The sequence below is a fragment of the Trifolium pratense genome, linkage group LG1, assembly GCF_020283565.1.
Source record: "Trifolium pratense cultivar HEN17-A07 linkage group LG1, ARS_RC_1.1, whole genome shotgun sequence".
Taxonomy (NCBI): domain Eukaryota; kingdom Viridiplantae; phylum Streptophyta; class Magnoliopsida; order Fabales; family Fabaceae; genus Trifolium; species Trifolium pratense.
Genome location: NC_060059.1, coordinates 13,332,568 through 13,473,497, shown reverse-complemented (window position 1 = coordinate 13,473,497; position 140,930 = coordinate 13,332,568). Strand labels below are relative to the sequence as shown.

General features: G+C 33.9%; 18 protein-coding genes, 1 non-coding gene and 2 pseudogenes across 26 annotated transcripts in view; 16 read left to right on the top strand and 5 right to left on the bottom strand.

Annotated features, from left to right (window-relative positions):
* The window catches only part of LOC123902301 (cyclin-dependent kinase D-3-like), a 7,107-nt gene extending 6,676 nt beyond the window's left edge, over positions 1-431 (top strand). The window contains exon 8 of the mRNA XM_045951992.1: positions 1-431. This exon is cut by the window's left edge and continues 16 nt beyond it. Coding sequence (XP_045807948.1) covers positions 1-42 — 42 coding nt within the window. The 3' untranslated portion in view covers positions 43-431.
* Positions 432-11,834: 11,403 nt separating this feature from the next.
* LOC123884510 (nuclear transcription factor Y subunit C-3-like) lies at positions 11,835-13,981 on the top strand. Its single transcript, XM_045933620.1, has 2 exons — positions 11,835-12,050; positions 12,850-13,981. Exon 2 carries the CDS (start codon positions 12,851-12,853, stop codon positions 13,619-13,621), a length of 771 nt encoding a protein of 256 aa, XP_045789576.1. The 5' UTR covers positions 11,835-12,050; position 12,850; the 3' UTR covers positions 13,622-13,981.
* A 1,229-nt stretch (positions 13,982-15,210) lies between these two features.
* Positions 15,211-15,282, bottom strand: TRNAH-GUG. The gene has a single exon. It is a non-coding gene; the product is annotated as a tRNA-His (tRNA).
* A 1,622-nt stretch (positions 15,283-16,904) lies between these two features.
* Positions 16,905-19,354, bottom strand: LOC123897709 (increased DNA methylation 2-like). Its single transcript, XM_045948451.1, has 3 exons — positions 19,209-19,354; positions 18,053-19,087; positions 16,905-17,554 (listed from the first exon to the last, which is right to left on the bottom strand). Exons 2-3 carry the CDS (start codon positions 19,065-19,067, stop codon positions 17,310-17,312), a joined length of 1,260 nt encoding a protein of 419 aa, XP_045804407.1. The 5' UTR covers positions 19,068-19,087; positions 19,209-19,354; the 3' UTR covers positions 16,905-17,309.
* Positions 19,355-23,351: 3,997 nt separating this feature from the next.
* Positions 23,352-26,038, top strand: LOC123887480 (root phototropism protein 3-like). Its single transcript, XM_045936797.1, has 4 exons — positions 23,352-23,580; positions 23,715-23,784; positions 23,938-24,993; positions 25,399-26,038. Exons 1-4 carry the CDS (start codon positions 23,465-23,467, stop codon positions 25,759-25,761), a joined length of 1,605 nt encoding a protein of 534 aa, XP_045792753.1. The 5' UTR covers positions 23,352-23,464; the 3' UTR covers positions 25,762-26,038.
* Positions 26,039-32,739: 6,701 nt separating this feature from the next.
* Positions 32,740-35,389, top strand: LOC123922689. 2 transcript variants are annotated; one of them, XM_045975396.1, is made up of 6 exons: positions 32,740-32,982; positions 33,089-33,171; positions 33,580-33,635; positions 33,759-33,871; positions 34,854-34,915; positions 35,009-35,389. In XM_045975396.1, exons 1-6 carry the CDS (start codon positions 32,794-32,796, stop codon positions 35,301-35,303), a joined length of 798 nt encoding a protein of 265 aa, XP_045831352.1. In that variant the 5' UTR covers positions 32,740-32,793; the 3' UTR covers positions 35,304-35,389. The 2 variants fall into 2 exon arrangements, with proteins under 2 accessions (XP_045831352.1, XP_045831346.1); XM_045975390.1 differs by having other exon boundaries at positions 35,006-35,389.
* A 443-nt stretch (positions 35,390-35,832) lies between these two features.
* Positions 35,833-39,278, top strand: LOC123924249 (amidase 1). The gene is made up of 9 exons (XM_045977081.1): positions 35,833-36,133; positions 36,252-36,404; positions 36,649-36,773; positions 36,893-37,018; positions 37,824-38,009; positions 38,100-38,247; positions 38,363-38,531; positions 38,815-38,949; positions 39,035-39,278. The coding sequence occupies exons 1-9, from the start codon at positions 36,024-36,026 to the stop codon at positions 39,155-39,157; spliced, it is 1,275 nt and encodes a 424-aa protein (XP_045833037.1). The 5' UTR covers positions 35,833-36,023; the 3' UTR covers positions 39,158-39,278.
* A 5,048-nt stretch (positions 39,279-44,326) lies between these two features.
* On the bottom strand, positions 44,327-47,138 carry LOC123897034 (NADPH-dependent aldehyde reductase 1, chloroplastic-like). The gene is made up of 4 exons (XM_045947532.1): positions 46,885-47,138; positions 45,696-46,072; positions 44,721-45,079; positions 44,327-44,597 (listed from the first exon to the last, which is right to left on the bottom strand). The coding sequence occupies exons 1-4, from the start codon at positions 47,005-47,007 to the stop codon at positions 44,575-44,577; spliced, it is 882 nt and encodes a 293-aa protein (XP_045803488.1). The 5' UTR covers positions 47,008-47,138; the 3' UTR covers positions 44,327-44,574.
* Positions 47,139-48,863: 1,725 nt separating this feature from the next.
* Positions 48,864-50,650, top strand: LOC123888736. Its single transcript, XM_045937895.1, has 5 exons — positions 48,864-49,058; positions 49,206-49,395; positions 49,548-49,642; positions 49,743-50,017; positions 50,413-50,650. Exons 1-5 carry the CDS (start codon positions 48,864-48,866, stop codon positions 50,648-50,650), a joined length of 993 nt encoding a protein of 330 aa, XP_045793851.1.
* A 9,419-nt stretch (positions 50,651-60,069) lies between these two features.
* Positions 60,070-60,786, top strand: LOC123888733. The gene has a single exon (XM_045937885.1). The coding sequence runs from the start codon at positions 60,070-60,072 to the stop codon at positions 60,784-60,786; it is 717 nt and encodes a 238-aa protein (XP_045793841.1).
* Positions 60,787-65,341: 4,555 nt separating this feature from the next.
* On the top strand, positions 65,342-82,017 carry LOC123901489. Of its 6 annotated transcripts, none has more exons than XM_045951664.1 (4): positions 65,354-65,487; positions 67,189-67,242; positions 79,007-79,153; positions 81,251-82,017. In XM_045951664.1, the coding sequence occupies exons 3-4, from the start codon at positions 79,040-79,042 to the stop codon at positions 81,701-81,703; spliced, it is 567 nt and encodes a 188-aa protein (XP_045807620.1). In that variant the 5' UTR covers positions 65,354-65,487; positions 67,189-67,242; positions 79,007-79,039; the 3' UTR covers positions 81,704-82,017. The 6 variants fall into 6 exon arrangements, with proteins under 6 accessions (XP_045807609.1, XP_045807620.1, XP_045807614.1 ...); XM_045951658.1 differs by having other exon boundaries at positions 78,965-79,153; XM_045951653.1 differs by lacking the exon at positions 67,189-67,242 and having other exon boundaries at positions 65,342-65,487; positions 78,965-79,153.
* A 3,652-nt stretch (positions 82,018-85,669) lies between these two features.
* On the bottom strand, positions 85,670-86,702 carry LOC123888724 (annotated as a pseudogene).
* A 5,478-nt stretch (positions 86,703-92,180) lies between these two features.
* LOC123924049 lies at positions 92,181-93,701 on the top strand (annotated as a pseudogene).
* A 1,907-nt stretch (positions 93,702-95,608) lies between these two features.
* On the top strand, positions 95,609-102,573 carry LOC123899001. 2 transcript variants are annotated; one of them, XM_045950060.1, is made up of 11 exons: positions 95,609-96,505; positions 97,130-97,372; positions 97,472-97,666; positions 98,155-98,355; positions 98,455-98,769; positions 98,989-99,648; positions 99,728-99,796; positions 100,260-100,427; positions 100,717-100,933; positions 101,040-101,384; positions 101,966-102,573. In XM_045950060.1, the coding sequence occupies exons 1-11, from the start codon at positions 95,909-95,911 to the stop codon at positions 102,055-102,057; spliced, it is 3,102 nt and encodes a 1,033-aa protein (XP_045806016.1). In that variant the 5' UTR covers positions 95,609-95,908; the 3' UTR covers positions 102,058-102,573. The 2 variants fall into 2 exon arrangements, with proteins under 2 accessions (XP_045806016.1, XP_045806023.1); XM_045950067.1 differs by having other exon boundaries at positions 95,697-96,505; positions 97,217-97,372.
* Positions 102,574-105,213: 2,640 nt separating this feature from the next.
* Positions 105,214-111,865, top strand: LOC123902367 (mitochondrial Rho GTPase 1). Its single transcript, XM_045952069.1, has 14 exons — positions 105,214-105,611; positions 106,077-106,209; positions 106,542-106,691; positions 106,815-106,991; positions 107,153-107,401; positions 107,527-107,595; positions 107,728-107,783; positions 108,041-108,122; positions 108,340-108,551; positions 108,643-108,712; positions 109,518-109,630; positions 109,872-110,022; positions 110,570-110,756; positions 111,509-111,865. Exons 1-14 carry the CDS (start codon positions 105,394-105,396, stop codon positions 111,580-111,582), a joined length of 1,941 nt encoding a protein of 646 aa, XP_045808025.1. The 5' UTR covers positions 105,214-105,393; the 3' UTR covers positions 111,583-111,865.
* A 1,641-nt stretch (positions 111,866-113,506) lies between these two features.
* LOC123885633 (putative UDP-glucuronate:xylan alpha-glucuronosyltransferase 4) lies at positions 113,507-115,917 on the top strand. The gene is made up of 2 exons (XM_045934922.1): positions 113,507-114,275; positions 114,816-115,917. Exons 1-2 carry the CDS (start codon positions 113,558-113,560, stop codon positions 115,793-115,795), a joined length of 1,698 nt encoding a protein of 565 aa, XP_045790878.1. The 5' UTR covers positions 113,507-113,557; the 3' UTR covers positions 115,796-115,917.
* A 1,645-nt stretch (positions 115,918-117,562) lies between these two features.
* LOC123907349 (mannosylglycoprotein endo-beta-mannosidase) lies at positions 117,563-123,162 on the top strand. The gene is made up of 11 exons (XM_045957569.1): positions 117,563-118,194; positions 118,294-118,432; positions 118,662-118,889; positions 119,042-119,100; positions 119,549-119,597; positions 119,835-120,065; positions 120,316-120,485; positions 120,583-120,787; positions 120,911-121,573; positions 121,681-121,908; positions 122,132-123,162. The coding sequence occupies exons 1-11, from the start codon at positions 118,046-118,048 to the stop codon at positions 122,933-122,935; spliced, it is 2,925 nt and encodes a 974-aa protein (XP_045813525.1). The 5' UTR covers positions 117,563-118,045; the 3' UTR covers positions 122,936-123,162.
* Positions 123,154-128,115, bottom strand: LOC123907358. Its single transcript, XM_045957580.1, has 9 exons — positions 127,803-128,115; positions 126,802-126,889; positions 125,922-126,035; positions 125,177-125,259; positions 124,839-124,953; positions 124,480-124,571; positions 124,068-124,133; positions 123,703-123,796; positions 123,154-123,484 (listed from the first exon to the last, which is right to left on the bottom strand). The coding sequence occupies exons 1-9, from the start codon at positions 128,042-128,044 to the stop codon at positions 123,377-123,379; spliced, it is 1,002 nt and encodes a 333-aa protein (XP_045813536.1). The 5' UTR covers positions 128,045-128,115; the 3' UTR covers positions 123,154-123,376.
* Positions 128,116-129,425: 1,310 nt separating this feature from the next.
* Positions 129,426-133,961, top strand: LOC123902566 (kinesin-like protein KIN-14S). Its single transcript, XM_045952329.1, has 12 exons — positions 129,426-129,572; positions 129,644-129,736; positions 129,855-130,000; positions 130,107-130,203; positions 130,335-130,598; positions 130,695-130,974; positions 131,478-131,639; positions 131,870-132,085; positions 132,169-132,206; positions 132,331-132,494; positions 132,582-132,695; positions 132,817-133,961. Exons 1-12 carry the CDS (start codon positions 129,560-129,562, stop codon positions 133,558-133,560), a joined length of 2,331 nt encoding a protein of 776 aa, XP_045808285.1. The 5' UTR covers positions 129,426-129,559; the 3' UTR covers positions 133,561-133,961.
* Positions 133,962-134,672: 711 nt separating this feature from the next.
* LOC123897347 (probable microtubule-binding protein TANGLED) lies at positions 134,673-137,070 on the top strand. Its single transcript, XM_045947951.1, has 4 exons — positions 134,673-135,026; positions 135,126-135,268; positions 135,378-135,439; positions 136,144-137,070. The coding sequence occupies exons 1-4, from the start codon at positions 134,946-134,948 to the stop codon at positions 136,932-136,934; spliced, it is 1,077 nt and encodes a 358-aa protein (XP_045803907.1). The 5' UTR covers positions 134,673-134,945; the 3' UTR covers positions 136,935-137,070.
* Positions 137,071-138,271: 1,201 nt separating this feature from the next.
* Positions 138,272-140,142, top strand: LOC123897352 (F-box protein At1g55000). Its single transcript, XM_045947953.1, has 2 exons — positions 138,272-138,771; positions 139,492-140,142. Exons 1-2 carry the CDS (start codon positions 138,358-138,360, stop codon positions 139,864-139,866), a joined length of 789 nt encoding a protein of 262 aa, XP_045803909.1. The 5' UTR covers positions 138,272-138,357; the 3' UTR covers positions 139,867-140,142.
* The last annotated feature ends 788 nt before the right edge of the window (positions 140,143-140,930 follow it).

Genomic DNA, 140,930 nt, shown 5'->3' with positions numbered 1-140,930 from the left:
TTGAAAAGGAAATTAGATTTAGATTTTCAGCAGTCAAAATGAATATTCTTTTGTCCGTGCATCAGTGTGTGGAGTTTGATGCATCCAAGAAAATTCTGTGAAGCAGCTTTTATTATGTGTACATTCCTTATCTCTGCCCACTTGCATGAAGCTACCATGGATGTGCAGAAACTTAAAGGAAGCAGTTGCAGTAACAGCAGATTATAGAAGAAAAACAATAGTAACCATACTCTGGATCTTTTCTTAGGCCCTTGCCATTTCTAGTGCTTGAAAGAACAATGGGATTTTTTACTTTTATAGAAAAAATATACTAACAATGAAAGATTTATTGTTTACTCTTTGAGAGTACGATGTGTATTTTCTCGGGTGCTTTAGACAGGTTGTGTATTGAGCTATTTTCTTTTAGTGGTAAAGATTTCATTCAACAAACATATTATAGTTGACTCATTAGTATCTTACAATCTAAGACAATAGGTTTAATGACAGCAGTACAACATTTAATGTTAAGACAATCAACTACTGCAGCCACGCCGCATCGGTTGATATTGATACCCTTTGCATATTGTGATTCATAGCTAGTTGTAGGTTCCATCTAACCCCATTGCTTCAGCCACCTAAGGTTCTACTTCATTATTATAAAAAATGCAAGCCGGGACTTTAACTGTTGCAACACTGTCATAGCAAATCAACCCCCAACCTGATGCACCACCTGCAAAACATCCAACAGCAACAAAAATGTCGTTTTCTATACAATTTTTATTCAAGCCATTATCAAGGGGATTATGGGGGGTTTTAGATTTTAGGGCTTTGTTGCAGACTTGCAGATACCTAACTCTTGGACAAAGGACATTGCTTCCTGTGCTGTTAACAGCTTTGTTCATAAACACATTGGCCTTTATCTCCCAAAATTTCTATTTTTGATATCTTAGAGGATGCCGTTGCGAGAGAGGAATACTTTCTGTTTAGCTTCATGTTTGGTGAAGCAGGATTAGGTCTCTTCAATACTTTGTGTGAGGATCAATGAAAGTCTCAACTTGAGAGTTTCCATCCAATTCCATCACTGGACTTCAAACTTTGATGTTCGCCTAGTCTGGGAGCCAATTTTTGTCTCAAGTCCTAATATTTGACATCTTTGGCACAAAGCATAATCCTCCAAGCGTAGCTTGAGCTTGATTGATATCTTGCTTTAGCTTCAATGAAATAGATTCTATAGTAGCATTTATTTTTTTATAACTCTTCCCATGAGGGAATGAATGCTAACAAGTCAGAAGGCGCCAACAAGTCACTCTCCACACACATGTAAATGTTTTCTTTACTTTTTATATAAGTATAAACACAGACAAAATAGATAGCTTTGACAAACACAATGTCGTGAGAGATGGTGATTTTGCGGTGGTTTGTGGAAGCAGTCAATTCCTAGTGGTGACATCAACAACAGAAAACTACAAGGACAGTGTATCCAAAAACCTATTGTCGTCGACAGAGGCAACAATGGTTACTGCAGTGCTTGCGAGTTGCAATCTGTAGAAGTGGTTAATGGAAAGGTGTTGGTGTTGGCGTTAGTGCAAGATTTTCCTACTCGGTAATTTTATTTTTAATTATCTTTAATCTAGAAACCCATAAGCTTCACAACAAAGAAAAAGAAAATTCGGCGCGTTCGTGCAATTTCGTGGGCAGTTGATGTGATCCAAATATCCTATTCCTTAAACGAGAAGAATAATTTCAATAATGAATAAAAAAGAACCAAACTAACTTTGGTTCAATGATTATTTTCGTAGCTAATGATATCTCTGTCTTGTTTCATCTATATCCGGAGTTCTAGATGTCTGATGGAAGCAGTGGCGGAACCAGGAATTTTTTTCTGGGTGAGCCGTTAATTTTTTTTCTTGTGAGTTTAACTCAGTTGACAGAGACATCACATTATATATGTAGGAGTCGGAGTTCGAACTCCGGACAATCCATTTATTCACATTTAAGATGAATTTTCTAGCCATTAGGCTACTTGACAAAAAAAAAATGAAAATAGTTGTGTTTTATTTTTTTTGGTAAAATTAAAAATTATGAATATGAATTGATATATCGTATGAAAAAAAACATTAATTTTAAAATTATGTCTTTGCATCAATGGTCTAAGACAATCATTTTACCATCAAGGATGTGTATTAAAAATGATTTTAAAAACATATCTAAAAAGAAAACAATCAAAAGGCATGGTTAGAACCCATGACATTCAGCTCTTGGACAAACACGCCTCCTCATCTTCACAACCGCTGGCCTATCACTTTACTTTTGTAACTATTTGCCTTAGTAAATATATATCATACGATTATAAATATGAAATTTTAAAATATACCAAGGGTATTTTAGTAATTTCCTAATTTTTGGGGGAGGGCCGCGACCCACCTCAGCCCTCCCCTAGATCCGCCGCTGGATGGAAGTAATCTCTGATGCGTTTGAAAGCTTAGAGAGGAATCTACAATTCATCTGTTGAACTCAAGAGCAGTTCGGAATCTTTCATGGTGGAAAATCAGTGGTAAAATAATGTATATAAAAACAAGATTAAGTAAATAGCAAAGCTAACTGACTAATTAATTTAGTGTATGGTAAATTGGTTATAGTCACTGTGGCTAATATGGAAGAAAAACCGTGCTAGTGCTCTTTCTTTTGGTTTGTATTGGTGGGCTGTTGGTGCTTTGTGCATCTTACTCTAGTAAGTACTACTTGTATTTTGTTTCAAAAAAAAAAAGTACTACTTGTATTTGATTTTCTAATAAAATTAGTCTTTTTTTTTAAAAAAAAACTAAAATAATACAGTTCAGATAATGCAAAAAAATAATATATACATTGAAGTCAATCAAATTCAATAAAATTTTTAGCCATAAAAAAAAATCTAAGATTACCTTAACTCTACGTATTGCAATTTCATGTTATAAAAATAAGATTCTCAACAGTAATTGCATGTTTAAAAATTGAGAGTAAAGAGAAGAGTTTTTGCACTTTGCAGTTTTCACTATGCAGAAAAAAAAAAGATTTTAGGTTAAGTAGGACAACATTGTATGTTTATGGGGAATGGATTCTCTCAAGTGTAATTTACACTTGAGAGAATAAAGTGTAATCTAACACCATCTAAATTCATTTTCTCTAAATTTTTATATGTTTCTCTCTCTTGATCAATGGTAACAAACCACACTTTATTCTCTCAAGTGTAAATTACACTTGAGAGAATCCATTCCCATGTTTATGTAATTTAAAAGACCTATTTTTTAAAAAAAAATAAAAATAAAGTACCACACCGTTACAAACAGAAAATTTCAACACTAGGGTGCGTTTGATTTGCAAAAAGATGATTACTGGACAGAACAGTACTGGACAAGTGACTGAGTTACAGGACAATTTTTTGTACTGCACTTTGTTTGATGATCGATGTACAGGACAAACAATTTTGTACCGTACCTTATTTGATATGTTAAGTACCGGACAAAATAATACAAAATTTACTGTAATGTCCTTTTTAATGTACAATGATTTTTTAGTTAAAAAATACATAATTTTACTTTTTTTTTAAAAAAAATATTCTAATTAAAATTAAACCATCTCATAATTTGATGAACAATGTTCATCATCTTCATCTTCTTTTCTGGAAAAAAAAAATTAATAAAAAAAATCCCAACATCATCTTCATCTCATAAACCCAGAAATCTCCAACATCATGAGAAACTAACACCTCGGTCCTTCTCACTCTCAATTCAATTCCAGTTTCCAAATCTCTAATCCCCAATCTCAAATCAAATTTCCCTTTTCTCGTTCAACAACAACTAATTATGGATCTAGGCCCTTTTCTCTTTGCATTTTCTCTCCTCTCCACCGTCGCCGCCAGAATTGAATTGAGCGAAGAAATTGAAAATGGGTGAAGGGAGTGAGAAGTGAAAATTCCCATAGAGATAGGGGATTTGGATACAATAAACTGGTATCAAAATTCATGAAGAGCAACCAAAGATTTTGATACTGCCTCGTTGATGGGTACTATCAAAATCCTTTCAAATATTGATTTTGTAGCAATCAAATATGTTGCAATACTCTTGAACAACGCACCCGGAATTTTTTATTAAAGTTTTCCAGTATGAAAATTTGTCTATAAATTTTTTTTGCGTGGCAAAAAAAAATTGTAGCGTTGAAGTCAAACAATTAAAAGAGTAATATTGGAAGAAAAATGTGTTTGTAGGGGTAAATAAATAATTGTCGGGTAGGAAAAAAATTCCAGGAAGAGGCAACGAGATAACCTAAAGGATAAAAACGTATTTTTTGTTTATTTGTCCGCTGGACAAAAAGTTGTCCCCCACTTTAGTGAGTAACAAAAAAGTGGATAGTTGTCCTGTCCTCCGTGACTTTTTTTGTGCTGTCCTTTTTCCTTTTTTAAATCAAACGCTAGACAATTATTTTTGTTCTGTCCTGTCCCTTATTTCTTTACAAATCAAAGGCACCCTAAGGTTTTATAAATGGCAACACTAAATTTCATTGCAGGATTGTTGTTTTTAGGCTTAATTGCACTTTTGAAACCCTAAGTTTCACAAACTTACAATTTTGGCCCCCTAATTTTCAAAATAGCACTTCTAGCCCCTATCTTTTTTTTTTTTTTTGAAATTCAAGAATCTTCATTCAAATGACAGAAGAGTTACAAAAAAACATTAGAGTCTTCTAAAGGAAAGGCATAACCCAACCAAGACTTACAACCAACTTGCATAGCATAACCAACAAGCCTACGAGCTAAGACATTCAAATCTCTACAATCATAAATTCATAATTAATAGAAACACTACTAAAAGCACTCATAAGGAGTTTGCAATATGTAACTATCAGTTCAATACAAACAATAGAATTAGATCCTCTAATACATTCTACCACCACCAGAGCATCTGATTGGATTATAACTTCCTTCAAGTTTTGGTCCTTTGCTAATTGAAGACACCAACGAATGGCCAAGGCTTCAGCAAGAAGAGAACCATCAAATTCTCCTTCCTGCAGGCTGAGAAAGAGATCGTGCCAGAGCAGTCCTTAATAATATAACCAAAAGTAGTATAACCCTCTTGGAAGCAACCTGCATCAACCTGAATTAAATGAGAACAAAGCGCTGTAGCCGGTTCAGATACAACATGTTGCTGCCTCTGTTTTGGCTTCTTAGGGACAACAAGGTTAAATTCATAAACAAAATCCAGTGCTGCAAAAGCTATATCAGGGGGAGTGGGAAATTTTTGTTGGAACACAACTTGGTTTCTTTTTTTTTTTTTTGATAATGACACAACTTGGTTTCTATAAAACCACATTTTCCACATAATAGAACAAAACAGTTGGGCTCCTAAACTATCTTTGGGCATGTTTGTTTGAGATTTAAAAAAAAAAAAAACATTTTCAAGAAAATCATTTTTTTTGGTAGAGATTTTGAAAAAAATCTAAAGCTATTTGCTGTCTGTTTACAATAATTAAAATCTATTTTTTTAAGATGGTGAGGGATGATGAATGATAAAAAAAAATAGATTTTGATAAAAGCTATTGAAAATAGATTCTCATTTTGATGAAAAAAATAATTTTTTTACTAAAATGATATTTGAAAAAAATCTGAAACAAACACAAGTAAGATAAAAAAAAAAAATTTTAATTAACAGAAGATGACAGTTCAGATGAAAATGGTAATCAACTGGAGCCTAGCATCATTATTTCCCATTTAATAATTAACAAAAAAAAAAAAATTACCGTAAAATAAAGGACATTTCTATTCTTCTACCAATTTTAATTTGTTCTTCCCTAATATCAATTTCGTTCATCACCCAATTTCATTCTCTACCATTCTTCAAACTTCACCTTCTCTCCCAAATAAACTTCATTTCTTCCCAAAAAAAAATCACTTTGAGACATATTTGTCAAGAATTTTCATCTCTGTAGTCCCAGAGGCTAAATTGAGGCACTTGCCAAATGCTTTTCTTCGGTCAAAGATTAAGTGGGGATTTACTTCAATAAAATGATAGTGGCTTCCAACATGGAAATTTTCAGAAATTTTCGTATTAATATTTGACAAGCTTCAACAATTATAACCATATTATAAACATGTCATGAAAAGCTCATAAAATTCTGTTTTCTGAATTAACTGACTCTAGGATAGTTGATTCCAGGTACAAAGAGGTGAATGAGATTTACATTTCTATATTCACATTTTCAAACAACCATTTAAATTCTCCATAATTGATCAACAAAACAAATTCAAGGAAACCAATAGTGAGTGATTTGAGGACGTTAGTTGACATCACTGTATTATTTCATATGTGTGCAACTTTAAGAAACCTTGGCAGCATGTATAACTAGAGCATGCTTTAAGCATTTTTCTTAGAATTGAGTATTGAGCCTAACCCTACAAAACGGCTTATATGGTGAGGATTGTCTCTTGCTTATAAACATTCATTCAGGTCATCTCGCAACTGACATGAGACTCTTAAGACACTCCCTCACGCCCAACACTATTGGGCTTGGTGCGTTGATATAAACAGTACGTGGCCCAATAGCGGAAACCTGATAACAGGTGGTCCAACTGATCGTGGAGAGGCTCTGATGCTATTTTAGAATTGAGTATTGGGCCTAACTCAACCCTACAAAACCGGCTTGTACGGTGAGGATTGCCTCTTACTTATAAACATTCATCCAGGCCATCTCGCAACCGATGTGAGACTCTTAACAATTTTTAAGAGGGGCTACCTCCCTTCTAGTGTTAAGAATCAGGCTTCCATCTTCAGTTTTTGAATTCATAGTATCACGTGATGGTTTTTTTTTTGTGTTAACTATTAAGTGGCAAATAATAATGACGTGACAGTTGAGTCACTTAAGTGATTTGTCACATCGGCGTTGATTTGGTCAAAATTTGCATTTTGCAAAAGGGTATAAAGATAGGGGCTAGAAGTGATATTTTGAAAATTATGAGGCCATAATTGCAAATTTGTGAAACTTAGGGACCAAAAATGCAATTAAACCTTATTTTTAAAAAAATCACAAAAATGCTTTTAGGTATACACCAATACACCTTGCATTTTTATTTATTGTTTGTTAAATATACACCTTGCATTTCATACTTAAATATTTTGAATAACGTTATTTTTCTATTTGTGTCAATATTGTGTAATACTATGCTTATCAAAAAAAAAAAAAAAATATTGTGTAATACTATTGTTCTAATGGAAAGCAAAAATTCATCCCAAACTAAAAAGTAAACTAGGGTTAGACTTTACGGTGTTGACCCAACTCTCCTGAAGTGAGTAATAGCAATTCGTTAATTTATAAATTAAAAATAGATATAATAAGTACGTCAATGAAAATCAACTTAAAAACCTAAATGTAACAATAATTAGTTATCCCAAAGATGTAGAGGAAGATCGTCTCAATACACCATAGTCAAAACATGATCCATGTACTAAATATTATGGTGGTGAACTTGCTCCTGAGTCACCATAGGATAAGTATAGATTTTTGGATACATATGAATAGTTTGTACATACTGCAAGTGGCACAAGACTCTGCCAGACAGATGCCCGACCATTATCTGTCCACATATGATTCGACCGAAGTAGAAACATCTACTATATAAGAAAAGAAAGTACCTATGAAATTCCTAATTTGCCCCTTTTTTATTTTTTGACACATAACCAATTCAGGGTTATTTTGTGTCTTTATTAAAAAACGTTAGTAGAAAAATGATAAAAAATTTCTTAGTAGGAATCGAACCCTTAACCTTTTACTTACAATTCTTATTAGATTTACCACTAAGCCATATGAATTAATTTGTTATATTTTTGGAACCAACATATAATCAACATGAGTTAAATTAAAAGAAGAAAGGGGAAGTGTTTATTTATTTTTTTCTTTTTTATAATAAGAGAGTAAAATTCATGTACAAATAAAAGGAGAGATTCAATGAAATTCTTTATTTCAACGTCATAAGTGCATTATACCAAATAAGACAACAAATGTATGGTTTTTTTTTTTTACAATATAGAGGTACATGGTGTTGTTTCCATTTAGTTATGTGTCAAAAAATAAAAAAGGGGCAAATTAGGAATTTCATAGGTACTTTCTTTTCTTATATAGTAGATTTTATTTGAGTTCAACATTTTCTTTAGTGTAATTTTATCATTTATTGTTTATGTTTCGTTATTTTAGATTCACTCAACTTGATTTATGGACTTCAATCCAATATTTAATTAAGTTAATTTTCAATTTGTAGTTCAACTCAATAAATTTGATTAATTTAATACAAGAATATGGTGGGAGAAAAACTGAAAAACTCCCGTAAAAAAATGGTGAGACAAAAATAATAAAAATTGTCAGTTACCTCAAGAGGATTATTCTCTACAGTTGCGCGTGAATGATACATTTAGTTTAAAAAAAAAAACAGTAAAAATTAAATACAAAGTTGAAAATAGTTGAAAAATAAATGACATTTTTTAGAAGTTTTTTTTTTTAAAGATTTTTTGTTTTTGATATAAGGACTAATATTTTTTTTAACAAACTAAAATGAGATATATTAACATAGAAAACCTCCCCAACACAAGACGTACCGAGGTAGACTACAAAAGTTTACAAAGAGTCAGAGAAACAAAATCATAAACAAATCACACAAGAAAGATATAATAAGAAAGATATGACTTTCATTCTTATGAGATTTTTCTATGTGGAAGAAAATTATTGGAGAAAAAAAGGACTAAAATATTATGTTGACTATTTTTTTAAAATAATTTTACGGGTTATATTCAAATTAATACGGGAACCTAATTTTTTGGATATATCTACGGGTCTTATATTTTTACTCATATATTAGTAAAGTTGTTTATTTTATTTTATAATTTTACAAGTTATAGTCATATATTAATATGGGGACATAATCTTTCGTGTGAATTCTACGGGACCTATGTTTTTTTTTTTTTAGACTAACAACAAACAATATTCATTTATTCAAGTAAGTAGAGTACGTGTGAATCTGCACTGAATCTGAATCGGAGCAAATCTGCAAATCTGAACAAAACAAACATTGTACTACAACGGAATTAAACCGGACACCGTACCAAGACGCGAACTCAAGACAAAAAAACTCTGCACTAAGACGGGATTAAAACAACATCAGACAAGAACAACAAAAGAAAACTCAAATGAAATATAAGAATGTGTGAAAAATCACTTATTTAAATAAAAAAAATATAAAACAATAAAAAAGGGGTGATTTTAGATCAAAATTGATCCAAAATCACCCCTCATTGAAAGATGAACAAAAATAAAAAGCAAAAAGTAGGGTTTACTATGTTGTTGTTGTGGGGCGGCTATGAAAAAGCAAAAAGTGGCATATGTTTTTCCTCTTATTAATAAGATTTCATGTTCTTTAATAATTTATGTAGGACTATATATATTTATACTCATCAATTAATAAGATAACCTTTTTTTTTTATTTGTACGAGACTTATAATTTTAATCATATATTAATAAAGTTGTTTATTTTTTTATAATTTTACGGGTTATACTATATCAAATATTAATACAAGGACCTAATTATTTAGTTCATTTTTACGAGCCATATTTTTTTTATTAATATATTAATAAGGTTGCTCATTCTTGACATATATTTATACTCATGCATTAACAGAAGGATATAATCTTTTGTGTGATTTCTGCGGTGCCTGTGTTTTTTTTTTTGAACAAACTAAAATGAATTTTATTATTAATAATGAGTCCTGATTGACACAAGGTGTGCCAAACAAAACAACAACAGTTTATATCATACACGTACGCAGGGCCTATGTTTTTACTCTTATTAATAAAATTTACAGTTTTTAACTATTTTTTGTGAACTTAAATTTATACTCATATATTAATATACGATAACCTGATCTTCTATGTGGTTTATGCGAGACCTATGTTTTTTTACTCATATTAATACGATTAATACGTTTGTCCGTTCTTTTATAACATATACGGAACCTATAAAATACTCATATATTAATATGGAAACTTTTTTTTTGTGATTTATACGGGGCTTATACTTTTATTTATATATTAATTAAGTTGCCTATTTTGTTTTACAATTTTACGGGTTATACTCATATTTAATACGGTGACCTAATTATTTTGATGATTTTTGTGAGACCTATATTTTCACTAACATATTAACAAGGTTACCTATTTTTAATAATTTTAAAAGGATATATTTATACTCATATATTTAATACATAGACCTAATTTTTTGGTGGTTTTTACAAGGCCTGTGTTTTTACTAATATATTAATAAGGTAACCTATTTTTCCATAATTTCTACATTATCATTTATATTCAAATATTAATACGGAGACATAAGATTTTTTTGTGATAGTTTTACCATTGTTCTTTTTCTATTTTTTTACCAAATATTATATCTTTATATTTTTTTAATCTTTTAATCTACTTCCCAATAAATTACTATTTTATGTTATCAAGTGAAGTTTTCAATTTTTTACTATTTTTTTTAGACCTATATTTATAATTATATATTAATACAAGATCCTAATCTTTTGTGTGATTTCTAGGGACCCGTGTGTTTTTTTTTTGTACATGGGGACCTATGTGTTTTACTCATATTAATAAGTTTGCCCATTCTTATATAACATCTGCGGGACCTATATTTAAACTCATATATTAATATGGAAACTTTTTTATTTGTGTGGTTTCTACCGGACTTATACTTTTAATTATATATTAATTAAGTTGTTTGAAACAAAAATAAAATAAAAATTAAGTTGTCTATTTTTTTTACAATTTTTCTGGTTATACTCATATTTAATACGATGACCTAATTATTTTGATGACTGTGGCGAGACCTGTCCTATATTTTCACTAACATTTTAATATGATTGCCTATTTTTTAATAATTTTTACGAGACTATATTTATACTCATATATTAATACATGGACATAAGTTTTTTTTGTGATTTTTCAACACCTATGTTTTTACTAATATATTAATAAGGTAGCCTATTTTTTTATTCATAATTTCTACATTATCTATATTTATATTCCTAAATTAATACGGAGACCTAAAGTTTTTTTGCGATGGTTTTACCATTGTTCTTTTTCTATTTTTTTTACCAAATATTATATCATTTCATCTTACCAAGTGAGGAGCGGCAACGCCGCGACTCCCGTGCGGACGCACGGGTGTCCTGCTAGTATCTCTTCAAATGGGCACGTGTTGTGGTGGTGTTGACAGGCATAGTAAGAAATATCACGTAGTGAGAGAAATAATTAGCACATGATTGATCCTATGTGTAACTCCACACAATCTCATTTGCCAACATCTGGAAAATGCGGTAAGATCCATGCATGTATCAACGTATTTAATGATTTCTTTTTTTGACAAAACATTAAATTGTCAAAATTAATAAGATTAACAAGATACTATTTTTAATATTGATCTTTTTTTGGGTCAAATAGCCTAGTGGATAAGTGAGACGACCGAGATTTGAATTCAACCCCCTTGTATATATTACAATGTCCCGTCAATCAACTGAATTAAGCTCACAAGACTGTTTTTTATACTGATTTAACTCCCTTAAAATGAATTATACCAATCGTTAATTTATAAATTAAAGATACAACAAAATTATTAAAAAAAAATAAAATAAGTACAACAAAGACAATAATTAGTTATGAGATAAAAAATGATTTAAAATTTTTTTATCTTGTATATTTACCGTAAAAAATCTTTTAATTTTTATTTGACAGTAATTTTTAATGAAACCCTAAGTTTTCTCCCCTATATATAACAAAAGGGGGAAGAAGTGGTTCATTCATCCATCCACCGTACAAAGAACATTCCAAACCGTGCTTCTGGTGTCCGAACCGAACAACTTCAGCTCTCTCTCTCTCTCGTGCACAGATCTTCTTTCAAATAATACCGATTTTCCTTCTCCTCCTTCTCTTCCCCTTTCTAATTTTTCTTATCCTTATCAGGTTATTCATATTTTCAGACCAAGATTCACCCTTCGTACGAGGTACCAACTCTTGCTTATGTTTTTTTTTTTTTTTATGTTAATCTAGACAAGTTTTTTGTGTTGTTTTTTCTTCTTCCGTTTAACCCCAGAAATTTAGATAATTCTAATCCTATGTTGAGACGAGCTTGTTTGTTTGCTTCTAATAATATGTAATCAAATATGATAAAATTAAGATTTTCTGATGAATTTCATAATTTTTGCCTTGATTGTAGAGAAAGATAAATATCTACTGAATTTCTATAAAATTAACATGTGCTGATGAATTTGATGTTAGAGATATATACATGCCTGTTTTTTTCATTCCCTTAAGTACTTTTATTTTGAGAATCAAGACAGTATTTTGAAGGTAGTTTCTTTTATTCGATGCCGAGTTTTCGTGTATTGAGTGTCTCGTCAATCACGGAAAATAACGGTTTGCCCAAATTTTGGTAACTATAGCCGCTGTTTGACAACACTCCGTACTAAATAGAAAAACAACAACCATCAGCTCAACTGGCAAAAAATGCCAATTTTGTTTATGCCAAAATTGTTAGGCCGGATGCCATAACTGGGGTTCGAACCCCGAATCCCTCAGTGTGAGTTTATGATGGCTTTGCCATTTCGTCTATGGACAAAAAAATAAAACCAAAATTTGTTCAATTTTTGTTATGCTATAGGGCTTTAGCGCCACAATTGGACAACACTCTTTTCGTGATTTCCCCTTTGTTCCCATGTGTATATTGTTGTTCCCATGTATATATTGTTGCTTTGTCCCCATGTGAAGTGTATGAATTAATTTTTTTGATTTGGCTTGAAACAGAATGGATCCTCAAGGTCATGGCCAAAACCCGTCTATGGGAGTTGTTGGCAGTGGACAAATGGCCGCATATGGTTCTAATCCGTACCAGCCCAACCATTTAACTGGGTCACCTGGGATGGTTGTTCCCAATGTGGGGAATATTCAACCCGGTGGTCAACCAGATGGAACTCAGCTCGGACAACACCAACTTGCTTATCAGCATATTCATCAGCAGCAACAACAACAGCAGCAGCAACAGCTCCAGGCCTTTTGGGGAAATCAGTATCAAGAAATTGAGAAGGTAACTGATTTCAAGAACCACAGCCTTCCCTTGGCAAGGATCAAAAAGATTATGAAGGCTGATGAGGATGTGAAGATGATATCAGCTGAGGCGCCGGTTGTGTTTGCTAGGGCATGCGAAATGTTCATATTAGAGTTAACCTTGCGTTCTTGGAATCACACTGAAGAGAACAAAAGGCGAACACTTCAAAAGAATGATATTGCAGCTGCCATCACAGGAACTGATATCTTTGATTTCTTGGTTGACATTGTTCCTCGGGAGGACTTGAAAGATGAAGTGCTCGCATCAATACCAAGAGGACCAATGCCTGTTGGAGGACCTGCTGATGGAATTCCTTATTGCTATATGCCGCCTCAAAATGCACAGCAAGCTGGAAATCCTGGTCTCATGATGCATAATCCTAACATGTATGCTCCGCAGTCTCATCCATACATGGCACCTCAAATGTGGCCCCAACCATCAGAGCAACAACCATCGCCTTCAGATCAGTAGCTGCTTATTATGGAAGTGTCATGGTTAGTAAGGTGAACTGAACTTTGGTGCAATAAATTAGTTATGTAAGGGTTGAAACTTGAAGTTTTATATTGTACTGACCATATCAATACATCACAGTAAAATTTAAGTATGCAGTATTTAAATTTCAATGTCCTTTTACTTAATGGAACTTAATGTTATTGTATTAGAAATATACAGATGAATAACCAATTATGGTTTATGGTTCATCAGTTATTAGCACAAGATGTATCCGAGTACAGGTGTCGATCTCGTACTGTATTGTGATTTTGCAGTGGTGGTTTCAATCTGATCTTGCATTATTAGATGAAATATAATAATTTTGTATGTTGTGTGGAAGCATGTGCTGTTATTAGGTGTGTAGTATGGTTGGAGAACGCACTGAACATGAAGAAGTCTATGTTATATAATTGAGTATTTAAATCTTTCTTTTCCCCTCATGTGTCCTCTGGTGGGGATGAAGAATGAATATGGAACTGCTTTGTTTCTTTGAGATGGGTTGTGACTCGATGCAGTGAAATAGACTAATTAGTATATATTTTTCGCCAAACAAGCAATAACTTATTCTAGATATATTGCTTTTACACAATTTAACATGTGTTTGGCTTAGCTTATTTTTGCCGCAGCTGCACGTCTAGGATTGATATTGCCGTGAAAATGAGAAGCAACTATTTGTTGCTTAAAAAAAAGTGTTTGGTGATCTTTGTAGACACCGAAACAAAACATGACATTAATCACTTTATATTCAGATTAATACCAGTTAATCATGACAGTACAAGAATTATGCTTAAGTTGACCTTTTGTCACTTTTTTCTGTTCTTTTATAAACGAGCCATGTTGTGTTTCATCCAAAGCGTGTTGTATTTTGACCAACTAAAATGATTCACTAGTGCTATATATAGCGAATTGTTTTTTGTGAAATCTTGCGAGCAGGTTTTTTTTAAGTCTAAAACACAAACTGCATATCACTTTAATCCCAGTTTTGGCGGAAATCAACCTAGTAGTGGTGATAAGTAACTAAATCACTTCAGTCGTGATTGTTTCGTGAAGATTAATTTCGCTAGATTTAGCATATGCGAAAATGATTTTGAAGCCTTTTCTTGTACTGATATCGATCATAGTTCATTTTTTGTCTGATCGATTATAGTTCATATTTTGGAACCATCAGTTAAGGACTCAAGGGTGTGCACTAGCTAATATCTTACATACAATGAAAATTAACATAATCATTTTGGAAAGGGTTACTCGCCGTCACAGTCACTGCGTTGACGCAATAATCATTTTTGACTGTCCGAATAATAAACGACTCAGATTAAAACTGTATTTAAACTACAATGATCAATCAGAACTGTAAATCCTGATCCTAATTGAATTTGGTATTGCCTTCCAATTTGACACATGTTGTCACATTACCTTTAATAAACGAGTGTATTTTGATTCAGATTTCAGTCAACATGGTGATATTATGGGTTATGTATAAAAGACACCAGCTGTATTTTTGGGTGGTGTCATATTTTCGATCATATAAAAGTAAATCAACCAAAAGCCCTAAGCATAAAAGGTTGAAGTGTGGCTGCTGGGATTCGAGCCCAGGTCTCCACGGCCACAACGTGGAATTCTTACCACTAAACTACAGCCACTTCATGTTATAAGGGCTGTAAGTAAATGGCATTTTCTTGTCAAAACTAGGCAGCATTTTGAATTGGGTGGCACTCAAATCTTATGGATACACAAGAAAAATATATTGAACATTGATACGCACTAAATTTCAATGCAGCTACACTTAAATTCTTGTAGAACAACAAAATAAACTTTAATCAAGGCATGAAGGGTCTTGATGATGGGATCTCAAAAAAGTAAAATAACTGGAAAATCGATTTAATCTCAGAAAATTAGACGAGGTAAGAATTAACGGACTCAGTGGTACTCACAAGCCACCACCAAAAATGGAAAAGATATTTCTAAGCGAACACGGCCAAAGTAGATAGAGAAACATTGATGTAGCAGTATCGGTAAGCCCAAGCTTGTGTTTGGCCAAACTTAATTTTGACTTTTTTCTACTTAATTTCAGAAGTTGGGCCAAACATGTTTTCACAAAAGTCCTTAAAATCAAAAGTGACTTATTTTTTATGAATAAAAACTAAAAATAAGTTGTTTCTACTAAAGTTAATTTCACCAGCTTCTAGTGCATCTCGCACAGCTTTTTGACATGATCATCCTTCGAGACCCATCCATGTCAAACTATTGAATTTCGTTTTTTTTTTTTAATTTATAGTCATTTTTACTTTTTGCAGTAAAATTAGTAGTAAAATTCTCATCCCATAAGTGGCAAACACATGTCTTTCAAATCATCATATTCATGAACTCATTAAAATTTATCATATTCATGAACTCATTAAAATTTAGATGTTGGCGTCATGTGTCAAATATTTTTTTTTAAAAAAAATAATCATGTGTCAATTTTTTTTTCTAATTATATCAGAATTTTTTTTAACCTTCCAGTAAGAGAAGAGACTTTAATAATTCGGAGTTTGGTTGTAAGATAAGTTAAATCTGGCCAAAAAATTAGTCCATCCCATAATCAAATTTAAATTCTTCTAAATGATCTATTCTTTGATAAAGCTTATTAATCATTCGAGCCAATGTCTTGGTTAATTTTTCACTTGCGGTTTAATAGCGAGTGTAATATGTGACCTATGATGAATCATCTCTCTCAACAAATGTTTTTTATACGTAAAAGTCAATCAAACTCTAACCAAGGGACCAAACACCCTTATCATATAGATAATTTGATGCTAAAAATTAATTTTCTTATCAACAGTATTTTTTATATTTCTTAAATATTAAAAAAATATAACATTGTTAAAATTAATATAAAAACATTTAATATGAAGGATGATAGATTATATATACTTTGCATTAATAATTTATCAAAAAATTATCTTACTTTAATCTAGTGGTGAGATGTTTGGGTAGTATGCATGAGATCTTATGTTCGATCCTCATTGGTAACATTGTAATAAAAAAAAAATATTTTAAAAAAAAATTAATTTAGAAAGAAAAATAAAACAATGGTTTTTCTAGAAATGTTTTATCAAAGTCGAACAATTATGTTGAAAGTAGTTTAAAAAATTTTAAAAACCCAAACAACTTTAACTTTATCTTAAAAGTTATATTTTTAACTTTAAGCTAAAAGTAACTTATAGGATGAAAAAAAATCAGGTCAAACGCAACCTTAATATCTATCGTAATGTAGGGTGTAGACTTCAAATCATTCCTCTCAAAATAATTTACTATATTCATCAGCAAAGCACTTTTACATGTCCACAAAATTGGAGTAATTAGTCATGTCATGAATACTACATGAAGAGAATGTCAGAGAGCATCTTAGCATGTACTCCCTCCGTCCCAAAATATAAGGGAAAATTAGTCAAACAAAATTGATGTATTAGTCCAAATTCTTAACCAAATACATCAACTTTCTTTGACCAATTTTCTCTTATATTTTGGGACGGAGGGGGTATATCGCATGCGTCACAAAATAAATAGCATTAAGATAGACACTATACAGGATACTGATACTCAAAACCACATCTCTTAACATTCTGCATTAACTTAGTACTGCGTGGAACTAATAGAAGGATGATGATCTGACTGAACTTCGTCATCACCTAGGTTTCCCTTTCATGACCATTCCTTCAAGAATCCCATCCGTGCCAAAATTACCTGAAAATTGATGCGGATCAACAGGGCCCGGCAGCTGAAATGTGACGGAGAAATGGCCCGGTGGGCAAAGGTTTTGAGTTTGCATTTGAAACACCTGAGAGTACTTTGATACTGTCTTCTCTCCTGTTGTGGTTACTCCGTTTATCAAAACTTTTCCATTGGTGTCAACCTCGCAGCTGAATTCCTCTGCAGTCATCAATAAATTCAATGCATAATTAGTTTAATATAGTGAGATCTCTTTGACACACTATACTACCGCAGAAGCGATTAAAACTTAAAACAGTTCCCAACCCATCAAAACAACAAAATGATTAACAGTATTAAGCTTTGGTTACCATACTCAGAACCAGTATAGGTTACCAAAACATCAAACTACAAGCAACAGTTACAATTGGTTTCTTTATTCATTTTACCTTCGTTTCTCTTTTTCCAATTTTTGTAGTGCAAGGGTGATCCATACGGAGAAAGATCAAATTTTACAATTCTCATTTAAAGTCCTATGGTCACATAATCATATACATACAATAGATAGTTTTATTTCATTAATCAAAATCTCATAGCAGAAAAATATAAAACACTAACATGAAAGAAACATTCCTAATATACAGGTACTTATTATAGCATAGAAGGTTAAAGCTAAAATGAATAGCCATTATGTGACTAAAGATTTTAAAAGAAACTTACTTTCATCCCTCTTCACTCCAGGGAGAGATATGCGAAATAGGTACGAGTCTTCACACTCTCCAATATCCACAAGTCCCATGATGGGTCCAACACGCCCCATAGCCGCACTTCCAGTCAATCCAAAACCCTTCTTGGTAGCAGCCACAACATTAGACCATTCCTTCTTAGTAGGACGAGAAGGAAGGAATAACACAGCCGGACCACAAACTTTCACAGAATCATCACCTTCACTTTCAAGAGCCATACCCTCATTAAACGGAACAGTGCTAATAGGCGTCACAGCACAGGCGGCACGTGGCAGTTGATGCCTAATCTCAGAAAAATCATCACTTTCATTCACTTTCCGAGAACCAGTATTCCTACCACACTTATTCTCAGGCAACGACATAACCTTCCCCTTCCCAACCGATTTATTATTACGCAAACCACTACCATCGAAACAATTATACAATCTAGCAACATCTTTGTCCACAAGAAAATCCTCCAATCCACTCAATCTCTTAAACCTTTCAACATCCTCTCGATTAAAGAAACACGTTTCGGGATTATCAATAAACACAATACTCTCAATGATTTTATAACTACTTTTGAACCTAGATTGAGGGTGTAACTCAAGAGGGAACAAATCAGTAAATTGAGGATAATTGCATACGGAGTTTGAACCTTCTAGCCCTTGAATAAACCGACGCAAAAAGGGTAACTTTACTGTTAACGATTTATCAACATTCCTAAGTATATAATAATAAATACGTTCTAATTCAGCTACTTTGATAAAAGAAGTTGCTAATTGATCACGTGTATATGAAGGTAATCCTTCAGCAACTCTTTGTAAGACTGATTTTTTGTCACCATTGATATGAGGACCAAAGTATGTTCCCATAATGAAGTAAAGTAGAAAACATTGATCATCATTAGGTGTATCAGTTTTTAGGTTTTTGGGTTTAGGTTGTTCTAATCGTGCTAATGTTGTTTCATGTTGGTTAGGTTGTTCCATTTGGTTATGAGAATGAGACATGTTATGCTGAAACCATGATTCTGCAAGATAAATATTAAGAATGAATGATTACATTAAATTGAAGGTTTTTAATGTTTGATGAAATTAAGTAACACAGTGAGAATGCTGAAAAAAAGAGTGTAAAAGAGAGATGATACTTACAGATGAGGTTGGAAGAGGGAATGAAGAAGCGCATGCATGCAATGAGAATGAGAGATTAGAGAAACCTGGTTTAGCTCTGAACAGGGGATGTTGATGTTGGTGGTGATGATGATGATGGAGCACCGTCTGCGAAATGTTAATTAATTAAGGTTTATGCTAATAATGTTGTTGTTATTATATTGCTAAAATTGGGGGCTGAGATTGGGCTTTGGAACTATTTGGGCTACAATACAAAACATGCGCTATATAGAAAGAGGACATTTTTTTTTTCCTTCCACTCTACCAACTTCTAGCGCGTCCTTCTAGTTTTCTATTTTATCCTTCCGCTACTTAACTTAAGTAGTGGATGTGTAAAATATTGAAATTTTCATGTTAGGAGGGTGTTTCTTTTTTTTTTCTTCTCAAATTTCTCATTTTTATAATGTTTGTTACTTAATTAGTATACAAGGGTATTTTGGTAATTTTATAGGATGCGTGGCAAATTTGATAGGGTACCAAAAGAAATTTTCTAGAAAGAGAGCAAGACTTGTGATACAAGCATAAGCTAATATGGATTCAGATTTGCCCTTTTGGATCTTATGAAAATAGCTTATGCAAATAAATAAGTTTTTATGTTAATTCATAAGTTTTCACTAATAAAAATTGTATCTTTATAAACTGTTTTCTCATAAACTACCTTGAAAAACTTATAATAATACATAAAAACATATTTATTTGAATAAGCTGTTTCACATAAGTTCAAAAATAAGTCAATCCAAACGAGAATGAGTGACGCTGTTGATTTAAAATTAGATGGTCCAGACATATCTACTCTCCACACACAGATTTTAGATTTAATTTTTGATGATGACGGTCAAACTAGCAATTTATGCATTATCAGTTGAGTTATGATTTATGGACTAGCCAATGTTATTTAAATACCAAGAAACTTCTTTATTATTATGAAATATTTCATACTTATAAAATATAGTACATATAACTATTTCATGTTCAACCTAAATTGTAACTCAATGGTTTGCATAATAGAGAGCATCTATCCCATACTAACATTTGCGAGTTTTAATTCCTACTAATTTTTTGTCCGAAGTAAATGTACTTTTCAAAAGTGTTTACTAAGTCGAAAGTTTTCTATGCCTTATTCCCTCTTCTTAAAAATGCAAAACCAATTTTATGTGATACATGGGGTGATTTTCTCACACAGATATTTTTTCAATTTGCTCTCAATCATACCTAAGTTATTTAACAATTTAGTATATTGCTGGCATGTCAACTTCATTGCTCTCGTAGGAAATCACCCTAAGTTTATCGTGGCCTGCATTTGGCGAAGAAATCACCAAATTCCTTCTCTCGATAAGGTTTAAACCCTAATTTTTCTCTTCTACAAGTTTCTCACATTTGAATTGTAACCAGCTTACCACATTATCTCCCACTTAAGCACCCATGTCAGCTTCATGTACTCAAAAAAATGTAACAAAAATGTAGTAAGGATGAAAAACAGCATATATTGTATGTCTTTGTCATCACCATTTCATGAAAATGCAACACATTTGCACCACCAAACACACTCTTCCTACCGTGATTTCTATGAAAAACTACAAAATCAAGCTTCTTAATTGCCATGGTTTTCACAATCGGACCGCACATCCAAAGGCCTTGAAACATTGTGTTTTACATTTTGTTAACAGAGAGTTCAATTCTTTGAGTTAGCACAGGAACTCTGAAGCTCACTCAGACACTCCTCAAATTAGGCGTATTTCGGTGTCAGACACGTGCCAATGTTGGACACCGACATTTATAATTACACTAAATTATGTCATTTTCTCAAATTAGTATTGGTGTCGGTGTGTCTATAGTGTCTATGTTCGTGCTTCCTAGCATAGGAATGAACATTGTTGCATCAATTTTCAATCATCATCATCATCATCATCATTTAATAATAGACAGTATACAAGAATCAGCAATCATACAAAATACTCTTTTGGTGCTTGAATTGAATCAAACAACAGTGAAAAAAAAAAAACACCATACTCTCATTTTGATATTCTCCATTTTCTATTCCTATTCCTATTCCCCAATACAATTTGTGCAACAGGAGAACAAGTCCTTAGCTTCTCAACCCAAAATTCCACATCCTCTTTTCCCAATTTGAAACTCATCATCAAAACAACCCCAAAGAAAAACCCTAAAAACCAATTTTTTATACCTTTATTTCTCAACAACAAAGAAATTGAAGAAATTCCAACCATACCGAACAATGACCTCACAAACAGATCCAATTCTGAAATTCTCCACGACCACAAACCTGCAACACAGATCAACACAAACACTGGAAACAAAAACTTCTTCCCGTTCCTCTTCTTGCTCGACGATTTCACTCTCACGCCACCGATTAGACTGTTGAGAATCCGATTTTCATTCGAATTGCTTCGCGCGATTTGGCCGAGGAAGGAATTGAAGGGTTCTGGTAAGATCTTGAGATTGAATGCGACCTTGGAAGCTAGTTGAAGAATCTTTCGGTTCGTCCATTGTTGTCTTTTAGCGCAGACGATGATTTGTTGGGGTTTTGGAGTTGAATGGGATTGTGAAATGGGGAAGGGTTTGGGATTGCGAAGATGATAATTGATGTTGATTTTGGAATTTGGAAATGGAAGAGTTGGATTTGAAATTGAAGGAAGGGATTGGGTTGCGGAAATGTAGGGTTTCAGTTTCGCCATTCTGTGTTTGTTCTGTTGTGACCGTTAGTTAGTACTTTCTAGTAGAGACTAGAAAAAACCAAGAAAGAAAGATGCTTCAAATTTTGAACAATTTCTCTAACACCTTATCTCTAATCAGATCTTATAAAACTCGGTTTTTCCGAACAATTCATTTTAAAGATAGCTTAATTGAGTTTAATGTCTTAGTTAAACTACAGTATCATTATTTAACGTTGACTTATTTAAATGGGTCGATTTAAATAATTTTGTATAGAAATATGAGTTGATTAAAATTTGCAAAATAGTGTAAGAAACTCATTTTTTGGAGTCCCAGTGAGCTTAGCTCAGTGGGTAGAGACATCGCATATATTACGAAGGAATTGAGGTTCAAATCCTGGACACTTCACTTATTCATCTTTCAGGTGGAATTTAAATTCTCATTTTGGAATTTCTAGCCACTGAACTAGTAGATAAAAAAAAAAAAACTCATTTTGGATAAAATTTTATCATATATTTATACTTTCATCCCAAAAATTTAAATTTTTTAAAATAGTCCAATAAAATTTAAGAATGAAATTTTTACTCTAACCGAACAAATAATTTTTTTTTTTGGTACATAACCAAACAAATAAATTTACTGATGAAGAATTTGAATTGAAAAAAATTTCAATTTACCTAGTTACCATCATATTCAAATACACTCTAATAAGAAATGGAAAAAAAATGCACTTTATTTGACAAACACACATGAAACTAACATACAACTGTGAGGTTCCAAGTTCGAACTCACGTAAAGATGTTTAACTTTAACACTATCGACATTGTTAGTTGAACTACGTCTTAGTGCATTAGTTTATGTCTTTATCATATTTTACTCAAATAAATTATGACAATTTCAATTTTGTCTTCTGTATTATCTTTTCGATTTTCTTTCATCATCCAAACACACATTATTATGCATTTAAACTTAACCAAAATCATAAGGCCAGAATCGATTTTGGTTATAGCAATAGCAAGTTTCCTAACCACAAAATCACAAGGCCAGAATCAATTTTGGTTTGTAAGGTTTTAATACAGTTTGTGAAACACCTTCTTAATTGATGAATGCGATGTGTATGGAAAAAGTTGGTACTATGTGGATGAGAATGTAACATTGACTATCTGCTATAATGTCTTGCATCCAATCTGTCTACACTGTCAAACTCTCCATATTTATTCCAATAGGTACACTGATATGACATGGCACAGGATGGAAAAAGGTAACAAACCCTCTTCAATGCCTCAAACATTATATGAACATTACACGTACATTTTTGCACGCGATTAACCAGGTGTCGTGGATGTATGAAAAAGTGTGTGGCTACGAAACATTTTTGGCCACGACTACAATATTGCAGTAAAGAAGGATTTGACACCATATAAAAGTTGGACACTTTTTCTGTCTATATATACTTATATCCACAATTCAATTTCTGTATCTAAGTATTCTTCACCACTAAAACCTCTTCTAAGAAATATTACTTGTGGAACAAGTTTGAGTTTCCTGGTCTTGATAAAACTACCATGAAAATTCTTGACTGTGAAAGAGTCTTGGATGGAGGGAAGCGTAACCGATGTGTTGTTCTACCGGCTAATGTTCCTATGGTTGCGGATTCCTTAAAACGGAAAAACCAAAACTGGTAAACATCTTCAAGCTCTTAAACACGCCATAATTGAAACATATATGCTCATTAATTAGTTTTTGCATAGGCTTATAATTTTTTCATATGTTTCTTGTGGAAGATAGATAACAATTTTCATTTGCTTGATGTAGGATTGCCAGGGCAAATTCAGCAAATGATTTGATCATACAAGTTGGTGATTCCAGCTTTCACTTGCACAAGGTGAACCATTTTTTCTATCTTACAAATTTATGTATCTTATCTTAATTTAGTTATATATCACCATTGCTTTAGTGATTTTACATAAAGTTGAAAAATATAAATTTTGTTAGTATTTTTTACTGCAAACTAATGATCAATTTGTTGATTTTTCAGCTTGCCATGGTCTCAAGAAGTGAATATTTGAATAGGCTTGTGTTTAAGAAAAGAAGCAACATAGAAGAGAATACTAGTACCATCGAAATAGACAATATTCCAGGTGGCAGAAAAACATTCGAGTTAGTTATCAAATTCTGTTACGGTTGGAAATTCGACATGACACCATCCAACATAGCTTCATTATATTGTGCTGCTAATTTCTTAGAAATGAGTGAAGATATCGAAAAAGAAAATCTAATTTCAAAAACAGAATCATTTCTTACTTTTCTAATGTTATCTTCATGGAAAGACACATTTCGTATACTCAAAAGTTGCGAATCAATTTCGCATTGGGCCAAAGAGTTACAATTGGTGAAACGTTGCTCAGAAACAATAGCTTGGAAAGCATGTGCAATAGAACCAAATAATCCAAAACTCGAAGATGTATCTCTTCTACGTATAGATTATTTTATTGAAGTGATTCAATCTATGAAAATACGTGGAATGAAAGCGGAGATTGTAGGTTCTTGTATAGAAAATTGGACTATAAAATGGTTCTCTAATGTCACACTTGGACTTAATCGTAATGTGACTGATAAACACACGGGAAATCAGTTAATTCAGTTACATAAAGTTTCAACCGAGTGTTTGATTAAAATGCTTCCAACCGAAGAAAATTCGGTCTCTTGCAATTTTTTGCTTCACCTTTTAAAGGCAGGAATGATGTTGAAAATCAATCATGAGTTGTTGTGTGTGCTAGAAAGAAGAGTAGTTTCGATGTTGGAGAAGTGTTGTGTTCAAGATCTATTGGTTAAAAATCAAGGAGATCATAAAGATTCTTTGTATGATGTTGATGTTGTTATTGTAGTGTTACAATGTTATGTTCTTGGCATGTCAAGTGATTCTGCAGCAAAAGTTCATACTGTTGGAAGATTGGTGGATGGTTATCTATCACAAGTTGCAAGGGATCAGATGCTTAAAGTTGAAAGTTTCAAATTGCTTGTTGAAGTATTGCCACAAAATGCTAGAGAATGTGATGATAATCTCTATAAAGTTATTGACATGTACCTTAAGGTAAGATAGTCTTATTAGTAATTTATATCCAAAGTTTTAAGTAACGGCCGCAGTTTAGTCATGATATTTGATATTGCAGATAAACACAATCAAATGTTAGTATATGAGTCACACATTAGATAAGATAAAATATGACTTGAAAATGAATTTATATGTGAGAGACATCTTCACTTTACAAACTTATATTGTATGAATTTTGTTACAATCGGCCTAAATTTTAGGACGGTATCAAAATTTATGTAAGATCATTGGGCCACACCTTATCAGGTCACACTCCAGATATCTAGTCTGGGACTTTCTAGTCCTGGACGTGAGAGGTTGTGTTAAGTGTTAACATATTGTTTTGTTATTGTCTCTGATTATATGGTTGTTGAAAACTAAGACTTAATTAACCAAATTATGCAGGCACATCCATATTTGACAGAAGAAGATAGAGAAAATGTGTGTAGTATATTGGAATACCATAGATTATCGCAAGAAGCACGTCAGCATGTGATGAAAAATGATAGGTTGCCCTTGAAATTATCAACAGGATTTGTCCTTCTAGAACAAGTGAGCATGTCATGGACAGTGGCAAGTAAAGGATCGAATTACCAAAGGACTAAAACTCAGACAAGCATGAGAGTAAGCAAAGATTTTGAAAATATACAGATGAGTCAAGAGATAAAAGTGATGAGAAAAGATGTTGAAATGATGAAGTCACAACTGTTGGAACTAAATACTTGCAAAACGAAGCTTCAAAAGCAAATGAAGATATGTACTCGTTGAAGGAGAGGGATAGATTATTTTGTACGAACAATTTAACATGCGGAGCTTTTATTTTATTTTTTCTCTTATAATTGGCATCGCATGGATATGTCTGAATCAAGGTGATTAGAGTGTAACTTCTACAAAATCACGGTGAATCAATGTGATTATAGCATACTCAATGTGATACCTAACATACACATATTGGTGTGCCCAATAAGAAATGTGATCGATATATATACTCTTTAGCTATGACACAATGATTGTCTTCATAAAAAGCATGTTCCACCTTCACCTACTGATATTTCTAATTTGTTGGAAACTTCTAACATCAGAAGCTCCAGTATTCGCAACCTTTTAATAATTCACCGAACTTAAAATTCATCGAAGTTCCACCAAATTATAGTCCCTCTCTTTATCTAACCTAAGCCATTCGCGAGTACCCCACACAGTCCAGCTACATATTGGTTTGCAAAGTGACCAATAATTTAGGACGAAAGTTATAAGGTAAAAAATTTAAATTTGAGGGGTTGAAAATAAGAAAATATATGTGTTCTGGACTCGGCCAAGAGCTGGCCCAAATCCAATCTGCTCCAACTACAGAGGACGGCCCAATCAAATGGGGCCTCCTCGTCAACGTCAGCAAGTGACATGGCCTCCTTGACGCGTCATCACGCTATGATAAGCACATGCTCCATACGCGAGCACATCCGTTCACTTGAGCTTATCCACTCTCCTAGTATCATGGAACGACTCACCAAAACATGGGGCAGCAACTGCCTTTTCTACAATGACAGAGCACATTCTGGCAGTCGAGTTTATTGGGCCTGCTTAGCATGACCCATTAAACTGACCTTTGGCCCAGTGCTAGGGCAACTATATAAGCTCTCCTATACAAGAGAGCCAGGTATTCTATTCTTTACACTCTCTCTCCTCTCTTGTATCTCTTGTGCTCTCCCTGACTTTGGCATCGGAGCGCCTGCAGGTACAATCCCCCTCTGTGGATCAACTGCTTGGACTACCGTCAACCACCTGCTCAACGGACGATTGCTGGCCATCACCTCTTCTGATCAAGAGGTTACATCAATATGTAATTAACAAAAATTGAAGGGTGCTCTGCCCTACCTACATTATTTATGGGTCCGTCCCGCTAATAACCACCCAATGTTGAGGTAAAATGTGTAGCTCAACTGATAGAATTTGAAATCTGGCACACAGAGGACAGATGCTACGCAAGATGCTACATCAACTGTCATAGCAATATAAACTCTGAGTATAATAAAATGATAAACTGCAGTAAAGTAAATAAGACAAATCGTTTGTTAACACAGTTCAGTGCAACATCACATACTCTGGGGGATACCAATCCAGGAATGAATCCACTATAATAGTTCTAGTTCAAAGTCCTCGACCAACACCCGGTACTTGACTTATCGCCTAGACACTACCCCTGCAAATCCTACCTAGGAACCTCCTAGATATGAGACTCTGCCCCAATTCCTTCTAACAACACAAACAGTGTTGCTATCAACTTTATAACGATCAAAGATGGAGACACCCTCCTATGAAACTAGACTTCACTCTCGCTTAAAAGCTTTCGAGTGAAACACAATAAAAAACACAACTAACTATGTACTTCAAACCTTAGGAGTAGTCCACAATTACAACTCAATAAACTCAGTCCTAAACTTGTATCAAAGTGACACAAGAAAGACTCACAATTAAAAACACACTCTAAACCCTAAAACTCACACTTTTTAGTAAAACACGATTTAGATTACATGAGTAAAATAGGTCTGAGTCTTCATGTACTTATAGTCTTGAATTGTCTTGATGCGCAAGCTAAGTTTTCAGACACACACAACTGGAGAAATTACGGCCAGCCCTAGATTGTTTTAAAAATAAAACAATATTTGATTTAATACAAAATTATATCACGTTATATTTTTGTTTCAAATAAAACACACATAAACCGTCTTTTAGAAACTTGGACAGCAAGGCTTCAAATAAACAGCTGGAATCTTCATTGGTCAGCTCACCAGATTTACTTCAAAATAATTCTTCAATAAAGATTTACTCCAAAAAAAAATATTTGATGCATTCCAAAAATATTGAGTCATATTTTTGGAGTAAATAAAATAAACAAACCGCCTTTAGAGACTTGTGAGACAAGGCACGTCTTGACTTGTTAGATAAACACGAAATTATATCTGAAATAAATCTTCCAAAAATATGATATAAAAATTAACGCGCTTCAGGTCAACATTAATGCTGTACTCATATGCTACAACATCTTGTCCAGCATCTGGCTAGAGTTGGTTTTTGCAAAATATAGTCAATCACAAAAAACCAACAGAATTAATTGAGCTAAAAGTTAAAGGAGTAATTATCAAAGTGTAAAAAACTAACCTAACCATTAACATTCTAACACTTCCTTAAAAAAAAATTAACATACTAACATTTTTTGTCATTAAAAAATAAAATAGAATAAAACTATCATATGTTCCAAATCCAAGGACACACCACCACAACAAGCAACCCATCAACATGAGTAACGGTGCCAAAAGTGTTAACTCTAACCATCTAATTCATTCTTATACAAATAACACTAAAAAATGGTTTAAAGAAAAACAATTTAGTAGCATTTTCATAAAGTAAATTGAAATAAATAAAATAGATAGCTAAATAGAGTGAATGTGAAGTAAATTAAATCATGGTATTTTTTTCTAGACGAACCGATAAATATACTAAAATTTAGGGGTGAGCATGAACCCGAGACCCGACTCGAAATCGATATAATCGACAATACATTGAAGCATTCGGTCGGGTGCGGGTCGGGTTTCGGGTCAACAAATTGCGAAAAACTGGGCATGGAAGATTGCATACGGGCGGGTGCGGGTCTCTAAAATTCTATCTCTCCATAACCGAAACCGACCGAACAACTATTAGATGATGCAAATTATTTTTTTTCCTTCTCTCCCTCTCAATCTCATATACTCTTCTCTTTGTTATTTTTATCCATCTTTGATATAAGATAAAAATGTTATATTTTACAAAGCTTATAATTAATAATATGATGATGAAGAATGTGGGAAAAATATTCTAATATATATATATATATATATATATATATATATATATATATATATATATATATATATATATATATATATGAGGAGGAATCAAATTACACCGGTGTAATATTTGAGTAATGTTACACCGCTCAATAACGCTTTAACGAATACAAATTTTACAAAATCCATCGTTGGATTGAAAGCTTATATCGTATAGATCATCTATGTTGAATTGTATAAAAATCTAAAATCGTTTGATATGTTTTTGAGATAGATCAAGATTAACTGTATTCAATAAAAATACATAAACCATTAATCTTCATCGATCTCAATAACCTATCAAACGATTTTAGATTTTTGTAAAATTCAACATGGATGATCTATACGATATAAGCTTTCTATCCAACGGTGGATTTTGTAAAAATTGTATTCGTTAAAGCGTTATTGAGCGGTGTAATTTGATCTCTCCCCTATATATATTCTAGATCTATTTTAATTTCTACGTCTCTTCTACTTGATATTTTATTGTCTTTAGATCTACATATTAAAAGAAAGTAACTGCATCTAACCCTCTTTGTTTTTTAATTTACTTCGTCTATCTTTTGTTGCATTGTGTACGAGGTATTAAACTATTCGAAAATTATGAATTTTTGGAGAATGAAGGAGTTTTAGATGTAAACAAAGTTTCGATCTAACCCGTAATAACCGATCCGTTCAACCCGTCACCCGTATGACCCGAACCCGAAAAACCGAAGATATAGACGGTCGAAATTGGGTCCAAATTAAATGGTTGCGGTTTTTATCGATTTAGTGATTTTCGGCCCGAACCCGACCGATGCTCAGACCTACTAAAACTCATAAACTATTAAAGTACGGATTCTGACTGACATCGACACGTCCGACAATTTAAAAACACAGGACACCGATACTGTTACATGTATTTTTTTATTATAATTAAATAAAGGTTTAATTGTAGTTTTGGTCTCCTATTTTTACTATTTTGTAGTTTTAGTGCCCCTATTTTAAAACTTGACAGTTTTGGTCCCCCTATCATAATTTTTAACTATAAATTAATATGTTTTAAACGACGTGGCATATGATATGACAATGAGCAAATACCAACATTGATGAAATTATAAGAAAAATTCTTGATAAAGTTAATTTAAAACACATTGTATCACCATATTTTAGACAAAATATATGCTAGGAGGACCAAAACGTCAAATTTTAAAATAGGTGGACCAATGATGAAAATAGGGGGACCAAAACTGCAATTAAGCCTTAAATAAATTAGTAACATTAATTATAAAAGATCTAAATTGATCAATTTATTTTATGAAAAAGTTCTAAAATGAGATATGATAGTATTTGACCTTTATTTATCCATCTATATTGAAAAAGTTAAAAATGTTGTAATCAAATTTAATGTCTTTAACCCTTTCTCATTGATCTATTTCAAAAATAACATCATTGATCAACATTGTTTTGAGGTGTCTAGGGTCAGCTTGAAGCAAAGAAAAAATAAATTATTTTGTAACACTTGTCTGAGTAGCCCGACACGTGTTGTATGATTGTTATATAGGTATCAGACACCATTCCAAGGATTGTCGAAGCAAAAGAAAATACAAGTTTTTTAGGTCACTTGTATGAGTGTTCCGACATGTGTCGTACGAGTGTCATATAAGTGTTAGACACCGACACATGTCCGACACCGTGACACGCTTAATTCTAGAGGTGTCCGTGCTTCATAGCTCATAAACACACTATAAGATCAATGTTGTCAAAATCTAATTTTTATATCAACTCATTTTGGCTAAGTGAAATTGAAACATAGATTAAACTCTTAAACTCATAAAATAAACATATATAATATATACTTTAACTTATTTAACATTGAACGTAATCTGAAATTAATAAGTTAATTTTTAATTTAGAAATTTAAGTTTTATGAAGAATAATTAAAGAAAATATGACAAAATCAATATATTATTAAATTTAAATTAAAAATAAATTTTAAATATTAGATATTTTACACTTAGTTGATTTTCTCTCATTTTCATTAGGTAAACATAACTATAGTCAATCATGGTAACCAAAAAAAAAATGACTGCGGTCATACATTTCAGCAACAAATAACATAACAACTATGTACCTACCAATATATCTTGCAAAGAAATAATATCTCTCATTTTTTCCACATATTAAATATGACTCTTTGAATCATCCATGTCATGTAATGTAAGATTGGATATTATATACGATTAAAATACATAGTGATTGTATATTTTAACCACTATTATTTTATTTTTTCAAACCCTTATTATATCATGTATGATGTATTTAGTCTATAAGACATGATAATCAATTATTTAACTATGAATTTTTGCTTATAAAAAAGAACAAACATAGTATACTATTATAAAAAATAACCACGAGTGTAAATAATTGTTACTCCTATAATTATTAATATATACTATTATAAAAAAAATATCATGTCTCTCTAGACACGATATTGTATTTATTTCTTAATATGATAAAATTGAACTTTTGAATCGATAAAAAAATAAATTTCAACCATTAGGTGAAAATATCCGAGTTTAAGTGATTTTACTGATTTTATAGGGAGTTAAATCATTTAAACTCGTTTTGACGTCTGATTTTACTCAAAATGATTTTAGCTCCGATTTAACACGAAAGTCATACTTAAAAACGTACAATCTATAAAGTTTACAATTTAAAACGAGATTTTAACAACTATATATAAGATTATGAGTTTAAATCGAGTGAAGACGTTCAACCTAATAATATCAACATTTACAATACTATGAGATGACTTTTGTTATTTTTATTTACGTGTCATCATTTTTTATTTGGATATATTTTATTTTTATTTATTTTGGTACAAGTTATTTGGATATAATCCTATTTGGATATGCTCCTATTATTAGAGTAAAATAAAACATAGCCCTCCATAGCTAGCAGGGACATCCGCGTTTTAAAAAAAGAAGCTATTATGGATATTATTGAAGGTGTTTCTTGTGTCGTGGTTGTTTCTTTATCGTCGTCGAATGGTGATTCTTATTTGAACAAATTTGATTTGATATCCGAATGAGAGTGACTTGTAGCGTCCAATTTCACTTCAGGGTTCTCTACTAATGTTGTGTGTCTTGTTTCTCACTTTGACGCCTGTTGCATTGGTTGTGTTTCCTGGTTGGCCTTATTTTTGTTTGGATCGGTGTGTTGTTGTTTTGCTTTCAATTGTATTATTACGAAGACAATTGGTTTATGGTGCAATGGTTCTTGTTTGGCTCCAATGCTACCGTTTTGGAGGTTGCCTATGAAGTTAGAATAGAATGAGTGGGATGATGGTATTCGTCAGAGTTTATTACGTTTACGGTAGCATGGGATGTGACCTTTTTCTTTTATTGTTGTTTCGATCGTTCTCATATGGATGATTTTTAAGAGTTTATAATATTTGAGTTTGCTGTAACTATCGTTGAATATTTTCCTTTTATTAATAAAAAATTAAGTGTTCTTTCTTCATAAACAAAATTTAACCGTTAAAAAGGAAAAGGGGACATTATTGAAGGACCAATCTAAATTCGGTAGTTCTTCGTAAAGATATAGCGTGCCACTCTTTTTTTTTTTTTTTTACTTAGTGGTTAGAAATTCCATCTTTAAGTGGATATGTGGGGTATTCATAGTTCAAATTATGGCGCTGAATATAAAATACAATGTCCATACCAACTAAACTAAACTATGAGAGTGGTGACATAGTGTGCCACTCTAATCTGGACAAAAATAAAATAAAAAAAAAAAAATTCTAAAATAAAATAAAAGAAAAAAATAATATTAAATGCAATTTTTTTGATAATAAATGCAATTTTAATCTCTAAAATTGACGGATCATCATTCTCCTAATAAGCGATTTACCACTGACACCGACCGAAGAAGCTAATTGTAATTTGCAGCAGAAAGAATGGAAGATGAATCGGCGAGCAATTCGCATGATTCAATTTGCCCAATCTGCCTTGGACCATTCATTCAACTTTCCTATCTCGATCACTGTTTACATCAGTTTTGCTTCAATTGCATTTTGCGTTGGACCAAAGTCGTTTCTGCTAAGAATCATACTCCACCTTCTTCCGTAAAATGCCCCCTTTGTAAGGTTTGCTTATTATTACTCTTCCAGCTTATAATCATAATCTTATTTATTTATTTATTTATTTATCATGCTATTGAATTTGAACTTTATTATGTCTATTATTATGCAGACAGATAATTTTTCTATCATACATGGAGTTGATGGAGATTGCTTTCAACGCTATTATATAAATCATCACAATGTTGAAGATTGGTTCGTCACTTTGCCTTACTTAATTTACTTAATACCGGATAACTTATAAGTTAGCTTTATAGCATATGGATAGTTTATGCCTTATAGGCTATAGCGAATAGCTTATAAGCTGGTTGATTGAATTTATAATGTTTGGTAAAGTTAGCGGTTGAACTAGCTTATAAATATGAAATGACATAAATATATGTATAATCAATATTTAATTTTTTCAAGTAAGATGATAGGGGTAAAAAGTTGCTAAGCTTATCAGCTATAAGCTAATCTAAATAAGTTATAAGCTCATGAAAAAATGTTAGTTACCAAACAAGTCTACGAGCTTTTAAGCTATAAGTTCAAAAATGTATCTTGCCAAACAGATCCTTAGCAGAACTCTCATTTTACAATTTTTTATTTTATTTGTGTGTGCAGTTTTATCTTATCCAAAGCACACAGATATAGATTACAAAGCTACTATACTCAACAAGGTTTATGTCTTCTACCACCTTTCATTTAACTAATTTCTTGCACAATAATGGTATTTGTGTGTCATTTTATATGTCTGGAATATTTTATAACTGTATGGTTTATTTTTAACTTTGTATGAGTAGGTTTCTTAGAAGACATATTCAATATACCACAATATTGGAAATCTCGCAAGTATAATCAGCCAAACAACTGGCTTCAGACTTGGTTAACAAGGGAAATTCAAGCTCTTACCCAGGTTAGTTGATTTATCAGCCTTCACTAGGGTTCAAAACTGATAGGAACCCAAAAATGAATGGATAAAATAGCACATAAAACAGTTAACAATGAAAAGTTTTATTTATGAAAAGGGGGAAATTACATTAGAATATACTCCTACTGCCCAGAGCTAAGCTCCTCTTAGAGAAGAGATATTCTCTCCCTAAGCCAAACCAAATGGTTTCTAACAGAAAATATCTGAATGAATTCTCTCTTTCCCTTTCACACACCTTATATACTCCCTCTCACGTGTATTTTCTCTCACAATCTCTAACTAACCTGCCACTTCATCCATTTCCTCTCCAATTGGGCTTTTATGATCACGGGTCCTATCAAAACCCTAATCATTTAACTTAAACCCTTAGCTCAAACCAATTGAACTACCCAACCCTCAAATTAACGGCTTGTTATTGCATTCCCTCTTAGGTCAATGTAAATTGTTCCCATCCTAACAACTTACTTATCTACTACAGTATGTGGATTCAGATTATGTTGCATTTTCTTTAATTCTAGCACTGTATGCATGCGCCTAATTATCAATGAAATTTTGGATTCTCCTCTCCCTTTTTGGTTAGTTTTCGTTTGGTAAAGGAGACAGAGCGAGAGAGTGGGGCTGGTTTAGTGATTGCATAATTCAGAGTCAGTTTGGATTGACTTATTTGAGTTTATCTACTAGGATAAGTACTTGTCAGACTGATTTGGAGATCTTATGGAAACAATTTATGACATGTCCATAGACTGTTTTCAATTTATTTCCACAAGCTTTCCAAGATAATTTGTGAAAACAACTTGTAGCTTATATCCAAACAGTTTGACTTTATTTTACCTTTTGTTATAGAAATAGATTATACATAACCACTTTTATGATAAACATTTATACTAAAGCATTTCATTAAGTTGTTTATCCAAACATGGTCTAATTCTTTACTCATAAGTCGTACCTCATTTTGCTTAATCTTTAGGAGGAGGATGTTGAAATCATTGTGCACCATATCTTTGGTGTGGTAAAACCATTATGGACAAGGTAAGTTTCTTCATGCATTTCAAGTTGTTGTAACAATATGAGTTTGAAAAAGAGTGATGGTCTTGATACTGTTAATTCTCTAACTTACAGTAGAGAGCAGAAGTTGCACATAAATGCACCTGAAAAGAAACAGGAGGAATTCAAGATATCAGTCTCTGAAGCAGTAAGGCCTTTTTTGGGAGCAAGAACAGACAGATTTGTGTATGAGATTCAACTATTTCTTGCTTCAGGATTGAATATTGAAGCTTATGATGCAGTGTATATTCAAAGATTAGGTTGGAGCTCACCTGGGGAAAACACTGAAGTATCTCAAAATGAATTGGTTGATCGCACTACTGTCATTCCATACTTGTACATATTTGATGATGACTCTGATGGAAATGAATAGATTCATTCCCTTTTTCCTATTTTTTTTCATTTGTTTGTTGTGATTCTTGAATAATGGCATTGCAAATGAATATATACAATTAATGTGTATTTTGTTATTATATAGTAACACAATTTTCATTGTCTAGATCATATGGAGTTCTAACAAGACTTCTGGGGGATTCATTTTTCACTATTGAATAACAAAAGCCTGATTCTTAAAGCTTTTACTTGCAAGCTAACAACATTTGTTCAAAACCAATTTTGATTTTAGAGTTATTTCAACTCTACAAAATTGACTTATAAGATGAGAATTGTCCAAGCTTTACAAACTATAGTTAAGCCATATCTCTATGTGATGTGAAACCGTTGGAACGATAAATGAATGAATAAATTATATTTAAATAGAAAATAAAATAAATGCATTGGTTAAAAAAAATATAGAGAAAACTAAGGGATGACAAAAATTAAAATAGTGAAAATGAGTAAAAAAAAAAGAATGAATTAAAGAATGATATGAAAAGAATAAAAATACAATATGTTTGTAGGGTACAAAGTGAAGGACAAAAAACTTGGAAGGTGGTTGAGTCACTGATTTTTGGATTGGCCAATCAAAATTCACTGACAAGAGAAGCTGCTTAATCAATCATTGTAAGTTTGTAACCCTCAAAACAAGTGAAGTGGCACTACTGTTATCATCTGTGGGTGGTTGAAAACGTGAAACAGGAACTTTGCAGCAGACATGGAAACAGCCTCAGATTATGGAGCATTCATGGAGAAATTCATTTTACCACCAACTTCTTCTTCTCCTGATCTTCCTTTGAGTTCACTCACCTTTGCAGTCAAAGACATGTAAGTAATCCATGTCAGTTTCTTAAGATTCACAGTATCAAAATTTTCTTGACTTCAATATTTGAATCCATGTATATCTTGAACTTGATGTATGTTTTTGTGTGTTTTTGTCAAATAGATTTGATGTGAAAGGGTATGTAGCTGGATTTGGCAATCCTGATTGGTTAAGGACTCATGAGATTGCTACTTCTACTGCTCCAACAGTTTTGGCTATCCTTAGTGCAGGTGCTACTTGTGTTGGTAAAACTGTCATGGATGAAATGGCTTACAGGTTCGTCTTTTTTTGTTGGTCGATTTTTTCAGTTATTCTAAAGAATGATCGATTCTTTAAATTTGTAAGTTATGATTCACTTCAACTTTAATCACAAGGGTGGATACATCTGTACTTGTTCATTTTACTTATAAGCTTATCTATCAGAGTTTGTTTATTATGGAAAATACAATCCTATGAGTATTTGTATTTTTTGTCGTCTATGTTAACCGTGTTACTTCTGTTAATCACACTTCTTTGGCAGTATAAACGGGGAGAATATACACTATGGCACGCCTAGAAATCCTTGTGCAGAAGATCGAGTTCCTGGAGGATCTTCTAGCGGCTCTGCTGTTGCAGTTGGTGCAAAGCTTGTGGATTTCTCTTTAGGTGGGATATTCTTCCATTCCATGAGTTATTTTAAGCACCATTTAATAATTTGAAGTGTTGTTATGTTTTTCCTTTAAAGATGGGATACTCATCCACTAAATTTTATGCTAAAATTATAGGAACGGATACAGGAGGAAGTGTAAGAGTGCCTGCATCATATTGTGGGATTTTCGGTTTTCGTCCTTCTCATGGTGCTATCTCAAAATCGGGAGTTGTTCCTATGGCGCAAAGTTTTGATACTGTTGGTAATAATCCACAATTTAAATCTCTTTTTTGGGTGAATGCATCTTTCAAGAGGATTTTGGAGAATGACAGATACACAAATACGTTAACATTGACAGCTATGTAATAGTACTTCTCATAAATTTTATTTTAGAAACATGAAGTGCTGTTCCTAAATCCTAATGACATTAGTATTAGATAATCTCTTGAAGAATTTACATGTGTGTTTTCTGTTTCTCTTAAACTTCACAATGCCTGAGAGGCTATATAACATATTAAGTGCTTGTTTGGATTGGCTTATTTGAGCTTATCTACTGACATAAGTTGTGACACTGTTTGGGAGAACTTATGAAAACAACTTATGATAATTTTCATGTTTTTTTCAGCTTATTTTTATAAGTTCTCCAATATAGCTTACGAAAACAACTTTTAGCATATATAAAAACAATTTATCTTTATTTTATCTTTTTCTATAAAAATAGCTTATGCAAGCTTATACATAAGCGCTTATCATGATAAGCGCTTATGCTATAAGCTGCAAAATAAGATGTTTATCCAAACAGGCCTTAATGTATGTATTTTTTCTTCATGTTTTATAATGTGTTTACATTATACATATGTCCGAGTCAATATACCTCGACATTGTGAAAACAGTATGCACGGGAATACTTTGATTCTCTAGATATCTAGTTTAGAAAATCAAAATGAACAGCTTTCTCTGCATTTGATTCTCTGCATGCACATCTAGTGATCTAGAAAATATAGTTTCACAAGCTGTTGAGCCCTTATTCTCCATATTGATTTTCTTATTCTTATATTCATGTCTAGGATGGTTTGCTAGGGATCCAAAGATTTTAAGCAGAGTTGGACATGTACTTTTACCATCGCCACAACAAGCCGCACCTGTTAGACCTACTCAGATTATCATTGCGGAGGATTGTTTTCAGCTTTCAAGTATTCCTTACGATGTAGTTCCACAGATTGTCATCAAAGCAATACAGAAGTTGTATGGAGGTGAATGTTTGATCATATAGATCTATTAATATCAATTCAGTTGAAACAATTTCATTTTGCTGAAATTTTTTGTTGTATCCACTGCTGCAGTTGATGTATTAAGGCATGAAATTCTTGGTGAATATGTTAAGGCCAAAGTTCAAAGTTTGAAGAGTTTCATGATTCAAGAGAATACAGACCAAGTATACAACATTCCATCACTGGCTGCACTTTCAAGCGCCATGCGATTGCTTCAGAGGTGTAGCTCACAAGTTCATCCCAACTTTTAGCAAATGACTTTTAATCTTTTAGTGATTGTGGATATTTGCTTTAGTTAAAATTTGAATCCTTTCTTATTTTACTATTTGTGACAGGTATGAATTTAAGAATAACCATGGTGAATGGATCAATGCAGTCAAACCTGATATAGGTCCCGGAATTTCAGAACGCGTATCAGATGCCCTTACCACAAAAGGGGAGGGTATTGATATCTGTCATTCTATAATAAAGGAGTTGCATGAGGCACTTACTTCTCTTCTTGGGGTATTCTTTTTCTCTCACACACACCCTAGTCATGCATAAAAGCTGATTTTTGGAATCTCCGTGACATACAGATAAACAGCAGATTTCATCAGATATAACATATCATATTATTTGTTAATCCATTTTCTATATTATGCATGGATTCTGATTAACTTGTTGGTCATCTGCTTTTAGATATCTGATGTACACCTATGGCGAATTCCAAGCAACCAATCATACTTCATAAAACATGCATGCCCTTTTGTTTTTAACTCATGCTTACAGATTAATGTGAAAATTTCAGGATTTCGGTGTTCTCATGATCCCGACAGTTCCAGGGCCTCCACCTAAACTACAAACAAATTCATCCGAATTAGAAATTTTTCGTGCAAGAGCTTTCAGCCTGCTGTCTGTTGTTGGAGTATCTGGATTTTGCCAGGTTTCTCCTGAATGCATTTGTGAAAAACTTAAGACTCCTATTTCTTCATTATTTGTATATGATTTTCTTTCTCAATACTTTGCAGGTAAACATTCCACTAGGGTTGTATAATGACCTCCCGATATCAGTTTCTCTGGTGGCCAGGAATGGTGCAGATGAGTTCTTGCTTCACCTTGTTGAGAGTATTTATGATAACATTGAAAAATAGGAATCAGCATAGCTCACAACATAATTAAGTTATTTTTTTGTAACTGCAAGGAAAGTCGGTGTAAGCAATTTTTTTATATCAATTCAAATTGAAATAAAAAAGTTTATGAAAAGTTTTAAAACTTTTGAGCAATAGACTTATAAACATATTTTAGTCACTCATTTTCAGTGCATGTTCTAGCAATCAATTTTGTGACTTCTGAGTGTTAAGATTTGCGACCTTCTCCCGAGAGTACAAGTTGCTTTACGTAAAGGGAAAACAAAAAATAGCCTTAATACACTATTGGTGGATTCAATTCCCATGCACAATGTTCTGTTCCAACTTCAAGTACACTACACCACGCACAGTGAAGTCCTGATGGCAAACTATATAACATTTGAATTTCCCTTACATCCATTCCACGTTTCCGAAACGGATCCTATCAAATATTTTACATTTTCTATTGCACGTTGTGAGCCTAAGTGCGGAAAGACAGTGCAAGCTTTGTTATGCCGAAACCTATTGAAGATATGACATTAGCTATTCGAGTATAATCATCGGAAAGAAAGCCGATTGCTACTTTATTGCCTTGGGGCATAGCATTCTAGATAACCTAATAAAAAGTATTTCTCTACTCTCTTTAGTCTGGTTTGCTTTAGAATAACCAATCAATGAAAGAACATGAATCCATTCTGTTTCAATAGAGGTACAAGATACGCGTGAATGCAGGGGCGGACCTCTTTAAGGCTTGGTGTGGCTAGCCACACCAGCCCAGCCCAACTTATTTTTTTAAAAAATAAATATATATTTTATAAATAATTTCAAGTCATTTTGTATAAATATTTGTACAAATATTAATATAAATATTACTTTAGAGTATATTATTGATGACTATAAGTATTAATACAAATATTAGTTTAAGTCTTACATTATACATAAAATATTATTTCAAGTTATATATAGTTTAATTTTATGATAACCAACTTTGACTTTGCTTTGAAAAAAAAGTGGGTAGCTAATTGAGTTTGTATTATTGGATTAAATTATCAATTGAACTAGCATATAAATATGAAATAACATTAAAAAAATATGATTAGTTAATATTTAATTTGTTGTGAAGTAAGATAATATGGATAAAATTGGAATAAAAATTAATAAGTTATAAGCTAATTAAACTGGCTTATCAAAATAAACTATAAGCTAGTATAATTTTGGATTCTATATATTTTGGTTCAAGGTAGGATCTTGTGAAACATTAAATAATAGTGATTTAATAGAAATTTTGTGATTTTTTGGATATAGTTTGGTGGTTTGCTTTTTTTGAATAGAAATTTTTAGGTTTGTTGTTGTTCTTTTTTTGGATATACATGTTGTATTAGTAGTAATCTCATATATTATTTATTGTTTAACTGAATTATCATGATTACAAAAAAATTCTTCGATGGTGCATAAAATTTTTAGCCCCACCAATTATTTGTGTCTGGGTCCGTGATAGTTGTCCTATCAGTCCGTCCCTGCGTGAATGTGAACATAACATTAAATTACGAATGTCACTCTCGAGGGATCAACCACTGTTCTAAATAAAGGCAGATAAGATAATTGTTGTTCATTGGAGCACCAGAGTTGTTCCCATCATTGAAGTTAGAGTGTGGGAACATATCGAAGTATTACCCTTTACAGTTTTGTAGGATTTTATCCTTTATAAAAGATACTTCGCCCGATTGAATAGTATAGATGTTACTCCCTTTGATCTTGATACGAACCGAATCTCAAAAAACAACAAATAATAAACAATTAAAAGAACAATGATGAATTTTTTTTATTGATTTGTAAATGAATAACAAAAGAAATAAATAACAAAAGAAAAGGATGCGCTCATTAAAAAATAATAATGGTAAGGTCTCAACATTCCGTCATACATTCCTTACTATGTGGAAGGAGTTGGATTTGGATTTACAAACCACATCAGCTCCTCTAACAAACTAGCCAGTGATTCCTTCTTACCCTAGAATATAGTTGCCAAACCTTGGGTCCCTTAGATGCATAATTCACCAATTGGTTATGTAACTCGGTGAAATTCTAACTTCCATTGTTGGACCAACTCAGATACTGTTCTAGTGCTCGTTTCAGAGTTAATTAAACAAACGCTTTTTTTTTTTTACTTCTGTGACATTTGTCCCGAAAACAGCACACCAACTGAAAAAGCTCATTCCCCTGACTCTAACTTCACCCCTCTCCAACCAGTCGAGCGTCAACCTTAGTGCCTTGGTTATTAAGAACTAGTTTTAAATCGTAAACTATATGTATGACTTTTGTGTTAAATCGGAGTTAAAACTATTTTGATTACCGAACGATTCAAAAACTTAATCTTTATTTAGTCAATTCAATAATATCATACTAGTAATAAATACAATATCATATGTAAAGAGACACTTAATTTTTATAATGGTTCATGTTAATAATCGTAAGAGTAACAATTATTTACACTCGTGCTTATTTTTTATAATAGTATATTCTCTTTGTTCTTTTTGTATAAGCAAAATTTCATTGTTGAATACTTGATTATTTGATCTAATGGGGTGGAGGAATCGAATACATCAAGAGGTAGACAAATAATAATTTTTAGTATTCGTGTGTTTCAGCAGTGTCTCATATTTTTGTGTATGTGTGCGAGAAAAGAAAAGAAAAAAAAACAATACAAAAAGAATAGATGAAAACAAGTGATCAACAAAACAAATAAGTAATTAATTTTGATAAAATAATATAATTTTACAAAATTTTATGCGATTATTTAAATATAATAATTTTTTTTTGGTAGATAGACAAAATGATGTTTGACCTATTCTACCAATTGAGATAAGAAGTTTTAAATATATTTGTAAAAATTAAGCCACTAGGTTTGGTCTAGTGGTGAGGGGTTTGGGTAATATGTTACTCCCTCCGGCCTCAATTATAAGCAAATTCCACTTTTTAGATACATTTGAAAATCAATGTATCTAGACTTAATTAAGGCCAAATACATTGATTATCCAATGAATCTAAAAAGTGGAATTTGCTTATAATTGAGGCCGGAGGGAGTATAGGTCATGAGTTCGATCCCCAACTCATTGTAAACAAAAAAATAATAATTTGTGAAAATTTAATTATAATAAGTTATTTGATAAATAATAGATACATAAATATTGTCCCTTTAAAAAAAGTTGTAAAAAAAAAAAAGATACATAATAATATGGTTTCGTAAAAATCAAATCAAACAATAAGGGTTAAAACATACAATCATTTTGTATTCAATCAATATTCAATCTCACATTATATACATGATTCAAAAAGTCATATTTAATACGTGAAAAAAAAAATAACAGATATTATTTATTTACAAGATATATTGATGGGCGTAGGTATAGTTGTTGTATTATATGCTATTGAAATGCAAGACTACAGTCATATTTAAATAATGAGAATGAGAGAAAATTAATTAAGTGTGAATTATTTAATATTTAAAATTTATTTTAATTTAAAAATAATAATATATATATATATTAATTTTTTCATATTTTTCTTAATTAAATTCATAACACTTAAATTTCTAAATTCAAAACAAAATTATTAATTTCAGATACGTTCAAAATTAAATAAGTTAAAATATATGGGCTTAAATTCAGATCCTAACAACCTTGTTCGTGCCTATCAAATCTCACATATAAGCAAACTTTCACCGTTTAGGTTCATTCAATAATTAATATATTATATTCCATATGCATTCTATAACAAGAGTCGAGAGGTATTTTGATCTTAATACATAGCAGCAATATGCATTTTTTCAATTTTTAGGTTCATTCAAGAAAGGGTGGGATACTATATTCCAGGATTCAAGAAAGGGTGGGATACTATATTCCAGGATTGAATTTCACATTCGAATGAACCTCATAATCGTAAGAAAGTTGATTTCTTAACTACAGCGCTAGCAAACGAAAAATTTGGATAGATCCAATAAGATGAATCTCCCCCTTTGAAAACCGGACATGAGGACTTCCTCTCATCTAAATAAAGTATTTATACACAATAAAGATAAAGAAAGGGGATTAGTGTTAATGTTGATGCTTTTTTATGAACAAGGTTATGTTGATGCTTTATTAACGTGCCTTGACCCAAGCAGAAAAAAGGCAACGTGCTATTTTCAACTTGACCAACATATACTACTTGTCCCAAAAGAAAAAATTGGTCAAACAAAGTTGATGTATTCAGTCCAAATTTTTAACTAAATACATCAATTTTTTGACCAATTTTCTTTTATATTTTAGTACGGAGGGAGTATATAATTACTTTTGAAATATATCTATAACAATATATAAAGGGGATAAGGGAGTTTGGGCTGGATTTTTTTTGGTCCATTTTGCCCTTAACTTCCTTTATGGTTTTTTAATTATTCCATAATTGCCCTTAACTTCCTCTCTTTTTTTTTTAATGGTTTTTTCATCTATATCTATTCTATACTATAATATATAAAAAGAATACATGAGTTTTGGGGTAGAATTTTCATAATACCAACATTACCCTTGCTTTTTTTTAGTAGCAACAAAAATCTTTTATTAACAAACTCACCATAACATAAGGCGTATCTTTTTTTTGGGTACATAAGTTAGACACAGGCAGGTGCGGAACGCGCCTGCCTGGCCCGCTAGTAATAATAATTATTATTATAACTAGCGGCCAGACAGGGCGCGTTCCGCGCCTGTATGTGTGATCCATATTTTCTATTATGTATGTTGAAGATTATTCTAAAATTTTTATGAATAATTGACTTATGGAAAAAAAAATTAAGTTACATAGAGATGCTGTAAAACAAAACAAAAAAAGTCACATAGAGACGTTGAATCAAATGTAAAAAACTATTAAGTAAAAATGCGTACAAAAAACTCATTACTAAAATGAAGATCAATGGGTCCAAAAACTGTTTTAGTAAAACATATGCTAAAACAATTAGCTAAATTCAAACTAAAAACCGTAACGCTTAATCCGCTTGTGTGATTAATGTTTTCTATGTTGCTAACGTATACCCTTGTGTAAATTAAATTACACAAATACCCTTGTGTAAGTATTGTGTATACAAAAAAAGATTATGGAATTAGTAATGCAAGAATATAGTTAATGGTATAAATGTATAATAGAAAAAAAATAACATTTAGATACTAATGTAAAACGATTTATAATTTGATATAATTTTTTTCTGAAAGTGAGATATAATTTGGTTCTCCATATTACATTGTTTCTTTAAAGTACATATTATTTAGTTTTCTACATTAAATTAAAAGCACATATTCCTCCCAATCCCCCATCTCTAGCAGTCCATAGGGCTAAGAGAGGTACACATTTTGTACCATACTACACTACTATTCTACTGTTGTTTGTTCATGCATATAATAAATATCACTAAATCTTCAACCATTCACAACAGTTCCACCTGAAAAAAATACATGTTAAAATGTTAGTAATTAATAAACTTCTAAAATTAATTAATATACACATTACATATAACTCTAGTGTGCAATATCCTTAGAAACAAGCAATTAAGGATGTTAATTACCATTGGGGTGAAGGACTTGTCCTGTAAAATAAGAGGAACATTGGTTGGAAGCAAGAAAGACATAAGATGGAGCAACCTCAATAGGCTGTCCAGCTCTGTTCATAGGAACTTGACCACCAAATTGAGCAGTCTCTTCCTCCTTAAAAGATGCTGGTATCAATGGTGTCCATATGGGTCCAGGTGCCACACCATTCACCCTTATTCCTTTGCTCACAAGCTGAAGTGATAGTCCCCTTGTAAATGCCACAATTGCACCCTTGGTAGATGTATAGTCTAGTAGTTTTGCATTTCCTTTGTATGCATTCACTGATGTTGTGTTTATAATGCTGCTCCCTTCCTTCATGTGCTTCAATGAATGCCTGAATGTATATGTTACAAACTTACAATTATATATAAGCCTAAAATATATACATGAATTGTATATATCTATGAAGTACCGACACAGACACGACACATACACAACGACTTGAGTCCGACTAGGACCAACCTGAAAGTCAGACAACTCAAGTACTAGCTTTAGCCCTCAATTTTTTTGGAGGAAAAAAGTCCCAAAAACTCTAATTTAGTTTTATAAGAGTTAGCTTAGCTCAATAGCTCAATTTATTTATTTTTTTTAAATTGACAAAGTTAATAATTAGTTGTCAGTGTCAGTATTTTTCACCTTCGTCAAAACTTGAACTTTGGACCTTTAACTCCTTAGAACCTTTAACTCCTTAACACCTTTAACCTTTACGTTAAACAATTTGAGCTATCCACTCCACACGCCCAATAGCTCAATTTATTAGGACGAAGGTACATAAATGAATTGCCTTAACCTATGGTATATTAAAAGACATGTTATCTAAGACAACCTGATAATGTTAAGTCTGACACCAATAATAATTTGAGAAAACAAATTAATTAAATATAACATGTCACGTTTCACACACTTTGACACGTTTTTATCAGAAGTATCGGTGCTACACAGATACTGACCTGGTCATGAAGAAATATGAGAAGATATTTGTTCTAAACACCCTCTCAAGCCTAGGCTCATCAATCTCCTCTACTGATGAACACTCATATTGTTCAGCTGCATTGTTAACAAGAATGTCAATATGTCCATAAGCATTGACAACATCATCCACAACTCTCTTGCAATTCTCATCAAAACCCAAGTCAGCTGCTAAAGCCATTGGATCCTTAGCATCTGCAGTTTTTGCATTCTTTATCATTTCAAGTGTGTCCTTAGCATCCTTGTCTTCATCACCCTTTACATATGTGAATGCAACTGTAGCACCTTCTAAGGAAAACAAATTGCATACTGCTCGTCCAATTCCAGAGTCACCCCCTGTTATTACAGCTATCTTTCCCTGAAATTTTGCACAAGGGAAAAAATCACTATCTTAATTACAAGCAATTTTGAGCATCAAATAATTTAATCACAAATTTACAAAATATTAGATCTAGCTAGAAAAAACTAATTTTCTAACAAGTGACAAATCAATGTTCAAATTTTCATTCAAAAATGTGTCCATGAACTCATGGGGGATCTATGGCCCAGCCAGCCCGGACACTTGGCTGGCCTCTTGGTTAATTTTTTTGGCCTCTTGGTTAATTTTTTTAGTATTTTAGGGGTTAATTTATGGCAAAACTAATATATATTTTTGCATAGCTCGGACATCTGCCCAGACTCAGGTAATTTTTCTTGGTATTTTTGGAATTAGTTTAGGATAAAACTGAAAGAAAATTGCAAAACTGAAATTTTTGCTTAAAAATAAAATTTTGCCCAGACTTTATAAAATAAATTGTCCCCACCAATTATTTTGAATTCCTCCTAAACAAATATTTCATTTAGAGCAGTTTTTAAAATATGCAACAAAAAAGATGAAAACTTGTTACCTAAGAAAACTTGTAAAAATGATATATTTATTTTGTACAAAATAAATTATTTTTTTTACAAAATAAGCGGTAGTAAAAGGTCCCATAACCATATTTTAGTTGATCTTGCAATATTTAAAGGTCCGAATTCAAATTCAAAATTTTCTATTTATTTTCCTAAGCGTAAAATTTGAGAAAAAAATCCTCTGCAATAAAAGAAATAGCTGGAGAAAATGTACAATGGAGAGGATCTCTTCTCGTAATCGCGCAATTTGATAATAAAAGTGAACAAACATATATATACTTGAAGTTTGTTTGATGGCTTGTAATCAGGGCAAGTGAATTGAGGCAATGGATCCATAACATGTTCCTTTCCAGGTTGTGTGTCTTGTTTTTGTGGTGGAAATTTCTGTTCACCAGAAGCCATTCTTACAAACAAGAATTTGGGAAAAGATATGGAAGGAAATTTGTGAGTTAGTGGAAATTTAGGTAGAAAGTGATTATGATGAGTGTTGTTTTTGGAAGTGAAATTAGAGAAGGTGGAAATAGTTGTTAGAGATCTTGATGATGAACAAAGTGTTCGGTTGAACGTGTAATGCGTAGTACTAAGACACTTGAACATAGTGCACGTGTGACATGGGATGAATGAATGAATGAATGAACAAAAAAGTTTTATATATGGATATATGAATATGCCACGTGGTGAACATTGGTAGAAAGAGGTGTTGACGTGTCATACGTTAGAATGTCGTGGAATTTGTTACGTTACGGCCCTATATTTGAAGAAACGGTCGGCAACGGCAAAGGTTTTTTCTCTCCCCACCCCATGAATCTTTTATCCCCTGAATTTCCAATTTTGCCCTTGAAAAAACTTCGGTTCGTAGAAACCGAAGTTTTTTTTTGCCTTGAAAACAAATTTCGATTTCTAAAAACCGAAATTTACTCTGAATTTGCACTAGAAAAAATTCGGTTTCTGCGAACCGAATTTTTCTGTAAGGGCAAAATTAGAATATTGGGGGTATAAAAGATTCATGGGAGGGGAAGAGAAAACATCTCTTCATTTTGTTGGAAATTTGTTTTTTTAGGCTCCATTGCTCTTAAATCTCCAAAAACTCAAAAATATTCTTCATTTTGGATCCTTTATAGTTTGGAAAAATCCAAAATAAAAATAGATTTGACAAATACAATCTAAAAAAACATACATTTCAAAATCAATTAGTTTTCAATATTATTATAACGAATACAAATTTTATAAAATTCACGTTAGATTGAAAGTTTATATCGTATAAATTATCCATAATTTTTTTTAAAGAAATCTAAAATCATTTGATATGTTATTGAAACATATCAAAATTAATGGTTTATGTGTTTTTATTGAATATCAAATGATTTTGGATTTCTTTAAAAAAAAATTATGAATAATCTATATTATATAAATTTTCAATTCAACAGTGAATTTTGTACTAATATTCACGACTTGTGCATCATTTTAGACAAAGCCCACTTTTAGTCAATTTTGAACATTCAAAAAAATAAATTAATTTTGAAGTATCTTATTAACATATCAAATGATTTCCGATTAATGTCATACTCCCTTCGTCCCAAAATATAAGCAAAATATGGTCAACAAAAGTGAATGTATTTGGTCCAAATTTTAAACTAAATACATAAGTTTTTTGACTCATTTTTGCTTATATTTTGGGACGGAGAAAGTATTTTATAGACATGATCAATTTTTTAAGACGATTATCCGGTAAAAAATTATCGTTATTGATCTTAACTGTTGATCAGAACAGGTGATGGCCAGTTGGAAGTCCGTTGAGCAGGTGGTTGACCGTGGGTCGAGCAGCTAATCCACAGAGGGGGATTGTACCTGCAGGTGCTCCGATGCCAAAGTTAGAGAGATAAAGAGAGCACTGAGATACAAGAGAGAGAAAGTAAGTGAGTGAATAGTTTCTTTGCTCTCCTGTGTAGGAGAGCTTATATAGCCCCAGCGTTGGGCCAAAGGTCCTCTTAATGGGCTGCATTTGCTTGGCCCAATAAGAGAAACTGTCAAGATATTTCCCTTGGATAATGGGAAGAGCAGTAATCTGCTCCTATCCTAGTAAAGTTGTTCCACCATGCTCTACTGACGTGAATACGATGGGGCACACCGTATTGGGCAAAGTGGATGTGATGTTGGGCTAACTCTAGTCCCAGTCGAGAACAATCAGTATCATCTAATACCTATAGATGAAATATTATGAAACAACATCAATGAGATTGTTGATTTAATTGTGCGAGATGGCAAAGGCATATTTCAACCAACTATTCGAAGCAAAAGAAGGCGCTCATGAGCATGGTCTCTCCATCATTCAACCGAGAGTAGCAAATAAGGACAACGAGAGATTATTAGCCCCTATTACGAAAGAGGAGCTGCACAAGGCACTACTTCAAATGCATTCAGACAAGTCACCGGGTCCGGATGGATTTAATTCGGCATTCTATTAGAAGTTTTGGAATATGTGTGGAGATGATATTTTTGAAGCGGTGTTCAATTGGCTGAATATAGGGTAATTTTTGTCCTCGTTGAATGACACAAATATATGTCTTATTCCTAAATATGAAAATCCTAATAATATGAAGGATTTGAGGCCTATCTCTATGTGTAATGTGGTGTACAAGATGGTGGTACAACTTCTAGCAAATAAGCTGAGAGGTTGTCTATCTAAACGTGTATCAGAAGAACAATCGGCATTTGTGGTAGGAAGGTCAATACTTGAAAATGCGCTCATAGCCATCGAAATCATTCATGCACGAAAAAGAAAGACGAGAGGTAATAAGGGGGAGCTGACACTTAAGATCAACATAAGTAAAGCTTATGATAGAGTTGATTGGACTTTTTTGAGAGGTGTCTTAAGTCGGATGGCTTTTGAGAAAGATGGATTCACTGGGTAATGATGTGTGTGAGCTCTGTGTATTATTCAGTACTTGTTAATTCGGATAGAGTTGGACCAATTCAACCAGGAAGGGGATTGAGACAGAGAGACCCGCTTTCTCCATATCTTTTTATCCTTGTAGCGGTAGGACTTTCAACACTCATTAACAAAGCAATTGCGAGGAGACATACATGGAGTACAAATATGTAGAGGGGCATCAATGGTGTCCCACCTATTTTTGCAGGGCCATATAACTGAAGCTAACCACATTATGGAGATTCTTAGATTATATGCAGAGGCACTAGTAGAGGTGTTCTTCAGCAGGAACACTAGTAGACCAGCACAGGAGGACTTGTCAAGAATCACAGGGATTCATCATGTGTTAGGAACAGGTACATACTTGGGACTACCGTCAATGGTTGGGAGGAGCAAGAAGGAGACATTTACATACATTAAGGATTGCGTATGGAAGAGGATCAACTCATGGAGAGGAAGACCGCTATCTAAAGCCGGGAGGAGGTAATGATAAAATCGGTCCTTCAAGCAAATATCGTCTTATGTTATGAGCGTGTACATTATTCCGGATGCGACAGTGAATGATATAGAGAAGATGTTGAACTCATTTTGGTGGGGAGGAGGTAATAACAACAAAGGCATTAGGTGGTTGTCATGGGAAAGGATGACTTGTGCTAAAGAGACTGGGGGCTTAGGCGTGATTTTAAAGCTTTTAACTTGGCTGTGGTGGCGAAACAAGGATGGAAAATAATGACGAAGCCGGAAACATTGGTGTCAAGGATGTTCAAAGCAAGGTATTTTCTACACTCATCTTTTCTTGAAGCTAACCTTGGGTCCAATCCAAGCTATGTGTGGAGAAGTTTATGGAAAGCTTGTCATGTGTTAAAATTGGGTTGTAGGTGGACTTTTGGTGATGGTAGATCAATCAAAGTGATGACGGATCCTTGGATAAGAGATTCAGCTCATGGAAGGATATGTGCACCGCAATCCCAAGGTGCGTATCATATTAACGTGAACAGTCTTATGCTTGAGAATGAGAGACAATGGGATGCTCACAAGGTCATGAATTTATTTTCATATGATGCAGTTGAACAAATACTAGCAGTACTGTTGGTTATGGAAATTCAACAAGACTGATTGATATGGAAGGAGGAGCAGAACGGGAAATTCGCAGTGAGGTCGGGTTACCGTTTGCTGATGCATGAACAGGAAGAAAGAGTGTGTCGCGGCGGGGTGCAAGGAGAATGGATAAGCTTGTGGCAAATTTGAGCACCGCCGAAAGTCAAGCATCTACTTTGGCGGATATGTCGCGACTGCCTTCCAACTAGAAAGAGGCTTCGACAGCACCATGTTCAGTGTCCGGCAAGCTGTGAATTATGCAGTGTGAACTCGAGGAGGATGCAATACATTTTCTTTGATTGCATAGAAAGCAAGGACAGCTGGGCTGCAGCGCAATTATCCTCGGTGTTAGCAACAAGGCTGCAGCATTTTAATAATGTAAAAGAAGTTATTTTTGATATATGTAGAAAGGAAACAAAGGTGGTTGCAGGAAGAGTAGCAGTTATGATTTGGGTAAATAATTGGTTGTGGAATCATGATAAGAGTGGAGCAATACAAATGGGAATGCTAGCTATGTTTGGAAAGATTGGTATTTAGCACAATATTTTGGTGACAGTGCAGCAAACAATGAACAGATCCAGCAGCAATATCAGTGGCAGCCTCCGCAACGAGGTTGGGTGAAATGCAACGTCGATGCCGGATTCCATAATGTAGGAAGAACTATCAATATCTTCGAATGTGATTCACAAACTGTTGTGAGAGCATTGCAGACTAGTTATGGTGGTGTGTCTATGTTTTGTGTTCTTATTTCTAGCATAAAAAACATGTTGCTTTTAAATTCTAACTTTGAGGTCAAGTTTATTAAGCGTCAAGCGAACTCGGTAGCTCATAAGTTAGCAAGGGTGGCCGATTCTTGAGCTAGTCGCTGTATTTTCTATTCGATTCCTCATTGTATTGAGAACCAATTGATTAATGAAATGAGATAAGTTTATTTGTGTAAAAAAAAAAATTAATGCCATGTTCAATATATGCAGAACGTTCAAAATATGCCCATGTTCAAAATTAATGCCATGAAATGAGATAAGTTTATTTGTGTTCAAAAAAAAATTAAGTTTATTTGATAGTCAATATATGCATGGATACATGACATGTTCTTACACAATACACACAGAATTCATGCCAATTATCAAGTGGCATTGTTTGCTCTGCATTTCTCATGCCAATAACCATGTCCAACAATGAAAACATATAAAATCATATGAAGTAGTCACTCATGTACACATAAGGTAGAAATCATATGATTCAGAATATTCCTCAAACTAATAATTAGTACTTACCACTTATTTGAAAGTGCTGCACTTGTATAAGCATAGTAGTGTCCAGCATGAACTCCACTGATGTGAACAAAAACACTGCAAATAGAATTGTAGTAGGTGCTTCCTGATAGAACTAAATATATGAACACATTGATTCTAAAAATCAATATCTAAATTAGCTAATATAGCTCTTTATCATGACAGTTCAAAATCAGAAATACAAAATTTGGCATATGAAATTGTAGATGAAAACTAAATGTATGTAAAGTAAACACTTCTTCCCCCACTTTGTTTATCCACTCCAGCTAATTGCACTTAGAAATGAAAAGCAACACACTGCAGATTAACCAAAATGGTACATAATCATAGCCACTATGTGTAGAATAGGTCTTAATAGGTCCAAAGATTATAGCTATTTCAAAAATATATCTGCATAAATTAAATGCAGTAAGCATGTTGAATTAAGTTTCCATCCGACATTCCAATCAAGATTCAAGTACTCGTTAGCAATAAGACAAACCATACCCCACCTATAACAATAAAAACAACAATTCTGGTAGGTGAAAACATTTCCAAGTATATATCCAAACCTAGTAGCTACACATGAGAACAAAACCAAAACAGCTGCAAATCCCATATATTACCTCGAGTATAAAAATGTTAGGCTGTTAAATTATGAGAATATCCAACTAAATTTTGCGTTGTGTAACAACATATCTACTTTCATTTTCCATTATACAGTTCATTGGAAAGACACAAATTAGTAAATTCTTGTAGAGTGCAAACTACACTATAACACGGCTCTCGGTTCCCAATACTGCTTGAACAAGCTAACTAATTAAAAAATTATTATAAGCCAATAGTATAAATCCCTTATAAGACTATCAAACATTCTAATGCAAAGAAGTACAAAATATAATTTTCTACTATGGTCCATGGAAAGAGCTATATCGATAGTGATAACAGTCTGAAGTGTGACCATTTCATTAAAAAGAATAACATCATTATTGACTCACCTGACATTACAAATAATACCATCAATTTCACTTTAAGGTAATTGGCTGCACATTGTCATCAAGAACACAGTAGTAAGGTCTTCTCTCTTGAAGGGATTCAGATACAACCCTCATTTCAGGGATGAAATTCACTTTTTTCCGGCAATTTTTGGATCCTCCATATCCAATTGGTATGCAAAAATTCATAAACATAGAATACTGAAACATTCAGAATATTCCTCAAACTAGTAATTAGTACTTACCACTGATTTGAAAGTGCTGCACTTGTATAAGCATAGTTGATAGTAAGCATGAACTCCACTGTTGTGAACAAAAACACCGCAAAGATAATAGCTATTTCAAAAAAATATCTGCATAAATTAAATGCAGAAAGCATGTTGAATTAAGTTTCCATCCGACATTCCGATCAAGATTCAAGTACTCGTTAGCAATAAGACAAACCATACCCCACCTATAGCAATAAAAACATCAATTCTGGTAGGCAAAAACACTTCAAGTATATATCCAAACCTAGTAGCTACACATGAGAAAATGTAATCACGCTCGAATCATCACAGACAAAAATATAAACTTGACCAATTATAAAAGAACAAAACCAAAACAGCTAAAAAAACCCATCTATTACCTCGAGTTCACCTTTTCCGACGGCTTTTCCTTCCATTATATACTGATTCAACGTCTGCGACATGGGTCCACGAGTCTTTTCTAGCTCCGCTAGCTTTTGGTAAAGACCTGGTTTTCTCTTCGGAATCTCAGCCACCGTCGCCTCTGTGCATAGTCGACGGAGAAGCCTTCCTCCGCCGGAAATTGATTAAGCTCATAAATAACACCACTTTTTCAGTTTTGGTCATCAACTAAACAAATTCTACCAAATTTGTGGCTGCTAGCTTCAAGCTTCAAATTTAGGCCAACATATGCAAAAGGCTCACAAGGCAGAAAACAAAGCAAGGAAACAGTTGTTTTGTTAAGCCTTTATCTCAATTTCTACTTTCTACAATATGTAGACTCAGGTCATTCTATTTGAAGCTTTCAATACTTACTCAACGGTTCATGATATGGTCATGTAATTGTCCTTGTTGGACCCATGGTGGGCCAGTAACTGTTTTCAAAAGCAAACATATGTGACACCAACATTAGACTTGCACAAGCAAACAATTCAGCCAAATATCCATCATAGAATTTATATAGCCAATAACAATTGAACTTAATCGAGACAACATTATATAGTCAATATCAATTGGACTTAAAAAGTCATCAAGGCAACATAGAACCATCGATCATCGAGGCAACAAATATCCATCATAGAACATATATAGCCAATAACAATTGAACTTAACTGAGGCAACATTATATAGTCAATACCAATTGGACTTAAAGAGTGAGTCATTAAGGCAACACAGAACCATCGGTCATTGAGGCAACAAACATCCATCATAGAATTTATATAGCCAACAACAATTGGACTTAATTGAGGCAACATTATATAGTCAATATCAATTGGACTTAAAGAGTGAGTCATCAAGGAAACATAGAACCATCGGTCATCGAGGCAACATATATCCATCATAGAACATATATAACCAATAACAATTGGACTCAATCGAGGCAACATTATATAGTCAATGTCAAACATCGAACCATCTCAAAATTTATATATGCAATAGTTAACCATCATTTATAAAGCCAACAATTGGATTTAAGGGTCACTGTCAAGTAGTATCCTGTCCGCTCAAGATGAGCCACCTACATGAAATATCCTGCTAGCATTTCCTTTCTAATGTTGACGTAGTAGTCGCGGCTATTGAAGTCTGTGCTGCATAACTTCAAGTTAAACCTGCATAACTTCATGTACTTTCTAGTTTCCACAAACCAAAGGAAAAGGAAAATTCAAAATCATACAATACTGTAAAACAAAAAAAAGAGCAAAACTAAGGAAGCTGACACCATTACACAAGCCCCTTCATTCAACTCTAACATACCATCCATCCCTAAAATGCATTAAGAACAAAGAATTCACATTGCAATAGTTTCTAATTTTAGGGTCAACATTAGCTCAAAGCTACCATTTCAAAGGGGTTCTTTGAACATTAATTATGTGAGAATTCACATAATGAATATCAAATTGGACATAAGGGGCCATCGGGAATTTGTCATTTAACCATCCTAGTTAAATATTTTGATAAAGTATTCCCACATTACAATAGTGTCAAAACTGGCCATTTCAGAATTTATATAGCCAATAACAATTGGGTTCAAGGGTCACTGGTGTTGCATTTAACCAACCATACATCCCAATTTGCATTTGCATTATGAAGAAAGAATTCATATTGCAATAGCATTTAGTTCCTTGCTCATTAATGAATCACAGATACCACATCAAAATTCACATGATGAACAAATATTGGTCTTAAGGGTCATTGAGGCGACTATTAACCATCTCGTCTTGAATGAACAAAAAGCTTTCATAAATAACACCCCCTTTTCAAATTTTAAGGGGGTTTGTAAACCTTGATAATGTTAAGATTTGGTCATCAACTATAAATGTATTCTAAACAAATTGATTAAGCTCATAAATAACACCACTTTTTCAGTTTTGGTCATCAACTAAACAAATTCTACCAAATTTGTGGCTGCTAGCTTCAAGCTTCAAGTTTAGTGTCAGCAAGGCCAACAGATGCAAAAGGCTCACAAGGCAGAAAACAAAGCAAGGAAACAATTGGTTTTTTTAAGCCTTTTATCTCAGTTTCTAATTTCTACAATATGTAGACTCAAGTCATTCTATTTGAAGCTTTCAATACTTACTCAACAGTTCATGATACACTCATGTAATTGTCCTTGTTGGACCCATAGCAGGCCAGCAACTGCTTTCACAAGAAAGCATATGTGACACCGCCAACATTAGACTTGCACAAGCAAACAATTCAGCCAAATATCCATCATAGAATTTATATAGCCACAATAACAATTGGACTTAATCGAGGCAACATTATATAGTCAATATCAATTGGACTTAAAGAGTGAGTCATCAAGGCAGCATAGAACCATCGGTCATCGAGGCAACAATTATCCAACATAGAATTTATATCAATTGGACTTAAAGAGCCATCAAGGCAGCATCGAATCATCGGTCATCGAGGCAACAAATATCCATCATAGAATTTATATAGCCACAATAACATTTGGACTTAATCGAGGCAACATTATGTAGTCAATATCAATTGCACTTAAAGAGTGAGTCATCAAGGCAGCATAGATCCATCGGTCATCGAGGCAACAATTATCCAACATAGAATTTATATCAATTGGACTTAAAGAGTCGTCAAGGCAACATCGAATCGGTCATCGAGGCAACAAATATCCATCATAGAATTTATATAGCCACAATAACAATTGGACTCAACCGAGACAACTTTATATAGTCAATATCAATTGGACTTAAGAGTCAACAAAGCAGCATCGAACCATCTCAAAATTTATATATGCAATAGTTAACCATCTTTTATAAAGCCAACAATTGGATTTAAGGGTCATCAAAGAAAAATTTAATCATCTCATAATTTATTTAGGGTCACTGAGGTAGCATTTAACCATCCCAATTTGCAAGAGCAACTAATTCCAGGATCATCGATAACTTAGAGATACCATTAAAAGAATGAAAAAATAAATATCAGTAAAAATCCTAAACCATCATTTTTTTTTTCTTCTTTCGAGTAGAAATTAAATGTTCTTTTTGAATAATCAAGAAGGAAAATATGTGTAACCCAACAAGGTAACCAGTGACCCTATATTAGTGCCAAAAAAGGGTCTTGGGACCGATCACATTTTTCTCAAGCAGAAGATTGAATGGGTACCGTTTCTTAACCAACATTCATAAAGGTTGGTTTGTCAAGAAATTGATCTTATGAAAAAATCATCTTTCAAAACATTGGTGTCGAACAAATTATTGGGACATAGCATGTTTCCTAAATGCAAAGATTGAACGATTTTGAATTATCAAGAACGTAAAAAATGGTACCTTTTTTCCGAGAAATTGCAAGTTTTTCTTTGATCATTCTCCAAAACATCTGCTTGATTTGTGTTCCAATCCGTCGCACCTCTTTTCACCAGAATTTTACATGACAACCAACAATCAATGATCTTACTCAGATGTTACCGTTACCGACAATGCGTGTTTGGTTATAACCCTAGAAATAGAAAGAAGAATGAAACACAAATTCAAGCAAACAGATAGCGTGGAAACTGAAAGGATATTTTCTCTCCCCACCCCCCACGTTTCTTTTATACCCCCCTTAAATCCCAGTTTGCCCTTCGAAAATGACCAATTTTTTGGTTAGCAAATTCGGGTTTTACGAATCGAAAAAATAAAAACTTCGGTTTTTAAAAACCACTCGCTTTGTCCTTCGAGTTTTACGAATCGAAGTATGTTTATATAGAAAGCAACCTCTCACATTCTTCATCACTTTCAATACTTCATCCCCACACTACCAAAAGAGATCCCAAAATCCAATTCGTTTTTCAGTCAAATCGCTGCTTAAAATCAAGTTTGGAACGTTTGCTAAGGGTTGGAAGGCGATTTGAAGCACAATATTAAGGTAATCTTCCGTTTAATTTCTTTTATTTTCAACTGTCATATATGCTAGGTTGGTAGGTTTCTGACACAAAATCGTTCGATTTATAGAAATCGAAGGAATCCTTCGGTTAATACGAATCGAAATGACTGGAACTTTTGGTTTTGTGTTGGTTTAAACGTGTTTGCTTGCCAAGCCTAACCGAAGGATTCATTCGGTTGATACTAACCGAAATTACTGGAACTTTAATTTTTGCAATGTAAAATTACTTGCCTTGACTGTCTGTTTTGCTTGCATTGCCTTAGCTGTTATGGATTATAGAATGTGCTACCAATTTTATATGTATTAAGTATTATATGTGGCTAATTATGTGTTTATCCCTCTTATATTATGTAGTTATGGCGGGCAAACGAGAGCTTGTGCTAGGTATCTGTGCCCCGGGAATTGTTGAGGTTCCGCCTGATAAACCTCCATCTAGACCTGTTGCATATGAGATTGATATATCAGATCATTTTTACACTGAAATGGCAACCCCTGACCGAGATGAGTTGATTAGATGGGCTCGGGAGATTGCCTTAAAGCTAAAGTTTGCAATTGTAATTGGCAAATCCGACAACGGCAGCGATAAGAGGAAGCAATATTTCAGGTTGGATTGCGAGCGGGGAGGCCGGTACGTGTCAACAAATAAGAAGCTAAAATCTGATCAAACCGGCACGAGGAAATGCAGCTGTCCATTTCGACTCCGTGGTTATTGTCATGCCGATAAAACATGGCATTTGACCGTTGTAAATGGCAAACATAACCACGAGTTGGACAAGGCAGTTGAAGGCCATCTCATTGTCGGTCGTCTCAAACCGGAAGAAAGGCAATGTATGGAGGAAATGTCTAGGAATTTGGTTCCGCCTAAGAATATAATGTCCACATTGAAAGATAGGGATCCAAACAACAAGACAACGGCAAAGCAACTCTACAATTTAAGTCATCGATTAAAACTTAAAATGAGGGCATCAATGACTGAAATGCAACACCTCTCCAAAAGACTTGTCGAGACCGGGTATTTTTTCAAACATAGGACGGTTGTTGCAGACGGATCCGAACACGTTCAAGACATTTTCTTTGCACATCCTAAATCTATAAGTTTGTTCAATTCTTTTCCTACTGTGCTTTTGATGGATTCGACATACAAAACAAACAAATACAAAATGCCGTTATTTGAGATTGTCGGATTCACATCAACTGGGAGATCTTTCAATGTTGGATTTGCTTGGCTTACCAATGAAAGAGAAGACAACTTCACTTGGGCTCTAGAGCAGTGTGTCAGTCTCTTAAGGAATGAGGATGTTAGACCGAAGGTGATTGTCACCGATAGGGATTTGGCTCTGATGAATGCAGTTTCCGAGGTATTTCCAACATCGGCTGCAATGGTTTGTCGTTTCCATGTAAAAAAGAACGTGAGCTCTAAGATGAAGGAAATTGTGAAAATCAATAATGGAGAGAATGAGAAGCAGACTGATGTGTGGGATCAAATCACCGATGCTTTTAATGATGTGTTAGAGTCGCCAACGGAAAAAGAATATGCTGACAATGTTATGGTGTTTAGGGAGCTCTGTGCGAGATGGCCAAAGTTTTTGCGTTATGTTGAAGAGACTGTCCTAGACACTGATAAAGAAAGGGTTGTCAATGCATGGGTAGACCAACATATGCACATGGGGAATCACACCACGAATAGAGCTGAATCATGTCATGGTGTGTTGAAAGGTTACTTGAAGGACGGTAACGGTGACTTGGTGAAAGGATGGGAAGCGATAAATAAGATGTTGATAAGTCAGTTCACCGAAGTACAAGGTGAATTCGGTCGGAGTATGTCTGTTGCGGAACACAGATACGATGATGATCCTCTTTACGCATTCTTGTTTTATAAAATCTCAAGAAAGGCTATGGATCACATTTATGACGAAGCAAACAGGGTCGAAGAATGTGGTATGGATAGCAAAAAGTGTGGCTGTGTTATGAGAAGGACATACGGGTTGCCATGTGCATGCTTGATTGCGAAGAAGATAAAAAATAACAAACCTATCCGACTGGATGAGATTCACCCTCAATGGAAGAAACTGTGTTTCGAAGATGAGCCGGCACCGGGCGACGTGGCTGACGATTATGATTGTTTGGCTGAGTGGAAAGCAATTCAGGTTATTACACCTTCATAAATATAATGGTTACATTTCGTATACTTTTTTATTATGATTTTAATTTTACATTATGTGTATAATGTTACACTTTGTATACAATTAATTTTAATGAGTTTGATTTTTTTTCTTTCTTTGTAGGAACGATTAAAAACAGCCGATGTTAGCGTGAAGAATGATATTAGGAATCAACTTCGTCTCATTGCATATCCAGAAACCACCTCTGTGAAACCTCCGCTTCAAAAGGCCAAAACAAAAGGTGCTAGAAAGAAAAAATCAGTTCGTGTCACAAGATCCACGAGCAGGGATAAGTCTCGGTGGGAGCATGTTGATGATCATATTGCAGCTACACAGGCATCTCAGTCGCAACCAACAAAGTCAAAGTCGTCGACTTCACAAACAGTGCCTGAGATGCCTAAAGAACTCGTCATCAGTACTTTGACTCCAGCACCTCCTGAAATTCCTTTTATCAACCATATGCCGAAGTTCATGCACCCATTTATTGAAGATATTATTGACGTTGAAGGTGACGGTTATTGTGGATACCGTGTGGTAGCTTTGCACCAAAAAGGAAATCAACAAGATTATGAGTTGATCAGACTGAACATGGAGAGGGAGCTGAGATTGCATAAGGAATCATATGTGGAGTTGTTCGATACTGAGCGTTACAAGTATGTCACGGATGCACTTTTCCCACCACCGAGAAGGAGTAAACATGCTATTGCAACCAAGGACAAATGGTTTACTTTTCCGGATATGGGTTACGTTGTGGCTACTCATTTTCAGAGGGTTGTTGTTCAACTATCAAATATGGAAAGGTGTGGAGCATCTAGAACTTGTTTCCCATTGCGTGGCAAACCTCCATCAGACACGTCAGACTTGGATTCCAAGATTATTTGCATCGGCGCGCTCGCTGACCACTTTGTGTTAGTGCGATTGAAAGTAGGATGTCCGATACCTCCAACGGCTCATCAGTGGAAAAACTCTTGTTCCGAAGAAGCTGCAGAATGGGAGCCCATGTTTTTGGATAGAATGCAAAAGTTTGGTGAGCTGTTGACCATTGAAAGAGCAGGCGATGACTTAGTCACGATTGGAAAGGGTAGCAAAGACGATCCGTTGGAATTGTAGTAGATTTTAGTAGTTTCATTTTGAATTAGCTAAGCGCATTATTTTTTGAAATGGTAGCTAAGCGCACTATTTTTTGAAAGGGTAGCTAAGCGCATTATTTTGTGATGTATACCATGCCGATTATGCTTTGTAACATATTAACTTTGTATGCGCAATTTACACATGAACCTTGGTTATGAAATGTGGTATTATTGTATATTGAACTATGGTATTATTGTTATGAAATATGATTATGAAACTTTGGTTATGAAATGTTGTAACAAATTGTATTTAGCCTGATATAATTTTGGAAATGAATTGAAAGAAAAAACAGGTTTTGACCTCGACGATTTTGAGGTGGTTCTGCAAGTGATTCTGCATAACCTGGCCTTGTTTCTGCATAATTCGATCTTTATCAACCGAAATGTTCCAGTAATTTCGGTTTATATTAATCGAAACCTATGTTTCGGTTTCTGCGAGTCGAAAGAAATTTAAATTTTGCGAAACAGAATATAGGGGGTATAAGAGACTTGATGGGGGGATTGAAGAAAGGTAGGTATTATGTGAAAAATGATCGAAATTGCACCGACAAATTTTTGTGGTCGATATTGTACCGACAATATTTTGTGGTCGATATTGCACCGACAATATTTTCGTCATCAAGGCAACAAATATCCATTATAGAATTTATACAGCCACAATAACAATTGGACTTAATTGAGGCAACATTATATAGTCAATATCAATTGAACTTAAAGAGTGAGTCATCAAGGCAACATAGAACCATCAGTCATCGAGGCAACAAATATCCATCATAGAATTTATATAGCTAATAAACAATTGGACTTAATCGAGGCAACATTATATAGTCTATATCAATTGTACTTAAAGAGTGAGTCATCAAGGCATCATAGAACCATCGATCATCAAGGCAAAAAATATCCATCATAGAACATATATAGCCAATAACAATTGGACTTAAAGAGTGAGTCATCAAGGCAACATAGAACCATCGGTCATCAAGGCAACAAATATCCATCATAGAATTTATATAGCAATTGTACTTAATCAAGGCAACATCGAACCATCTCAAAATTTATATATGCAATAGTTAACCATCATTTATAAAGCCAGCAATTTGATTTAAGGGTCATCAAAGAAAAATTTAATCATCTCATAATTTATATAGGGTCACTGAGGTAACATTCCCAATTTGCAATAACAATTAATTCCAGGATCATCAATAACATAGAGATACCATTACAAGAATGAAAAAATAAGTATCAGTAAAAACCCTAAACCACCATGGTTTTTTTCTTTCTTTCTTTCGAGTAGAAATTAAATGTTCTTGAATAATCAAGAATGAAAAAATGGGTATCCCAACAAGGTAACTAGTGACCCCATATTAGTGCCAAAAAAGGGTCTTGGGGCACCGATCACATTTTTCTCAAGCAAAAGATTGAATGTTCTTGAACAACAAGAAATGAGAAAGAAAAAAATGGGTACCGTTTCTTAACTGACATTCATAGTGGTTTGTCAAGAAATTGATCTTTCAAAACATCGGTGCCGAACAAAGTATTGGGACATAGCATGTTTCCTAAATGCAGAAGATTGAACGATTTTGAATTATCAAGAATGTAAAAATGGTACCTTTTTTCGGAGAAATTGCGAGTTTTTCTTTGATCATTCTCCACGGCATCTGCTTGATTTGTGTTCCAATCCGTAACACCTCTTTTCATCAGAATTTTACATGACGACCAAAGATTCAAGAAATTGATCTTACTCAATCAGATGTTACCGTTACCGACAATTTCGTGTGTTTCGTTAAAACCCTAGAATAGAAAGAAGAATGAAACACAAATTCAAGCAAACAGATAGCGTGGAAACTGAAAGACGGTGCTTATAAAGGCAGCTATCTTATGGGCTTTTCTGTTTTTTTGGGCCAATGGCATCGGCCCATTACTTCTTAGTTAGTCATTAATAAATAATGTCAATTATAGCGATAAAAAAAATAGACAACAAAAATATTTCGATTTAATTTTAACGACTAAAATTAAAATTCGCTATATTTTTATAGACGAAAAGTTAATTTAATTTTTGTTTAAAAGTTTCTAGATTTAATTTAACATTTTTCGAGGATATTTTTTCGGCAATAAAATTTTCAATGAATAGGTCTAACTAGTCTAACTAGGCATGACAATGGGGCGGGTCAGGAATGGATTTTGTCTTTCCCAAATCCATAAAGTTCGGATTTTCTCAAACCTGTCTCAATTCTCAACGGGTATGAAAAGTAAAACCTCAAACTCATATCCCCAAACCTGTTAAAATTGGGTTGTAGGTGGACTGTTGATGATGGTAGATCAATCAAAGTGATATCGAATTCTTGGATAAGAGATTCAGCTCATAATAAATTGACACCGACACTGATAATAATTTGAGAAAATAAGTGCAGACACCAACCTATTAGATGCTCAGACTGTTGACTAATGATAATTGATAACTATCCATTATGTAGCAACTTGAAGAAAATACTGAAATCTCTAGTTATGACAGATACTGTGTGACGTGAATAATTGTTCATAATTTACGCTAAATCATAATAAGAGGTTTAGTAGTATTAGAGTTATGGTACATTAGAGTGATTAATTGGTCCACCATAGATTGAACATTACTTGCAATGAAAGTTGAAGTTGGCATGGGTTCAAATTAGAGTTAGATGATCACGGGGTCAATATCTACAACATGCGTGTGTAACAGATTGAGATTCGAATCCTGATACTCTTATTTATTCACTTAAAAAGGTTGAAATTTTAGCCATTAAACTACTTGCCTAAAAAAAATATATCCATTGAAATTTTGGAAGGTGTCAACTATTTAAATGAATATATTGATATCGGATTGTATTAAAAAAAAAATTTGTATTGGATTGTGGCTACAACTTTTAAATTTTTGTAACCTCAGTTCTACTTGTATAATATCAATAATCACAACCTCTTTTACAATTTAAAAAATAAAAATCTTGAAAATAAAAATACATTCTGTAACCCACAACAACACAACAATATCACCCTGCAAACACTCAACCATCATTTGAAATTCCATACTAAGCTCCACAATTAAGCAATTAGAGGGTAACTCAAATTCTTCAATTTAAATTGTTTGGATGATATATTTGAAGATTTTTTTTAAGAGAAATAAAGAAAGGGAAATACAAGGCTTAATTACTAAATTGGTCCCTTAAAGATATTTTTGGTTTCAAATTAGTCCTTTAAAGAAAAAAAAAGCCCAAACTGGTCCCTTAAAGACTTTGTCGTTAGTCATAATAGTCCTTTCCGTCCATTTTTTCAAAAAACTGTTAGTTTTGTGCAAGTCCACTATTACTAATAGTGCAACACAAACACCCAATTTTGTTTTCCTTCCTTCATCTTCTACCTTCACTTGTTCTTCGTCTTTAACAATATTTTCATGAACTTCAACAACAAAATTCCAGATTTACAAATAAAAAAAATTATGCTAAATTAAAGGGAGAATAGAAACAACAAAATCCATAAAATTGTGTGAATGCATAAAGGGAGAACAGAAATTCCAGAAACTGTGAAAAAAATTTCAGATCTTCATCTTCTAATTCCAGATCTTCATCTTCTTCACCAAAAAACTACAAACAACAAATCCAAACAAAAAAAAATGAAACTGAAGGGAGAACAGAAACAGAAACAACTACAGATCTTCTTCATCCTTCTTATTCACACCGCCTTTGTCTTCTGTTTGCGCCGCCGCCGACGAACATCACACCAACGGGTTTCTCTGTTCGTGTTTCTCTATTCACGGGCATTTTTTCCGATCGTGCTCCGATCTACAACATCTTTGACATCTTGATTGTTGTTTGTTCGCATTTTTCCGATCAATCTCCGATTGTGCTTCAATCCACAATGTTTCCGTCGCTTCTACAATGTTTTGTTATTGTTTATACTGTGTTCTAATCTTTATTGTTGTTTTGTTCAATGGAAAAGAGATATAATAACACCAATATACAGTGCAAAGATTTGGGATTGTTTTACCTTTTTTTTTTTCCTGGGTTTGCTGATCGATGAAGATCATGAAGAAGAGTAAAAAAAGATGAAGAAAAAGTAAATAGTATCAAGTGTTGGTAGTTCACAATAGATACAATGCACATGAAAGATTCAATGGTGTTTTTTTTATTGAAAAAATCAAATGGTTAAAATTAAAACAATTAATAAGGTCTATGATGGATCATCAGTAATATTGGTCCACCTTAGACATTTACCGTTAAAAATTAACGGAAATGACTATTATGACTAATGGCAAAGTCTTTAAGGGACCAGTTTAAGCTTTTTTTTTCTTTAAGGGACCAATTTAAAACAAAAAATGTCTTTAAGGGATCAATTTAGTAATTAAGCCGAAATACAAATAGCATCTATAAACTAACAATTTAAAATTTCTTTATTATTATTGGAAATGTGTATATCAAATTGGTCATTATAATTTTTTAAATTATGGAATTTGCCTCTAATATGTTTCAAAATTTACATATTAATCCCTACTTTTTATTTATGAGTTTTGCAAATTTTCTCTGTATCTTTTCTAAACACTGGAGGAGCAGTTATCTCAATTCGCCGGAAAACGCAGCCGGGTTCATCGTCGGCCGCCAGACTCAGAAGAGAAGACTGCGCCATAGCAAGTGCCTCTCGATTGATAACATAGGTAGGTACTATATCTTCACACTTGTTTTGTAGATTGTGTCTGCCCAATCTGAAATGCTACTTTTGTTTAACAATTAAATCGATATAGTTCTGTCAAGAATTGATAAAGGATTATCCAGAAATCAGAATGCTAGTTACTGTAGGAAATGGGAGAGTTGGATGAGATGTAGTTTAGACAAAATTGTTGATAAAATTTGAATATTAGAGTGTTTGGAACAAGTGTTATCGAATATCGGCCATGGTGGATGTCGGTGGTCGGCCTCTCTGATATGGTTAATATCAGCTGATATGGCTGGTTTTTCCGCCATAATCTGCTTTTGCGGCGCCACAAAATGGATGTTATTGCGGGATTTTGGTTCTCCGCCATCGGCAACACTGATCAGAACTTATAGTTTCAGCTATGGAAATTCACGTTGAATTCGAAGCTACACTCACCAGAGTTGGGCTAATGCACGGTTGACAGGAATCTACTGTGATTTCGAACATTATATAAAAGAACCTTAAAATAGCTATGAGTATGTTAAACAATAGCTTCTTGTATGTTGAAATTAGTTTTGCATCTCAATTTGTTTCAAAAGCTCTCATTTAACTTCTTCATTAACATCTATAAAACATACAATAACTTTTTTTTTTGTGACAAAATACAAGAACTTTTTCATAAGGGAAGAATCATAAACTTGTTTTCCTTGAAAAACTCCCATAAGTTAAAAGCAAATTCAAACTGGGCCCAACCCTTCTTTACTCTTGATAAAACGGTTAGAAAACCTTCTTCGTGAACTGAGTTTTGATTTTTGATTTTTGACTGCCCAACTGTTCAATTCAGAGGACGCGCGGTCTCTAATTTGTATTTTATTTATTATTGACCTCCAAAGGTAGAGGCGTGCAGCTGTGTTGCATTTGAATCTGTTTTATGAAATGCTTTCTAACTTTTGCTTTATTTCCCATCTCTTAATCTTCTGTATTTCCTTTGTGTTAGGTCTGTTGATATTAAGCGGAATCATATAAATTTTTTGTTATTTTGTAAATTCTATAGTCAGGAGAGTGAATTGGAATTGCAATGGGAATCAACATGCCATATTTGTGTCACTCTAATGGCTTTCAGGGTTTAAAAACTTATAATTTCTTCTTCTGTTGTATTTTTGTTGCCTTGTTGTATGACTTTCTTTTCGTCATTAGTTCTACAAAACACTGTCTGTCTGTTGTATTTTCTACTGAACTATTGCAAATAAGAACATTTTTAGACGGCCTCTAATTTTTTTACTTTGTATTATATAAGAAGAGTTAATTAAGGTTGTTCTTAGATATTCTAATTGGCCGTTGCAGTGATAGAAGAATATGGAATATCTCATTTATAATACGTCCCATAAGTGTAGCTCAAATGGTAGCTACCAGGGACGTTATTGGAGTGGTCGGGGTTCGAACCCCGGATTCCACATTTCTCCACATTTAAATGTGAGAGTCTAGCCACTAGGCTACTTAACCAAAAAAAAAAAAAAAATACAGATGAAGCACACATGGGTTAGATGTATAAACCTTCAACCTTAACAAAAAGGGAAGGAAGAATAGTCAGATCCCAAGATTTATAGGATTCCTATCACAATAAAAAATATAATTAAATTAGCCTTATTTTAGGAATATAATTTACAAAGCTTTCCATCTGCACCTCAAGCTTATGTAATATAATTTATAATTAAAATTCCAGACTCCTTAAGCTCATTGGCAAGCTGACCTTGTGTGGACACATAGGATTTGCAAAGTAAGTTACTCAAGTTTCCCTTTCTTAAAGTGTTTTTCAACCTCGATGTGCCTTCTTATGCTATGTTTTTTTGTGTGTGACATAGATATGTCTTCCCACCATTATACGTGTCTGCTATTGCAACACCATCTGATTGTTTAAGTCTCATTAAAAATCTATTATATTTGCCAATCTGCATGCTGTTTCTTTTAGTAGATATTTAAGCATACTTCTTGTTGGATGATATATAATTATCTTATATTGTCTGATACAGTCTTATAGACTATAGTATCTCAGATGACTCCTTAAAATTAGTTCCCACATTTCTTAGCTTTTATTATGATTTGTATCCCTATTTGGTTAGTACTTTGAGGCTTGCATTAGTTTAAGGAAGTGAATAACATGCACCAATTTTTAGTGGTGCAATAGTGAGGTAATTTCAGATATTCCCTAGTCCCTCTACTATAAAACAAACAGGATAGGAAATAACAAAAGATTAAAAGAGCAACGACTGTGGCCACCCAATGACCTTCATCGTATTTCCCTTCCCACAGAACTGTGATCAGAAATTACCTCTGCCACTTAGAGCTACTGCTTGGAATTGATGTTGGAACAAAATTGATTTAAAAATGTTTGCCCCTAATCTATAAAGGTTTTGATGATAACAAAATATTAATTAACAATTGAATGGACTAAAAATTTATTTTAAGTGCGCAGATATAAGCATCATATAAGCTCTGAGTGAAGTTCAGAGAATGTGAATTCAGAAGTTCACAAGCGCTCAGAAGATGTTGGACTTCAGAAGATACAACATTCAGAGGATGAAGACTTCAGAACTTCTTGTCTGTCTACAAGCTTCATCAACCTCTGAAGATCTCTTTGAAAGCTGTGAAGATTCCCTTTGCTAGTCAACTCTTCTACCAATGAAGAAAAGGACCTTTCAAGTCTGATCAGTTCAGCTACCTCTGTTCTGTCTGTCCTAACTTGAGAACGTGGGTCTTCAGTTTTGTTAGCTGAATAAGGAAAGTCTACTCTGCAGTAGTCAAAGTACCTGAAACTCTTTCTTAGTTTTGGATACAACCAAACTGCATCAAGACAGACTGCTTGAAGACAAAAGATTATCAACTCCAACGGTTCTTTTGCAACGACTCTTTTCTAGTGGTATATATACTAGAAGCTTCAGCTACAACATATATATACAACTATCAAGATTTGAACGTGCGCTGAACAAACTCTGAACTCTGTGATATACAAGCTCTGAACCTCTGTTAAGTGTTTTTGCACTTTAGTCAAATACTTTGCACTATTTGTATTTGTTCTCTTTAGGTTCATCTAAGAGCATTTGTATATTTTCATATACTTTATTATTCTTGAGAAACTTAAGCTCGTGTGCTTAAGTGTGAAGTCTCTTGCTTGTGTGCTTGAGCATTGTTGAGAAGTCTCTTGCTTGTGTGCTTGAGCATTGTTGAGAAGTCTCTTGCTTGTGTGCTTGAGCAGGTGTAATCTTGTGTGATTATAGTGAACTCCCTTGGAAGTGCAAGGGGACTGGACTACTCTCGTTTTGTGAGAGGAACCAGTATAAAGTGCTTGTGTGATTTCTCTCTCTCTCTCTCTTGTTATTATTTGTGTTATTTATCCGCTGCGAACGTATTTGAGTTAAGAACTTGAAAAAGTTTTAACTTAGCTAAAACACAATTCAACCCCCCCCCTTCTTGTGTTTTCACACCTTCAATTGGCATCAGAGCTCCTGGTCTGTTACTTTCACTTAACAGTGAGACAGTAAAGATCTTGTGAGAACACTATGTCTGGAGGAGATGATAGTAGTACTAGAACAACCGGTGAAGCCGGTGAGGCCAGTGGAGCTGGTGGTGGTCCTAGAAATGCTTTTGGTTTTGACTACTTGAGTAATGAATCACATGAACATAGTGGCAACAGAAAAGCCCCTATATTCAATGGTGATGCATCATTATTTGAGTGGTGGAAAGAGAGATTGTATAGCAATATTACTGCTATTGATCATGAGTTGTGGGATTTGGTTGAGTTGGGAGTAACTTTTGAAAACTTAAATGAACATGGAAGGTTGTCCATTGAGCATAGAAAGTTACTCACACCAGCTAACTTAAAAATCTACACTAAGCATCATAGAGTAAAGGACATTGTTGTTGGTGCTATTAGACATGAGGATTATGTCAGAATAGAGAACAAGTCTACTGCTAAATCTATATTTGATTCTATGTGTGCTACCTATGATGGTAATGAAAAGGTTCAAGAAGCTAAAGCTAGTCTTTTGATAAGGCAATATGAACTTTTCACTATGCAACAAGATGAAAACATTGAGACTATGTTTACAAGGTTTCAAATCCTTGTATCTGGGCTTAAAGCTCTTAAGAGAAGTTATTCAACCTATGACCATGTTCAGAAGATTCTGAGAAGTCTTCCTATTGCTTGGAGACCTAAGGTCACTGCAATAGAGGAAGCTCAAAATCTCAAGACTCTGAGTCTTGAAGCTCTGATAAGCAATCTCAGAAGCCATGAGATGGTTCTGGATGCTGACTCAGAAACTAAGAAGAAGTCTAAGTCAGTGGCTTTACAGTCAACTAAGACTACTTCTAAGGCTCTTAAGACTCAGCTTCTTGATATTGAAGAAGAATCTTCTGCTGATGGTCAAGAGGATGAGATGAATGAGGATGAGTTTGCTTTATTTACCAAGTTTCAGCAATGGAACAGATTTAACAAAAGAAACTTCAGAGGTAACAGCTCCAGAAATTTTGTCAGCAAAAAGGATGATCAGAAGAACTGCTTCAACTGTAAGAAGCCAGGACACTTTATTGCTGATTGTCCAGAAATGTCTGCTAAAGACAAAAGCAAAAGATACAGCTCAAAGAAGCAACAATTCAAGAGCAAATTGAAAAAGAGTCTGATGGCTACTTTTGAAGAGCTATCATCTGAGGAAGAAGTTGAGGAAGAAGAAGAGGCAAATCTAGCCCTGATGGCTTCAGCTGACTCAGATGCAGACTCAGACGATGAATCAGAATCAGAATCAGATTCTGAAGTAACTGATGAGGTATTTTCTGACTGCTCTAAATCTCAACTTATAACTGCACTTAACAAGGTCATTGAGAAACATCTCAGAGTGCTAAGTAAACAAAAAGTTTTACAAGAAAAGCTTAACACTCTGACTGAACAAGCAGAACATTTTCAAGGTCTATATCAAGAAACTCTGAATAGAGTAAATGACTTTGAAAAGGGTTGTGCTGTTTGTCACAAACCTATTGATGAGCAGGAAATAGCTCTTCAACAGTTTGTGCATCTCAACCTTGGTAAGAGCAAAGCTGCTAATCTTGTTTATAATGTCATGAGACATAGAGGAGAGGGACTTGGCTATGAATATGGTAGAACATATTCAAAGCTGAAAACCTCTGCCAAAAAGGTTGGAAAATCTTGGGTTTACTATGTTGTACCTCAGAGTGAAGAAGGAAAGAAATTTGGTACTCTGGAAGATGAGGATAATAATCTGAGAGATTTAGGAAATGACAACTCAGAGGAACCAAGTTCCTCAGGATCTGGGAAGAAAAGCTCAGAAGATAAAAGCTATTCAGAACTTGACAGCATTAGTTCAGATGTTCTGAAGGTTTCAAAATCTGAGGCTTCAACTTCTGGAACCAGAGGAATTCTAGTTCATGAGAAAAGTCAACCTAAAGGCTCAGAAGTTTTTAAAAGAAAGTCAAACCTCAAACCTCAGAGGCAACATAGGACTAAGGTTATTTATGATTCTAGAGTCAGTAAATATAACCAGTCAAATCAATGGACTGGTGATAAATACAAATTCTGGAATCATAAACAATCCAAGTCCTGGAATAATAACAAAACTCATACTAAGAAATATTTTCAAAAGAGTTATTATTCCAAACCAAAAACTTTCTCTCACACTCAACAACACAGTAAACATTTGTGGACTAACAAGCGTGGACCCAGAAGATGGGTACCAAAAGCTGAAATTATGTATCATTCAGATTTACCAACTAGGAAAGGATATGTCCTACCTAGAGTATGGAAACAAGTCCTATGCAAAGGAAGAAGGGCTTATGTCCTAGACCAATGGCTGACAAGTTCTCAAGTTAACAATCAGAACTTGATAAATGAAGAGGAAGAATATTGGGATGACTTTATCATTAATTGTGATAAAGAGTTCCATCTTAGTGATTGAAGTTGTTTCTCATACAGCCTGCCACTCAAAGAAATATCATGAAACACTCATGGTATCTGGATAGTGGGTGTTCAAGGCACATGACTGGTGACAAACAACTGTTTTCCAAGCTAACCATGAAAGAAGGAGGTTCTGTTGGCTTTGGAGGAAATCAGAAAGGAAAGATAATAGGTACAGTTCCTACAGACTCTGAACAACAAAGAACTGAAGCAACTGCTGAACCTGATGTTGATGAGTCTGAAGATGATGAGCCCCCAAGAAATACTTTCAAATACAAATCATCACATCCAGAGGAACTGATACTAGGCAACAAGGATAGTCCAAGGAAGACAAGATCTCAACTGAGAAATGAGGAATCATTAGTTGGTCTTATCTCAATGATGGAACCTTCAAAGATTGATGAAGCTCTGAAGGATGATGCTTGGATTGTAGCAATGCAAGAAGAGCTGAATCAATTCCAAAGGAATGATGTATGGACTCTAGTGCCTAAACCTTCACACAAGAACATTATTGGAACAAAATGGGTATTCAGAAACAAGTTGAATGAACAAGGTGAAGTGGTAAGGAACAAGGCTAGATTGGTTGCACAAGGTTATAGTCAACAAGAGGGGATTGACTATACTGAAACCTTTGCACCAGTTGCTAGACTTGAAGCAATCAGGTTACTTCTATCTTATGCTGTTAATCATGGAATAACCTTGTATCAGATGGATGTTAAAAGTGCCTTCTTAAATGGTTTCATTTCTGAAGAAGTGTATGTTAAGCAACCTCCTGGTTTTGAAGACGTCTCAAACCCAGAACATGTTTTTAAACTGAAGAAATCACTGTATGGTCTGAAACAAGCTCCAAGAGCTTGGTATGATAGACTCAGTAATTTCCTTCTTGAAAAAGGTTTTGAAAAAGGAAAGGTTGATTGCACACTCTTTAGAAAAACAACCAAAGAAGACATTTTAATTATTCAAATTTATGTTGATGATATTATTTTTGGTTCAACTAATGCTTCCTTGTGCAAGAATTTTTCTAAGATAATGCAGGATGAATTTGAAATGAGCATGATGGGAGAGTTGAAGTTCTTTCTTGGAATTCAAATCAATCAGAAGAAGGAAGGAACTTATGTTCATCAATCAAAATACACTAAAGAACTTCTGAAGAAATTCAATCTAGATGACTGCAAGATAATGAATACTCCTATGCATCCAACTACCAACATGGGCAAGTCAGATGATGAAGGAAAGGTAGATCAAAAGGTCTACAGAGGTATGATTGGTTCCTTACTCTATCTGACAGCCTCTAGACCAGATATTTTATTCAGTGTATGCTTATGTGCAAGATTCCAGTCAGATCCTAGAGAATCTCATCTTACAGCTGTAAAGAGAATCTTCAGGTATCTGAAAGGAACAACTAATCTTGGACTTCTCTATAAGAAATCCAATGATTATGTGCTAAATGGATTCTGTGATGCTGACTATGCTGGAGATAAAATTGAAAGAAAATCCACAAGTGGCAATTGTCAATTTGTTGGTGAAAACCTTATCTCCTGGGCTAGTAAAAGACAAACTACTATAGCTTTGTCTACAGCAGAAGCAGAATACATTTCAGCAGCTAAGTGTTGCACACAACTACTCTGGCTAAAATATCAGTTAGAAGATTATCAGGTAAGCAGTAACAATATTCCTTTATATTGTGATAATACTGCAGCCATTCATTTATCTAAAAATCCTATTCTACACTCTAGAGCCAAACATATTGAAATTAAACACCATTTTATCAGAGATTATGTTCAGAGAGGCATTATAGATATTAAGTTTGTTGATACTGAAAATCAATGGGCTGATATATTTACTAAAGCTTTATCTGTTGAAAGATTTGATTTTATAAAGAAACATCTGAACATGTTTTCAATCTCTGAATGAAAAAATTGTCTTTGGCAATTAAAGTGTAAGAGGTTATGTATATCAGAACTTATGATTCAGATCATCTGAAACACAAGCTCTGAAGTACTTAACTCTGATAGAGAATTTTAAATAACTCAGAGGCTCTGAACTATTTAAGTGGGAAACGTTTAGTATTCACTGCTGAACAGTTGTCCATTAAAATAGCAGTTACCGAGTAAATTTCTGCACGTGGTCTACGTGTGTCAGGTAGTGGGTGGTTAATGATGATTTTTGGTATTCAACTTTCTGTCAATTAGCGTAACTTCCCAAATTTGCTATTTTCGTGTTAACTGTGTGCATTTAAATAAAACTTACACAATACACTTGCACACTATTCACTTTCACAACCTACACTTTCATATTCTCTCTAAACCTCCAACAAACTTTCTTTCTCTCTCGTTAGTTTTTTCAAACCTTACCCTAATCTCCAACAATGGCTGGTGCTTCGTCTTCTTCATCAAAGATTCCTCCGTTTATGTTTAGACATCTTCAGATTGTTGGGAATGAAATGGAATTCCCAGAATCGCAACTATCGTTACTACCTGAGAAGATGGTCGACTTTGACAGTTTGAAAGAAAATGGGTTTGATGTGAAGCCGTACTTCTCTGCTCAAGGATGGAACAAGTACTTCGATATGTTGAATGGTCCTATCTATCCAGATCTTTTGAAGAAATTTTGGATGAAAGCACGAGTTTTCTCTAAGTATGAAGCTAAGCAAGAAGAACTTGCAGCAATCGAAAGAAATCCTAGTCTGAAAGGAAAAACTAGGAAGGAAATGGGTCTTTTGGAGTTCACTGGTACACAGATTAGGTCTAACATCTGTGGTATCAATCTTACTTTTTCTCCAATTCACTTCAATGCGTTGTTGGGTTTGGACAACTCTGGTCTGGTGCTGGATGATTTCGAAAAGGATACAAGATTCAGAGAAGAACTTCTGCACAGGATGTGCATTGATATGAAGTTGAAGGGAAAGGTTAAAGGTCTGACAGATGAGTGCAGGGTTTTATTCAAGATTATCTTGTCATCTATCAGTCCAAGAGTGGGTGGTACTGATACTATATCATGGCCTCATCGTCATCTGATTTACTTTCTTCTGACTGAAAGGAAAGTAAATCTGGGTAAATACTTCTTTGAGAGGATCTGTGAAGCCATCTTCCAAAGCAAGTCTCAGAGGAAAACAACCACTGTTTATCCTAGATTGCTTTCAGATCTTCTGTTCCAAGGTCACATTGTTCAGAATCTGAAGAAGTTCTATCCAGAACTTATGGCTCAGAAGCTCTCGCCAGAAGTTCTGAATGCAAGCTTCTTAACAAAGATGCATTTAATCAACACCAAGCTGGTTCAACCTAAACAGGAATTTAGAGTTCGTCTGGAAGATCGCCTATATGTGGATGGATATCCAGTTATCTCAGAAGCTGATGCTGAGCACATCATTCAGGACTATTTGGAAAAGCTCAGAAAAGAAGGATTCGTTGTTGACAGGAGTATGGTTCCTCCTGCTCCTGTAAATCTGTATAACCCTAAGAGGAAACCAAAGAGAAAGGCTGAAGCTCAAGATGTTCTACCTAAGCCAGATCTTTTGGCTCAGAAGAAAGTCAAAGTTGAACAATCTATGGCTGAGCAAAGGACTAAGAGGAAGCATGAAGAAACTGCAAACAAGGCTGCTGAGGGAGCTTCCAAACAGCCTATTGTTGTTGAGGAAGACAGTTCATCTGAAGGATCTACGTCAGAAGATGAGACTGAATCTGATGAAGAGATTCTGGCTGCTCGTTTGAGGAAAAGACCTGCTCCTAGTTCCAAAAATAAAGGTAAGTCTACTAAGTTTGTCTTTAATGAAAATGAGATTGGAATAGGTTACACCAAACCTCTCAGAACTATTTTACCAACCTCTGATATTCCAACCTCTGATAACCCCCTATCTGAACTAGAAAAACATCTGAGCCCTGACCCTCTCAATAATCACCCTCCTTCTCATGAAACTCAACACAAATCTAGCTCACCTCCTAAACCTAAATCACCTCAACCTCAACCTGAAATTCCACCATCTGAACCTCAACCAGATATTCCAAATGATGAACCAACCTCTCCTATCAAACAACCTTCTCCACTTAGATCTCCTAACACCACCCCTGAACAAATTGCTCCTGAATCAACACCTGACCATAAATCTCCTGAACCATCTCCTGAGCATATTTACCCTGAATCCACTTCTGACATCTCATCATCTGAACCAACCCCTGAACCCCATCCTAACTCAAGTGCTGAACATGCTTCTCCTGAGCGTATTCATACTTGTGCCCCCAAGCCTTCAGAGGCAGAAGTTGTTATTATTGACAACCCTGCTAATGAAACACCCAACCTCTCTACCATTCCCAATCCTTCACCATCATCATCCAACCCTTTTGGTAATCTATCCGCTCAGTTTCATGAAGACTTAGTTAGATTATCTTTGCTTAAGGACAGGTTTCTAGTTTGTCCTTCTGATGTGGACTTGGAAGTTTCAAGCATTAAGGCAAGGATTTGCAATGCTTTGGATGGTGCTGCTGAGAAAATTAAGGCTGTGATTGGAAGAAGAGACTTGGATGTGATAAGCTTCATGAGGGAAAGTCTGGCTAGGGCTGAATTGAAAAGGTTAACCATGTTCAATCATGCTGGCTTTGAACTTGCTAAGCTGGAAGCAATTGCTGCTGTTGAACACCGTCTGAACGCTTTCAAAGTCATCTGGATAGACTCCAAGCTGTTTCAGAGTCTTGAAGCTCAGAGGTCTGAATCTGAAAGGTTAGAAGAAGCTGCTGCTAGAGTTGCCGAGTTGGCAAATGAGCCACATAATGAGGATGCCACAGAAGAGGATGTACTGAATGTGCTGAACCAGGATGATGTCCTGATGATTGATTACCCAGAGGAAGGTGAACCCTCTGATAAAGGCAAGGCACCTTTGGTTGAAGAACAAGTGCCTTTGGTTGAAGATCAAGCTCCTGTTGTGGCTGATCAATTGCAGATACTTCAAGAAGCCCTGAGGGAACAGCAAGAAGGTTTAGAACGTCAAAGAGCTGCTCAAGAGACATTGGAAACCAAGGTGGATGGTTTAGTTTCCAATGTGGGATCCTTGAATGACAAATTCGACCAGCTATTAGCCTTTCTTAAGAAACCCTAGGATTCTATGCACTTGTTTTAAGCTTTATTTTATTTTCCTGTTTATCTTCTGAACACTTTTTCTGGTTTATCTATTTCAAGTTGTTTTGTTTATGTTTTACTTGCTTACTTCTTTCATGTTCACTTGATATTTATATTGTCTTGATAAATAAGAACATAAGAACACAAGAGGCTTTTTAAAATGAAAATTTTTTATTAATACTGTAACCATGTTGAGTACATTGGTAAAAAGAAAAAGAAAAAGACCACCTAATCCTAATCAGATGGATAATACTCAGAAGAAATCTCAGATTTCTCCTCAGCATCCTCTGATGAAATTTCTATGGGATCTGGGTTTTGCTCTTCTTCTTCTTCTTCTTGTTCCTCTTCTGGAACATAGCTAGCCAAGAACTCAACATAGTCAGCATCATCTTCATTCTCTTCAGCTTCAGAATCTGATGAGATGATTATTATCTCAGCCTCTTGTGGTTTCTTGTTGTCTTCTTTATCTTTCTCATCGTCTTCGCGTTTCTCTTCGTTCTTCTTTCTCTTAAACTCAGCGATGCGTAAACTAAATCTTTTCATTATTCCAAATCTCTCTTGCTTCACTTGTTTATTCTTGTTTTTACGTGAAGCAGGCATGTTAACTTGTTCCTTTTTATAAACCTTTGAGCGCGTTGGTTTTCGTTTTTGAAATTAATTCACCTTTGTAACAACCACTCTTCTTCTTTGACTGTCTTGATTATATAAATTTTTTTTACTTTTTGATAATGACAAAAGGGGGAGTAGTTACGCATTAATTGATAAGTGATAAGTTCAAAACTGAAACCACGTTTTTATCCTTTTATCTCGCTTTTATCCGTTAAATTAAAAGTTGTTACTTTTAAGTTGTTTTTACGTACTTTAATACGGAGACTAAGTTAGTTGAAACTAAAATAAATTTCATAAGTAAGGATAAGTTAAGAGTGCAATTTTAACTTAGCCTTATGAGACTTAGGGGGAGAGCTTGCAAACCTCTCACTCTGAAGAAAGATATGAAACTTGTTTTATTTCAAACCATCTTAATCTTATACTAAATTAAAATATCATAGATAAAACATAAAGTTCAGACTTTATGGAGTATCAATCTTAGGGGGAGCTTGCAAACCTCATAAACCTAAGAGAAACATGATAAGTTAATTTAACAACAATTGTCAATTAATACTGATGTTTGTCATCATCAAAAAGGGGGAGATTGTTGGAACAAAATTGATTTAAAAATGTTTGCCCCTAATCTATAAAGGTTTTGATGATAACAAAGTATTAATTAACAATTGAATGGACTAAAAATTTATTTTAAGTGCGCAGATATAAGCATCATATAAGCTCTGAGTGAAGTTCAGAGAATGTGAATTCAGAAGTTCACAAGCGCTCAGAAGATGTTGGACTTCAGAAGATACAACATTCAGAGGATGAAGACTTCAGAACTTCTTGTCTGTCTACAAGCTTCATCAACCTCTGAAGATCTCTTTGAAAGCTGTGAAGATTCCCTTTGCTAGTCAACTCTTCTACCAATGAAGAAAAGGACCTTTCAAGTCTGATCAGTTCAGCTACCTCTGTTCTGTCTGTCCTAACTTGAGAACGTGGGTCTTCAGTTTTGTTAGCTGAATAAGGAAAGTCTACTCTGCAGTAGTCAAAGTACCTGAAACTCTTTCTTAGTTTTGGATACAACCAAACTGCATCAAGACAGACTGCTTGAAGACAAAAGATTATCAACTCCAACGGTTCTTTTGCAACGACTCTTTTCTAGTGGTATATATACTAGAAGCTTCAGCTACAACATATATATACAACTATCAAGATTTGAACGTGCGCTGAACAAACTCTGAACTCTGTGATATACAAGCTCTGAACCTCTGTTAAGTGTTTTTGCACTTTAGTCAAATACTTTGCACTATTTGTATTTGTTCTCTTTAGGTTCATCTAAGAGCATTTGTATATTTTCATATACTTTATTATTCTTGAGAAACTTAAGCTCGTGTGCTTAAGTGTGAAGTCTCTTGCTTGTGTGCTTGAGCATTGTTGAGAAGTCTCTTGCTTGTGTGCTTGAGCATTGTTGAGAAGTCTCTTGCTTGTGTGCTTGAGCAGGTGTAATCTTGTGTGATTATAGTGAACTCCCTTGGAAGTGCAAGGGGACTGGACTACTCTCGTTTTGTGAGAGGAACCAGTATAAAGTGCTTGTGTGATTTCTCTCTCTCTCTTGTTATTATTTGTGTTATTTATCCGCTGCGAACGTATTTGAGTTAAGAACTTGAAAAAGTTTTAACTTAGCTAAAACACAATTCAACCCCCCCCCTTCTTGTGTTTTCACACCTTCAATTGAAACTCTGCTAATATTTGGAACATTATTCTTGTCAATTGTATGCAAACTCTGTAGAGATTATTATTATTGTTGTTATTTTGCTTCTAATTTAACTAAATATTCTTACAGGAACTGATTTGGGCTGAATTAGGGTTCTGTTGTGTTAATCAGAAGGATTTTCTATTGAATGTTTGTCTGAGAAACATGTTGAAGCAAGCAATTGGAAGAATTTGCAGCAGAGGAAATGTTTATGTTTCTGAAGGAAACAGAGTTTTGACTTCGATTTATGTGCCTTTGTGTTGTTTCCACAATGGACAAGTAAACTCTCCTATTCTTCCATTCAAAGCTTGTGTTTTAGTATTTCTTTATGTTACTTGAATTTTTTAGTTATCTTTTTACTAGAGTAGTTGAATTTGGCTGAATATAGATTTAAGTGACTGAATCTGAGTGAAACATATGGTTGAAAAGGTTTATGGTTCAAATGTATAGCAAATTGAAAACACATTTAAAAAGGAACAAAAACTCTTGCATAAATATTGCATATGAACACACGAGATAAGGACAAACATGAGTCACACACAAATTAAGAGAACAACCAATCGTCATTATAGGAAAGGTTAAGTTGAAAATTCAAGGCACAAGGTTAAGTTGACTAGCGGGTCTGTTTATATGAACAGTTTAATCAAGTGCTTATACAACCTAGGAAACTGTTATGGACAAAGTCATACCAATCAACTCCAATCCAACTTGTAATTCATCAAAAAATTCTTGAGACATGCATAATATATAATTATGTATGGACCTGCATTTTGACAAGCTATAGTTATGTTCCCAACCATAATGTTATTTAATCATCATCAACTACAATAATTATGAATTATCATCAAACACGTATCCGCGAAACCAATCGTGGGCAAAAGAAGCACCTTTCACCATAGTAGTATCGTCAAAATTAAAATGATAATTATGTTTTGTGGTTCGCATCGGTCCATCGTTAAGTGAAGCGCAAACATTAGAGATGATGTATATATTCTCTTCTTTGATCTTTTCATTGAAACGTGTCCATAGATTACGATGTATAGATGCACCAATTTTTACACCCTGTTCAAAAAAAGTAAAAAAAATAAAAATCAATATCCATATTTCATGATAAACTCAAACTAACATATAAAATAATAGATAGACCTTTGAATCCATAAGAATCAATTCCATCGGTAAAGATGGTTCGTCAGACATGATGTTTTTAACGACCAGCATCGCAGGATGCGTACGACCACGGTATAATAATCTTTCACATTGTTAACATCACTTAAACAATCATAAAAGGAATCTCCTTTTTTTTGTTGATAGGATTGTAAAAGTGAATTTGTGGGTATGGAGTCGTAGAAATGCCACCCTATTTATAGTAGTATTGCAAATCAAAATGAAGTTATATAAAAGTTAACTTGCTTGATACAATCCTATAATGTCGTTTGTATTCAAAGCTTTTAATGATAATTGATATTTATTGTAGTTACAAAATCAGTGGCTGAGTTGTATTTCTTGTTCACGAAAAGATAAAAAAATCTCCAAAGAAGATAGAAGTAGAGAGGTCACACACCTTTATTTGTCGCAGATCTTTTGAAAATTCTGGAGATGAATCCATATGCTTCTTGAGATCTAAGTCAAGGTACTCAAAAACTAGATACAATCGCTTCTCACTGTGCATGGCCAAGTACAGTGTTGTTCGTCATACTCTTGCTGTTTGTTTGTAGTTTGGACTCTCAAATTATAAATGATTTTTCATATATTTATTCGTAGTATATCTTCCACAAGTTTGTATGATTTAAATATTGGAATCCCTTAACTTGTCAAAAGTGTTATTCCTACACTCCAATCGCTTCCTGTGATAATTTCCATCATCTTCAGACTCACCTTCTTTGCAAAGCTATTGTGTTCGGGACTAGATGATCCTACATTTATAGTCACCTACGTTTAGTTCAAAACAACACCACTTTATGTGATAATTGCCTCATCTTTAATCTCACATTTTGTTTGCCAAGCTATTGCTTTATGGATTAGATGATCCTAGATATACTTCTATCGCATATTGTTGTTTATCACAAAACAATGCATTTCAATAGGATAGGTGGCACTTTATAACTCCTAATTTGCTGTTGTCTATGTGTAAAGTTATTCATACAAGAGTCAATGTGCGTTTTATCAGATCGATGTTGAAATTAAAATTTGACTTTTGGTCTTGGTGAGTCTTAAAGATCAAACTTACCTAAACTTCTGTTTTAAAAAAGTTGAAATTGGAAATCAATAGTTCAGCTGAAGATATTTGGAGTAATTGTTAGCTTGTAATTTCAGTTTTTGAAGGCGAATCATATATGAAATATTGATCTTCATTTTTTGTGCATCTCTTTTATATAGGCAAATATGGCTCCTAGAAGTTTTTTCGGTGTAGAGGATTTCGTCGATGATGACAACAGCCGACCTTATACATACCAGAAAGGGAAGAAGTCAAAGAATCCAAACAAGCATATATCGTTCAAACAAAGAACGGTTGCCTACATGGAGCCTTTTACACTTGACGTGTTTATCTCAAAACGATTTGTATCAGCTTCACTCACTCATAGAGTGACTAGTAAACAGGTTGCAGTTGCAGGTACCAACTCCAAGGACATTAAAGCTGTTCTTAGATCTCGATCAGACATACCAGCATGCATAGCCATTGGTCGGATTTTAGCTGAACGAGCAATGGAAGCTGATGTTTACACTGCTTCGTATACTCCAAGGGATCGGGATAAGTTTGAAGGGAAAATCAGAGCTGTAGTTCAGTCACTTATCGATAATGGGGTTGATCTCAAGGTTTATCTTGATTGAGTCACACAGACTCTTTTAAAGCAAACACTACCAGCCAGTTATGTTATTCAGATTTTGGATTTCTGGTTGAAGCAATCTAGCCCCTTTGTGTGTTTCGTTATGTCCATGTAGCTTGGTTAATAAGTATTTTGATATCAATACTGGTATTGTGCACCTCTAGGGTTCCATTTTCTGAATCATGTTGTTGAACCACCAAATCATAGGAGACCCTTGCGTTGCACTGTCAACTGTCGTCCCCTTCGCTGTAATATATTGAAAAGTTCAGACAACTGATACTTCCTAATTTAGTAATGACTTTTTTCTTCTTTTGTTCATTAGTTGTTTTGTTATGGGTTTGTATTTTTGGGTTGTCTCGATGTGTTCTACTCTTCTTCCTCCGGTATGGTTCGTTCTTCTTTCATTTTACTGCATGCTGCAACTTGTTTTTTTTTGTAAAAGCTTCATTTCAATCTTTGACATAGTTGAAGGCACATTATGTTGGCCATGACACAAAGTTAATGTTTTTTCCGATGTGTACCTCCGAATTTTGGGGTAAGTAAAATTTTTCCGATGATAAATTAATGAGAGCTTCTTTTCCCACTTTCGTGGTTCTTAAAAATTGCCTTTGTCCTAATTTACCCATTCGGGCTGAAAAAATACATTCATTATCTCTATGTTCAATTTTGGTGCTCAATGAACCGGTAACCATATTGAGGCGTTAACTCGGTGAACTGAGTAGCAAGATTATACATGTGTTTGGGCAGTAGCCCGGTGTCACAGTGTAATGAGATAGAAGCTTCATTTCATAGTTTCTAAAAATCACGGCAATATTGCATTGGAACGCAAAAAAGTTGGAACGAACACAACCAAACATGCTGTAAATTCGAAAGTACCATCTCAATAGTCTCACCAGTCACCATCTACCCAAAATTGCAGCACAACAATACAGAAAAAGTCAGAAACAACATGAATACAAATGATTTTGGCACATTGCTTGACATCCAAACTACTCATCTAGTAATGATATTCTCAGTGAATATGAGAAGTATGTTTTAGAAATGGTAACATTTTTTTGGCTTAAACTACATGAAACTTTTGACCTTTTTTTAGACATTCAATATAACTAATAGTTGACATCTCTATCCAAACACTGCAACTCTGCAAGAAAAGATATAAAATCATATGAAGTAGTCACTCATGTACACATAAGGTAGAAATCATATGCTTCAAATTTATTTCCCTTAGTATCCATTTTTTGTTTGAGTACTTGGTTTTAAGCTGTCCTTGAAATTCTAGTAGTGGTTAAGAGCTTCATCAACGGTATATATGAATATATGCTAATGCTATATATCAAATTATCTGATCAACCCATATGGTTAGTTTTATGCAGAACTATGTCTAGAAACCATAAACCCAAATGATGAAGCTGTTATAGGCTAACAGAATTTCAAGGACAGCTTAAAATTATTTCTATAAATGATAAGAAAATTAATTCAAATGTATCATCACCAACTTGTGATAACTAAAGAAACCTTCAAATCTCCATTAGATAAATCAACCATATCTACTATTTCATAGTGGCCATTTTATGTGACAAATAGAAAAGTGCAATGAATATACACTATGATGAATAGAATAACAAAAAAAATATTGAAAGATTCAGAATATTCCTCAAACTAGTAATTAGTACTTACCACTGATTTGAAAGTGTTGCACTTGTATAAGCATAGTTAGTAGTGTCCGGCATGAACTCCACTGATGTGAACAAAAACACTGCAAAGATAATAGCTATTTCAAAAATATATTTGCATAAATTAAATGCAGTAAGCATGTTGAATTAAGTTTCCATCCGACATTCCAATCAAGATTCAAGTACTCGTTAGCAATAAGACAAATCATACACCACCTATAACAATAAAAACATCAATTCTGGTAGGCGAAAACACTTCCAAGTATCCAAACCTAGTAGCTACACATGAGAAAATGTAATCACGGTCGAATCAACACAGAACAAAAATATAAACTTGACCAATTATTAAAGAACAAAACCAAAACAGCTGTAAATCCCATCTATTACCTCGACGTGTAAAAATGTTAGGCTGTTAAATTATGAGAATATGTAGCTCCAAGAGCACGAGGAATTTACGTGCCAAGGATCAAACTAAATTTTGCATTGTGTAACAACATATCTACTTTCATTTTCCATTATCCAGTTCATTGGAAAGACACAAATTAGTAAATTCTTGTAGAATGCAAACTACACTATAACACTGCTCCCGGTACCCAATACTGCTTGAACAAGCTAACTAATTAGAAAAATTATGATAAGCCAATAGTATAAATCCCTTAAAAGACTATCAAACATTCTAATGCAAAGAAGTACAAAATATAATTTTCTTGAGGAAAAATAACATCAACCATGGTCCATGGAAAGAGCTATATTGATAGTTATAACAGTCTGAAGTGTGACCATTTCATTAAAAAAATAACATCATTATTGACTCACCTAACATTACAAATAATACCATCAATTTCACATTAAGATAATTGGCTGCACATTGTCATCAAGAAAACAGTAGTAATTAAGCTCTTCTCTCTTGAAGGGATTCAGATATAACCCTCATTTCAGGGATGAAATTCACTTTTTTCAGGCAATTTTTGGACCCTCCATATCCCATTGGTATGCAAATATTCATAAACGTGGAATAAAAGTGTTAGGCATGATGCTCCTTATAGTTCAAGAGTGCACTTAATTCTGATTTAGGAATTAAATGTTAAAAGCTAAAATCACCTTGAATCATTGAAAATAGAGTACAAGCCCTATGAAAAAGTTGGTCAAGTAATGTGTTGCTAGTGCTTAACATGAGAAAAAAAGGTCAATGAGCCCTAAAGACTGTAACAAGATTGATACTAACTTACAAGAAAAAACAGCCAATGAGAGCCCTAAGACTGCAAAAAGATTGATAGTACTACATAAGAATAACGAATCATTGAATAAAAGCGGGAAGAGAACTAAAACTCAAGGTTGGGCCATGCTACGTAAGTATCAGCCACACCACAAAATACAGGATAACTAAGGCTCAAAAAAGAGCAAAACTAAGAATTACCAAATAAGCTGACACCATTACGCAAGACCCTTCATTCAACTCTAACATACCATCAATCCCTAAAATGCATTAAGAACAAAGAACTCACATTGCAATAGTATCTAATTTTAGGGTCAACATTCGCTCAAAGATACCATTTCAAAGGGGTATCTTTGAATATTAATTATGTGTGAATTCACATAATGAATATCAAATTGGTCTTAACTCTTAAGGGGCATCGATGCGACAATTAACTTTTTTGAATGGAAGTTATATTGTATTCAAATCCAATGAGAAAGAGAGAAAAACTCTCAACACAAGATAACCAAAGCCAAGGCTCCATAGAAGAGAGAAATCAATTCTCTATCTGCCTACCACTAAGGGTCCTAACCGAATTATGGTGACATGCCATACTCAGCATACAATATCCTTAATGGAAAATCCTAACTAACTAGCCAGCTCGCACCTTACCCCTCCTACTGGCCGGGCTCATGCATATCAATTTAAGTCTAAAACTAATTTACACCAACAGTGTATATGGCTATTAAACTCAACTTATAATCATCATAGCAAACAAAATGCCTAGACTAACGTTTCATTGAACTTGGAATTCTGAAAGAATTTGATAAACCATTACTTATCTTAAGGAAACCAAATCAATTCTGATTGTCAAATCATCACTTTCTTGACATTAACTGCACCTACATGAAACACACATAATTGTTTTTTTCCATGATTGGTATTCATAGAGAGCATCCGCTTCCAAGTTACAAGCTCTGGCGCACATGGTCAGTATAAGAATCTTCCTTCAATACCGGATGAATACCAGGAGATGATTCAGATGCAGTAATGCAAGTTGTAATACAGGATTCATCAAAATTGTGACTCCTGAGAATCTTGCTCATCTCATCAACACCATCAGCCTAGATTCCCATTCCTTAAACAATTTTATTATACCCTCCATATCATTAAGCCTTCGAAGGGTAGAAAGCATAATAAGATAGCTCCGATTAGTCACCGGGGAGGAGACTGTCTTGAATGTCCTCCACACTCTATAAACCTCTGTAACATTACCAGTCCCACCATAAAGACTCAGAAAGCAATGATAAGTTTCACGTTGCTGCGGCCTCACTACTTGTTCCATCTTCTTAAGCATCAACTCAGCTTTCACAAATTCTCCAGCATTTATATTAAATAGCAGCAAGGTTACTATAAGTCTTCCAATCAATTTTTTCTCCATTTTCTCTTTTCATCTCCTGATAAACACTTTCAACCCCGTCAAGATCATTCAAAGCAGCGCAGCTATTCATCCAAACAATATACATAAATCCAGTCATACGCATTTTCCTCACCTTCATATCATTAACTAGTTTATGAACTTTCATAGGTTGACCTAACCTCATATACAAAGCCATCAAATTGGTGAAAGATAAACTAGTAGCAAACTCTAATTCATCCATCTTCTCAAAATGAGACAATGCCTTATCTAGCATCAGTTCTTTGCAGTAACAATTTAGTAGAGAACCCCATGAGTACTTGTTCTTAGCAGGATTTGGAAGACTGTTGAAGTAATTTTCAGCATCAATCACACCTTTCACTTTTGACATAAGATCTAAATACACTGCATAGTTTTCCCATGAAAAATTGATTTTCCTCGTCATCATCCATTCCAGTATCTCGAATGCGTGATGAAATCTATGATACTTTCGAAGCTCCTCGACGCATTTCTCGAGTTAACATTTTTCGACGGCTTTTCCTTCCATTATATACTGATTCAACGTCTGCGACACGTTTCCGACAGTCTTTTCTACCTCTGCTAGCTTTTGGTAAAGACCTGGTTTTCCCTTTGGAATCTCAGCCATCGTCGCCTCCGTGCATAGTCGACAGAGAAGCCTTCCTCCGCCGGAAATCAAACGGTTGTAGTTCATTTCAGACTCTTTCTCTGATCGAGGTTCTGCTTGTGGTTTTTTGTGTATTTCAAATTTTAAGAGGGTTTGTAAACCTTGATAATGTTAAGATTTGGTCATCAACTATAAATCTATTCTAAACAAATTGATCAAGCTCATAAATAACACCACTTTTTCAGTTTTGGTCATCAACTAAACAAATTCTACCAAATTTGTGGCTGCTAGCTTCAAGCTTCAAATTTAGTGTCAGCAAGGCCAACATAAGCAAAAGGCTCACAAGGCAAAAAACAAAGCAAGGAAACAGTTGGTTTTTTTAATCCTTTATCTCAGTTTCTACTTTCTACAATATGCAGACTTGAGTCATTTTATTTGAAGCTTTCAATACTTACTCAACGGTTTCATGATGCGGTCATGTAATTGTCCTTGTTGGACCCTAGCGGGCCAGCAACTGCCTGCTTTCACATGCAAACATATGTGACACCAACATTAGACTTGCACAAGCAAACAATTCAGCCAAATATCCATCATAGAATTTATATAGCCAATAACAATTGGACTTAATCGAGGAAACATTATATAGTCAATATCAAATGGACTTAAAAAGTCATCAAGGCAACATAGAACCATCGATCATCGAGGCAACAAATATCCATCATAGAACACATATAGCCAATAACAAATTGGACTTAATCGAGGCAACATTATATAGTCAATATCAATTGGGAGTGAGTCATCAAGGCAACATAAAACCATCGGTCATTGAGGCAACAAACATCCATCATAGAACATATATAACCAATAACAATTGGACTCAATCGAGACAACATTATATAGTCAATATCAATTGGACTTAGAGTCATCAAGGCAACATCGAACCATCTCAAAATTTATATATGCAACAATAGTTACCATCATTTATAAAGCCAACAATTGGATTTAAGGGTCACTGTCAAGTAGTATACTGTCCGCTCAAGATGATCCACCTGCATGAAATATCCTGCTAGCAATTAGCATTGCCTTTCTAATGTTGACGTAGTAGTCGCGGCTATTGAAGTCTGTGCTGCATAACTTCATGTACTTTCTAGTTTCCACAAACCAAAGGAAAAGGAAAATTCAAGATCATACAATACTGTAAATCCAAAAAAGAGCACAACTATGGAAGCTGACATCATTACACAAGCCCCTTCATTCAACTCTAACAATTGGGTTCAAGGGTCACTGGTGTTGCATTTAACCAACCATGCATCCCAATTTGCATTATGAAGAAAGAATTCATATTGCAATAGCATTTAGTTCCATGCTCATTAATGAATCACAGATACCACATCAAAATTCACATAATGACCAAATATTGGTCTTAAGGGTCATCGAGGCGACTATTAACCATCTCAGCTTGAATGAACAAAAAGCTTTCATACATAACACCCCTTTTTAAATTTTAAGGGGGTTTGTAAGCCTTGATAATGTTAAGATTTGGCCATCAACTATAAATGTATTCTAAACAAATTGATTAAGCTCATAAATAACACCACTTTTACAGTTTTTGTCATCAACTAAACAAATTCTACCCAATTTGCGGCTGCTAGCTTCAAGCTTCAAAGTTTAGTGTCCGCAAGGCCAATAGATGCAAAAGGCTCACAAGGCAGAAAACAAACCAAGGATACAATTGGTTTTTTTAAGCCTTTATCTCAGTTTCTACTCTCTACAAAATGTAGACTCAAGTCATTCTATTTGAAGCTTTCAATACTTACCCAACAGTTCATGATATAGTCATGCAATTGTCCTTGTTGGACCATAGCAGACCAGCAACTGCTTTCACAAGCAAACATACGTGACACCAACATTAGACTTGCACAAGCAAATAATTCAGCCAAATATCCATCATAAAATTTATATAGCCAATAACAATTGGACTTGTAATCGAGGCAACATTATATAGTCAATATCAATTAAACTTAAAAAGTCATCAAGGCAACATATAACCGTCGGTCATTGAGGCAACAAATATCCATCATAGAATTTATACAGCCAACAACAATTTGGACTTGATCGAAGCAACATTATATAGTCAATATCAATTGGACTTAAAAGTCATCCAGGCAACATAGAAGGCAACAAATATCCATCATAGAATTTATATAGCTAATAACAATTGGACTTAATCAAGGCAACATTATATAGTCAATATCAATTGGACTTAAAAAGTCATCAAGGCAGCATAGAACCATCGGTCATCAAGGCAACAAATATCCATTATAGAATTTATACAGCCACAATAACAATTGGACTTAATTGAGGCAACATTATATAGTCAATATCAATTGAACTTAAAGAGTGAGTCATCAAGGCAACATAGAACCATCAGTCATCGAGGCAACAAATATCCATCATAGAATTTATATAGCTAATAAACAATTGGACTTAATCGAGGCAACATTATATAGTCTATATCAATTGTACTTAAAGAGTGAGTCATCAAGGCAGCATAGAACCATCGATCATCAAGGCAAAAAATATCCATCATAGAACATATATAGCCAATAACAATTGGACTTAAAGAGTGAGTCATCAAGGCAACATAGAACCATCGGTCATCAAGGCAACAAATATCCATCATAGAATTTATATAGCAATTGTACTTAATCAAGGCAACATCGAACCATCTCAAAATTTATATATGCAATAGTTAACCATCATTTATAAAGCCAGCAATTTGATTTAAGGGTCATCAAAGAAAAATTTAATCATCTCATAATTTATATAGGGTCACTGAGGTAACATTCCCAATTTGCAATAACAATTAATTCCAGGATCATCAATAACATAGAGATACCATTACAAGAATGAAAAAATAAGTATCAGTAAAAACCCTAAACCACCATGGTTTTTTTCTTTCTTTCTTTCGAGTAGAAATTAAATGTTCTTGAATAATCAAGAATGAAAAAATGGGTATCCCAACAAGGTAACTAGTGACCCCATATTAGTGCCAAAAAAGGGTCTTGGGGCACCGATCACATTTTTCTCAAGCAAAAGATTGAATGTTCTTGAACAACAAGAAATGAGAAAGAAAAAAATGGGTACCGTTTCTTAACTGACATTCATAGTGGTTTGTCAAGAAATTGATCTTTCAAAACATCGGTGCCCAACAAAGTATTGGGACATAGCATGTTTCCTAAATGCAGAAGATTGAACGATTTTGAATTATCAAGAATGTAAAAATGGTACCTTTTTTCGGAGAAATTGCGAGTTTTTCTTTGATCATTCTCCACGGCATCTGCTTGATTTGTGTTCCAATCCGTAACACCTCTTTTCATCAGAATTTTACATGACGACCAAAGATTCAAGAAATTGATCTTACTCAATCAGATGTTACCGTTACCGACAATTTCGTGTGTTTCGTTAAAACCCTAGAATAGAAAGAAGAATGAAACACAAATTCAAGCAAACAGATAGCGTGGAAACTGAAAGACGGTGCTTATAAAGGCAGCTATCTCATGGGCTTTTCTGTTTTGTGGGCTAAGGGCATCGGCCCAGTACTTCCACCCAATTAGGTTTCTAAATTTATTCAGTAAATTCCAAATTATTATCAATTCCAAATTATTTAAATGCTTAAATCAATTTGTTGTCTAATTTTTTTTTTAACGGGCAAAAATAATATAATATACATTAATCGAAAAATCTCATCAGCACAAATTGTACCGATAGAGATCACAAAAGTTTACAAGAATATCAATAATACAAAATCAGTCGGTACCCATACATAACAAGGGATTCGACCACCAACTATGAACATTAGAGACTAGATTAACATCAGTCGGTACCCATATTTTTTTTATTAAATTTTTTTAAAAAGAATTTTCTACTAATCTTTTTTATTAATCTTTTAGGGTCTTTTTGGTTCGAAGTAGATGGAGGGGAGGGAATGTGAGGGGGTAATCTTAACCAAAAAAGATTTCTTTTTATTCAATTTAAAAAAAAATGTTTTTATTCTTGAAAAAAAAATTAAAAACAAAAAGTCTCAATTATTAGAAAGATTTGATTGGTTAAAAAAATATTTTAAATTGGTAAAGGGAATATTTTAAATTCATGGAACATTTTAAATTGTGAGGGAACATTTTAAAAAAATTTGTTTTAAAATTTTGTTTTTTTTTCAGTATAAAAAATGTTTTATTAAAAAAATTATTTAATAAAAAAAATTGTCAAGATTATCCCCTAACCTCCCCTCCCCTCCATCTACTTCAAACCATAGTTGTTTATATTTGAATGCACAATTTTTTAGGGGGTGAAAATATTTAATTAACATTGTGTAATCTTTCACTTATTATAGATGTTAGATAATAGTCGTCTTAAATATTTTGAGGGTTTTATGTAGGAGACTAATTTAGCCACGGATTAACCGTGACAAAATTGTAGGTCATATGCAATGTGATCGTACAACTTATACAAAATATAAGTCAGTCCTAATCATCGGTACAACAAATGTGAATTATTGGTTCTAGAAAAATTGACGGCCATTCATCAATTATGAAACTTTATGCTATTTTCTAAATTCAAGTAGACAATTTTGTTGGATAGAGATTCTCTCAATTTTTCAAAGAAATACATGACTTTATTAAAAATATTGAGTGTATGAAAGTCTAATTAATATGCACCAAAAACAAATGATAGAGTTTTCAATGTCTTTTTGAAAGAGGAGTGCTAGCAACACACTCTTTAACAAACACACTCCAACACACTCTTTTTTATTTGTTGAAATTCACATGGGTCCCATAAAAGTTATATGGGTCCACATTTTTTTATGGGACCCATGTGAATTTCAACCAATAAAAGAGAGTGTGTTGGAGTGTGTTTGTTAAAGAGTGTGTTCCTAGCATTATTCCTTTTTCAAAAATTGTGTCAAAAAAAAATTCCTTTGAAAAATAAAGAGTAGCATGCAATAAAATGATACCTTTTCAAATGCATGGTCCTTATATTGTCGGCACCAAGAAGAATAATAGCAACATAAGCCCCTCTATAGACTCTAGTTACAAGCAAAGTACCCATAAAGTGAAGAGTATCTCCCACAAATGAGAAAGCATAGTGCAAGATCAAGGAAGCACTCTCACCCCACCACACCTTTACTTACTAATCAGTAATTATTATATTCCTCAAAATCTCGTAGTTGCGAGAATCGAACTATAGTTCTTCCTATCAACTCTAACATTAATTACTATTAGACCAATTAACGATTAGTGAAAAATTTACATTTTTATATTATCGATACATGTTCAAATAAGATGTGTACTAGAATAGTCATCTATTTTAAAAATAAAATAATTAAAAAATTCGTACTTCTGTTTTTCTACACTTAACTTTTTTTAAGAGAATTATTTTTTTAGTATCTTCCAATTTTTAAAATGTATTATAATTTTTGCTATGTCCTCATTTTATTCCTTTTCCATTCTCCACTTCAAAGTTAATTTTTCATTGGGACATCAATCAATATATAATGTGTGACAATGGTCTTTCACAAATCATATATCATCACATTGTAGTTGCATTTAAGCCTCTATTGAGAGTTTTATCCATTCCAATCTAAACAAGTTCTATAAATTGAACCCCATAATGCATTCCATTAATTTAACAATGTCCTCTTCCAAACTTAGTCTCTACCTTCTCCTATTTGTCTTTTCCCTCAACCTGCTTTCAAGTCCGGTGACCTCTGCCTGCAGAGGAGGTAACTAGTAAAGATCTCATGCTTTGAAATATGTATTCTTATTTTATTTTTAAATTACAAGAAAAATAAGTGTAAAATTTTACCATCATATAAAGAAATTTTTTTCTTAGATATATAAATGCATAGATATTTGCTCAATCTATAGTAAAGCTAACATATTTACATGCATTTTAGATATAATGTCTAATACAACACTAAAATATTTCATGGCACGTAATTTTTGGTAGGCCTACGACACTTAATTGATCACGTACAAAAATGTAGTTATTTCAATTCATGCTTAAAATTGTGGCTAATTCAATTATATGAATTAATTACATTTTTTAACATGAATTGAGTTAACTATTTATTCAACTGAATTAATTTTTTTTACGTGATTATGTATACGAAAAATGGGTTTGGATTTCCCGTTATTACATTTACTGTAACAGATTGGGACCGCCCGATCGATAATCAACGGTTGAGATTGCTTTATACTTGATTTTATTATATCAATTTTAAACCGTCTAATTTGTAATCATTATATGGTTGAGATCCGTTACTGCGACAAACTGCATGCTCCTGCTACTGCGGGAGATCCAGATCCACGAAAAACGGGTGTTCATGCATGCATCATTAGTGAATGTGATGTTTAATATGAATTTTTTTTTTATGCAGAGAAGGTGACGGATCTACTTCATGACATAAACACATACAGAAAAGTTCTAAACCTTCCTATCCTAGAGAAAGCCAACAAACCATCTTGTTTAGCTAACAAAATTGCAGATGATTTAGAAGACAAACAATGTCTAGACTTTCATAACTATTACCCTTCACCCGGTAGCAATCCAAAAATTCCTAACTTCAAAAAGAGCGTCGAGAAATGTAAGATCAACATCAACACCACAAAAGATGGTGTCATTATGCCAGTTTGTGTGCCCAAATTGGATCAAGATAATTTGTTTTCTAATTATACTAAGTATAGTCACTTTACAAAGTATTTAAATAATTCAAAGTATACAATAGCTGGGGTTGGTTATGAAGATGATTGGATGGTTCTTATTATTAGTACCAACACAAGTTCTGGTGATTTTTCTTCTGCTAGCTCTTTGATTGTTGGAGCTTGGAAGGGTCATTGGTTGATGATGATGGTTACATTCTTCAGTGTGATTGTTTTTCTGTTCAACTAAAGTGATTGTTCTGTTTCTTTTATGCTTCATTTGGTGGAATTTTCTTTCTATTTACTTTTATTTATTTGCTATTGAAACATATTTTTATTTTTTGTATATTGGATTTGGAGTGTTCAATCATTTTGTTAAGTTGTTGATTCATGATTTGCTATGGCAAATAGCAATGTACTACTTGTATATTGGGATTGGGGTTTTTTTTTTTGGTACATGTTCTTTTCTTTTGGTACATTTGAGATTGGGATTTGATTGTTAATATTTGGAAAATCAATTGTAAGCCCTTCGTTGGTATATATGTATTAATGTGGAGTTTTTTAAAAAAGTTTATGTACATGTTAGAAAAATATAGAGGTATTCTTATAACATAATCGCATATAATTATATTTTTTAGTCATTGATTTGAGATCAATCAATACATAATTTGTTGATTTAGATCAGACGATCGATAGTTTATGGCAAAGTGAGAACTTCAAATATTCTATGTAGTTGGACTTTGTTATTGGGCGTGTTTAACTCATTTTTAAGTAGACTTTTTATTAGTAATCCATAAGATGTTGGTCCTTTTAGGCTCATGTCATTACACAAGCCAACTATAGAAGTAAAAAAAAATCTTCGGAATCAAGACCATACCCTCTGCCAGCTTCTTTCTCGACATGCGATGTCATCAGAGTGCTTCCTTTTCCATCTTGTAATTCGGTCAAAGGTAAAGAATGAGTGTGTGGCAATTCATTGGGATGACAGTTGTGGTACTTACTTGGTTAGGAATGGGCCTCACTACCCCAACAGGTTCTATTGATTATGTCCTTGTAAGTTGAAAAAATATTGGTGTGTGACATAGTATGATATGGTACCTTTGCACCCTAGGTTTGAAGTGTCATGTCATTAAGGGGCAACCGAAGGGCAACCGGAGGATTATTTATATTGGGCTTTAAGAACAACTATACAAGTGAGACTTATAACTCGCACTTGCCACAAACAACTTCCCCTCAAATGTGAGTCCTTCAATTCTTTATGTCTCTCCTCAAGCAGAAGCTTTCTTCATCCATACACTTGCACATCGCTGTCGCACTCAACGAAACAAGGAGTCAGTCGAACCATCAGCTCTGATACCACTGTTAGATCACGAGGAGGCAGTCGGTGGATTATTCACATTGGACTTAAGAATAACTCTATAAGTAAGTTGGACACCACACTTTTACCAAAAACTTTAAGGCATTAGGTTTATAGGTCCTCTCACTTATAAAATGTTCAACCTCCACTTTTCTAAGTAATGTAAGACTTAACTCACACTTACGAACATGAAGCTCATGAATGAGTTTAAGTCTATAGGGTTTCCTTTGCAAATTTGATTTTGTTTGCGATTTATATATTCATATTGGCCTTATGTATTTCCGTTCATGGGATGCGCTGTTTGATTGCTGATCTTATTTTAGGATAAACAACATGGTATGTGTTTGGTAGAAACTTTATTAAGAAAAAATTACAATTGAGACAAAATTTGAGGTTTGTGACATTTTAACAGTTTATGGTAGATGTTTCATGTTAGATCTTCTAAATGATATGTTGTTTTTCTTGACCTAAAGTTGCTTAAGCATGGTTCTTCTTAGCTAAAGGATAATTTTCCATGTTCTTTTTCCTTCTTTACCTCCAATGTCTTTGATAAAACCTGATCTTCTTTGATAAAACTTTGGAATTTGACTTTGGCGTCAAACCTAATCGCGACCTTCAATTTTGTGGCATACTCAATTATGTGCGCTAATTATCTTACTTCATCAAGTAAATCAATATATATATTCCTGCTCGGTATAAGCTATAACAGCTATAAACAAACTTATAAGTTACCTTTTATTTTTCAGTAAACATAGCCTAATATTAATTATTGATGTTAAACATTTAAAAGCATGTTTACCAAAACAAATAATAATAATAATAATAATAATTTCAAAGCATGTAATTCTCAAAAGGATACAGTCACTAGGATGAATTGATAATTTTTTTTTATCTAGACAAACAACATGAAAGCTGTAGTGGGCTAGTGGTGCCATTCAATCAAATGAAATGAAATAAAATAAAAGTATTCATGTAATTTAATTTAAATTTATATTTTATAATAATCAACACTCACTCACCATTGATTCATTCCTCATAAATATGAAAGTTGTAGTAGTGGTGCTATCACACATCAAAATTATCATTAACATTTCCCACTAGATCTATCTGTCATCATACACTGAAAAAAAATAAAAAAACGCTATTTGCACCGAAAGATTGAACACAAACAACACAACACAACACAACACAAAGTAGCCATAACCACCGTGAGAGAAAGAAACAACGAATCTCTCTCAGCTATGGCAGAAGATGAAGAAGATGACGAGAGCTTCGGTGACTTCAAATTCGCGTCTTTTTCAAATCAACAATTCCCTTCTACCTCCGTTCAAAATAACGGTTGGGGCGGTTTCAATGGCACCACCACCACCGCCTCAAAACCCTTTGATCTATTTACAGTTTCATCGGATCCTCTCGCCAAACGTGTAAACGTCACCAACGGTGTCTCCGTTCAAGCAAACAAGGCTCGTGGAGCTATTCCACTTTCAATTTTCGGTGAAGAAGAAGATCAGGAACCTGTTTCTAGTTCTGGTGATTTTTTCTCCGGTAACGGTGGTGGTGTTGTGAAAAATGGATCTGGTTTGAATGGTGGTGTTGGTGGTGGTGTTGGAATCAGTGATTTGATTTCAAATTTGTATCATCAGAAAACTCAGGTTAGTTCTGTTAATGGATCAGTTTCAATGTCCAATGTTGATTCTTCCAATCGAAGCGACGATGGAGCGATGAAGTTGAATGCGAATGCGAACGATTTGAATCGGGATGAGGATGAGGAGGATGATGATGGATGGGAATTCAAGTCTGCGGAATGGGAAAATGGAAACAGAAGCTTGGATGCTAAGGTAAAATGGCTGAAGCTGATGTGATTGAATGCTGGAAAGTAGTTTAAATTTAGTATTCATATTAAATTTGCTTTATTTTTTCTATTTTGACTTCAAATAATATGGATGGTTATTTTGTATGCTTTGTTCAATAGAAACTAGTTTTAGGAAAGCTATGCATTGTTGCACATGTTGATGTGATTAGTTTTCATTTGGAGGAAGGAACAATGGTTAATTGATTGAATTGCAGTAAAATAAAAAGAAATGGGCTGGAATGAAATGCAAGTTAGTTATCGATCAATTGTTATAAGTACTTTACTTTTCAAATCCTTCCGGCACCACTTCCAGTGTTGGATCAGTCCATACTTCAAATGGGTCCCTCCGCTAGAGGATGGTGGGATTGATGTCCCTCGGATTAGTTAGTCCTTGGGCCGGATACCGTGTCTTAAAAAAATGAATGCTTTACTTTTTGTGATGGTGACTGGTCTAGTAACATTTACGTTTTGGAATAATATATTAAGAAGCTATGCTTTTGTGAAAGAGATTCATTTCATGATTCATCACAGTGCTAGCTTAATTGTACAGACATTTCTTTTTTAATGTAATGGGCTTCATTACACTAATAGTCTGTATTATATTTTAAAGGTTGAAACGCCAAAGCATGGTAACAGTGCGGTTGGTGTTTTGCCGGATTCATCCGCTGAGATTTCTAACAAAGTTGATGACTGGCAGCTGGGATTTGAGTTTAGTCCAATTTCTGCATCTCACAGCCCACTGGCAGGTCCGAAAAGTGAATCAAATCAAACTGGAGATGGGCTTACTATGTTCAATCAAACTTTTGGGAAGTTGCCGAATACACATTCATGGCCAGGACCAAATCAATCTTTGGTTGGTTTTGTTAACATAGTTTACTCATTTTATGCAACATTGTTTACATGATCAAGTATTATGCATTTACACAATCTGATTGTGGATTTTTGGCATTAGGAAGCACCAAAAAAGGATAATATATATCCTACTCACAATGGATCAGTTACGATTTCCAATGTTGATGGTCCCAATCCAAGCGCTGATGGACCAATGAACTCAAACACAAGCGATTTGAATCAAGACGAGGACGATGATGGATGGGAATTCAAGTCTGCGGAATGGGGAACTGGAAACAATAACTCAAATGTTAAGGTAATGGACCTGATTGAATTGTTGAAAACCTGAAGCTGATGTGAATGCCTGAATGTATTATAAACTTAGTATTCATCTTAAGTTTATTGCTTGATTTTTGTTCTATTCACTTAAAATAACGGCGTTGGATATTTTTTATGGTTTGTTCAATAGAAACTAGTTTTAGGAAAGCTATGCACTGTTGTACATATTCATGTATTTATGTTTCAATGGGAGGAACAAAGGCTAATTGATTGAATTGAAACAAGAAAAAAAGGTTGGAAAGCAATGTAAGTGGGTTATTGACCAATTGTTATACATGATTTACATTTTGTGCTGGTGACTGTTGTAGTAACATTTAGGTTTTGGTGTAATATATTAAGCTATGCTTTTGGGCAAGAGATTCATGTCAATGAAATAACATGCGCTTGCTTAATTATACAAACGTTTTTTTTTCTTTAGGCAATGTGTTTCATTATTGTGATAATCTGTATTATTATATTATAAAGGTTGAAGCGCCAAAGCATGGTAATAGTGTGGTTGGTGAATGGCACCTGGGGTTTGAGTTCAGTCCAAGTTCTGCAGCTCAAAGCTCACAGGCAGGTCCGAAAAGTGAATCAAATGAAAGTGGAGCCGGGCTTACTTTGTTCAATCAAACATTTGAGAAGGTGACAAATGCACATTCATGGCCTGGATCGAATCAAACTTTGGTTGGTTTTTTTAACATAGTTTCCTCATTTTATGTAACATTATTTGGATTACTATGGTCTATTCATTTTCACAATCTGATTGTGGATTTTTGGTATTAGGAAGCACCAAAAAAGGATAATATATATCCTACTGCTATAGAAGCACTCAATGATGATGGTGGAGCTTCCGATAGTACTCTCGACCCATCTCTTGCATCAAAATCTCATCAATCTAATGGGTGGGGCTTTGGCTTTGACTTAAATACCAGTTCCATGGTTGAAGATAGTCTATTTTCAGAGTCATACTTCAAAGGCGATAACAACCACGATGAAAACAACAAAAGCAATGCATCCCCAACCAATATGAATGTTGATTCAGATGTCAATGTGTCTGAATCAAAGGATGCAGTCACAGAAAAAGGAATAAAACATGAGGTACTGAATCAATTTGATATCATATTTTATATATCGTGGGGTAATGTCTGGGTTTAATTTTTAAAAAAGGAGATTCCATCTTGAGTTCTTAAACTTGGCTTGCGGATCTACTAATTTTTTTTATGGATCAGTCTGATGGCACATTATTTTGTCTAATTGTCGAATAATCTTCATACTCTTTAAACATATTGTCCATGCTACTGTTCTTTCTATTTCCAGAAGCCGCTAATAACTTCAGAGAATCGTAGGGAAGCCTTACCTCTGTCAATTTTTGGCGATGATATGCCCGATACAAATGAACATTCTGTGTCGCAAGATTTGTCTCCCTATCCACCAGTATCTCCAACGCATAACAACCTCAATAATCCTGGTTCCAACTTATCTATCAATGACTTGATATGGACTTTATATAGTCAAACTGAAAACAAAACTTCTCCTAATGTGACACCAAAAGCAAGTGGAAATGAGACATTTGGCTCCCCCGAATTATCAGGCTCCAATTTGGATAACAGTGATGATTTTGATGATGACTTTGGGGACTTTAAGGATGCTTCACCTGAAACCACATTCACCCAGGAATCTGCACAAAACACTTCTTTTAATCATCCAACAGAATTCAATGAGAATGGGTTGCAGACTTCCCTGAAAGTTTTAAATTCTGATTTGATCAATGGTAATGATGGTTTTGAAGATGATTCATGGGAATTTAAGGATGCTATATCTAGAACAGGTGGTCAAGATCAGGCATCTACTATAGATCACAGAGATTTACTGACACAGTTATCAACTGAATTAGAACTGTCAGATTGTGTGGAGTTTTTTAGCAATTTGAAGGATGAATTGTGCAATGAGCTCCTATTCCATCTTCAGAACCTTAAGGTAGGTAACCTTTTCTGGTATTTCTTAGATAAAAATTGGATGATACTGACTGAAATTATTCACCAACAAATAATCTTAGAAAGCTCAAGATGTTGCGGCTCAATCGGGCGAAGAGGCGAAAGTAAAAGCTCTTGAGGTGGAAATTCAGGTACATGAACTAGTTTATGACTATATCAAATTTTCTATCTAATATTTTTGTTGTGGCCTGTAGCTATTTGTTTTAACCTAACAACAGAAATAGTACAACCTAGGGATAGGGAAGGGGATTGGGGAATAGAATTTGCTCCGTGAGAGAACTGGAAAATCTCAAGCTAGATCTGGCAGGATTTTATCACGAAATCTACCAGAACCCCGAGTCTATAGAACCCGCGTAATGGCATGGTTGTGATTTGTGTTCATTGGGTTAAAGGCCTCTGTCAAAAATGATTTAGCTAAGCCACTAGTGAATGCTATTGTGAAAATTCGTTGGGTTAAAGGCCTCTGTAAAAAATGATTTAGCTAAGCCTCTAGTGAATGCTATTGTGAAAATGATTTTCTAAAACTTGTTATTTGTGTATGTCTTTCCTTGATAATAGTTTCAGCCTTGTTTCTACTTATCTTTTCTTTTACAGGAATTTTCTGAGATGCTGCATCAGCATCATATGAGCGTACCTGTTGAATATCTCTCTGAAAATTATTCACCGAGAAATGTGAACTTTGATGAGCTTCTTAAAGTTTTGAAGGAACCTAAGTTCCTACCTCTTGAATCAGAATACCAGCTACCATCAAGGTTGGCTATGGTATGTCTATCTCTTGAAAATGTTGAGCATTGTATTTTTCAAGTTTTATTCTTTTGTGCATGCAAATATATAGTAATGTAAACGACTGCAGGATCTTTTTAGTTATATACTAAATATATAAGGATATAAGTGATTTTAGCATAAGTAATGATATTTGTGCGTTCTTAAGATTAATGGAATGGATGAGGGTTATATTTTCTTGTTGTATTTTATTGATAATCCTCTTCCTTACTGTGCCATTTAGCTTGACAGCACTTGTTATTGCATGATTCTATTTGTATTTGGATAGGCCGAGACGGATATAAAATCTGCTATGGAACTCTTGAAAGATGCAGTATCAACATTAAGAATTCTCAAGTTGGGATCAGGAGAAGAACAATCTAATTATCTTACAATATGGTCCAAGATTGCCTTTGTTTGTTCTCAAGAGCTGAAACACGGTGCTTATATCTGGACGGAAGCAGTGAAAAAGAATGTCCATGACCAGTTATTATCTATCCCAAAAGGTAAGGTCGATGATTAAATCATGCCCTGTCATGTGCTGTTGATGCAAATGAACTTATGGAGTATGAATTAACCTCTTTCTTTTTCTGCGGTTGTGGGTTGACATAGGTGTTCAGTATGTCCATGCACTTGGAGAAATTTATAGAGTGGTAGAAATTGTTCGAGTTTCGGCCAAACTTCACAAACCATGGATGTTGTCTGGTTCTATAGATCGTACAAGTTTGTTTGCCCTTTTGGGCGAGTGTAATAGCCTATGGTTGGCTTCAGGACTTGAAGAAGCACTTTCTAGTATATCAAATCATAATAACTTTGACGTGGATGGCATCTCAAGGGAATTGGTTCAATCCATTAAGTACATTCATGAGCTTGATGAGCATGCACTTCAGAGCCATGTCATCTCGGGAGAAGAAACTATGTGCCAGTTGTCAGCCTTACCTGCTGATTGCTTACCAGGTATTTGTACAATAAGCTTAGCTGTCTTTGAAACCCAATTGATAAAATATGGCTTGAGAGTTCTTCTTAATAGAAAATATTTCTTTCAATCTTTTAAGCATAGAAATTTTCCATACATGTTTCGACAAGTATTAGTTAGGCTATCTCTTCAACTTGGCTCCTGTAGCCATCTGCCACACACACAGCACCTTCAGTGAAATCTTTTTGTGTTGGCTAAACTGATCTGTTAGCAGCTGAACCCTCTCACATGTTCTCAGATGATGCTATACTAGAGATTCGACCTACAAGACTAAACTATTAAAACACCTCTAATGTATAAGGTGGAACAAAATAAGGTGCACGTGCTGCATGATAAATGTTGGAAAGATTCTTTCTGCATTATTTACTAACAGTTGAATATTTAACACCAATTTACATTTGATTTAGTCTGTTTGGATCAATAACTCAAAGGCTATGTTTTTATAGAATGAAGTGGGAAAAATATGATGTTTTTCATTTTAAAAACGGATAGTGGAAATCTCCATTACCTATCTTCCTGTTCATCCTGTAATCTTTTTTCTCCTCTGATTTTTATCTATCAGGGCTAAATTTTGCAACATGGAACGGGAAGCCCTGCTTCGTCAAGCTCGCAAACTTGTGGCTCAATCTAATAAGTTCAGATCCTCCCAAGTGATACCCGTTGATTCAATTGAGTCTCTTAAAACAAAGGGATTCTTCCACTAGATTTTTTGGTGTGTAGTTTAAGGTTTTTACACTAAGAAAAATCATTCGGAGATTGTGTGGCAGGATCCGTTTTTTTGTTAGTTGGGGTGAGGCGCATTGGCAGCGGTTGTTAAAGTAAAAGTAGATCGTTGTCGGAGATGAAAATTATATGGCTGCACTGCTCTTGGGTCTGATCAGGCAAAGTCATGATTAAGTTAATTCTTTCTTCAATAGGTACCATTCTTTAAGTGGAAGGTTTGGAACAACAGGCGGATGTTACAGGTGTAAAATGTATTACTAGTGATAACAAAGAAATATACTACATAGAGTAGAATTCTGGATATGATCCAGTTTTGCAGAGGGAATAATGTTTCTTGTCAAATTATGTTGTTGTTTGTAAAGCAACCGGGATTCTTCCCTTAACCATATTATACAAATGTATTTTGGCATGATTTAATTTAAAAAATAAATTGATTGAAATTTGTAACCAAACTGTCATATTTGAAACAACATAATAAATTTTTGTCTTAAAAATGTATTCAATTTTTAAAAATGAGAATATTTTTTTTTTTTCAATGTAAAATTTTATACTTTTACATTCATTGCCCATAATTTTGCTAAAATTGCCACGTATGCTAGTTTCTAAATTTTGAGAATCGAAGTCACGGCAGCGGCGAGTAAGGAAGATGGCGAGTCAAAAACGGCGAGTAAGGGACGGTGAGTCAGAGACGGCGAGTTGGAGACATAACGATATAAAGATGGACAGGCGACATAAAGATGGATACATGGTTTCGTTTGTTTCATTAGAGAAGAGTAGAAGGAAGAGGTATCGTGAAAACTGAAAAGAAGAGTAACCCTGTTTTCTCAACCAGATTTTAATTTTTTAATCTGAACCATTGATTCGTTTTATTGCCATGTGTCACACATCTATTAAGGAACCGGAAAAACTGGAGGATAGGGGACTGGAGCTGATTTGAACTCTTCATTTATAAACTGCAATTGTAAAGAATAGTAGATTTAGCAAGAGGCATTTAGTTATGCCAGCTGTAAAGTAACTGACACCTGTCAGTTACCATGGGTAGTTAACAGGCTATAGAAGGTTACCATTGTAACTAACTTGATTCATTTTCAATAACAGAAATCAATGTTCATCTACTCTCTTTACTTTATAATATGTGTGGTGCTTTTATACATTGTGAAAGACTAAGACTCCGATAGGATGTCCAGTTTTGCATGAAAGATTCTGTTACAAAAAATGGCAAAACATGTTTATTTTTGTGGCCATGGTATGAAATAGCGAGATTTGAGTGTAACTTAGTGCAAAGGGAATCTTGGTTTATGAGACTATAATTCTGAAGTCTGCATTGGTTTCTATCTTGCAGGGCATTGAAATTTGAAACATGTTCAATTTAATCGAGCTGCTCATATACTAAATTCAGTTACAAATTTCATTGGAAAGAGGAATGCAGTCTGGAAAATTGGGACTAGAATATTCAATGTATCGATAGTGAAAGAAAAATAATTACATGTATGCTTAGAATTTCAAAAATTAAAAAGAATTGAAGCAATGATGCTTCTACCAAATCTTGATCGAAGAAGAGCTCCCTCATGCCATGTGGGTGTGATGAACCAAATGATCTAAGTCAGAAGAGGCTCCAAGTTTAGCAAGAAAGTTAGCACAAAGATTTTCTTCCTAAAGGGCGTGGGTAATATGCACTTGCCAATTAAGCTGAAGAATATCTTTTATGTCTTGGATTAAAGTAGCATACTTATGAAATTTAGAAGTTTGAGCATGAATGATATCGACACATAAATTACATGTATGCTTGGAACTTTGGAAAAAGAAAAAAAAAAGTTGTTACTTTCACCTTTGGCAAAATCGCATATGAGATAATATAAAAATAGATGGTCTAAATTGCTTCACGTGTTTCGTCTTTCCTTCCTTTTTGTAAAATTGACCATTTTCCGAAAAAAATACCATGAATAATTTTGCTATTATTATATTTTGGCCATAATTATGTGGTTAAACAAGAGTATTTTTGCTAATACCAATCAATCAATACAATAAGAAAGGACCACCGTTGCTTATGTTTAAACAATGATGGATGCTATTATTAGGGATTTGGTAATGGTTCACCAAAGTCACAAAATTTTATTTTTTTTACAAAAGAAGTCACAAAGTTTTACCTTATTAGTCTATATATCCCCCGGTTTAATGCAATGATTTATATCATTATTTACAAAAAATTTCTCATGCACAATTACAATATTTGGGTTTGAATTCAGGTGTTCAACCTAACACGTCATAATTTATAGACTCATGCAGGGACGGAGTCAAAAATTAAGTTTAGGGGGACCAAAATTAAAAGTATAATTTAATAAGTAAATTTTTTTTTTTGACAAAGTAAAAAATTAAATTTTAAAAGCATAGCATATTTAAAAAATTATAAGTAAAATTCAATGTTAATATTGTTTATATGTATTTTATGAACTACGTTTTTAAGTTAAACTTTTTGCCAACTTTTTCTTTGGCACAAAACTTTTTGCCCCCTTTATTTTTACATTTATTGAAATTTTGATCTCAACTCATGTGTTTTTTCATAAAAATTGTAACTTTTGCATTAAAAAAAAGAAGATGAATTTAGTCTCAAAAGAGATATTTTGTCACTAAATTCAATATTAGTGCTCTTTTTGGTACAAAAAATATGATTTTTAAGGAGGAAATCATCCACCAAGATCAAATTTTCAACAAATATTTAAATAGTGCTTAAAAAGTTGAATTAAATAAGGGGGCATTTTTGTGAGTTTAATAAAATAGAGGACCAAAAGTGAAATAAAACCAATATAATATAATAATATATTAGAATAAAAAAATTTAAAACAAGTTTAGGGAAGACTGTGATCCGTGGCTTCTGCTGGTCCCCTACTAGCTCCGTCTTTGGACTCATGTTAATTTTAATTTCTTTGGAAAATAGGAAATATGAAAAAAAAAATTAATTTTTTATAATATTTTTTCCAAAAATAATTATTTATTTACTCAAAAAATTTCCAAAAAAAAAAAGAGTAATTATCCAAAAGATATTGGTATTTAGACACAGTCGTTTAACCAAAAAAAAAAAAAAAAGATAGAGGCGAATTGTGTGTGAAGTAGGGTGCAAGACAAGTCACCAATTCATTCACACAATAAAAAAACTCCGAAACGACACCTACAATACAAGCACAGTCTAGTCACACAGTGAAAATAACTTAGGGTTTCTCTTTTCTCATTCACAACACAAATTCCTCTTTGCGTTTTCTTGCTGTATCAATGGCAAGAGCTACTTCTAACTCCGTCAATCCTCACGCTCGTACCGGAGTTCGTATCGTCGTCGCCGGCGACAAAGGTACCGGTAAATCAAGCCTCATCAGTACCGCCTCCTCCGATAACTTCCGCCCGAATGTCGCCCCTGTTTTGCCTCCCACAACTCTAGCTGTGGATCTGTATCCTGATCATGTGCCTATCACAATCATCGATACCTCTTCTCGGTATAATTTTTTGAGATTCTCATCGAGATTCATTCGTTAGTAGAGTAAACACATTTTGAATAGTTAATTATGTGACGATTTATTTAGGTTGAAGCAATAGTGTTTTATTATTTTCAATTTATTCAGCTAGGTTTTTTAGTACTATTAAATCTATTACATATTTTTGTGTTTTGGAGTTGATTTTTGATTTTGGAGCTGTTTGTTGATCAAAATCATAATACGATTATGATAAAAAAAATTTTTTGAAATTTTGTTTTACACTAACTTTGCAATCTGCGTTTCATGCTATGTTTTTATCCATATGCTATTGCTAGGGAAGTGTTTACCCTAATCTGAATGTCTTCAAAATTACACTTTATTCATGTTGTGCTTCTTAATGTTATTCTTGTTGGAGTATTGAGGATAGTGATAGAGTTGGTGTAAGGTTTATTCTTGTTGTGCTTATTGTTGTTATTCTTGTTGCAGTATTGAGGACACTAATAAAGTTGCTGAAGAACTACAGAGGGCTGACACAGTTGTCTTAACTTATGCATGTGATCGACCAGAGACACTTGAAAATCTTAGTACATTTTGGCTCCCTCATCTTCGCAACTTAGAGGTTTTGATTGCTCTTGTTCTTGTTTTTGCACCTCAAGTACTATATATATAATTGTAGCTCCTTTAGTTCCCGTGTCTTTTTTAAGTGAAGAGATGGAATAATGTAAGAGGGAGAAAATTAATATTCCATGAGATTGGGAAGGGGAAGACTCAGTATAGATAATTATAAACTGTTAAATCAGTTGCACTTGTCTTTTTGTGTAAAAACATCTATTAATATGCACATTCTTGTATATACATCTGTTAATTGGACAGCTTAGTTGAATTCACATAATGTCTGTTTTTTTGTTCTCAGAGAATGAATGCTTGACATTATTTGAACTTCATGAACAGGTTAAAGTCCCGGTTATAGTGGTTGGTTGTAGGCTTGATCTTCGAGATGAAAATGCACAGGTGAGCTTAGAACAGGTGATGTCACCAATAATGCAACAGTTCCGCGAGATTGAAACTTGCATTGAGTGTTCAGCATCTAGGCATATCCAGGTATCTTTTATTCATACTATTGAAATCAAATTCCTTCTTTTTGAAATCTTATTTCAAAGGTTCTACAATGATATCTAGATTTTGTGTCATACAATTGTAATTAAATCTTCTTGTTGAATGAAGGTCCCTGAAGTTTTCTACTATGCACAAAAAGCTGTTCTTCATCCAACTGCCCCGTTATTTGATCAAGAGACACAAACTCTAAAGCCTCGATGTGTGCGGGCTTTGAAGCGGATCTTTATCCTCTGTGACATTGACAGAGATGGTGCTCTAAGCGATGCTGAATTAAATGATTTTCAGGTTTAAATTTTTCCTTCTCATGTTAAATTTCAAAATTGTGATTTTTTTTATTATCTGAGTATTATAGCATGGCACTTTGTCACTTTATTACATCATGTTATGGTAGATTATCTCGTCTATAAGATTTGTGAACATCTAACGAAACTATCAACTGTCTACAGGTTAAATGTTTCAATGCTCCTTTGCAACCATCTGAAATTATTGGTGTAAAGAAGGTTGTGCAAGACAAATTATCCGAAGGTGTGAATGAACGAGGACTTACTTTGACGGGATTTCTATTTCTTCACGCCCTTTTCATAGAAAAAGGGCGTCTCGAGACAACATGGACTGTGCTCAGGAAGTTTGGATATAATGATGAGATTAAGCTTGCAGATGATTTAATTCCAACTTTTAAATACGCTCATGATCAGGTGCTTTTGAGATGAATTGTGGTCTTGTTTATTATGCTCTTTATTTGTTATACCTCTCTCTGTTCAATTTCTTAATAACTTGGAACTTATATCTTTTCTATTCACATTTATTTTAATGTCTACAGAGTGTTGAATTGACAAATGAAGCGATTGATTTCTTGAAGACCACTTTTGATGCATATGATGCTGATTTTGTATGTCATATGCTTATGCCCTTGAATAATTTCACCTTTTCATAATTGCTCCCCAATCATTTTCAGACATTTTCTCAGCTGACGTTATCGTTGTACAATTTGCATATTAACAATATCTTTTCCTTTCTATAGGATGGGATGCTGCGTCCCCGTGAAATTGACGAATTGTTTTCTACTGCCCCGGAAAGGTAGATTGCTTTCCTCATTTAGACAAGTTTACTTTATTATCCACCATTCCATTGTGGAATCTTTCTTATGTTGTGCAATTTTCCAAATGTACACACATGACACATGCTTTAAGGATGTGCTTTATTACTTCTGATGTTGCTTCAATGTTTTTACAAAATCTATCTATGACATTTTTTATACTAGGCCTTTCCTGAGTCTAAATGTCAACGTGGACTCTTGGCAATATTATTTTATATTTTATAATTTTTAATTGCAGCCCCTGGATCGGAAATCTATATGAGGATGCTGCAGAAAGGAATGCGTTTCAAGGACTATCACAAGATGCATTTTTGTCAGAGGTGCACAAGTCTTTTTATATTTGTCTCTTGTCCCTCTTCCTTAACTTTTGTTAAACAATGTTTGTAGAAGATTCGTAAGATTCTATGGATAGTTTTATGATGTAAATGATGTATGACTGTATGTCTGGTCTGTGTATCTTTTCAGTGCATATAACATTTACTTTGCATAACCATTGATTTTCTAATTTATATTATATATTATATGTTTTCTGGACAGTGGGCACTCATGACACTTCTAAACCCAACCTTTAGTTTGGAGAACCTTATATACATTGGTTACGCTGGTGAACCCTCATCTGCTATACGTGTGACCAGGAAGCGGCGCACAGATCGCAAAAAACAACATTCAGACAGGAATGTATTGCAGTGCTTTGTTTTTGGGCCTAGGAATGCTGGAAAATCTGCATTATTGAATTCTTTCATTGGAAGGTATTTTTGTTGTATTACCGTTGAAGATTTCTGGTAACATATCTTTAATTATTGAGCATCATATCTTATTGATGTTGAATTCATGATGCAGACCATACACCGAAGCTTACAATCCAACCAACGAGGATCGTTATGCTGTAAATGTTGTTGATATTGCTAGGGTAAGTGATACTTGATTGACACTTGGCAATAGTTTTTTTTTTTTTTTTGAAATGGCCAATGTTAGTAATTAGCTTCGTTAGTTTTTTTTTTGTTGTGGGTGGGAATCGATTCTTTGACCTCCTTATCACTCCACTCCCTAACTCATCCACCATTCTTATAACTCCATGGGCAATTACTGTGACTGAGGAAGATATTTAATTTCTTTCACCTTTTCCAGCACCAAAGTCTTCATTTGATGTATACATTTTGGCCAATGTAGATCCTACCGAAGAGGTTCAGCCAAAAAAAAAAAAAGAGAAAAGGATAAGCTTATAATACTATTTCAGTAAAAAAAAAAAAAAGAAAGCGAACCAACTTAGTGAGTCACTAACTTTTTCTTCATTGAATGCCAACTGTCCATAAAAATCAAATTGATAACAATTCAGTGAGTCACCATCTCTTCATCTCTATCATGTATAGAAACTGAGACACCAACTTCTCACCGGAAACCCTCCACTCCTTATTCTCTCTCCCTCTTCTATAACAAAGATTGTTTTAAGTGAAATATTTTTTAATACTAAAACCCGACCCGGTTAGCAAAGCCCGTGAAAGAGGCTCGCAAAACACCTGGCACGTTACAATCCTGCCTGAAAAACCTCGATCTTGACCATACCGGCGATGAAACGATCTTAACCAGATCGGAGCAATGTTAGACAGTGGTTGCATGTTGGATTGTACAATCTTACTTGCTGACACTCGATCTTGACTACCTTGATCTTGGCTTCTATATCTTCAGATTTCATGGTTTTATCATTTTATTTGCAGGAAAACAGAAAATATCTTGTGCTAAAAGAGATTCCTGAAGGTGGAGTTGCAAGGCTGCTTGGCAAGAAGGAGTCTCTGGCCTCATGTGACATTGCAGTTTTTGTTCATGACAGGTGACTGAAGTTCATTATACCAGCATACCATAAAAATTACAGTATCTATTACCGTTTCATGTTATTTTTGTAATATTTGCATCAGAATAACAATTTATGTTTCACAATTAAAAATACTTTGTGCATGTGGTGGATATAAACTGTAATTTCATGTCTATGTGGTCTGGAATGTGGGCAACTCCTACTAATTACCCGGAAAACATTGGTTGTATAAAACTCACTGATTAAATTTTCATTTTAGGTCTGACGAATCTTCATGGAAGGCATCATCTGAACTCTTGGAAAGAATTGCTAGTCATGGAGAAGAAACAGGCTTTGAGGTGCCCTGCCTTATAGTTGCAGCTAAAGATGATCTCGATTCATTTACATCGGCTATACAAGATTCCATTAGGGTATTTTTCGTTAACTTGTTCATTTGTATGATCATATGCATAATTGTACATGCATAATTATTGGATCGTTAGATAAAGAGATATTAAATGTGGTGAATGGACACATCTTGGAATCATGATTTCATCTGAACTTTCTAATTAGCAATAATTATGTATAGTAGTCTGTGTATGTGTATGCTTTGATCTTCAGATTCAATTAATCTGTTAGTTGTAGACTTTAGCTAGAAACCTGATATTGTAGGAGTTCATTTTATACCTTCATTTGCATCTGATCCAATTATAATTGGAAAGTTAATTTTTTTAACCTTTTGCACTGACTTGAAAGCAAAGACAAGGAATGAAGAGCATACTGTTAGCTTTTTTCCATTTATGGGTAACATATACCACCAGGAATGATGTATGGATAAGCATATCTGATGTCTTCCTTGCCATATATAATCACAGCTTATGTGCTTTCTTGATGCTGAGAAACTTTCAAGCAACTAGTTTATTGTGTGGATTGATCTCAAGTGTAATGATGCTTCTGACATGCCAATGTGTTTTGCAGGTTAGTCAGGACATGGGTGTAGAGGCTCCTATACCAATCAGTGTGAAATTAGGGGATTTCAACACTGTGTTCCGCCGAATTGTAACTGCTGCTGAGCACCCTCATTTAAGCATTCCAGAAACTGAAGCTGGTAAAACCCGCAAGCAGTTCAACAAGCGCATGGGTCGATCACTAATGTTTGTTTCAGGTAAAACAATTCTCAGGCTGACTTGTTAGTTGTTAATTAAGTTACTTTTGACTGTGTTAAAGCTGTTCAATTCAATCTTGTCTGCTAACTAAATAAAATGAGCCTGTTATACCTGTTTAAATTTATGGTGATGTGATTTATCTTTGTTCACGTGTTCTCTCTTTTGGTTTCGTAGTTCACCTTAATTTTGCAATGATTTTTCACTTGGTGTTACGCAACCGAACTGATCCCTATTGTTGTTTCCATTAGCTTGTTTTGTTTCTCCTATCTTGTTGTTGGAGGACTTTCTTCTGAATTCCTTAATCACCTGTGTTGTTTTGTTTCATGTCTTCTGATTTCGTGTTCGGTAGATGGTTTTAAGAGTTTGAATATAGGGATTAGGTAGTCAGTAAATTATCAACAAAATCAAAAGCAAATGAATAAAATGGCTGTTACCAAGTCCCTGCATTATAGGAACTTGGGAACCATCTTTCTGATAAGCAGGGCCAAATGATGGGGTAATTGCATGAAAGAGAGTTACCTATGTTTGGGCTTTAATAATTTTTGGATATTCAGTCGGCCATCAGTCTTTTGATTTTTTGCTTATGAACACTTGTTATTTGTTTTGGTCAAGAAGACTTTTAATTCATCGGTATGCCTTGCTTGTTCTACACCAAGCTTGGCACGACTGTTTTAATTTAAGTCGCAAGAAAATACAATTGTGTCTTTTGTTTCTCTGTTTAATGATCGTATTAACACATCATATTTTGCAGTTGGAGCTGCAGTGGCACTTGTTGGGCTCGGTGCTTACAGGATCTATGCTGCAAGGAAGAGTTCGTCTGGTTAAACGGCATAATTTTTGTAGACGGGTCCTCATCTATATAATCTTGATCCGGATGCAATCTGCTCTATGTCTAAACTTAATTGCCCTTAACGTTAAAGGCTTTTTTATAACCTTCAATTTTATTTTTGTCAAGGTTGAATTAGGTTAGCACAAATTTTATTATACATAAATTATTGGATCTTATGATTAGCTAGGGCCTTCGTGAACATAACAATAATGTGTTATTCTGTCCGTACTACCAGTTCATTACTGGAAACTCTCATAGAATGAAATTATCATCTCTGCATTTACATTGTCTTGGGTCGATGATAATGGGGAATAGTCAATTCAAGTTTTGTGAAGGTATTTACCATCAAACTAATTTCTAGTTGCTCGTCCCCACACTTTAGAACCAACTAATCCTAAAAAATTTAAATCTACGATTTTTTGAAATAGGGTCTTGAACTAAAAATATTTCTAATTAATTTGTATATAGCTGTCTATTTTAAATAATTTATAATTAGAGTTCAATACAAATGTAAAATTAATTATGTTTGCAATTAACTAACTAATCATGTGACTTCTATAAAAAAAACGTGACTTAGACCTTCAAAAAATCAACTCACAAAGTGTTACGGAATTTCATAAGCAATTGGTTAGGGGTAGCACTCGACAATTTTTGGCAGGTTTAATGCATGTATCTTGCTCATCCTTATTACATGACTTGGACTTGTCTACTTAACAGACACTTATCTAAATTTAATTACAACACAAGATCAAACTATAATGCGGTCACTTCTTTACATTATGTCTCACAAGTACAACTCATGATAAAAAATTATAGAAACATTTATGTTGAGACATGATTTTCAATATGCAATTTTCCACTTCTCAAACAATACTTGGTATGTGCAAGTTTGCATTATATTCCACATATTTTACATATATCACCCCACAAATATTGAATTTATACTTGTACATTTTTTATTATAAAAATTAGGTGACCAACTAACAAAATTATTAGAGCAGGTCTTATTTATCACTCACTTGCCATGACACAATTCTCTATCAGTAGTTGACACTTCAGTAGTATATCCTATCTATTGATTAGTTAGATGCAAAAGATGAGTCACTCACCTCTTAACACACCCTCATCAAAATCATAAATTTAAAATATATACAAAGAGAGATTCTAGGCTATAATTAAGGTAGTCGTTACACTATAATAATCACTACAAATATTTACATATTTATTATCAAGGTTATCAAAACCGGACCGAACCGGGCGGTCGGACCATGAACCGGTCATGAAAACGGTTCGGTTTTGAGCAAAAAACGGATAGGAAACCGACCGGCAAAAAAACGCGTGAACCGGGGTCGAACCGGGTTGAACCGGCGAATCGGCCGGGCGGTTTAAGCGGTTTTGCAGTTTTTTTTTTTTTTTTTTTTTTTTTTTTTTTTTTTATAAAAAAAATGGCAAAACGACGTCGTTTTAATTTTTTTTTTATTAAAAAAATCTGAAACAAAACAACGACTTTGTAGGAATAGGAAATGTTTTTGTTTTTCATCTATTTTTCATTTGGTTTGAATTATAAATTTTATTTTATTTTGACTTGTGACATTTTATCTTTTTAATGTGTGAAATTATGAAATATTCAACAATTATTCATATATATTTATTTATATATTAATTAAAATATATATATTTAATTAAAAACGGTTCGACCCCGATTGAACCCGGTCCGACCAATTGAACCTTGAACCGGTGAACTCGCCGGTTCGATGACCGGTCCGGTTCTGACAACCTTGTTTATTATAGGAATATCCTCATATTATGTCAATATCCTATCTATTGATTAGTTAGATGCAAAAGATCAGTCACTCACCTTTAACATACCCTCATCAAAATCATAAATTTAAAACCTGATTAATTAATATAAATATGTTAAAAAACTTCCACAAATTAATACAAAACTATTTTATTTTTTTTGGTAACTATATGGCTTCTAAGCCCTCTTCTCTTATTTTTCTCATTCTTGTGTTTGTCTCAATAACTCTCACACTCTTTGTACTTTCAATGAAGCCAAAAAGAGTCACCAACAACATATTCCAATTGGACAAAAGAAAACCAACTTGGTTTAATGTCATAGAAAAAAACATTGATTACAAGAGGATTAAGGTAGGTGTAGTTAATATTAATCCAAGATTGGATTTTGATGATATTAGTGTCTACGAACAACTAGAGGCACTTTATCCACAAGTAGAGTATGTGTCTATTGATTTTGATCATGTTGATGAGAATTTGAAATGGAAAGACTTATTCCCAACATGGATTGATGAAGATGAAAAATATGGTCATCCAAAGTGCATAGATTTACCAATGCCAATTTGGGAGAGTTATAGAGATGTCAATGTGATAGTTGCAAAAGTTCCATGTGGGAAAGGGAATAAGGATGTTTTTATGTTGCAAGTTAATTTAGTGGTGGCTAATTTGGCTGTCGAAAGTGGATGGGTTATGGAATTTGATTCTTATGAACCTGTTTATGTTGTGTTTGTTGGATCATGTAGTCCTATGGTTGATATTTTTAGATGTGATGATTTATTGTTTCATGAATCAAATGAGTTTTGGGTGTATAAGCCTGATTTGGTGAGCCTTAGACAGAAAATGCTTATGCCTTTTGGTACTTGTCAACTTGCTCCAAGTTATGCTGAAAAAGGTAGGTATATTTTTATTCTAATTAAAGAATTATAATATATCTAAATTGTTTTTGGTAGTTTTATGTTTCCTTTTTTGGATAGATTGAAAGTGGATCAATGTTTATTAAAAGAAATTACTTACCTCAAAAAAAATTAAAAGAAATTATTTAACTTTGATAAATTCTGTCACAAATAAAAAACTTTGATAAATATAATAAGTTCATAACTTTTTTGAGATCTTTCTATTGTCATTATAGTTTGGCCACCTTTTGGTGAAAGAAGAGTATAATAAAGGGCATTAAGATTATGTTCTATGAACTTAACTTAGTTGGTAGGGGCATTGCATTATATATGCAGAACTCAGGGTTCTTCCTCGGACACTCCACTAATTCACCTTAAGGGTGAAATTTCTAAATTGCATATATTATTATGGTTTTGATTAATTAAGTTACATGTTATAAAATCAACCATTGAAGTCACATGTAAGTCTAATTTCCCCTAAAAGCAGAGGAATCCATGAAAAGGGAGTAACATATTTTGGTTATCTATATCTTGTACAGGTAACGAGGTGTGGAGAGTCTCTTATATATCACAATCACCAACAACATTGAAATACAATTACACCATACATGTCCCAAAACTAGCTTATGTGACAGTTCTTCACTCATCGGAAGCTTATGTTTGCGGCGCAATAGCTCTAGCACAAAGCATCCTTAGAACCAATAAAAATGACACTCTTCAATTCAGCAACATAAGTTACACAAGAGACCTAATCCTCCTTGCGGACAAATCAATTGGTCACAAATCCATAAAGGGTCTAAAATCCGCAGGATGGAAGATCAAACGCATTCAACGAATTGTAAATCCGTTCGCTCAAAAGGGTACATATAACGAGTGGAACTATAGCAAGCTACGTATATGGCAACTCACAATGTATGACAAAATCATCTTCCTAGATTCAGATCTTCTAGTCCTAAAAAACATTGATCATTTCTTCTCGTACCCTCAATTATCGGCTGCACCTAATGATTTTACACTTTTCAATTCGGGTTTAATGGTCATTGAGCCTTCGATGTGCATGTTTGAGGAGTTGATGAACACGACTTTGAATGTGAAATCATGTAATGGAGGTGACCAAGGTTTTTTGAATGAGGTATTCACTTGGTGGCATAGGTTGCCAACAAAGGTTAACTATTTAAAAAGTTTTGAAGTGAATAATAACAATAATAATAATGAGGTTATCCTAGAGGATTTATATGTGATGCGTTACTTGGGTTTGAAGCCATGGATGTGTTATAGAGATTATGATTGTAATTGGGATATGAAGGAACTACATGTTTTTGCAAGTGATTTGGCTCACAAAATGTGGTGGAAGGTTTATGATACTATGCCACAAGAGTTGCAAGGTTATTGTGGGCTTACACAAAAGATGGATGATAGGATAATGCAAAGGAGAAAAAGAGCAAGAAATGCTAATTTGACAGATGAGCATTGGAACATTGAGATTAAGGATCATAGAAGAAAGCATTATCGATCATGATCTGAATTAGAACTTAGAAGCCTAATTATATAGGGTCATTTTATGACCAAACTTGTTGTTTTTGGCAAGAAATTTAACATTGTGGTGAGATATTAATGTATTGCACACTTATTTAAAGTTTTTTTTAGAAATGTTCATTATTTTCTTCTCCTCACTCGCACTATTTTAATCCATAGAAATTCAAATACTTGAGTGTTAACTTTTTAATTAACATAAAATTTTCAATATTAAAATTAAAGTGCATATTCTTTGCAACATTAAAATTGTTCGTCTATAGAGAGTGACCAGAAAATTATTTGGAAGTGATATGACTCGTATGACATTAAAAAAATCATTTGGTTGGCAGCGTATGGACGCATTTTTACTGATTTTAGAAGGAGTAGATATGGTGTTTGGATATCTCCTACTTAACTATGCTGTGATAATGGAGATCTTCATGTGCTAACTAACTGCATTCATAGTTCATACCCGTTCATTCTAGTTTTATGACTAATTTATTTTCTTTTGATTATACTGATTGGTTTTTGAATAATCTCAATATGAAAGGGGTTGGGTCGAGCACATCTAGATGGCAGACCACTTTCATGATAATGTGCAGTTACGAGAAATTTTAATATGGGCACAAATTTAAATAATTTTATCTTAGACACACTCATAAAAAATGTAAAATATTAAAAAAAAAATGATTAAAGTGATGTTGATTGATGTGATATTTTTTTTATTTTGTAAATTTATATGTGTGCTCTTAAATTTGTGTCTATATCCTTTGTGCTTAGGTGAGAATACTTCTTGTAGATACTTGTGAAAATGGAGGAATAAAACTATTTTTAAAGTAGATTTCTAATGGCAAATTAATCCTATTTTATTGATCGATAGATTCGTCAAAGATATTGAAGACTACAATTTGGAGTCTCTTCATAGAGACTCTCTTTTGAAGGATATTATCTACATGCTATGGAAGCAACCAGAGGCCTGCAAGAGAGTTGAATCAAGCTTAATAATGATGATGCGTGCAAGGATATAGGAAAAATTATTGATTTCATTTATTCCTTCTAAATGTTACCGCCACTTTTCTAACATCAAACACACATAGTAATACGTACGACATTTAGTTTAATTACATTTTTTATTTTTGAATTTATTAAATTCACAAAAATAATTTCTCTATTTTAAAATTGAATTTTTTTTGTCTCTTTTCAAATTTACTGTAATTTTGATCCTAACTCATATTTTTTTGTCTAAAAGTGATGACTTTTAATGTCAATATTAATTTTGATATCAAATATGATATTTCATCTTTAAATTCATCGTTGGAGACAATAATTTATTCAAATATAATATTTCATCTTTAAATTCACCTATTTTTTTAAGTTTGATGAATTTTAACCCGGATATAATTTTTATTTACTCTCAAATGAAATGGTAGAAAAATCATTTATCAGATACATGAAAACTTATAGACAATGAGAAAATCATACAACATTTTAAAATTAAAGTCTATTTTTGTCATTTGTCATAAAGTCAATATTATTTTATAATTTTTTTATAGAAATTTATAGTATATTTTTCTTCTGAAAGGATCCTTTAGATTTAGACGGAAATCAAGTGTCTGTGGTTGAAAATAGATGACAGCTGTATCGCAAACTGGTCAATTTTATAGTACCACTAAAATTAATTTGGAATCTAGATTTTGTATTATCCGATTTTATAGAAAATGCAGTAAAATATTACAACAAAAACAAAAAACAGAATCTAGTCCAGAAAACTAGAAACAACAGAGAAGACTGTAAATTGAAGCAATCTAGTCTAGTGATAAATAATGTTTTATACGGATTAAGAAAGGTAATTAGCGTGCCTTAACAATAGCATTAGCTAATTAGCATTAGCATTTTTAGTTGAAAAACAAAACACAAAAACAGTAATGTATGGTAGGTAGTGTAGTACTACCTATACTACGTTTTGTGGGCAACGTTGTTTGTCAGAGACAAAATCCACGTGCCTCATACAATCAAAATTGATCCTCATCTCTGTCTCTTCTCTTCTTTCTCGTGTTGCATACCGACACATAACATTAATATTAATATCTACCCAATACTCACTTACTAAAACTATCAAACACACAAACAGTGAAAAAACACAAGCTAAGAAAAACAACCTTATATTGAATGTACTATTTATGAAGAACTATTAATAAGAACAAGTGTTGTTGTTGCCTTGTTGGTGTTTGTTTTTCATTGTGGTAAAGTAGTTATGGCTACGGTGGAAGGAAAAACAATTCTTGATTCAGGTTGGTTTGCAGCTAGGTTCAATGAAGTTCATTTCAATGGTACTCAGCTCACAACTACTAATCCACCTTCTGGGCCCACTTTACCATGGATGGAAGCTCTTGTTCCTGGCACGTGAGTAATCTCTCTTGCTGCAACATGCATTGCTGAATCATTGATTATTGATTAAGTGAATGTGTTTTCAAAGTGTTGTTTTTTTATTGATTTTGACAGTGTTCTTGGAACTTTGGTGAAGAATAAAGTTGTGCCTGATCCATTTTATGGATTGGGAAATGAAGCTATTTTGGATATTGCTGATTCTGGAAGAGATTATTATACTTTCTGGTTCTTTACAACTTTTCAGACTAAACTGGTAAGGTTTTTCTGCTCTTTTTTGTTGTAAAGTTTAGGTTTTTAATTGAAGCATTGTGATTTTCTTTTGATTTCAGTAGTTCAGTGTTGTTTTGTTTTCTTCAACTATGATGCTTTTAAATCCATTGAATGAATTGGATTGATGTTCCAATGTAGTGTGGTTTTTGGTTTGGTAGTTCTTATCTTTGAACTTTGGTGGTGGATGTTGCTAATTACTTGACCCTTTGCAGTCTAATAATCAGCACTGTGATCTGAACTTCCGCGGAATCAATTACTCTGCCGATGTTTATTTGAATGGGCACAAAATGGTTCTCCCGAAAGGAATGTTTCGGAGGCATTCTCTAGATGTTACTAACATTCTTCATCCAGATGGTAATAACCTGCTTGCTGTTCTAGTTCATCCTCCGGATCATCCTGGGAGTATTCCCCCCGAGGGAGGACAAGGCGGAGATCATGAGGTCAGGAATTAAATTGATGATAATCCATTAACCTTCTCCTTCTAAATTATTAAACTTCCTGTAATGTGAAATGAAAACATCAATTATCAATTCAAGTGATTATTGATGAATTATGAGATCTGAAGTAATTTTTTTTCTTTCCAATTTTGTAGATAGGAAAGGATGTGGCTACACAATATGTTGAAGGTTGGGATTGGATAGCTCCTATAAGGTGACATTGCTTATAACTTTTGTGGCAACATACTAGCAATATCCTAATCATTCTAATATCAAAGAATTAAAGAATTTGATATTTGTAAGTGATTAAATAATTTTACTACACCTCTTGGCAACATCGAGACAGTTTTATTTTACTTTTTGCATTAATTTTCACTCTCAGTGAAAATTAATGTGAAAGACAAAGCGATGTTAAGGCATCAAACAAGTAGAAGTATGCATGCATGATTAGTATATCATATGAATATGACACTGATATTTCTGTAGTATATGTTGTCTAAGTTTCCTTTTTCTAACTTAATGATGCCCTTTTATGCACACGAAGGAAAAAGCAAATGAAACAAATATAAGGCATTTTTGGCATTGTTTGTTCAGCTTTTGAACTATGAAAAGAATAAGGATACTTAATCAATACCTGATGCATGTATTGAATTTGATTGCAGAGATAGGAACACAGGAATTTGGGATGAGGTTTCAATTGTTATTACTGGGGTAAGTCGCATGAACTACTTAGTTCCGTCCAAGTATCTAGTATTTTTTTCCGTACACTTTAAGTATAAGCCATTGCGACCAATTTTGAAGTCTTTCTTTCCTCATCGTTATCTTTCAAATTTACAATCTTTGCCCCAAAAGAGAGTTTCAACTTGACTTGAGATTACCATTATTATAGTTTATGATACTTCCAGAAGTTCTTTGGTACGATGATTCTGGTGTCTGTATTTGGTGCAGCCAGTGAAAATTATTGATCCCCATCTGGTGTCATCATTTTTCGACAATTATAAGAGAGTATATCTACATGCCACAACTGAGTTGGAAAACCGAAGCTCCTGGACCGCTGAATGCTCTTTGAGTATCCATGTCACAGCAGAACTTGAGGGGAGCATTCACTTAGTAGAGCAGCTTCAAACTCAAAATATATCAGTTCCAGCAAAATCACGGCTGCAATATACATTTCCTGAGGTCAGTGGCAATACTTTTTCTGCTAAAGTCGTTGATCCACTGTCTAAATGCGCCCGAATTTTGAAACTGAGAAGAACCTGTTTATTAATTCAAGATATTTTTATCAACAAAATGTGTGGTCTTGCATTGACAATATTTTGCATCCTCGTTTACTATTGATCCTGTTAATTTGCATGATTTATGGTTTTCTGAACTTTAAGTATAAGATTTACTGATTTAACACTCACTTTCAAGTTGTCTGAACTGGCAGCTCTTTTTCTACAAGCCTGATTTATGGTGGCCGAATGGAATGGGGAAGCAATCTTTGTACAATGTTTCTATTAGCATTGATGTTAAAGGATTTGGTGAGTCTGATTCATGGAGTCATTACTTTGGATTCCGCAAAATTGAGAGCCATATTGATGATGCCACTGGTGGAAGGTACAATAGTTTGTAATATTTCTTCAATGCTGTGATATTTAACTTTTTCCTTAAACTGTTTCTATAACTGTTTTCCTGCATATATTTTGTTTCATAGGTTGTTCAAAGTCAACGGCGAACCAATTTTTATACGAGGGGGTAACTGGATATTGTCTGATGGTCTACTTCGACTTTCAAAGAAGAGATATAGCACAGATATCAAGTTTCACGCTGATATGAATTTTAACATGATCCGTTGTTGGGGTGGTGGATTGGCTGAAAGACCGGAGTTTTACCATTATTGTGACTATTATGGTCTTCTGGTACCACCCCTTCATTCTTGCTTATATGTGCTGCTTAATACTTTTTTTGTTGTTATAAATTGTTTAAGTTTACTGCATTATGCTTATGAAGTTCAATTGTGTTTCCTGGTTTAAATCTTATAGGTATGGCAAGAGTTCTGGATTACTGGGGATTGTGATGGACGCGGTATCCCGGTATCAAATCCAAATGGTCCTCTAGACCACGACCTTTTCTTGTTTTGTGCAAGAGACACGGTCAAGCTTCTTAGAAATCATCCCAGTCTTGCCCTCTGGGTTGGTGGAAATGAACAAACACCACCCAAGGATATAAATGATGCTTTGAAAAACGACCTGAAACTTCATCCTTATTTTGAACATGTAGAAGAAAAAGGAAAAGGTGGCTTATCCCCGAAGTTGGGGGATCCTAGCCAGTATCTTGATGGCGCGCGGATTTATATAGAAGGGTCGATGTGGGATGGATTTGCAGACGGGAAGGGAAACTTCACTGATGGACCTTATGAAATTCAAAATCCTGAAGATTTCTTCAAGGATAGTTTTTACAAATATGGATTCAACCCAGAAGTTGGTTCTGTAGGAATACCAGTTGCTGCTACCATAAGGGCAACAATGCCTTCAGAAGGATGGCAGATACCCCTCTTTAAGAAAGTTTCAAATGGCTATGTTGAAGAAGTTCCAAATCCCATATGGAAATACCATAAATATATTCCATATTCAAAGCCAACCAAGGTTCATGATCAGCTTCAGCTTTATGGTGCTGTAAAAGATCTTGATGATTTTTGTTTGAAGGTAACAGAAAACTCTATCTAGGATGTCACTCATGACACATTTTTTGTCTTCCTAATTTCGATGTTCTGTTGTTGATTTGCATTTTTTTTATACTGTTATCGTCTCAGGCACAACTTGCTAACTTCATACAATATAGAGCCCTTTTGGAAGGATGGACTTCTCGCATGTGGAGCAAATATACAGGTGTATTGATTTGGAAGACACAAAATCCTTGGACTGGTTTGAGAGGTCAATTTTATGATCATCTTCATGACCAAACAGCAGGTTTCTATGGTTGTCGATGTGCTGCCGAGCCAATTCATGTACAGCTTAATCTGGCTACATATTTTATAGAGGTTAGTTTCTGAGTTAACTTATATTGTTACGAGTTGGGATGAAATTACAGACGTAGACTATGATTGAAAATATGAAATACATTTGACTCTTCATGAAGTAAAAACCAAGACAGGAAAGCAAAATATCGAGAAAAATCACAGTTTTCTGTGCAATTATTTTGATAGTGCAGTTACGCATAGTTTCTTGAAGGCTTTGTATAATTCTATTTTCTTCTTTAAACAGGTTATTAATACTACATCAAAAAGATTGTCTAATGTAGCTATTGAAGTTTCTGTATGGGATCTTGAAGGAACATCTCCATATTACAAAACACATGAAAATCTCTCTTTCTTGCCAAAAAAAGTAACACCTGTTGCTGAGATGAAGTATCCAAAGGCAAAAAATCCTAAGCCGGTCTACTTCCTTCTTCTCAAACTGTACAACAAGTCAGACAATAAAATTTTATCGCGAAACTTTTATTGGTTACATCTTCCTGGTGGAGATTACAAGTTATTGGAGCCATATAGGAAGAAGAAAATACCTCTCAAGATAACATCCGAGGTTTACATTACAGGATCCACATACAAACTCCAAATGCACGTGCACAACGCATCTAAAATACCGGACTCTAAAAGCTTAACGTTTGAGCGTGGTTCAATAGCTACACTAAGGGATAGTTGCTTTGTTACAGACTCACCAGAAACTGTACATAATGTTGCTGAAAAAGAACAAGAAGTCGGTTGGTTTAAGAGGATACACAAACGCTTCACTGGGAATAGTGATGGTTTGAAGCTTTCTGAAATCAATGGACATGATGTAGGTGTTGCTTTCTTTCTACAATTTTCTGTTCATGCTTCAAATAAGGACCACAAGGAGGGAGACGACACAAGAATTCTCCCAGTTCATTACTCAGATAACTATTTTTCACTGGTTCCTGGAGAGGCCATGACTATTAATATATCTTTTGAGGCTCCTCTCGGTGTCACTCCTCGAGTGACTCTGAATGGCTGGAATTACCATGGGCAAACCATCCATGAGGCTCTTTAGGGATGTACCATACAACCTTGATTATTTTAACGGCATCACAGAGAGCTTCACGAGTTTGTTATTTTGTTTTATTTTCATATGCCTTCAAAGGCCAACATCTCCGGGAAACATAAAAGAATTCGCATTTTCTAGTATATGTCACCGATAAACAAGATGGTGTTAGTAATGTTTCCATTGTTTTGTTTTTCAATTGGTGGAATAAAAAAGGAAGGGTGAGATTCTCATAATACAGAATGTTCCTTTCATTTTTAAAGTATGCTAAAAGCAAGTCTCTTTCTTATTTGTATCCTTCTATATAGTGGAACATGTCACAAGATGAATACATGCATTATAGTATATGATACAAGTTGTAAGGTTTCTAAAATTAATTTTGAAGAAACACAAATTTACATGAATCGCGAATAAGAACAAGTGTGAAAGAGCATCATCAATCACGAATCATCAAATAGACTTCATGAATCGGTTAATCGAAGAGAAGATGCCTGCCGCTTTGTCAAGCAGACTTTGCCCTTCATCTGACTTCTGTTCTTCATTGTTGTCAAATAACATCTGCACCATATAGGTAGTATATGAATGCCAGTGACCTCTTTATTTTGTTGGGTTGGGTTCAGGTTTTTCATCATGATGAGTTATTCAATAACTAATTTGATATTGATGTTTCTATTTTTAATCAGAAAAAATAATGGCTATCCTATAACCATATATACATAGAAAATGGTTTTATAAGTAATAATATCTAGCAAGATATTAAAATTGAAGCTACTAACCTCAATATCTTCAGTATCAGGACGATTGGCATATTCCTTTGCAAGCAAATATCTATTTGGTCTATCCTTGTCATCACTGAACACTTTCCACAATCTGAAAACCAGGAAATAGACAAGAAATAAAAGATGGTTTGAGCTTTACAATTTATATTTCGTGCAGTAAATTATTGTTATCGCAAGCCAAAACCATTTCCAAACAGTCAACAATGTGAAATTTACTGATTTGAATATGTTTTTAAAACAATTTTCATATGCCAGAACTATGCATAAAGTTAACTGTCGATATGGACACTCCGAAAATTAGAAGGAAGTATTGTTGTTATTCATATATAGTAATCCTTATGTGAGGGAATAAAAGTCCTTACCCGGGATAACACCGGAAAATTGCACCAAATGGCATAGGTCGCATATGATAGACAGTTGTAAAAGTGCTGTACAACAAATTATCATAATTCAGTAGTCTGGATTAAACAGCAAGTTACTAACTTTAAGTGAACCTCAGAAGAATTTATCTAATGCTAGCTACTCTGGTTTCTAACTTAAAAAGACAAACAAATGTAAGATTGTCCAAAGAGAGATGAAATAACAAAAACAAGTATTCAACTCCAGTTGAAAAAGATACTATTTCTTACAGTCAGTTGAAATTTAGGAAGTAAATGATACCGTGTATACTTTGGTTTACAGTTGAAGAACTATAAACCTACCTAAACGTGCATTTGCAACTTGAAACCAAACATATCTAAGCCTTTTTGGAATGAAATAGCTTGGAAATCATACCTTAAAAAGTAGCGCCTTAACTGCCGTACATTAAATCCAACCCCGACATCTGCACTATACAGGCGTGGATTCCACATGATAAGGGGCCTTGGCTGCAAATATATGAATAGTTTGTATGAAAATTAAAAATATTAAAACACAAGAATACAACTTGATGCAAAGTGAATATATATTGCAGCTCTATTCTTATGCAGGACATTGAATTAGAATCAGTCACATAAAAAAGCTTTCACATTTTCGTCATGATGAGGAAATTTCATCACATAGTCCAGTACATGGCTGTTTAAATTTTAGATATCACAAGAATCTCTAAAAAAAAAATTGCATTAAAGATAGAACAGGAGAGCTCAGATATTTACTGGATCATCAGCGAGAGTAGATGCAATTTTCTCCACATATTCTAACATCTGATAATCAGGAACAATCATAACGACCATCTCATCACCACTGTCTACAGGCTTTCGATCACTTAAGCTGGAAAAACCAGGAGAAAAAAATTGTACATGATATAACTATAGCATGACAATAGATACAGTGCAACTTAAAATATTAGGGACAGAATCGCATGGCCATCAAATTCTCAAGTGCAATGAAAAAGAATTATACGGTTAGAACTTAGAAGCATAGTCCACACCTATTTTGTCTGAGTAGACAACAAAAGAAAACATAAAGCATTAATCAATGTGGTGGCATTCACCTTGCGAAACTAAACACAGCATCTTTCCACCGATATTTTAGAAGAGCTGCAGCACCAGCATCTGGAAATATGGCTTTAACTTTCTAACAATCAAACTCATGAAACTTAGCAACTAAGTTTATAACTTACAAAATATATGTATCGAACATTCAAACTCATCATGAAGCACATTGTCATGGAACAAGTCAAAATCAATATTTATAATATGAGCATCTACTTTGGATAATTGTGTCATGGGTTACGTTAGGTAATTATACGACAAGCATATCTTTTGTCAATCCTTAACTCAAATGAACTTTGGAGATTGCTAGCATTTTCATCAACTATTTTCAAGTTTATTTTGAACTTCTTCATTACAAAGAACAAAACAATTTAAATAGCAAGTCACGTAACAATACATGCAATAGCAACATGGAAAAATACAAACCCACATGGGTTGACCTGGTGGTGAAGGCTTGGGAACTTGGAGTGTGCTACTCTCAAGGTCTCAGGTTCGAATCCTTTTAGTGCCACTTCCTGTGTTGGGCCAGGGCATACAAAGCAGAAGCACTGCTTTTAAATGGCCGCCCCCGCAACTGGACGGTGGGATTGGTGTCCCTCGGATTAGTCGGTCATTGGACCGGATACCGAGTCTTAAATAAATGAAAAAATACAATAGTAAGTCTAACATAAGGAATGTAAAAACATATTGAAAAAATCTTTCATGTGCATTGAGTTTATAACTTCTAGAATACATCCCACTAACCTGACATTTTGTTTCTTCAATAAGTGTATCCAAAAAAACCTTTGACAATTCCCAAAGCTCCAACTGTGCGCCTTCATCATCTAAAGTTTGCAGTTGAGGAATTAAAAGTTCAACCTGTAAGACGATTAAAAATTTAGTGTGAGCGGCAAGGGGCACTAAGCCACTGACAAACCAAGTCATCTATGAAACAGTAATATACAGAGCAATATTTTGTAACAGTAAAGTACATTAGCTTAAAAATTTCAGGTGCATAAGTGAAAACAGTGAAACTTTAATTTCATTCAAGAATTATACTAAGAAATAACAGTGTACTCCTTTTGGTCATCTTGAACACTGACAAATTTATAAAGTTATTAATCTTATTCTTAACAAGGTTAGATAGCTTGGTTCTTTAGAACAAATGCAATACCAATGAATATCTTCATTCTTCATCAGAATGTCAAAACATCCTAATAGAAGCATGCATATATACTTAAGCCAGATTGGATAAACTTATCTAGAAACACTTAAGGAGAAAGAAATGTTAAAAGAATCTTGTAATAACTAGGAGCTTTGTAAACAATAGCCTCCCATATAAGTTGAAATTAGCTTCAATATCTCAATTTTTCCAGAAACTCTCTATTTTCTGTAAGTGAAGAACCATACAACTTAAAATTTTACTTCAAAGCTCTCAGGAACCAGAAGAGACCTTAATAGCAACATGCAGTAAGAACAAGTAGAGAACTTGCAATTGTTTCACAAAGGGTCCTGCTTTTAATTTCCATTCCACTAATATATATATATATACTATTTGGAACTAGCTGTGAAGTGAAATGGTTTAAGTTTAGCCTCTTGTGTTAAAAATGAAAGAAAATAAATTGATTGAAATATTGGAACATACAATGGCTCTCATCCCTCCTGAAGATACAAATGATGCAGCAGCCTCACTTGATTGTATCACTGCACCCTCCAAGTCTGGAGGTAAGCAACTGAAACAGAAAAGTAAAAAGTTAACAGAAAATTATGAGATTAAAGGATATGCACCGTCGGTGTTGAGTTGCGATCCTCTCCATTTTATGTTCTTTCCATTTCCTCCATTACGGCATTACTATAATACTCCCTCCGGTCCTTAATATAAGAGAATATTTGTTTTTTAGATTCATTGGGTTTCTAATGTATTTGGTCTATATTATAGGCTAGATACATTAGAAACTCAATGAATCTAAAAAACAAACTTTCTCTTATATTAAGGACCAGAGGGAGTATTTAAAAACTTTAGTACTAAAAAAAATGGAAATAATTGAAAATGGAGAGGACCATACATAACTCATCGGTGTTACACCACGACAACCAATTACATCTCGCCAAGGCAACAAATAATTGCATAACTAGTTAACTACTTACATCTAACATTCTCGTTCCACTAAGGGTGGAACCTATTTGGATTGACTTATTGGAGTTTATCTATTGACATATGTACTTGTGAGACTATTTGGGGGAACATATGAAAACAACTAATGACATGTTCCTAACTCCTAAGATGTTTTCAGCTTATTTCCATAAGCTCTCCAAGATAGTTATAAGGCACAAACACTTCTCGAATTAGGCGTATCCTGGTGTCAGACACGACACGACACCCCGGCACTTATAATTACATTGAATTGTGTCATTTTCTCAAATTCCTATCGGTATCAGCGTGTCGGTGTTTGTGTTGTGTCTATTGTCTATGTTTGTGCTTCATTTGAAAACAGCTTATAGCTTATACAATAACAAGTTAATTTTAAGTTTTGTTATAGAAATTAGAAAGAGCTTTTACATAAGAGCTTATCATGATATAATATAATATAAACATGAAAATAAAGATAAAGAGTACTAAAATTGTATGGATATAAATAGCAACACCTGTCAGTTTCGTCTTTATCTATAGTGATAGTTTCCAGTGAAGATGAAGGTTGAGGTTCTTGAGAAGATTCACTTTGGAATTTCTCAAACTTGGCATGAAGTTTGGAACGAAGGGGAATTCCATTATTGTGGTTGTAAGGAGAGAGTAGAGAAGGAGGGTGGGAGAAGGGAGTGGGTGGTGGTGAGGTTGGGAGGAGTATGGTTGAATGGAAGTTGCAGGTGGTTAAGCTCCGACAACCCATTTTTGTTTATGTTTTTTCTTACCCAAAGCCCATGGATAAAATTTAACTTTAATATTATTTTTTTTGGGTACAAAACTTTAATATTTTCAATTCTCAACATTATATAACACCAAAATATTTAAGATTTATAAATAAGTGGAAATATGGAGCTTATAAAAGAAAATGTTCCGGAGCAATGATTAATGAAACAAAAATTGTAATACAATATTAAAATAGTAATATAATTTGAAAATTTTAAAAGTTTTTTTTCCTATTTAAAATTTAAAATTTTGTTTCTATTTTTACCTTCTTAATAATCATCTAACACGCTGTTAAACACGACACTATAAATAATTTGAATTTAAGCATATGATGTTTGAATCAACAAAATTTCATTACAATAGAAGAAATTTTACACTAAAATTTAGTAAAAAAAAAAATCAACAAAATTGAGTCCACACTCATAAGACTTGAAACATTGTACTATGTTCTTGCAATGGAAGAAATTTTACAAAAAAATAAAATAAAAAATTAATTCAAATTTTTGGTGCAATATAAAACCATGTACAATTATCAAATTTAAATAATACAAGATATTAATGTATTTTACGAAATAATCTCAGTCTCGAAAATCAATATAGCTGCATATTAGAAGCTGATTGCCGATACATCGGTCATTGTTAAAAACCACTCGAAAATCATGGTTGTAGCCAGTTTCGGTGGATAGCAGCCATAGATCAAAATCAAAAGGTACTTAAATACATACTACTATTGAGTATGTAAAGGAGTTCCTAATTTAACTAGAACTTCATTTTTCACATTAGTTTTTTTTTTCCTCTTGAATTCTTATTAATTTTTTTTTTACAAAAATTGTTACATTAGTTAAACCAATATAAGTACTATAGAGTTGTTGATTTTTTTTTAGCCAAAATGTATTTAGGAGTCCTTTAAATTTCGTATTTGTAACAGTTTGTTTCTTTAAATTTTATACGTAAAAAATATATTATTTAAGTTTTTAATTTGTTACATTGTTACTCTTCTTCTGGCTGACTATCCTGGTTTAAGTCTCAACTGTTTGAGACTCATCGTTCACATTTAATTGAGCCTCAAATTCATCATGTTAGAGCTCCTTTATTTCTTAAGTGAAACATTAACAACAAAAAAAATATAAAAAAGAGTTTAATTCTTTATATTAAAAAATATGTAAAACTTCGGAAAGAAAAAAAAAAGTATGTAAAAAAACAACTATATGGTGCTGACTCAGAATTCTTTGTGTGCACTGCTGAGGCGTGTTTCATATGTTAAAGTCTATCAGACGGTTGCACACAAAGAAAGTCAATCTAACGGTTAGTATGTATTCCAGAGAACGCTCCTATAAAATTTAATTGAACATAGCCGTTACAAAGAATTTCATTTCAAATTTCGTAATCACAATTCAAGAACACTTTTCACTGTTTCTCTTTTCTCTGCCAAAATTCTCAGAATTCTTTGCTTCCATCTTTCAGATTCTTCTTCTTCTTCTTCTGTCACAATTCTATGGAAATGAACGGTACGCTAATTTACTCTTCTATCCCCAAACGATTTTTTTTTTTGTGTGATACAAATCACCGTTTCTTGCAGATCAAAGCATTCAAATTCAAATGCTCGCTGAGAAATTTCACCTTTTCGTTCGTGATTGCGAACTCAAGCAATCACCAAACGCAAATCTCTCAGGTAAGTTCGCCAAATTTGTTGATTTAAGTTTTTTTTTCAACTCAATTATTATCTGTAAACCCTAATCATCAACTATTGTTGGAATTGATGATTAATTGAAGTTTTTTGTTACTATTAGATAATGATGAATCAAAGAAAGTGAACGAAAACTCTGATTCCATGGATGAAAACAGTATGTCTAATGGAATTCATGAGAATTCATCGGATCTGGATCATACGCTTCCGATTTTGAAGAAAGTCTTTGATCTGAGTACAAAAGTTCAGGTGAGTTTTTTATGCGAGTACCAAAAATCAGTGAATTTTTGGGTTCTAGGTTTTGTTTTGTGTTTCTCACAATTTCAGTTTATTCTGTGATTCTTTATTGTATTAGGATTTGAAGAAACAGCATGTAGCCTTATCTGATCATGTGAAATTAACCGCTGAATCCTTTCCTGGCCTTGATGTTTTGAACTCTATTCAGCTTCTCGGTATGGTTTTCATAGAAAAGTTCAATAAAATTTGTCAATTGAATGTTCTCTTTTCTTTTAGTCAGCTAGTTTGAAGTATAGTGTTATCGATTGGTATTCGTGGTTTATTAACTATTGTTATCTGGTACTAGGTTCTGAATATGAACTCTTGAAAAGAAAGTATCTGGATGAATCCACTGAGCGTAGGCGGCTTTACAATGAAATAATTGAACTAAAGGGTAATATCAGGGTTTACTGCAGATGCAGACCTTTAAGTGAAAATGAAAGGGCAAATGGATTTACATCTGTTGTCAATTTTGAATCGACTCTTGATAATGAGCTTCAAGTCATTTCCTCAGATTCTTCCAAGAAGCCGTATAAATTTGATCATGTATTTAGGCCAGAAGATAACCAAGGTATATTAGAAGTTACCACTTTTGATATTGTTGCATTAAATATTTCATTTTCATGCTCGAAGCTGATCAAATGTGTGTTATTTTATAATGATGCAGAGGCTGTTTTTTCTCAAACTAAACCTGTTGCTACATCAGTATTGGATGGTTTTAATGTCTGTATATTTGCTTATGGGCAAACTGGAACCGGTAAAACATTTACGATGGAGGGAACACCAGAAGAGAGGGGAGTTAACTACCGAACACTTGAAGAATTGTTTAGGATATCTGAAGAGAGAAAGGGTGTAATGAAGTATGACTTACATGTTAGTATGTTGGAGGTTTACAACGAGAAGATAAGAGATCTTCTAGTGGAAAACTCTACCCAGCCTACTAAGAAGTGAGTTTTAATTCTTCTTACTCTAATTATAGCATTGTAGTTTTTAGTTCCTTTATTTTAGATTTTAAAGTTAGATAGCCATTTCATATGATCGTAACAAAAACCAAATTTGAGAATGCGGGCGGTTATTGCTTGGCTGGATAATGAATCTGTAAGAAATGTGCATTGTTTTAGTCTCCAGTTTCATTTGAATGTATGAATGTGCATGACTTGCATAGTTTCATTTGAACTGAATTTTCCTATAGCTGTTAAACTTATTAATGTAGTAATGAATCTGTAAGAAATGTGCATTGTTTTAGTCTCCAATTTCATTTGAATGTATGAATGTATGACTTGCATAGTTTCATTTGAACTGAATTTTCGTATAGCTGTTAAACTTGTTAATGTAGTCTCCAGTTTTCCCCCCTACCTAGTATCTACCCACATACATGTTTCATATTTTGATGTATTGTATTGTTTCTTGAGAAATATCACTGACAAGGAAAACAAATTTCAAACTTAAGATTGGAGATAAAGCAAGCTGCAGAAGGAACACAAGAAGTCCCAGGACTTGTTGAAGCTCATGTCCATGGAACAGAAGATGTGTGGGAATTGCTCAAGACTGGAAATAGAGTCAGATCTGTTGGCTCCACCTCTGCCAATGAGCTTAGCAGCCGTTCTCATTGGTATGTTTTGGTTCTTACTGCCAGCCTTATTATTATTATTATTATTATTATTATTATTATTATTATTATTATTATTATTATTATTTTTTATATTTTCAATACCTTATTTACTAATCATATTAAACAATAGGTATTCTCCTTGAGTATGTAATTATTTATCTGAATGAAGCTATTGATATAGGAAGAAGTTATATTATGGGGTAATGATAACCTGGTTGTTTTTCATGCAGCTTGTTGAGAGTAACAGTCATCGGGGAGAATTTAATCAATGGCCAGAAAACAAGGAGTCACCTCTGGCTAGTAGACTTAGCAGGTAGCGAGCGTGTGGGAAAAACCGAAGCTGAGGGAGAAAGATTAAAGGAATCTCAATTCATAAACAAGTCTCTTTCGGCACTAGGAGATGTTATTTCTGCTCTTGCTTCCAAAGCAGCCCACATCCCTTACAGGTAATTTTCTTTTCGACTATTGAATAAATTGTTGCAAAATGATCATCTCATTAATATTTGTATCTTCTGTTTGTTTGCTACAGAAACTCGAAGCTCACTCATATATTGCAAAGCTCTTTAGGTGAGGTTTCTTTTCAGCATTATAATTCCCTTTGTGATCTGAAATCCACTGTTACAACTTGTGCTTTATAGCCAATAATAATAATAATAATAATAATAATATTTGACCTGGGCTTGAAATGCAGGAGGAGATTGTAAAACACTAATGTTTGTTCAAGTAAGTCCAAGCTCGGCCGACTTAGGAGAGACACTATGTTCATTGAATTTTGCCACACGTGTTCGAGGAATTGAGAGTGGCCCAGCTCGCAAACAAGTAGACCTCAGTGAGCTGTTTAAGTACAAACAAATGGTAAGTGAAAGTATAAGTGTGCTTTCAATAAGAATAACAGTGTTTTCTTTAATTACTGAAACTCGTAAATTTTTGTCATAATAAAAGGCAGAAAAGGCCAAACACGACGAGAAGGAAACAAAGAAGTTACAGGATAGTCTGCAAACTTTGCAACTCAGACTTGCTGCGAGAGAATACCATTGTAAAAGTCTTCAAGAAAAGGTATAAATACAAATGTTAAAGGTTTCCTTTTACTTCCCATAAGTGACTGTTTAGTTTACCTTCATATTCATACACCCACATAAACACCATATACTCATCAACTCTGAAATGATTTTGACAGGTACGGGACCTGGAGAATCAAGTAGCAGAAGAAAGAAAAACTAGACTAAAGCAAGAAAGTAGATCACTTGCCGCTGTTTCATCTCAACCTCCAACATATAAACAAACAGCAGCAGCTCATAAAACCATGACAGATAAGAAACCACCACTGAATCCTTCAAAACTGAGAATGCCCCTTAGAAGGATAAACAATTTCTTGCCTCCCCCATCTCCTACCACATCAAAGAGATACACATACACACATCAAATGAACGGAAAGGAAAATTCTGCTCGAAGGAATTCAATGACAACAAACACAGAAAGCTTTGCAAGACCAAGAAACAGGGTATCCATTGCTATGAGACCACCACCTGTACAACCAACAACACAGATCCTTCAGCCAAGGAGAAGAGTCTCCATTGCTACACTTCGTCCTGATCCAACATCTGAAATGACAACTCCACTTCGTACCTCAGCTTCGAGATTTACCGGTGGAAGCAATGCACCAGTGATGAGGAGCCAAAGGGGTCGGTATTCAAATTTGTTTGCCCCACTGCCAACGATAAGAGCAGATACAACACCAATGTCTGTTAGGGGTAGCAGTAAGTTTATGGGCAGTCCAGTACATGCACAGGCAAGTTCACAGGTGGGTAGGCATCCAACTGCAATTGCGCTGCAAAGGAGATCATTAGTTTGGAGTCCTCTTAGGCTGAGAGAAATGAAAAGCAAGCGAAAATCATCACTCTTGCCATCTCAATTGCAATAGACCTCTTGCCATTTCAACTGCAATAGACCTTGTTTTATCAAATGCCTGTGTGCATATAGGATTTATAACAAACAAAAGTTCTTTGAACATGAATACTCTTGTTATGATTGTTGTTTCAATTTCTGAAGCTGTCACATATCTGTTTCTTCTGTTATTTCAACTGCTGTTTAGGCTGTTCGATCAAATGATGTTCATTTCTCTCATTGCATTATTAGTCTTTTTCTTATCGGGAAAGTGCAATGTTATAACGCTATGGTTCAGCAGGTGCAGTTGTACATGCACCCGTTGTGTCCCTCATGAAGGTTCAACTTCATTTTTTATAAATAAAAAAACTTGCAATCACCAAATGCTATGGTTCAGGCAGGTGGAGTTGTTGTGCCCGCGCGCTGTGCGCTCTTTAAACACATTCTAGGCAACCCACAAATGTATTAGAACTCTCTATTTTAGACTATTATCAAGGCAGATCACAATGCGCGTCTTGCTGCAGAACACAGCAATGGAAATATATTGAAAAGTCTCAATCAATTAACATTGCTACAGGTAAATGAAAAATCTAATCAAAACTTCGGAACAAGGCAACATCTTAATTTGATGTACTCCTTTTGATTTTTGTTAAATAAATATCAGAGTTAGGTGTAATTAATCTTCTTTATCAAATAACAAATTATATGCATTCTCAAAAGTGCTCTCTTTATGAGAACTTGTTCAATAAAGGTGAAAGATTCATTACAAAAATAAATATATTAGGAGTATTTTAAGAATAATAGTAGTAAATTAAATATAATAAAAATAAGAATTTAATTTATATATGATGTCTCTCAACAATCATAATCTTCAAATTATTGAAAATATTTAAATTTAACGCTAACTATTTCTAAAGTCACATATAATTAGTTGTGATTTGTTGACGGTTCAAAACCTTTTACGGCGATAATGCATGAAAATTAATCTCTAAAATAAGCAAATTCATTTGATTTTATTCGACTCAAAAGATTAGTGTCTGCGGTTAGGTAAACATGATTTATACAGATAAAATAAGAAAAACAATCCTAAGTCAACCCGGGTCCCAAGTAAAAGGAAAGATATAGCCGTTGCATTTGTCTCTATTAGACATTAGACATAGCTTCACTCGACCGTTGTAAAACAAACCGTTACTCATACTTCTGTCTTTCTTTGACATCCATCAACAACACTTGCCAAACTCTGAAACCAAAAGTAGAACAGGTTTGGGTCCGTGTTTCTCCCTTTGTTAGAGAGAGAGAGAGAGAGAGAGAGAGAGAGAGAGAGAGAGTTCAGATCCAATCTTGTGTGGGTAAGTAACAGTGTACTGATTGGAAAAGTTGTAATTTGAGACCCACTTCGTTGGTGTGTTTTGTTTTGTGAAGATGGTTGCAAGAACCCCACCAAAGCTAAGGAAAACTTTAGCTGCACTCAATCCTATTCTTATTAGAGAAACACTTAACAAGGTAATAACTGTGATCTTCCATTAAATAATTGCAGATAAAATTCAAAGTTTTGTTTTTTATTCCCTTGATTTTGAAATGTTCTTTCTGGGTCTTTTGAAGGTGAATCAATGCATGTCTCGGTTGGAAGAACTTCAGAACACTGTAACTGGTGGAACCAAGGTGGTTTCAGTGGTCAATCTCAGTCCTCGCAGCACTAGAGGTTATCTCAGAACTAGTCTCAGGTGTAAGCAAGAATCACTCAGGTACTTTTCTTTGCTCCATAAATTTTGACCAGAGTTTAGTTTTGTTTTTATACTAGTTATTGTTTAAAATTGTGAACTCAAATGAGTTTGTTTTATTACCATTTTGAAGGATCAAGAATGGTGCCACGAGGAAATCTCCTGTGGGAAAGTTTCCGCCTCCACCAAACACAGGTTAGTTCACTTAGTTGTTCTCTTGCAAAATCAAACAAGTCTTACTTCAAATTGAAGGCATGTCAGGTGTCTAAACACTAACATGGCAATTGTTGCATTTAATTATTCCATATTGTCAAATTATTATCGGTGTCTATGTGTGTCACCGTGTGTGCGACTGTGTTAGTGTTCGATCGTGAATGTGCATAGGCCTGACACAGTTTTAAATTGTGGTTGATGAAAATAGTGTGCATAGGTCATGGTTAGTTTGTGATACTTGATATTATTAGAAAATATGAATATTGCAGCTGATGAAATAGTAATTGTGGCTGCAAATATGGTAATAAAACACAATTTAGAATCATGGATCATAGACAACATAGGAAAGACATGTTTGTACACTATGGACATTATTATGTAAAAACATGATAGACAATATTGTGACCTATAAAATATGGTGAATTCTTTGGTACACATCTTATTTAGATATCTACCGCTACACCTCAACAGTGTACCAGAGTGTTCACCATAGAATATTAGACATCTATAGGAGAGTAATATGCATTATAGGAGAGTAATATTAGACATCCCATATATTTTTACATAATCCACATCATATGTAGTTATACATTTAAAAAATATGCATTATAGGAGAGTAATATTTGGCAGCTCAAATAATTCAGTTAATAATAAGACTTTCTTATTCACTTGTGAACCTTATACAGGTGAATGGAGGAGAATGTCATTGCCTGCAATGCTTGTAGGAGAAACAGTTGGAGAAATTTTACAAGCTAGTCAATTTACAAGAGAAATTGTTTCAGCAGTTGGTGACAAAACTCCCTCCAAAGAGGACCCAAAAACTCCAATGACTCAAAGGTCAATCAAGAAAGTAAACCTTGAAAACACACAACTTAAGACTAGAAGGAAGAAAGAAAAACAAACCAAACTACAAAATGATGGTTCTCCCTCACTTCAAAGAGCTCGTTCTAGAATCACTTTCAAAGTTTCTCCTCCAAAAGTTAAAGAATTTGATAGAGAAAATAACAAGTTTTTGTCTTTGGCTAATAGGGTATCTCCAAGGAATAGACCATGGGCTAAAAAAACTGTACTTTTTCCTAACCCTTTGTTCATGTCAACTCAATCTTCTTCATCACAGTCACAGCAGCAACATCAGTTTTGCAAAACAAGGTCTCCTATTATTGCAAGAAATAGAGGAACAACATCAACAACACCACACAAGTTTTTGATCAAATCTCCACCTTCAAATTCCAAAGTCAAGAAGATCCTAAACACAACCGTGTCTATCTCACCTACTAGACTTGCAAGTTTGAGCAAGAATTCCCCAAAGAGATCGACTGCGTCTAAATTTCGTCGTTCTTTCTCTCCTTCAAGACTAGCTACCAGATTAGTTTCACCATTAAGGAGCAAGAGAACTGCACAGAAATGTGATGGATTTGTAAGTGGATTGAAACAGCGCCCAACATCAACAGTTCCATTCCCTTCTAGAAGAATCTAAGAACATATATATAGACCTTGATTGTATTTCTGTCACTGTGATGTGGCTTCTCAATGTCCATAATTGTATTCTTGTGAAAAAATTTGTTCAGGACTTTTCCTTATGTCCATAGCATTTTATGCTCAATTCCTTCAAATTCAGGACAACAATTATTCTTTGTTCTGCTCAACAAAAAATAAAGTCTCATTTTATTTTATAACTCTATGCAATGTTGCCAATCCATTATCATACGTACACTATTACATACGATGTACACTATTTTATACTATGTACACTTTTCAAAGACTTACTTTTTTGTCCACTATGTACACTATTTTCATCAAAATTAACAAAGAGAATTGAAATGCAATAAAAAAGAAGATATTTCCAGTTATTTTTCCATCACATACACGTTTTTGCGGTATTTACCATTGCGAATCAATCGAGCAAAAATGGCTACGGAATGCTACGTACGGTACGAATATCATACGTGTACTGGTACCTGTAAAGTACCCCAGTAGTCTGAGAACCGCCAATCGTCAAATCCTACTCAAAAACGATCCAACGCAGTTACTACCACAAACCTCTACATGCCTCAACAAAAAATATGTTTCACTTCCTACTCATAAAAAATACAAGAATGCCCAACAATCTTACCAAGGAACCATTCTCATGAGAAATATTTTACCTATCTACTAGTTGCTCAACAACACTTAATGTCCTTTCAGAGAAAATATATTGAGCCCCCAACAAAGCCTCTAAAATAGAAGGTAAAGAATTGGAAAAAAGTTACACCCACCCTAACCATCTAAAAATATTATAAAGACCTCGTTAACAAAATCATAAGTGACAAACAAATGACTAATTGACTCGATAAAAAAAAAAACATAAAATACCGCTAAAATCCAACATTTTTCACATATTTTAACGAGTCATATTCTATCTTGAAGTTGAAGGTGCTACCAAGATACAACAATAACCTTGAAAAAAAAATGCAAATTCTTATAGACTAAGGCCAAAATAAGATGAGATTCTGTTGGCGACCACTTTTCATCGGGAGAAGCAAATAATAGTCGAGCTGACCTAGTCGAGTTACCTGAGAACAATCCTAGCAGAATCATGCTTCCATGACCAACAATTATCGCGTGTTACCCTATTCTTAAGTTTTTCCAGTAAAAAAGAAATTGATTTTAAAAACAGTATTTTTAATTACAATGAAATATTTATTACAATTTTTTAACAATTGTCCAAGAAAAACAACATTTTTATTATTGTATTAATATTATTTTTTATTTTTATTATGTGTACAATAATAATAATAATAATATTCAAAATAACGTAATAATGATTCAGAATATCTATATCCACGCGTATAAGATTCGTGGATGAATTTGGCACCGAAGGTGGAAAACCACTTCATCATCTCCACCAACCAACCTTCTTTATGGGTTGTTGTTGCGACGAAGACGACGGCGACATTCTCCGCCACCTCATGAATTCTTCTTCATCATCATCCGAAACCCTACCTCCACCTCAACCTACCTCTACAGTAATCTCACCGATGAATTCTCATTTCTCTGCACTATCCTCCACCGACACGCTCCAAATCATCTTCGAGAAGCTTCCAATCCTCGATCTCGCCCGCGCGAGTTGCGTATGCCGAGTCTGGAACTCGGTCGCCTCTCAAAGGGATATGGTAACCAGAGCTTTCTTAGCAACGTGGAAATTGAAGGACGTAGTTGGAAACCCGTTATCTAGAAGCTTCTGGAGAGATAATTCACTTGCCAAATTCGCAATCTCCCATCGCATTATGCGTGGTGATAGCGTTGCTAGTCTCGCCGTTAAGTACTCCGTTCAGGTCTGTTTGATATCCGTTAGGGTTTATTATCAACATGAAATGCGCAATTTGTTGTTTGATTATTAGCGTGTTTTTTTTCTTTCTTTCTTTTGAAATTGATTAGAATGAATGATATTACAAAAAATCATCACTGAAATTGAAAATTGTAGCTCACAAATAATCCATTTGAGACAATTTTAAGCTGTGTTGGATCGAGTTATTTGAGCTTATCTACTCGCATAAGTTTTTTGAGACTGTTTGAGAGAACTTATTAAAACAGCTTATGACTTTTTTCAGCTTATTTTCATATATTTTTTCAAATATAGCTTATGAAAACAGCTCCTAGTATGTTTTGCTATAAAGGGCTTGTTGTGATAAGAGTTTGTGCTAGAAGCTGCTAATAAGTTGTTTATCCAAACATACCCTAAATTGAATGATCCTTCCTTATTAACAACTGTGATCAAATATTTTAGGTATCGTTTGAAAATGTTTTTAATTTAATGGACCAAATGAAACTGTGATTCACCCAAATGAAATTATTAACATCTACTAGATTAATGTAATTTTGCATTTTCCTCTAAATGAGTTATGAACTGTTTGGTTGTTTTTCTGAGAATTTTTTCTGTAAGCACGAAGTTACTTTTTCCTTGTTCTGTTCTTGGTTTTTCCTGATTAATAACAGCTATGAAGAATTTGATGAACTGTATTGACCTTCTGGTGATTATTTTTATGGTTTGACAGGTGATGGACATAAAACGATTGAACAACATGATGAGTGATCATGGCATATACTCGAGGGAAAGATTATTGATTCCTATTAGTAATCCCGATATTCTTGTGAAAAGAACTTGCTTTATTGAGCTTGATGTTTATGCTAAACGAGAAGTTGCAGTGTTGTATCCGGATGATGTACCGGACATAAAGAGTACACATGTATCAAACAGAATATCCTCAGAAGAAAGCAACAAAAAGGTGCTTGATTCCTTGAAAAGAAGCATGCAAGTTGATAGTGAAACTGCTCAATACTACTGGTCTGTTTCAAATGGTGATCCTCGAGCTGCTCTTGCTGAATTTTCTGCGGATCTTCAGTGGGGTAGGCAAGTAGGTCATTCCTAGTCTTTGGAAGGTTAATTCAATTTCGACCCTTGTTTGGAACAATCATAAGGTTTGGTTACAGGCAAATGGATAATAATGAATAATCAAGATATTGGACTGGGCAAGTGCAAGTCATTTCATGCTATGTGATATATATAGTTCAACTACTAATGTGGTATATGTGTTCAGAATTTGTGTAACTTGTAATTGTTTATAAATAAGTATATATACAAGAAGACAGTGTATCATTTTTAAAATTGCAATTGAAACTGCATGCTGAGTCCATGTTTAGTAAAATTACTACAAAATGTTTGATTTATTTCACACTTTACAACTTCTGAGCATCTCCATATTTAGCAGTCCAGATCAGAATTAGTACCAATAATAGACAGTTGAAAAAAGCAAAGGATACCATGATGCATTATCAATTTATCATGTCTTTTGTTGAGTTTTTGTACTTCTTTCCTAACTCTTACCCCAAGTACTAGGTTATGATAGTGTAGAATTTAACCCCTTTAGTGATAAGTTTATCCTGCTACTTCAAAGATAAGGATGTGTGGTGAATCAGAATCTATTTGTGAAACGAATATTTGATATTTGTTCTCATCTTTTCTTTTTGGAATAGTTTAGAGTTACTTCACTGCTTTTTATAAGTATGTCTTGTGCTACCCGTTGCAAGAACCTTTGGATTGAGGATGTTGAATTGGTGAAAATGTTACCTCAGATCCTCCATTAGCAAAATGGTTTTATAACAGTATTACTGCACAGCAGTTGTTGTATTCCAAAACTTTCATGTTCCTGGATTGGTAGGCTTTGAAAATTTTGAAGCTTCTCAAACTGTTTTTGTCATGGATTTGCACTTTTTAACAGTACAACGATGAAGGGACTGGGAAATAGGTAGAATATCAAGCAAAGGTTGAGAGTTGAGACAAAGTGATATGCAGACAAGTGAGATGGTGCAACCGTGTAAACTTAAATTGAAAGTGAGCAAGCGACATTAAAATATGCAAGATTTGTCAACTTTTGTGTTATGGTCACAGTAGTCAGAGAGCGATTTTAGGTAAGAACAAAAGGATATAGCAACT

Excerpts from the sequence above, each read along its gene's own strand:
- LOC123884510 (XM_045933620.1), top strand. The coding sequence starts at position 12,851 with ATGGATCCTCAAGGTCATGGCCAAAACCCGTCTATGGGAGTTGTTGGC.
- LOC123897709 (XM_045948451.1), bottom strand. The coding sequence starts at position 19,067 with ATGTCTCATTCTCATAACCAAATGGAACAACCTAACCAACATGAAACA. Across the intron at positions 17,555-18,052 it reads TGGAGTGAAGAGGGATGAAA|AGGAATTCAGCTGCGAGGTT; the intron begins GTAAGTTTCTTT and ends TGATGACTGCAG.
- LOC123887480 (XM_045936797.1), top strand. The coding sequence starts at position 23,465 with ATGAAAATTCTTGACTGTGAAAGAGTCTTGGATGGAGGGAAGCGTAAC. Across the intron at positions 23,581-23,714 it reads AAACGGAAAAACCAAAACTG|GATTGCCAGGGCAAATTCAG; the intron begins GTAAACATCTTC and ends TGCTTGATGTAG. Across the intron at positions 23,785-23,937 it reads CCAGCTTTCACTTGCACAAG|CTTGCCATGGTCTCAAGAAG; the intron begins GTGAACCATTTT and ends TTGATTTTTCAG.
- LOC123922689 (XM_045975390.1), top strand. The coding sequence starts at position 32,794 with ATGGAAGATGAATCGGCGAGCAATTCGCATGATTCAATTTGCCCAATC. Across the intron at positions 33,636-33,758 it reads AAGCTACTATACTCAACAAG|GTTTCTTAGAAGACATATTC; the intron begins GTTTATGTCTTC and ends TTGTATGAGTAG. Across the intron at positions 34,916-35,005 it reads GTAAAACCATTATGGACAAG|TAGAGAGCAGAAGTTGCACA; the intron begins GTAAGTTTCTTC and ends TCTAACTTACAG.
- LOC123924249 (XM_045977081.1), top strand. The coding sequence starts at position 36,024 with ATGGAAACAGCCTCAGATTATGGAGCATTCATGGAGAAATTCATTTTA. Across the intron at positions 36,134-36,251 it reads ACCTTTGCAGTCAAAGACAT|ATTTGATGTGAAAGGGTATG; the intron begins GTAAGTAATCCA and ends TTTGTCAAATAG. Across the intron at positions 36,774-36,892 it reads GCTTGTGGATTTCTCTTTAG|GAACGGATACAGGAGGAAGT; the intron begins GTGGGATATTCT and ends CTAAAATTATAG.
- LOC123897034 (XM_045947532.1), bottom strand. The coding sequence starts at position 47,007 with ATGGCTTCTGGTGAACAGAAATTTCCACCACAAAAACAAGACACACAA. Across the intron at positions 46,073-46,884 it reads AGCCATCAAACAAACTTCAA|GGAAAGATAGCTGTAATAAC; the intron begins GTATATATATGT and ends GCAAAATTTCAG. Across the intron at positions 45,080-45,695 it reads TCATATTTCTTCATGACCAG|GCATTCATTGAAGCACATGA; the intron begins GTCAGTATCTGT and ends ATATACATTCAG.
- LOC123888736 (XM_045937895.1), top strand. The coding sequence starts at position 48,864 with ATGGCAAAGGCATATTTCAACCAACTATTCGAAGCAAAAGAAGGCGCT. Across the intron at positions 49,059-49,205 it reads GTCCGGATGGATTTAATTCG|GATTTGAGGCCTATCTCTAT; the intron begins GCATTCTATTAG and ends AATAATATGAAG. Across the intron at positions 49,396-49,547 it reads ACGAAAAAGAAAGACGAGAG|TACTTGTTAATTCGGATAGA; the intron begins GTAATAAGGGGG and ends TGTATTATTCAG.
- LOC123888733 (XM_045937885.1), top strand. The coding sequence starts at position 60,070 with ATGCCTAAAGAACTCGTCATCAGTACTTTGACTCCAGCACCTCCTGAA.
- LOC123901489 (XM_045951653.1), top strand. The coding sequence starts at position 79,040 with ATGTTGAAGCAAGCAATTGGAAGAATTTGCAGCAGAGGAAATGTTTAT. Across the intron at positions 79,154-81,250 it reads GTTGTTTCCACAATGGACAA|GCAAATATGGCTCCTAGAAG; the intron begins GTAAACTCTCCT and ends TCTTTTATATAG.
- LOC123899001 (XM_045950060.1), top strand. The coding sequence starts at position 95,909 with ATGGCAGAAGATGAAGAAGATGACGAGAGCTTCGGTGACTTCAAATTC. Across the intron at positions 98,770-98,988 it reads AAAAAGGAATAAAACATGAG|AAGCCGCTAATAACTTCAGA; the intron begins GTACTGAATCAA and ends TTCTATTTCCAG. Across the intron at positions 99,649-99,727 it reads TCCATCTTCAGAACCTTAAG|AAAGCTCAAGATGTTGCGGC; the intron begins GTAGGTAACCTT and ends AAATAATCTTAG.
- LOC123902367 (XM_045952069.1), top strand. The coding sequence starts at position 105,394 with ATGGCAAGAGCTACTTCTAACTCCGTCAATCCTCACGCTCGTACCGGA. Across the intron at positions 108,552-108,642 it reads TTGAATTCTTTCATTGGAAG|ACCATACACCGAAGCTTACA; the intron begins GTATTTTTGTTG and ends TTCATGATGCAG. Across the intron at positions 110,023-110,569 it reads CTATACAAGATTCCATTAGG|GTTAGTCAGGACATGGGTGT; the intron begins GTATTTTTCGTT and ends TGTGTTTTGCAG.
- LOC123885633 (XM_045934922.1), top strand. The coding sequence starts at position 113,558 with ATGGCTTCTAAGCCCTCTTCTCTTATTTTTCTCATTCTTGTGTTTGTC. Across the intron at positions 114,276-114,815 it reads TCCAAGTTATGCTGAAAAAG|GTAACGAGGTGTGGAGAGTC; the intron begins GTAGGTATATTT and ends TATCTTGTACAG.
- LOC123907349 (XM_045957569.1), top strand. The coding sequence starts at position 118,046 with ATGGCTACGGTGGAAGGAAAAACAATTCTTGATTCAGGTTGGTTTGCA. Across the intron at positions 118,195-118,293 it reads GAAGCTCTTGTTCCTGGCAC|TGTTCTTGGAACTTTGGTGA; the intron begins GTGAGTAATCTC and ends TGATTTTGACAG. Across the intron at positions 119,101-119,548 it reads GATTGGATAGCTCCTATAAG|AGATAGGAACACAGGAATTT; the intron begins GTGACATTGCTT and ends ATTTGATTGCAG.
- LOC123907358 (XM_045957580.1), bottom strand. The coding sequence starts at position 128,044 with ATGGGTTGTCGGAGCTTAACCACCTGCAACTTCCATTCAACCATACTC. Across the intron at positions 123,797-124,067 it reads ATTTTCCGGTGTTATCCCGG|ATTGTGGAAAGTGTTCAGTG; the intron begins GTAAGGACTTTT and ends CCTGGTTTTCAG. Across the intron at positions 123,485-123,702 it reads CTGATACTGAAGATATTGAG|ATGTTATTTGACAACAATGA; the intron begins GTTAGTAGCTTC and ends TATATGGTGCAG.
- LOC123902566 (XM_045952329.1), top strand. Across the intron at positions 130,204-130,334 it reads GAACTCTATTCAGCTTCTCG|GTTCTGAATATGAACTCTTG; the intron begins GTATGGTTTTCA and ends ATCTGGTACTAG. Across the intron at positions 130,599-130,694 it reads TAGGCCAGAAGATAACCAAG|AGGCTGTTTTTTCTCAAACT; the intron begins GTATATTAGAAG and ends ATAATGATGCAG.
- LOC123897347 (XM_045947951.1), top strand. The coding sequence starts at position 134,946 with ATGGTTGCAAGAACCCCACCAAAGCTAAGGAAAACTTTAGCTGCACTC. Across the intron at positions 135,269-135,377 it reads TGTAAGCAAGAATCACTCAG|GATCAAGAATGGTGCCACGA; the intron begins GTACTTTTCTTT and ends ACCATTTTGAAG. Across the intron at positions 135,440-136,143 it reads TCCGCCTCCACCAAACACAG|GTGAATGGAGGAGAATGTCA; the intron begins GTTAGTTCACTT and ends AACCTTATACAG.
- LOC123897352 (XM_045947953.1), top strand. The coding sequence starts at position 138,358 with ATGGGTTGTTGTTGCGACGAAGACGACGGCGACATTCTCCGCCACCTC. Across the intron at positions 138,772-139,491 it reads CCGTTAAGTACTCCGTTCAG|GTGATGGACATAAAACGATT; the intron begins GTCTGTTTGATA and ends ATGGTTTGACAG.